Source organism: Diadema setosum, chromosome 17 (genome assembly GCF_964275005.1).
Source record: "Diadema setosum chromosome 17, eeDiaSeto1, whole genome shotgun sequence".
NCBI lineage: Eukaryota > Metazoa > Echinodermata > Echinoidea > Diadematoida > Diadematidae > Diadema > Diadema setosum.
The window spans coordinates 17,135,055-17,250,666 of NC_092701.1; the positions used below are offsets into that span (position 1 = coordinate 17,135,055).

At 38.4% G+C, this 115,612-nt stretch overlaps 2 protein-coding genes across 4 annotated transcripts; one reads left to right on the forward strand and one right to left on the reverse strand.

Annotated features, from left to right (window-relative positions):
- Window positions 1-7,594: 7,594 nt before the first annotated feature.
- LOC140241050 (WD repeat-containing protein 5) lies at window positions 7,595-50,377 on the reverse strand. Of its 3 annotated transcripts, none has more exons than XM_072320821.1 (13): window positions 50,130-50,377; window positions 34,281-34,655; window positions 24,655-24,751; window positions 23,399-23,472; window positions 19,951-20,040; window positions 17,660-17,749; window positions 16,399-16,482; window positions 15,064-15,119; window positions 14,147-14,193; window positions 12,903-12,978; window positions 11,976-12,084; window positions 11,394-11,481; window positions 7,595-10,585 (listed from the first exon to the last, which is right to left on the reverse strand). In XM_072320821.1, the coding sequence occupies exons 2-13, from the start codon at window positions 34,404-34,406 to the stop codon at window positions 10,485-10,487; spliced, it is 1,038 nt and encodes a 345-aa protein (XP_072176922.1). In that variant the 5' UTR covers window positions 34,407-34,655; window positions 50,130-50,377; the 3' UTR covers window positions 7,595-10,484. The 3 variants fall into 3 exon arrangements, with proteins under 3 accessions (XP_072176922.1, XP_072176921.1, XP_072176920.1); XM_072320820.1 differs by lacking the exon at window positions 50,130-50,377 and adding an exon at window positions 39,905-40,154; XM_072320819.1 differs by lacking the exon at window positions 50,130-50,377 and adding an exon at window positions 39,822-40,154.
- Window positions 50,378-58,329: 7,952 nt separating this feature from the next.
- On the forward strand, window positions 58,330-111,969 carry LOC140241287 (homeotic protein female sterile-like). Its single transcript, XM_072321038.1, has 24 exons — window positions 58,330-58,456; window positions 62,194-62,329; window positions 75,532-75,690; window positions 78,514-78,660; window positions 79,397-79,577; window positions 80,211-80,482; window positions 80,927-81,235; window positions 81,799-81,900; window positions 83,028-83,156; window positions 84,223-84,417; window positions 85,425-85,711; window positions 86,689-86,819; window positions 87,823-87,990; window positions 88,844-88,972; window positions 89,912-90,049; window positions 97,994-98,055; window positions 100,180-100,336; window positions 101,223-101,369; window positions 102,005-102,616; window positions 103,653-103,750; window positions 104,167-104,304; window positions 105,412-105,503; window positions 106,888-107,011; window positions 108,783-111,969. The coding sequence occupies exons 2-24, from the start codon at window positions 62,315-62,317 to the stop codon at window positions 108,846-108,848; spliced, it is 3,858 nt and encodes a 1,285-aa protein (XP_072177139.1). The 5' UTR covers window positions 58,330-58,456; window positions 62,194-62,314; the 3' UTR covers window positions 108,849-111,969.
- Window positions 111,970-115,612: the final 3,643 nt, after the last annotated feature.

Here is a 115,612-nt window from a genome sequence, read left to right on the forward strand (position 1 = left end):
TGCCTTGTTACCCTAGGCTAGGTCAGGATCACACCACTATCACCCATAGAACCCCTCTCCCTACCCTTCCCCATTACATCTCCCGCCGTGTGCACGTAGACTCATGTTAATGGAGTGAGCTTTCACCAGATGACAAAATGCCTGGAACACTGCATGTATTTCATTCGCACAGTGACGCTGAAACAATTCATGCAATCAACAGGTAGTCTTCCTTTCCTTTTCTGAATGAGAGAGAGAGAGAGAGGGAAAAAAACTCCTAAATATTTATCAGCGAAGCAAAGAGGTGAGGAATAGAATGAGTAAACAAAAGTGACAGCTGCCTCAGTGATGGTGAAAGAAAGAAGAGAAGACGTGCTTCTTTGCATGTAGACCGAATACGATTCTAAAATTTCAGCATCTGACTTATCTGACTTTTTTTTTATGGACATCATCCCTCATAGGATACTTTTTAGTGGTACCACACAAATGTGCAGGGGAAATATACGAGTGTAAAGGGAAAAAGAAAAGAAAAAAGGGTGAAGACCTGACTCAGTTGAGAGTGCTTCAACTCGTTCACCAATATTTTCAGGTTTCTCATTTAATGTTCTTTGCATGACCATGTGGACCTCAGCATGATCAAGTACCCATATTAGTCTGGTGCGACAAACAAACAAACAAACAAATGAAAACAAACAAACAAACAAATGAAAACAAAGTCAACTGGAGCATATGCTTCTTCCTCTCACCCCACCCCAAATCCTGACCCCAGTCTTAGAGCAGGCAGGTGCTTGTAGTAATATACTCACCATTTACAGCCCTTCAAAGTGTACAATGTTTGATGTCTTATGAATATAATATATGAAATTGATTGACTCCAGTGATGCAAATTGTTTAGTTTCAAAGTATAATCCCAAGAAATATGGTATGTTTACTGTGCTGCTGTTTTGCACAAGTATTTTATTTATTTATTTATTTTTTTTTTTTTTTTAGGAAGAAATGAAATAAGGCTGTTAAACCAGTTTTTGTATTCCATTAATAACAAGGCTTTTTTAATTCACTCCTGACACTGTGCAAGATGCTGTTACTTTAATGAAGTTACCAAACGAGAAAATAGTCTTCGGCCGGCAATATGATTGGACTGTATACTCATCTTGTGTGCCAAAATCTTTTGAGATTGGCTTTCCTTTTAACAATCTAACTCCAAGTAAAAAATCTTACACAGGGGAGTGATCAAAAGGGGATGGCTATGTCTCCTTCTAGATATAACCCCAGTGACTTTATTCCACCATCCCTCAGGATTTTGAGTTCTCTCACAGACCAGGTGTGTAGAGAGTGCACAGTTTAAAGGTAGGGGATACCTTTTACAGACCTCCCAAAATGCAGCAAAACATTACATATGAACCTCAGGGGACTTGTTTAGGCCACTGCTGAGAAATTTGGAAGTCAACAGTTATCTACAATTTGAATAATGCACAAAACTCAACTACTCAGTAGTTCTGTGTGTCAGCCACACTTAAGCCTTTTTGTTGCAGTCTTCTGTATTTTTTTATCTATAAACACAAATCTAAAAGTATAAGAGCTGATGTAATAACATATAGAGTGTGTGGCAAGAATGTATATAGAAATGTTTGTAAGTTTTGATGAACTTTCTTCACAAAATATACATGATGGACACACATGCAGTGCATGGGTCTGCAAAGGTAGCCTAGTAATGTACTGGAATTTACGGTGAGCCCCGAAAAAAATTCAATTCAAAATCTAACGGTCAATAAAAATGTACTAAATGTTACCTTCCACTTTCAATACTTTATGGGAGTTTCTAAAATGATACTCTCTTCAACATACCACTGTATTTATACAACTCTTCATTTAAGGCATGCAAATGGGATTCCTTACCTTTAAGTCATCTTATCTCCAACCATTCCATGTCATTGAAAAACAGAAAAATCAACATTGATGAAGAATTAGTACTATGTGATCAGTTACACTGTACTTTACAATTTTGTCGAGAACATAATTTCATTCTGTCAGAATACTCACCTTCTAGAAACGGCTGCTCATGTTGGGTTACAGACATTTCCATAATGTCGGAATGCAAGTAGTTGCATGACATGCGCTGTTGTGTGTTTATTATTTTGAAGTTGTTGTATTGTATACATACCAATGTTCTTGCCTTTAGACGTTGTGATTTGTGTTGTGTGTATGTGATGTCACTGTCAAAACTGCAATGTACACAGAGAGAGAGAGAGAGAGAGAGAGAGACTAGTCTGTGCATACAGACCCTGGTTTGTCATGGCTTGATGATGCATACAGCTTCACTGGCAACAATAATGCAGAGCTGTGATGCTGTGTTTATGATCGTAATATGATCATTTAAGACGAATGCAAATAGTGGTTGATTTTTGTTTTTGTTGAAATCATTTATCATCTACAAACTGACAGTGGTCAGTTTAGATCTGCATTTTCGTGTAACTTGTATGTTTGTTGTTGACGATGCTTTGTTTTGATATTCCACAGTTGACTGTAATATGTCGGGATATTTTAACAGTTCTATTTCAAGGTACGATGGGAGATGCCATCTGTGCATTCAGCGCATTCTTGGAATTCTTGAATACATACCAGTCATTCCAAAATGATCATGCATGACATATTATGCAAATTAATATTATGTAAATTAATTGTAAGTAGATATTGACATTTGTGTATGATTGGCCATGCAGAGCAGTGGTGATGATACCGAAGTTTTTTCCTTTCTTTCTATTTTTTTTTTTTTTTTGGCCCAAAATACCTCACCTTAAGTCTGTAACACCTGTGTACCCACGACATGAGTTCTGAATTTGTAAAAGAACCAAATTATTTAATGTACATAAAAGTATGCAAGCAGATAGATTGTATGTAACCTGTACTACATCTATAAAATGTGATTTATACACTCAAGATTGACAAATATGTGAATTTGCCTAGAACTAGTTTGTAAGTGTCCACACTTACATGGGTGATATACAAGTAAAAGATGTTTATTTCTGTATGACTTACAGATACTTCTGCAGACACATTTTCCCACATTAATTTTGTTAATATCTTAGGCAGATGTTACCATGTACACACCTAAAAAAGGAGGTAAGTACATTGTAGCTGGTATGATCAAGAAGGTTTCAAGAGGTGATAAATGCAGTATGGATGAGTAGTGACGAAACCTGTGGTGGTCAATGTGTAGGACTCTGTGATGGTATCAAGGCATTTTTAGATTACATAACCACGCAAAGGTCACTTGTATATCGCAATTTGACCCACAGCCCTTGTGAAAGCAAACAACACAAGACCAGAATCAATTACGGTTTAACGGCACTTTGATATCAAACTTTCTGTGAGATTCTGTCCGTTCAATATTTCTTCCGTCATTCAAGTTTGCATGGCTTTAACATTTTTGTTGCAAGAAAACGGCATGTGGTCAAGAGGATCACGTAACTTTTTTAAATGCTCTTGCTTTTCAGGTATATATTGCAGAATCCATCTGACTCATAAACACTATTTTGAATTGACAGGCATTTACTTATGAAATGAATGCCTAGTGATATAAAACCAAATCAATGGATTCACCAGCAACCTGTTATCTATAGACTTTTACAGTCTAAACCTGCCTTAGTGGCCACCTGTCTATAGCAGCCTCCTGTTATATACAGCCACTAGAAAAAAAAAATCTCCTCCATAAGAGAAGCCGTTTTCAATACCCTGTTTATAGCAGCCACCTGTCTATAACGGTCACTTTTTTTCCATCTCCCTTGGGTGGCTACTATGAATAGGTTTGATGGTAGCTGTAATATACCCTCTGTGATCGATGAATGGCAGCTGCCATCAAAGGATAATATAACCAAATACATGATTCTTTGTGTCCTGTTGCACAATGTGAACCATCAATGCATTATTTCTTTCCTCCTCGTCCTCTATCTCTCTCAATGTTTCTTCATCTCCAGAGTCAAGGGCATTACCAACAGAGGAGCAAGATATGGCTCAGTTTACAGATTATTTGTGCAGGGGCTGAAGGCTGTAACGACAGTCGAGTTATTGTCATATCGCTCATATATTTCCACGTACCCAGCAAGACTATAAGGTAGCAAGAGTAGTGAAGTACTGGAGGGGTTTATTCTGTGGTACGGAAAATTTTTGCACATATTGCAGGTACAAGTAAAATAGTTCAGAGAATGCGTTGGAATAAAATTGTGCAAATACTGTTTAACATAGTCTGTCCAGATGAGTTTAAACTATTAAATGGAACATGTCATATGAATTTAAAACAATACAAAATTCAGCATGATGTGATTCTGCAAAACTGACTGATTTTGCAGTTACTGATGTGTATCACATTTGTGATTTGCAAGACATATGTTGAGACTGTGTGAGTGTATGTGCAAGAGTGTCAGTGTGTGAGGATGAATTAGTGTGTCCAAGTGCATAGGAGAGTGAATAGGGTGATTAAAAGCATGTTTATTCAAACAAATTCCTCAGATAAGGCAGTTCCATGTAATATGCAGATGTGTACTTCCTTACAATGTTTAGTTGTCATGTGTGCTATATGATGGTTTTTTTTTTTTTTTTTTTTTTTTTTTTTTTTGAAGTTAAACCATACCAAATTTAATATTTGTACTGAATGAACATCTCAACGACTGTGAAATATGTATGTACCTGTGTGTTAGAGAAGCTTGAAGTAACATGACATGGCCAAACTTGATTGTATGCAGGTATTGCATATACATATAAACACTATGTGATAGTGAAGAAATCGTGTGCAGTAGTGTACAAGAGAGTAAAATAACAGTGAATGTGTGGGTACGATTTGCAAGGACCTTTTGATAAAAGTGCCATGATTGTAATTAAGCAGGAAAATGTAAATGATGTTTGATGCAATATATAAATAAGAAATTGTGTTTTGTAGTTTGTGAGCCCAGTCATTCAGTCATCTAAAAGGAAATGCAAAACCTTAAACCAGATTTATGGATTGTACAAAAATGTAGTGATGTCAAAGTAATGGATGCTCACAGTGTGAACATTCAGATGCTTTATTTGCTAGTTGGAGATTCCTGGGCCATGTTATGGACAGTTCCCTCAAGTGCATGTAAATGTAAATGTAAATGTTAAAGTGTATAAGACGAAAAAATAAATGATAATTTCATCCCGTCCCTCTGCCCTCTTTGAACCTTTGTTCTCTTTCACGCCTCATCTATTGCATAACCAAGCACTTTTCAGGGCATGTCTGCAATATAACTTTACAATTAATAGAATTTGAATATCGGAGAAAAGAGAAGTGATGCGAGTTAGTGGTTGTTGTCAAGGCTAGGGTAATTTTGTGTGAAAGTTATGAACACATTCACTGTGTTTTCTGGTTTAATAATACGTTTCATCTTTCTGTATTTGCCCCTTCGGTATACTTCTTTTTGTGTTATGTTCTAACTTCAAATACTTGTAATGATTTGATCTTTTGAACAGGATTGAATGAGGTGGAATCGACCCATTTTCAATAACTGTTTCTGTTACGCCTCGAAAAACATGACTGTAAGGAGCACTCAACCAAGATTCATAGCAAATGCTGCTCTCTTTTTATGAAATGTTATGTTTATCAATATTCAATGTTGCCATTCTTTAAGAATGTTTCTGAATGCTTCATGTCAATCTATCGCTTATGAGACTTATTTTCTACACAGCAAGATGTTCTTTTTTTTTAGCATGTTTCGTATGAAATTTGCATTTTCTCTACAAAGAAGTGGCGTCATGTTTCAGGGTATGTTAGGCACCTGTTTTCAATAAATCTTATCCCAACATACTCACGCACACACACTTCATTTATACATGTATGAAGTCACTATTGTGAAAGAAAAGGCAGTGTGATAACTCTGTAATAATTTCTTTACCAGTCCACAGGTTTACAGAGTATACAGTCCTATTTAAGAGTCTTGACCATTCATATACATGTCGTATCCTTTCTTTCCTTCTCTTGATTTATACATCATTCATTCACACAAATATACAAAGCATTTGTCAGGATAGTTGAAGATGGCTTTTGTAACGTATGTTTATTTTGTGTCATATTTTGGGAAACAAATTCACATCTTGTTTGTATCAGTTCGCATACATGGACAATGTACTTGCATAGTGTAGCAAAGTGTGTGTACTGTACACTGTAAATATCAGCTAAGTGGCCAATAGTGTGTAACCCTATGTGTACACGTTGTGTAAGCTATGATGGCTGACCATGTTGGAATAAATCTGAATTGATCACCGAGATGTGCCTCCCTTCGCTTGTAATTCAAATTGTTGTTGAATATGGAAGAAGAGAGATGTGAAGATTCTGCGGGTTCACACTTTTCACAAAATAAAAGCACTTATGAAGGTTACAACAATTCCACTGAAAACTTCAGCAAAGTATGTGCATGTAATGGGGACATCATCGCAGCTTTACATTATCCAATCACTGTACTTTAACAAGGACTTTTATGGAGTTTCACACACATCAGAACTACAGTGGAAAGTCGGTATAACAAGATCTGTGGGACCATGACAATTTGTTTTTTATATCAGATATTTTGTTATATCAGTATTCAATAAACAATGGGACTGGAGAAATTAGTTTGTTATATGAGGTATTAAGCAAATAATCAACGTTGGTGAAGGTGATGGGACAAACTATCACTTCCGATGTGATCTGGATGTAGCTATCTTTCTGAAGTGCAGCTGAGGAAAGATAGAGTACATTCAGATCGCCGAGGAAGTGATAGTTTTTCTCATTGCCTGAAACTAACAGTTGATTATTTGCTTTATATTCCACATCTAAGGTCCTAGATATTCCCATTTTATTCCTGATCTGAAACTGTCTTAGCTGTCTTTAGGTACTGAGTATCCTTAGGGCTTAGGCTCCATAGTTTACTGCAGTACTTTAGACGTATGCGCGTAGAGTGATGACAAAACAAAGAATTTGCTCCGCGCACTGCGCGGCACCGAATTAAAAGTGCGTTGCACTGTGGACTATCAAGTGACCTAGTTAAGTGATCGTCCACAGTGCAACATACTTTTATTTCGCGCGTACTCATCTCGTGTTAGGACTGTATGGACTGTAGAGATCAGCGAAACAAAAGGGACTATCAACATAGAGTGTAACGAACTTTTTTTCTCAGGTGATGTGATGGGCAAACCTACGCTTAATCACGTGATCAGCTCTTGACCAATCCTATAGCAAGATTCTTAGTATGTGGAATATAATCTGTTATATCAGATCTCTTTATATCGAGTTTCCATTGTAGCATCACAAGTGGCAGCCTTTCATAGCTTTTAGTGTGCATGTCAGTGCTGCCTCCATTTTGTTACGTATGATTCCATAACAGCTCAAATACATAAATTTTCCTTTTCCTTTTTTTTTTTTCTTTTTTTTTCCCAGAATTATACTGGTGAAATGAGCTCAAGGCAAGTCAAAAATTTGTCACTGCCGGCAGGGCATTTAAATTGAATAAAAATTGCTTGGTGTTTAATAGGTCATGAAAAGTGTCATAATATCAAGCACTGCACAGATAACAGATTATTAGGGAGGAGGTAGAGGCAAAGATATGATAACTGTGACGACTAAAACTTGAAATGTACAACCTCTTTATTACAAAACATTATTTGCTGAACTACGTGACACTTTGGAAAAGAAGGAACCTCAGTTTACATATTGTGTTCAATGATTTACACAAACTACAAAGTAAAAGTAGAGAGAGATCACTACAAAATACAGTCATAAAATTTCACAGAATACCATCTGAAATTTTAAATATCCTTTGCTGCAGGAGGCTGAATCACATGAAACATAAACAAGATATGTTTTGCTAGGCGAAGTGTTTCATTTCAGATCACATCATCAAAACTCAGTCTCCAGGACCCACAACTCAGACCGACAAAGAGTTTGAAAAAGGATCAACTTTCAAGAAATCTATCTCATGACTGAAGTTTATTGTAAGTCGTCCTCACCCGAAGATGAAATATCCAAACTCCAGTGGGGCAGCACCAAACACATTCTGCCACCTTCTAAAGGTTAAAATTAATGGTTGACAGTAATGACTATTCTTATGCCCAATAATGGGCATTCACTCAAATTATTCAAGTAGTTGCAAATAATGTGCATGATATTAACACAGATAATCATGGGGGCATTACTGTAAACCCTATAAACTTTGGACAGTATTTATGACATTCTAATGATATACAGGGTAAATTTCAATGTGAAAAGTAACTTGGCTGCTATAGCCATAGAACCGACTTAGTTTGATCTAATTCCCTAAACTGCCGCCCTACACTGCAATATCAAAGGATTCTCACACTTGGAAATAATACTGATTTCTAATTCTGTTCCTGTGCTTCTGGATTGTGAGATTGTTTTCTATGTCAAAATCTGAATATTATAAGCTGTTGCCTGAAGACATGAACACAATATAACATCTGAAAATCGTACTAAATTTTTGTGCTTTTCAGGGCTTTAAAGGCAGGTTTCTCCGAAAAGTAGCACATTGTGGTAAATCTGTCGAACTTGTACAGAGATGGTGCGGTCTGGCAAACAGCACACTGTTACTCTTGTTGGAAATGAGAATTTGCACACCAGACTCATGAACATAACCAGACAGAAGCGATCTAGCAGGACTGAAGCAACCCAGCTTAAAATCTCCACAGGAAGTGAAATGAATGTAGAGGTACCTCATAAGATTTCAGTGAGGTGGCCCTGCATAAATACTGACAATTACTAACATAATAGTGGTTACTACCCTATTTTTTTTTAAGCAGACAGTGGTAATAACCTGTACCCAAATGACGAGAACTTCAAATAGTGAGACACTTTCTCTATTGAGAAGTCAATTACCGGTAAATCAGTCGATTGGCTGCTAAATATATACAAATCAGACGAGGCAAACATTAAGGATTTGCCCCCTCTACGGCACTACCACCTTGCCAAGTTTGACGTTAGATGGTGCCCTGTGATACAGTAGACCCTGACTGACATGCCTGGTTATCATAGACAGCCTGATGTTGTGTTCTCTCCCAAACCATTGTTTGATTCCAGAATGAAGCATAATATATCACATGTAGTAATTTTGAATGCAAAACATAAGAATGCAATGCATTTCACTATTTCAACACGACTCGAGTGTGAAGCCAGGAACATCGCGATGTCCCCAAGGATGACAAAGAGGGCACCCTTGTCAATTGATGCCCCCTGCATTCACAAACGCCAAAAAGCAATGAAGACATGAATCCACTTTGGTTGGTCCTCCACTCCCCCCTCTTGTTGACAACTACTGCGCTATCAGAGAACATCAGCAGTGTATATCTTTTCTCTGTCTCTTGTATCTTTCTAACCCTTGCTTTTGACAAGTGACATCACTTCACTACACATCTTTCAAGAACAGGCTGAACTCAAACAATTTAACAGGAAACACTGAGCCTTCACTCAGATATGCACATCAACAGAGCAACAGATATGCACATCAATACAGCAAATATAAAAATGATGAACTAACAGAAAAAAAAAATGAAAATGCAGCACCAATGTTGTGTGTGTGTTATTACATCAACAGCTGGGTCGTCTTCATGAGCATAATGAGATAGTTGCCCCCAACAGCCTAGGTTTCTGTTGGGCCATTTAGAAAAAAAAAAAAAAAAAAACCCAAACAACAACATATTGCAAGAGACATTTGCCTAACTTATATGTAGTCCTGGATCACTGACTGATGAAAATAAAAATGTCCAAACCTTGACTCTGGCCGGTAAACACAAAAACACAGACCTCCTTAAATGGCTTACTGTGAGTGCAGTACCAGAAATGTAATACAAGTATGTGGGTCAGATTATTATGAATGACATTTTTTTCCCCAACCCGTCAGAAGATATACATGTATTAAGAGTTTGGTCTGCAAGTAAGTTGTTAAGCATTTACCTTTATGCATGTTATATGTGTTTAATGTAAGTGTAAAAGGAGGGGGGTGGTGGATTAGAAAATTATTTGAGTTGGTGTCCAATGAACAGTGACTTGAGGAGCAGAAACATACACCAGCATTTCCACTTTTCTTCATGCAAATAAGATAGAACCTGAGAAAGTCAATGACAGATTTTCATTTCAAACTTGACATCAATGCTTTGCTGCATATCCAAGTTCAGCCAGGGTATACAGACGGCATCGCTTCTCTTTCTGTTGGTAACATACACACTCACATGTAGTCCCGCATACTTGCATCCGTGTAGTGTACCATTTCTGTACACAAGACTCTTGAACTTCCACAGATTGATTATTTCTCTGATGACAAGAGACTGTATTAGATCATGAGGGTACTTTCCGCCAAAACTCAAACATCGCTGTATTCCATCTTCTCACAGGTTCTGCCCCAACATCCACAACTTTTGAGACAAAAAAATGGAAATTGAAAAATGTACAAAAGAAAGCAAATCTGTACAGAATGTAATGGGAGGATAGGTTTTGGCCTTGGGGGATGCTAGCAATCCGATCTCCAGATCTTGATGGTCTTGTCATTCTCAAGGGCTGCTGATGCGATGAGATTCTCTGTCGGGTGGCATGACGTACATAGGACCACATCTGCAAGAAAAAAAGAACCATGTTCAGATAGTGAAGATGCATTCGTTGTTTGAGACATTGACTCTGTATTACACATACATAAGGCCACCAACCTTTGAATATCACAAAACATACTGGCACACAATGAAAAATATATATACACATAATATGAAAGCAGGAACCATGCCTCGTTTTGAAAAAGGATGGAAAATATGTACATATTATGCATGTTTAATCAATTTAAAATACAAAATAGTCTGTGCAAAATGCCTGATTAAGACAGCTGAAGTTAGACACGTGGAGTGATTCGTACGTCGCCACTGTGTGTGTAGTTTGGATAGTGTGTGTTGTGCTGGTGCAAGGGTCTGTATATGGCATGCACTAATGCATCTGTAAAGATACAGCCAATTAATCATACACAGCATGTTTCACATGTTAGAACATAAATCTTAGTGCTCTCTCGCCTCTCGGCACCTCACAGTTCCTTGAGAACTTACATTTACACCCATTTTTTAGATTTTCTGCAGGAAACTATGAAGATAGACAAGGTTTGTCTGGAAAATGTCTATCAATTTAACTGAAATGCCTACTCAATTATCAGATAAGCAAAACATGCCTTGGAACCGAGTGTTCAGTCCGAGCATCAATTAAGTGGAGTAACCAATAAAGCGGTACCCCATTATGCAGAGAATACCGTATTGTGTAAAAGATGGAAAAGAAACGGAACAAAGTTATCCCTCAGTGGGATGGAATTAGACTAATTAAGTCTCATGAAATGTGGACATTTGCACAAGCAAAGATCACTTGGTTTATTTTACAAATACTTTACCTGTGTGGCCTTGCAACTTCTGAACAATCTCCTTGGTTTGTAGATTCCATATATACACCATATTGTCTTCTGAGCCTGAGACTATCCACTGTATGATGGGGGGGGGGGGGGGAATTAGAAGCAACGTTTACTATAATGATATAATGCAAATGATAAGGGTAATGTCACTTTGTTCTCTAACCAACAATAGACACAGATATTCATAATGCCATGAGAAGAGTAGTTTTCCAGTCATTTAATGTCATCAGTAAAGTTGACCGATTAATCTCTTCACTGCATTTGCCATTCAAAATTGTGATTTGTCATGAATGGTTTCCTGGAGCAAAACAAAGCTAATCTGTGAAGACATTTGTAACATTCAAGGTCCACTAGAAGTGCCAAGCTAAAATTTTGTGTATGAAGGAAAGAATACAAAGACTGTGCCACTGCTCTGCCTTATACCATTCAGTCTTACCTCCAGATTACAGTTTTTGTAGATGTAATTGCAGGCATGGGATATTCTCAGCTAGGGCTAATCAATGTGAGAATATATCAAACACGAAAAGACTTTGACACATAGTACACAATTGTACGTTCTCTCACCTTGCCCCCTGTCACTGAGAAATTGGCAAAGATGCAGTACTTCTCATTCTTGTGGCCTTGGTACGTCTTTAGACATTTGCCTTTACTGTAGTCCCACAGCTTCAACGTGCTGTTAAGAGGGGGAATTCATCAATATAATGTGATTAAGTTAAAAAATGATTTATATATTGGTCATCAGTACATCAAAATAAACATACATAAGAGTATGCACACACATGCATTCACACACACACACATACACACATAAATGAAATGTATGTTTGTTTGTTTTGTCTCATCTCAGGCAATGAGAACAAAACATCTCTTATTTTCTTGTTTGACACCTTACTCATAAATGAGACTAACTCACCATTCTAGCAGGTAAAAATGAAAGGAATAGGCCTACAAATTTACATCTGAAATAATCTTTCTGATTTGAAATCTAGAAGTAAACTCCCAATCCTCATAATGATATATTTCCAAAATCAGTGTTGTCATTTGTAAGTAAACACTTTTTCACTTTTTTTTTTAAATTTCATAGTCTATTCTATGTATTTATCCAAATAATGTCATTATACTACAACATACATATACAAAGTATTATCAACATTTCAAGTTTCTTTTTTTTTTTTTTTTTCAAAAGCCATCATATGGCATGTCCATCATCAAATCCCCTACAGGCTTCAACGCATAATTTTCATCAGCACTGTTTAACTGAAATACAAGACAATTCAATACTGCAAAACCAGCAATTTTTGCACGCATGAAACTTTTGTGAAATTCGCGAAGTAGCCAAGATTCACAAAAGTAAAATGCATGCAAAAGGTTTTTTGTCTACACACTACATTGAATACCAGTGGCGATTCATGAAAGTTTCATGCCACAGAAAAGGCCGTCAGCTCAAATATGCAAAAGTTTCAGCCTTTATAGTATTGGGTGAGAACTCACTTGTCCAGTGTGGCAGCCAAAATGTATTTTCCATTCGGCGAGAACTTGACATACGACACAGGTGGATTGTCATCATCTATCAAACAGAAAAATGACAAAAACAAAGACGATTCGCAATCAGCACAAGATGGATGCATTATCTGAAAAGAAGATGACAGTTATGACGTACTTTATTCACAATCTGAAGAGATATGAAATGACATCCATTGATCTATAACAGACTTTGTCCTCTTGTTAAATACTACATCTTAGTTACCAATCCCTGCAGACAAAAACAAACTAACAAGCTAATGCATACTGAAGACACATTCTGAAGGCCAAGCACGAATATTGGCTTAGAATTGGGAAACTGTAAATAAAAACATGTCTATTCAGTTTCAGAAAAAAAACAAACACATCCTTCTCAAAAGCACATTTTTCTCTTCTTGATGAGGAAAAAACAAAATAACAAAGGTAAAAACATACTTACTATGCTAACACACATACTAATTGGTAGCTTTGCTTTATGCTTTCTACGAAACTGCATATTAATTTCCTGTGCCAATTCAATGCACCCATAGAGAGTGGTAAATTTGCAGTAAGGAAGAAATTAGGCATTGATTCACTTTTATCATTGTTGACTTAATTGCTTGCCTGTTGCCTTTAATATAGCATTTATGACCAAAAAACCTTATTCCACACTTTGGAATGCAGCTTGCAAAAAGCACTTTCCGCCACAGTATAACACAATGAATTGGACCCTGAAAAACACTTCCGGTTTGGGGGGGGGGGGTGTTACTTGCAACATTCAAGAGGGATACACACATTTTTCACACATCTATCAAAGATTTTCATAATTTATAATTATGTTGTCATTATGGTATGCCAAGCAGAGCTGCCAACTTTTGTAAAAGCCTTTCAGTACTATGATGGCTGAAAATCAGTAATTTGCACCTTTTTTGAGTGAAAATCAGTAATCCTTAACAGTGTTATAGAATTTATCACAGACAATGATTTCTAAAATCAGTAATTTGCTTGTAACCTTCAATATTCTTGTCCAATTTCAGTAGAAATTACTGAAAATCAGTACTAGTTGGCAGCTCTGGCCAAGGATATCCCATCACAACCATAATCAAGAAAACTAGAAAAACAAATCTGTGAAACATTCTCCATCAACTCACCAATCAATGTCAAGGATATCCCATCACAACCATAATCAAGAAAACTAGAAAAACAAATCTGTGAAACATTCTGCATCAACTCACCAATCAATGTCTTCAAACATTGACCTGAGGCTGTATCCCATATTCGACTGAAAGAGAAGGAAAAGGAAATGAATGGTTATAACATGTTAAGATAATACCTAAATTTCCTACATTGAAACATTCACAGAATTTAAGCATGAGTGTGTGATATCTACTGAGATCAGCAGGTATTAACAAATTCAGATAGCAAAATTTGGAGCAAAATACTATAGAGATATATTTTTTTTTTCATTAAAATGGAAAAGCAGGGTTTATTTGTTGCTTGTTTTTTTTTTCTTTGTTTGAGTTTTGTTTTGTTTTTTGCATGTTACACCTCTTTAAAAGCAAAAAACAAAATAAAAAAACAACAACAAATGAAACAAAACCATAACAAAGCAAACACGTAGATAAACATTTTACTGAGTCAATATCTTACATATTGTTGACACCATATCAACATGTATTTCATTATCACTTTCATCCTGTTAACAAGAACACTTTGTTGAAAACTTGCGATGGCTGTTACAAAGAAAAAGTTTGCGATATGGCTATGATAAATTTTGAACTTGTACTGCTAAGTACATATGTATATACATCAGTGTCTGATGCACAGTAGTGATGCAATGGAAAGCCACTATATGCTTTTTCCTTTAATGCCTGAGTGAAAATCTTCATGCATTACATTTTTGAGCCAGTCTAGTGAGATACATTTTGCATGCTTTAATTTCACTGACTGTTGACTCTTTCCTAGCGATAGTATAAATTCATATGAACAGAAAACAGTATATGGAATATTTGCATGTCTCAGTTTTTGTACTAGCATCACCACCTGTCAGACGGACAAACATTTCCACACCAAAAATAATTCAAATTCACCACACTCTGAATATGCTCAGTACATGAGCTGCTGTGATGATAGTTAGAGACATAAAACTCACCATAGACCATCGTAACTGCTGGAGACAATGAGAGAACCATCCCTGTTGAAATCAACCTGGTTCAGTGACACAAGATAAAAACAGATGAGAGATGCTACGCTCTTTTCACACGATACAAGACTCTGTGACATAATGGGCAGCCTTTCTGGATGAGTATTTCTTTTCTTTCTTTCTTTTTTTCCACTATCTGTCATTCAGTCATGATAACTGTAATGTGGCTGACCGGCAATTTTCTTTTGTCACATTGAAACTTTGTTACATCCGAACAAATAAATGACAAAAAATATAGAGCTGATAATGTTTTACTTTGTTGTAACTGGAATTTCATTATATCTGTGTTCGTTACTATGGCTATGGGAGTGCACTGTAGGAGCACTATATCAACAACTGTACAGTTTCTGGTTTCATTAGCATAACCAAGGAGGTTGAAGAGATGGAGTAACAACAGAGTTATTCCCTTTGATCCATGTTCGAAGCCGCCGCTCAAAAATATTTGAAGCATGTGCCAAACAGGGTCTGCCGCGCCGATACGAAGACAATTGACTCGTGTCTCATGGCATAATCACCAGCCACTTTCAAAGGAAGATATGTCTTTGTGATGGTAATTACTTTTCGCTATCCCTTCTTATAAAAGCTAGGTGGTACAGACACAAGGATGCGCGAACAGAAATTGAGGAAAAAATGCTGAAATGAAAATGAAAATTACTCGACTGGGCATACACGGGCACTAATCTGATATATCTATCAATAAAGAATTATACTTGAAGATTATTACATGTTAGTTTCATTTGGGGAAATTAAGTCAAAAAGTGATAAAACCAGCTTTCCAGGATGGTACAGTTTTAAACATTTTCACATAATACAGCTCTGATTTACACTTTTGCGCAAATTTCTGTATGGAATTGACTTTGTTTTACATGCTTTATTATTAAGTGAAATTTTATTTCATTAGATAAATAGATAAGCAAAATATGGCCAACATTATGATAACATTCAAAATGAATCTTCAGATTGCTCAGCAAGACGGCGGCTTGGAACATCGATCATCAAAGGCACAAGTGCACCTGTGGAATTCTTTTGTACATCAATAGAAATCTGACCAATGTTTGAATAAATTACAGCCAGTTGGAACTCCATGTATAAAACCTCCTTGGCATAACTATTCTCAAATTTTGAATGGGTATGACATGATCTACTGTTGAGCCTGTCAAGCCACTTGTTGTTGTTGTTGTTGCTGCTGGTGGGTAAGGGGGAGGGGGGGGGGGAGGGGAGAGACTGAACCACTGTGAGTAATTTTGAGCATTTTCCTATGGAGATAAGGATGGTTTCACTCACTGCTGAGACTGGGTCTGAATGTGCTGGTAACGTCTTGAGGCATTTCCCTGTCTTCACATCCCAGATCTTCACACTCTCATCAAACTTGAGAAACAAAGGCAGAGGAAATTTGAATGAACTACAAAATCAATGACATTAAGATATCTGTTATTTTCTCTGAATAAAGCAATGAAAAATGTCACTCTATTCATTAACACACACGCGAAAAAACAAACAAACAAACAAACATTCCCACCAAACATGAAAAGGACTTTTTTAAAACTTTGACAGAAAGATAATGTCGAATACGGCTCATAATGAACACAATGAACAGAAATATCCCAGTATTCTTTGGGTAGGAGAAGAGAAACTTCTCACTCCTGGGGCCCGTTGCATAAAAGTTACAATTATGGTAACTTTGCCATCCAATGGTAACTTCCATGGAATTCTTGATTTTGATTGGTTGCTGAGTATTGTTGCCATGGTAGTTACCATTGGATGGCAAAGTTACCATAATTGTAACTTTTATGGAACGGGCCCCTGGTCCAGTAAAGTTATGATGAACACAAATTCAATTTCTTTATTTTTCTAATTTCTCGATGCTTGAACATGCAGTGGATACAAGTTCACACGATGAACTGTACATAAACAAAACTTTAAAATAAAATTGAAGACCATGACCCCTGAAAGATTCTGCTGTGTCTTATAGGCAAATAGGACAATGTATTATGATTACAATTACTTCCATCTGACAAACATATTGTAGCAATGTTAGATAATTGGAGTTTGCAACTGATTGACAAATTGCCCTACATCGACGTAAATAAGCACTGAATTGATCAGTGTTTCAGTAGTAGCCATGATAAAAATTCATGGGCGTACATACTCGAGCAGGATTCGAACCTACCACCTCCTGATAACCGGACAGGCGTCATCTCCACTAGACCACCGAGCTTTCGCCCGATAGCAAGTGTTGGTTCTAATCCTTATATAGCATGCAGCGGGTACTGCTTTGTTATTCAAATTCATAAAATTCTTCCGTCGAGATGTTTTCATGTTTTCGAGATGTTCGAATCCTGCTCGAGTATGTACGCCCATGATTTTTTTTTTATCACGGCTACTACTGAAACACTGATCAATTCAGTGCTTATTTACGTCGATGTAGGGCAATTTGTCAATCAGTTGCAATGAAAACATCTCGACGGAAGAATTTTATGAATTTGAATAATTGGAGTTTGATTTAAGATGACTCTGAACCTGACAAGGACAACTGGATACTTACTGAGCCTGAGACGATGAGGTTTGACTGTGGGTTGAAGTTGCAGCAGAATACGTAGTTACTGTGGCTCTTGAGTGTTTTTAAACACTTCCCCTATGACAGAACACATTGGAGAAAAGAAATCAGTCGCACAAAATCGACACCTTTACCCTGGACACATTTTGGAGTGAATATATTCTCAAATACATTGTGGTGACTCCAGAAACATGTAATGCAGAAAATGACATTGAGCTGTGCACAAAATTTGATGGCAAATTACAAATATTGCTGTCTGTGATTACAAATTCCACCCAACAGTATTTTCTTGAGAACAATATGAATGATGAGATTACTAATGCACTTCTATACTGATGCAATACCAAATTGGCAAATTTTGAACAACTGTATTATGAGATACAATAACCAAACAGCATCCAGTTTAGAATGCACTCACAGTCTGTTTTAATCAAAGAATGACATATTAATAAAAAATAGACAATTTCACTCAGGCGAATAAACACTGGGGAAATTAATGGCTGCACAAGGTGTTATTAATATCATTATTATTATTATTTACTCGGCTCTCAGTCACAAATATCCATATAGCAATATTCAAAATCAAAACACACAATATAGTTGGTGTTGTTCTTTTGTTTTGGCAATTCTGCCATAACATGCAGTTACCATAGCAACACACTTTCTACAAATTAATCCTATCAGCCATACCATCATATTCACAAATGTTCACTACCACTGAACTGCATGGGTGCAGAAAGGACTGAGTAATCCTGAACAAACATGCACTTAGTGAGGTGTACGTTTAACCCCTCATCACATCTCCACTGACACAGTTTAAGAAGTACTGGTACGTTCATGGGGATACTTCATGTTGTTAAAAACAGAAGCATCTGATTCATCATAGTTCTTTTTCAATATAATTTACATTATATCATTGAATCTAAAGTATTGCTAAATTAAAAAAAAAAAAAAACAACAACATATATGTGACCCTGCATCACAAAACCAACAAAAAAGTTACCAGACATGGATTTTCAGTTAAGGGCAGATTCTTAAAGAGCAGACTCTAAGCTTTAAAATGATGTATAACTCAATTCAAATGGACTCCCCTAACCTATCTAAATACTAGAAAGAAAGCACACACTCTAGAAAAGTGTGAACCGAGAAAAGAGGCTCTGAAGTACAGGGTCTATTCAAGCGCTTCATCTTTACCAAGCCGTGCTAGCAGTGCAATCAAAGGGACAAAACACGGGATGTAAACCACAGGAGCAACAACAATGAAGGGATTATCAGATTAAGCTGAAATTGAGCATGTTCTATCTACACATTCTGTCCATGCTTAATGCCAACTTTCAAAGCAGTAGAGTTATCCTTTCAAAAGTTATGTGAATTGAAAGTGAAGAGTGTGTAAAAGATTTCAAGAAATGGAAAGGGGACTCTGAGACACACCTGATCATTCTATTCTCCCCCCCCCCCCAAAAAAAAAGGGTTGTAGAAAAACTGCTGAAAACACACTTTTCCATTCATGTTATGATCCCAAACTAAAGAATAATGTAGAAGAAGGATAGCTCTTTCAAAAAATATGAAAAACTCAAGATTGACTCGGTTGACCCATTTCACCATTTTTGAGTCCTCATGTAAAATCAAGGGGTGCGACTTTTTGTTCGTTTTATGAAGCACAGTCACATATGACGGAATGGGATATATGACAAATATGTACATGCTTTTTTTAATTGACTATGTCGGTCAAAACAGAAAGAGAAATATGAGTATTTAACTACAGTTGAACCTCTCTTATCCGGCCTCCCTTTATCCGGATCTCTCTATTATACGGACGCAATCTCGCCGTGATTTTTTTTGATTACGGGAGGAAAGGGGGATTCCCAACTCCTTGACAACTCCTACCCAAACACACATGAATTACATATTATTACTTCCAACATGATTAACATACATTACATCAAATTTCCTTCCAAATTGCTTACCTCCAGACATTTCAACATCCCCAAACATCTCCAAATGTAACAATGAAAAGGTTGCAGTATACACATTACTACATGTGGTACTACAATGGGCTACATCAGTACATGTGTATGTATATGTACATGTATAAAGCATTGAGTCTCCCGTATCCGGCCAAATCCCTTATCCGGATGAGCCCCGGTCCCGCCTTGTCCGGATACGAGAGGTTCAACTGTAGTTCCTTGATATAACTACAGAACATGCTGTACAATAATTTGGCTATCAAATTTACGACAGTATCAACCAACAGTGACTGTGATATGTACAATACTTACTGTGTTGAAGTCCCAGATCTTTAGCGTCTTGTCATCTGAGGCAGACACAAGTAACCTCGAGTCACTTGACCATCCTACATCAGAGATACCCTGTGATCCGTTTCAAGACAGATGGTACAAAATAAAGACTTACCTAACTCAGCAAGACAATGCTATCATACCTGTAGCTACAATTAAGGCTTGGCAGTAACATTTTCTTTTGGTGGCCCGATCAGGCCACCAGCACATATATCTTTCCCTTAAAAAAAAGTGGTGCCCTGGCATGGTGGCCCCCGGGTGACCGCAAATGCCGAGGCGCCCTGCTGTAGCTGTATGTAATGTTTGTGGGTTTGTTTGTTTTTTCTCTCTTTCACAAACTAATATCAGGTTCCTTTTACATCATATTTTCTGCAGAGCTTATACATTTCTCCAAACCTAAAAAAAAAAAAAAAAAAAAAAAAAAAAAAAAAACTTTATTTGTATCAAGGGAAAAACCTGATCACCTTAAATGCAGAAATCATTTTTGTTTTTAGTTGCCAAAGTGGATGTATCTGTATCACATTCATTGCAGTTCCATGAAATTACAATACGTTAGTACGTGGTAATGTACATGTACATCAGTTAGACCTCATAGCACAATTCCTTGGACATCATACCGTAAAAGTGGACATTTTCACGGTGTTGAAATTTTCATGCATTTTGCGCAACCAGAAACTAGTGCGAAAACAAAAAGCACATTCAGTTCAGTTCACTTTATTTTATTTAATCACGGCAATTTGCTTAAGCAAAGCTGTTCTTCTGCAAATCCGTGAATATTTTTGCTTGCCGTTTGTTCCAGTAGTTGACGTCTTGATTCCACAGAATTAAAAACATGCGAAACTCTTCTTGCCAAGCGAGCGTGAAAAATTAGTCGCGCAAAAATATCCACTTTTACAGTAGATATTGATGAATGCAATGACTGGTAGTAAATTAACTTGCCACAAATCAGTATGTTTGGCAGAGGTCAAATGTAAGCCATATGTTTGTTCATTTAACAGGTCCATCAAATTGGCCTGTGCACAATCTATGGTGTGTTTAACCAGTCACAAAGAGTGTGACAAGGCATCCCCTTTATAAGAAAACTGTACTGACATTTTCTAATTGTCTGATAATTCTAATCTACATTTTTTTTATGCCTACAACTGGAAAGAGAGGATTTTAAAACCCTGGATAAGCCTGTAATGATTTTTAAAAAAAAAAATGAAAACGAGCAAGCCAAGGAACGATCCACACAATTTGGCATACGTCACAGGTGCCACCCTCCGACTTTAGCAAAACGAACTACACATGTCAATTTACTGATGAAATCTCACATGAAGAACTGCAAAAACTGTTATTCAATAAAATTGCATTATGGAGCTGAAGTAAACATGTTAAACAATATTAATTAATTTTCAAAAGGAATCTCTTCAAAAGCTTTTTATTTAGATAAAATTTGTGGGGTATATTCCAGATATGCAAAATGAAATTGGCATCATTGTCCGAACGTGCTGCCCATAGAAAACTGTGTGTAAGTAACGTTGCACTAACTATACTATGCATTGATGATGAGCGATAATGGTTCGACAGTTCAAACTTATCTAACGAAGATGAGGACTGAGTGATAGTCAACGCCGGCAATCACGGTTTACGCCTAGTTAGAAGAAAACGGCACCCAGTACACATAGACTCTAGACTAGAACTAGGACTAGGACTAGTGAGCAGTCAAGGACCGAGTAGATTCTGACGTTACGTGGCAGTTCAAGTCTTGATGAGTAGGCCCCTACACTCACTCGCCGCCCCGTCGACAGCTGTATGTGCACAGCGCTAATAGGCACAGCGTAAACGTTATAGTATACATACCCCTGCTGCCAGAACTTGAAGAAAGTCCAGACGAAAGTCCAGACTCCAAGGTCTAGCATTGCCGTCAGATCTAGGCCCTTGTGCTGCAGGCCCTGTTGTTTCTGTGCTGAATTTTGCAGGTAAGGTATCTGCTTTATGGATTTTCAATGTTTTTGTAGTCGAGATAAATCTCATGGTGGTCGTATTAACACCAAGGACTAGATCTAGATCTAGTTTAGTTTTAGTAGGACCCATACCTCGGAAGAGTGGCCTGACCACGTAGATACTAACAGTGCCGCCGCTTCGCGATCCAAGCGCTGGCGTAGGTATAGTGCTAGCGTACTTCCATATCCATGTAGATATCTCAAAATTCACTTAACCAAATTGCACCAAAATCACAGGAAATACTTTATGACTCATGTCCACTTGCTCACGCTAACTGGAACCAAATCGCAAGTCGGGAAGCGTAAGTGAAGTTGTCAACTTTCCTGTCGTCGCTAAAAATAATCTGCTCTGTACGACTAAAGAGTGATCGCGGCATAGGCGCTACCTGCCTGCGCACGCACAGACTGAAGTTAGCCATGTAATATGATGAGACAAATCTTTCAAGTAATCGGGAGCAAAAAATCAATTTATAAATTATTTGAGCTAAGTGGAATGAAAAATATAGTTGGTAAATCACACAAATCGCCAAAATCATGACATTTCTTAGTTTAGTTCCCGCGTAAATTCCCCGTTCGCAAAGTACTACTCGGCTAACTTCAGTTCCAGATTGTGCATGTCGCATTTACCATGATCTCTCGCGAAGAGTGAGTTTTTTTGAGTGACGACTTGAAAGTTGGTGTCAATATTGATACTTCTCGATTACCGATTTCGTTCAAATATAAGACAGCATTTTGAAATATGCTTAGAAGTATATCCTGTAATTTTGGTGCGATTTGGTTCAGTGAAATTTGAGACAGCTGCATGAATAGGACAGTACACAAGTGCCGCCTGCTAGCTAAATTGGGCCTAAGCGTCGTCTGCTACTCGGTACGATTTAACGCACGTGTATGCGAGAGCTTGTAATCAGTGATATAGTTGGCACCTGTGACATCACAACATCCGGGCTCGTCGGCTCATTAGCATAATTCTCACCCAAAAAGTTCAATTTTTAACATGAAATTACGGGATAATCGTTATGAAATGTTGATTCTGTTTGCACCGCTGGGTCTTTTAGAATTAAAAGAACAACATATAAAAAAATTAAAAAACGGTACAATGCCCTTTTAAAAAGCCAGTTTGGGATTCCACTCTGGGCATGAGTAGAAAGACGGTCATTTGTACCAACAGGGCATGTTGGTTTTTAAATTCATTGGGATAAGCACCTGTGATGTAATGGTTATTCAAGTAATCCTCATGAACAGGGCCTGCCAGCACATCCACCTGACAGCACAAGTGGCATTTGGCAGTATTCAATTTAAAGAAAAAAAAAAATGAATACATTCAATGCAAAATATTGAAATGGATGCTATCCCAAGTGTTCATTGATGGACCATTTTGGTTCATCCTTTGTTTTAACATGACTGACGAATTCCATAAAATGTTACGTCAGGCTCATTCAACTCACCAGTTTGTGTCCGGAAATTGTCTTCTCAAATTTGCCATCATAAGCACCCCATATTTTAATGAGTTTGTCGGCAGCTAGAGAAGCAGTAAGAGTGAAAAGAAGTCTTTAAAATACTGCAAAATAGCAAATAAAAGAAACCATTCAGTTAAAGAGGCCCATTAACACATGTCTATACAGGTACCAGTACACCATAACCTCTTCAACATATCAATGAACTTAAGAACAATCAATTCTCTGTGTTATCATTATCAGCAGTTTATGACAGCTTGGGGTATTTTTCTATGTTGGAAACCACATGATGTATAACACAAAGATTGTTCTTGATACCTTCTGTCCAATTTCAAAGTGGGCTGCATTCTTGTTTGAAAAGTTCTATAATTCAGATTACTTCAGGCTTCTCTTGGTCACATAGAGACCACAGGATCTGATATTACAATGTGAGTACAGCCATTCTCTTACCACAACTGTAACTTGACGATGTCAGTCCCATGCATCCATGTGGGTTTAAGACCCCAATCACAGCTTCAAACCCCGCACCACCCATAGGGTATATGCCTTAACTCTTTTATGTGCCACGTTTGCACGGCCAACTCAGTCAACGGCATGCCAAACCCGCACAAAATGCACAAACCCGCCCAAACCCATCGATAAATCACCAAATGCCACAGTACAATGAAAGCGTTTCTCGCAGTTCCATTCCTGTCAAATGTAGCTTGAATTTTATGTGGTGATTGACTATCAAGTGGTGCTCCCTACTGGATTTTTTTATTGAATTCTAAGATTCTGTCACTGTTTTGTGTGCAAAAGTCATGACTGTTTAATAATGTAGCTGCTGGTCATTTGAAAGAAAAACAATCATAAATTTGTCATATAATTTACATCAAAGCAAACCTTGGCATTTTCTCTGCAACTTCAATAATTGCATGTTCATGTCCAGGGTAACAAAAATCTATAAATGTTACATAGATTTAAAAAACAGAATGTTTTCCAAAATCATGACTACTTGGCAGCCAGTAGCTTAAAATAATGTGGTACACAGGGGGTTCACACTATGTGGCACATAAAGAGTTAATAAACAGGAAGATGGTTGTTGTGCGTGATGTACATTGTATGGAGATAATAGCATGCAAACAGACATGGATTATCACTCCACAACTTACATTAGAAAATGATAATTGTCATAATCATCATGATCATCATTATAACAACAGAAGCAGTAATAACACTAAAAATAGTAATTCATAAAATGTACTTACATGAACTTGCTAACCATTCACCATTCGGGCTGAATTTGACTGATGACACTGCCTTAGTATGGCCAGCTAGTGTGAACTTCAGTGAGTAATTTGGCCTCTGTGAAAGCAACAAACATAATTCCAGAACACTAGGATCATTAAAGGACAGATTTGGAGACTGCATCTTTAAAGGTATTAGCCCACATTTGTAAACCTGCAGCAATTGGTCTCATAGTTAGCATGGAGTTTGGGTATGATTGCAGTAACACCTGTGCAAAATTTCGTTCCAATTAGTCCAGTACTTTCATAAAAATAAATGAAAATGCACCGTAATCCGTATGCATGCGTATAATGCTCGCTAGCTCCGGTCCACGTACGTGTTACATGTACAATGTACGTAGCTATAGCCCGCGCTCGTAATTCGATTTTGGGTCGGGTTGACCCGGTTTGAAAATTGATTTTAAAACGATGATTTTCTCTCTTTTATCGAATGGTATAGACAAAGAGCGACAGGTGAGGTATGTTACTGTTAAAACTTGTACTTGAAGTCATATTGGATCTGTTTTATGCAGTTTTGATTTTCGTGGGTTTGCAAATGTGGGCTAGTACCTTTAATGCACCACCAGCAGCAATTCCTGAAATACAGTCGACCCATGTGTTTACTTATCAAGATTTCTTTGCTGTTTTGTTTTGTTTGTCAAAAAGCAGAGTGTAGATATTCTCAATCAATTTGAACGATCTGAAAATTGTACTGGCGCACTATTTCTTACAAACGTTTGATACAAGACATTTGAATATATCAGTGTCAATCAATGCTAGCCATAGTACTAGGTATACAATTCCATTTTTGCCATTGCAAATTACGAAAATAACCACAACTATCACTCAATGTGATTAATACCCCCACCTAACACTGAGGGAGTTAGCTAAACCAGCAATTACTTTGTATGCTTTTTATTGAAAAAAAAAGAAGATTCTTCTTACAGAAGAAGAAACCATTGCAATGTATTGTTTAACATTGAATAAATGTATATTTTGCTCACTGATAGTCACATGTGCCATACTCAAGTCAAGTGCTCAAAACGTGAGGGAGTAAGATGAGTAAATTGGCAATTTCTATGATTTTTATTAAAAAATGTTGTTACCATGGCAACACAATGTTTGACAAAACAAAAAATGAAATTTGCACAACTACATATCACAGATGTTGCATGTGCCAAATTTCAAGTCAAATGCTCAAAAGCTGAGGGAGTTAGCTGAATACATATTATTGCAAAATTTCCATTCAAAATATGCTGTTACCATGGCAACACATTTTTCAATGCTGACAAAAGATAAATTTAGCACAACTAGGTTATACAGTTATCACATGTGCCAAATTTGAAGCCAAATGCTCAAAAACTGAAAGAGTTAGCAAAACTACAATTTTTGTATGATTTTCATTCAAAATATACTGTTACCATGGCAACACGTTGTTCAACAATCACAAAAGATGAAGTTTGCACATCTTCGTACTTTAACGGTCACATGTGCCAAATTTCAAGCCAAATGCTCAAAGACTGAGGGCGTTAACTGAATCCACAGTATTTTTGTATGATTTTCAATCAAAATATGCTGTTACCATGGCAACACATTACTTAACAACGACAAAAGATTAAGTTTGCACATCTACGTACCATAGCCATCACATGTGCCAACTTTCAAGCCATATGCTCAAAGACTGAGGGAGTTATGCACTTGTCAATTGAAGTCCCGGCCCATGGGTACCCGGGGATGGCCGGGACTTGCAACCAAGTTGGACGGGGATTTCAGCATTTTTTTCGCCCGGGTGGGTCGGGAATAGACCGGGCTTTGTAGGGGGAAATTCACTTAATTTGCGCCGGTGGGCCGGGGATGTACCGGGGTGTTGTCGGGGGGAATTCAATTATTTTGCCCCGGTGGGTCGGGAATGGACCGGGGTTTGTCGGGGGAGATTCACTTATTTTGCCCCGGTGGGTGGGGAATAAACCGGGGTTTGTCGGGGGAAATTCGTTCCAACCAAATGGCAGGCATTTGGGGCGGGAATTTTGGCCGGGATTGAGCCAGATTTTGCTTGAGGGTTGATTATGACTTGTACCATTTCCAGTTCGGTAATGTGACCATAAATTATTTCGCTCGACTAGCAATTCCCCGCTATTGAGGACTCCGTAACGTTGCCCAAAAGTTGCGTAAACGCATGAATCACGTAAAGAGCCTAGCGCGAAACATGCGCAATTCGCGCATTTCATGAATTTTTCTGACGTGGAACCTTCGATCGTATTGTCCGCGGATGTGCGCCGGATCGGCGCTTTACGCGATTCCACGCGGGCGGGCTCGGTCACACTGCCCAAAAGTTGCGTAATCGCATAAATCACGTACCGGTAACTAAGAAATTTGGTTTTGTGTGCTTGTCCGTCGAGAATTTTACCATTTTCGCTGATTTACGCAGTGAAAAATCACCGATGAATTGCGCAAGAACTACGGAAAGATCACGCAAAAATATAGCGCCACAATCATACGTGAGTTGTTAGTGATACATTAGTGATTCCTCGATCAGTATTTCGTGAGTATTTACCGTGTTCTGTTAGAGATACATAGGCCTACGCCAATATTTTTTAAAGTGATTTTCAGTGATACGTAGGTGTTTCAGGCGCGAAACATGCGTCATTATTTATAGTCTGCTTTTTTGTCAGTGGAGAGTCGTTGGTGAACGCGATAGCGGCAACATTTTTGCGAACAATCGCTGATATTCCACACATATTTCGCGCATTGTTCGCGTAAGAACCACGCAAACTACGCAAAAATTACGTAAAACAGCGCAATACTGCGTAAAATTTCTACGCGAAGCCGAGTTTTGAGCTCCTCAAAACATGGAACTGCGTAAAGTGCCGATCCGGCGCACATCGGCTGACAACTACGAAGGTTCAAAATTGTATAGACAAACTCATGAAATGCGCAAATCGCGCATCGTATCGCGTAAAATAAGGCTCAAATTTCTTACGTGATTCATGCGTTTACGTGACTTTTGGGCAGTGTGACAGGTCCTCAAAAGCCAGGTTTTTGAGCAGCTCAAAACTTGGCTTCGCGTAAAAGTTTACACACTTCTAGGCAGTATTGCGCTGTTTTAGTTTTTATGTAATTTTTGCGTAGTTTGCGTTGTTCTTACGCGAACAACGCGCGAAATATGCGTGGAATATCAGTGATCGTTTGCGAAAATGTTGCCGCTATCACGTTTATGTACGATTCATACGCAGTTAATTGTGATAAAGCGCAGATTATGCGTGATTTTCCGTGGACCTCTGTCGTCAGGCGTCGCGCACAATCACGAATTCGCCCTATTTGGAGCCTTTGCGTGCCTATGCGCTGATTAGTGATTTTTGAGTGATATTTCCGTAGTTCTTGCGCAATTCATCGGTGATTTTCATCGCGTAAATCAGCGAAAATTCTCAACGGACAAGCACGCGCAAAACCAAATTTCTTGCGTGATTCACGCAAACTTACGCGACTTTTGGGCAGTGTGACCGGGCCTTGAGGGTCGGGACTTGGCCGGGGATTTCTATACAAATATGCCCGACTTGTCGGGGACTTGGCCGGGGATTTCTGCACAAATATTGCCCGGACTGTCGGGGAATTGGCCGGGGATTTCAACTTCAATTTTGCCCGGCCTGCCGGGGACTTAGCGTGGGATTTCCGTGAAAATTTTGCCCGACCTGTCGGAGCCTTGGCCGGGACTTGGCCGGGTAGTGTAACATGCAAAATTGCAAATGGGATGCAAGTCCCGGCCATCCCCGGGTACCCATGGGCCGGGACTACAATTGACAAGTGCATTACCTGAATCAACAATATTTTTGTATTCTTCTTCGCGAAAAAATGCTGTTGCCATGGCAACAAATTGTTCAACAATCATGAAAAATTAAGTTTGCACATATATCTACCATAGTGGTCACATGTGCCAAAATTCAAGCCAAATGCTAAAAGACTGAGGAAGTACAAGTAGGCCGAATCCACAACATTTCTATATGGCCTTTTTTACGATCAGTGGTGTAACTTTTGTACTTAGAGGGTCAAAATTTCAAACAAAATATTTTTTCATTATTCTGTTTGATTCCTGTTGGAAAGTATTCAAATTTTTGAAAAAATAACATTTCAGACCTTAAAGCTGAAGAGTTATTGGTGTAATTTAAGGAAAACCCTGGCACCTGAAGTAAATTTAAGCAAAATTTTGTTTTCATGAATAGCACCATAATGACAAAACTCTGTAGTCAAACTTCACCATGCAAAGTTTATATGGTTAACAACAATATATAGTTTGTGAATCAAAACTATTTGGGGGTTGAATATAAAGTGAATTTTAAAAAAAATACACGAGATATACAAATTTTTGGTAAAAATACCAATTGACATGCAATTTTTAAGATTTTAACTATTTATTGGAGGGCAAGCCAGGTCAAACTCTATACTATAACAAGTCTTTAAGAAGGGCTACCTTCCTATGTAGGTTAAATGAAATTCCAATCATTTCTTTAAATCTTGGATTTTTCACACATGGATGTTTCGGAGGTGACAGTTAACATAATAGAATGTTTCGGAGGTGACATTAATATTAACACTCAGTTTTTTTTAGAATAAGTGACAATAACACAAAACTTCTTCTTTTTATCAGTGTTTTTGATAATTATAACTCGAGAACAAGAAATTAACTCCTGTTTCAAGCAGATAAACCACACAGAACAAGTGTTTTGTTACACTTCATTAATTAGCATGGGCACCGGTAGTTTGCCTTCCATTTGGACGAAGGTTGTAAGCTAAATATTGTAATCTGAAGAAACATGGCATTCCATTTTCTACCTTAAATTGAAATGAGGGTGTGAGATCATTTTAGTAATGTTTCTTTGCTCTCAGAACATTTTATTCCACAACACCAGGGAAGAATCACTTCGTTTCGGAGGTGACATTCAATGTTAACATTGTGTTGAAATATTCATTTACAGTAAGAATATGACGGACATTAAAGCTACAAGCTGTAGATATTGTAACCTGAAGAAACATAGCATTCCATTTTCTACCTTAAATTGAAATGAGTGTGTAAGATCATTTTAGTAATGTTTCTTTGCTCTCAGAACATTTTATTCCACAACACCAGGGAAGAATAACTTTGTTTCGGAGGTGACATTCAATGTTAACATTGTGTTCAAGTATTCATATAGTATGTCCCCCCCCCCCCCCCCAAAAAAAAAAAAAAAAAAAAAAAAAAAATTACAATTAGACTTTTGCATTGATAGCACCCAATATGATTAAATCAGCTAAAATCTACTTTGGGGTCTTAAATTATAACATCTTAGCTCTATTTTGCAGAATAAGCCCCAGTCAATTTGGTTAAGTGGTCTCAAAGAAATGTGGATTGTTATAAAGGATGTCAAGAGTCTGATTCTTCCAAGTTTAGCACTTGGATGCTCTTGGAACTGCATATTAATGTGTAAACACAATATACAGAACTTGGAGGGAAGGGATTCCTGACATGCTCTACAAAAATCCTCATTTGTCTTTGACCTCTGAAGCAAATTGAATGGGGTTTTCTGTATTAAAGGTGTGGGCAATGAGTTATAGTTTCAATCCCTCAAATTGTATTTTAGATTGATTCACTATCTTTAAAGTTATCGTTGCGGAGGGTACCATTGTAATTTTTTGGTGGGGACATAGGTTATGAATGCCAAAAGCACAAATTCTTATCTGACTTGTATTATGTTTTTGTTTGTACATAGTATTATAAATAGATTAATTCAAGGATGTTCATGATCATTCTTGATAGCCACCATACAAATGTTATGATACTGGTGAAAGGTGTTTGGTTCATCTGGGATAAATTTTCTATATACCAGATTCATTTAAACTGTTGACATTACTAAAATATATTTTATGTATCTTTCTGAATTGCTTGAAAATTAACAGCAAATCATATATATTAGTGACTTTTGAGAGTAAAAAGTATAAGATAAGAAAAAAATCATTTTATTGTTTTGGAGGTGACACAACACAGAGACAACCCAACTTCTCAGGTGTTAGCTAATACAATTGTGAACATTCATATCTTTCCTCATGGCTTTAATTTTCAAATATAAGCTCTTTCTTTCAGTTCTTACTTGTTATTTTGTTTAGTTATTCTCTTTCATGATAGTGGATACCAGCTCATATTTTGTTTTAGATTGTAATTCATACTAATCTTTAGCAAATTTTTACAGTTTGGTTAAGACAACAGTTTGTGTTTCCCAGCTGAAGAGAGCAGCATAATGCGTTTGTGTGAACTTATGGGGAATTTTTTTTTTAGTTCAGTAATTTTACCCATCAACTTCACAGAAGGTCCCGGACACAAACTGGTCTCAAATAACCCTATAAGGGACCGGAAAAGGACAAGTTCACCTCAATAGACACGAGAGTTGAGTAAATACAGCAATATTAGTAAAACACATCAGTGAGAGTTTGAGGAAAATAAGGCAATCCGTTCCAGAGTTATGAATTTTTGAAGTTTCTGCTCAGTCAAAGCTGAATGAGAAGACTTCTATAGCTTGTGATGTCACACGTGTACAAGGATATAGAGAAAGTATCAAGAAAATTCAACATATTTTCACTTTTCTTGGATAACAAAAGAACACTTGACTTCTCTCTTTTGGAAGGCAGGGTGAATAATATTGCCCTAACATACATCAGTAGCAAGTTGAAGAAATGTGCACTTTTTCAAAAAGTAAAGTTTTGTGAAATTCACTTATATTTTCTTTTTATCGTTGTATGCATGTGACATCATACATTGTCGTAGTCGTCTCATCCAGCAGTGATTGCATCGATATTTAAAAAAGACCATAACTTTTGAATGGATTGTCCAATTTCCCAAACTTTCAATGATGTGTTCTACTAATGTTGTTGCATTCACTCAATCCACATGTATATGAAGGTGGACTTGTCCTTTAAGAAACCATTTTCTTTTCCTTGAAATTCCAGTACTTAAAGCCAAATTCTAAGATAAAACATAATAACAAAACAAGGTAAACACGTCATCAAAATTATATTGAGATAGAACTACAAATCTTGTTTTTGGATCTTTCCTTTTCCAGTCCTGGGGACTTGTTCCTCTGTTCACTTTAGTTGTCAGATAACTTCAATAATATTTTAAAATACAATGTCATAAACAGTTGGTTCAACTTGGAAAATGTAATAATTATTGTCATATTTTAAAAAAAAAGTCACATAATTTTGTTTATGATTACCACGTTGTACATGGAAAAACAACAACTAAGAATTCAAGAACAAGTTGTGCACCAGCTATAGGCATGTGGCCTTCTTATGGAGTTTGATTATTTTATGATTTTTTTTATTAAAGATTGTGGACTAGGGCATGCATGAACTGCCACATGTATCACTTTGGTATCAAGGGAATTCTGGTGAGCTAGGTATACAAAAGTCACTTCTACTGTGATGATTTTGTAGATATTAAATGTATTTGAAAATGTTAATAGATAGTGAAAAGGAACTGAAGTCTTGCCTTTCACTATCACATAACAATATGGTGTTAACAAACAATGTCACCTCCGAAACACAAGAAAAAGCAACCTACATGGAAAGCTGTGATTGGTAAATCTTCACAACTAAATTGCTTAAATTGGAAATCAAGTTTCTAAGATGAAAGCATCTATATGTTTACTTAACTAAAGCAGGAGAATTGATCTTGATTACAATATTATATATACAACAGATGGGTGTATTTTGTGCATTCTCTTTGTTAAAAAAGTGAAAAAATGTAAATTTGCACTAAAACGTACAGTATAGTAATAAAAATAAGAGTGAGAGTGTGTTAGTTGATTTCTCCACTTTGAGACTTATGTTACTAAAATAAATGAAACCATTGGTGTACATGATATGGTTTCTCTTCAATAGAAATGAGCAAAAACTCTTGTTAACAGTGTTTTGTCACCTCCGAAACAGTAATTCTTAGTTTTTATCAGATCTTTTATTAATCTCTAGAAAATTCTCACTTCCTGTTGCCATATTACTATTTTCATCCAAAAGAGATTCCTGTCAATTGGACAGAATCAAACAAAATTACTTTGTCTTCGAGAAATTATCAAATATGATACGCTTGTTGTTTCGGAGGTGACGATTGTTTCGGAGGTGACAAGTGTTAACGGAAAATTGTAAATTGCTCCGAAATGAAAACAACAGGCTATATTTCTACTACCTTCCTTCTGAGATAATGTGAGGGGATATGTTACATTTTTGTAAATGTTATGTATAACTGATGTCAAGAATAAAAAAATCAAATACATAAATCTGTTGTCTCGGAGGTGACAGAAAAGTTAACGGAAAAGTTGCATAAATTTATAAACACTCACCAAAAAATGATAAGCTATTTGAATCAAATAATCTTTGGATCGAAGTTAAGTCAGACTGATTACTATTCTGTTTTGATGGAAATTAGCAAAGTTGAATTTTATAATTGTGAGCAAGAGCTAACTCAAAAGAGGGGTTAACTGTTAACGGAAAATGTCACCTCCGAAACATAAAGTTTGGACAATTTCAGTCTTTAAAGAAGACAAAGCAGAACCTGGTAAACATAATAGTTCTTAAGTTTGGATACCTGTCTATCACCACAACAACAAAAATAATGAAAAGGAATAAACAATTTAATATGCTAGGTCTGACAAAAAAACCATGTCAGAGTGCATACACCAAAAGTGTTGGATTTCAAGCATGTAAATGCATGCCACATCTGAAAGAAAAAGAGAGGAAAGTTCATTAAGGTACCCAAGGTAGACACTGTGGGTGGTAAGTTTATGAGAAAAAATAATGCATATCTGTCTGTGTATAAGAAAGTTATACACCAATTAGTGCCAAAACCGTGTTTTACACCACTGATTGTAAAAATGGCCATATGCTTTTGAGTGAAAAAATGCTGTTACCATGGCAACGCATTGTTTATCAATGACAAAAGATTAAGCTTGCACATATATGTACTGTAGCGGTCACATGTACCAAATTTCATGCCAAGTGCTCAAAGATCAACATTCTGTAAGATTTCTTTAAAATTTACCGTTGCCATGGCAACGCATTATGCAATACTAACGAAAAAGGTGTCATGTACATCTTTATTTGATAGTGGTCCCACATGCCAAATTTGGGGTCAATTGCTCAAAAAAAGAGAGAGTTGTTTGATCCACAACATTTTGCAAGATCTTTTAAAAATTTGCCGTTGCCAAGGCAACGCATTTTGCAATACTCACAAAAAAAGGTGTCATGCACATCTTTATTTGATAGTGGTCCCACATGCCAGATTTAGGGTCAATTGCTCAAAAAATGAGAGAGTAGATTGATCCACAACATTTTGCAAGATTTTGGCAACGCATTTTGCAAAATTTACGAAAAAGGTGTCTTGCACATCTTCCTTTGATAGTGTAAGTGGTTAAACATGCCAAATTTGAAATTGTTCAAAAGATGAGAGAGTAGTTAGATCCACAAGTTTTTTGCAACGGACCGCCCGACCGACCGCCCGACCACCCGGCCATCCACATCCAAGTGATTCCTATATACCCCCATACACACTATGTGTGGGTGGGGGTATAAAAATCAAAGTGCTAGTTCACCTTAGGCAGATTTGCCCCACCACCGCCAGAAGATGCTGATGGTGTGGAGGAAGCCGACTGTGGCTTTGTCGAAGCTGATTTGGCGTCCCCTCCCGCGGAGGATTTGGGGTCATCTGTGGAAGACATCACTACAGATGGTGACGTGTCCTCTCTTTCTTCCCTATAACTGTGGTATTTGGGTTTCTTCTCTCAGCTAAGCATGCATCGATGGGGAGCAGTCATCCAAAGACCGAGTCCTTTCTCAGGCAGTCTACAAATCACAATGTTGCTGCTTCACTGGATCCGGAGACACAACCTCTTCATTTTTCTCTGTATTCCTCCTGTGTCGCTTATTTAGTCTTTGATCAGATCTTACTGGCTGGTTCACTTCTGGCTCTACAATAAAATACATATAGAACTCTAATTATTATTCACACACAAATTTTGTAATTTATCATTGTCAATAATGGCATGTGCTACTGAAGCAAACTGCTTGAATTTACAAAGGAAATTCAACAGTGATGTAACAGTATCACGCACATCATGAAAAAGTGCATAAAGACTGCAAGAAGAGACACAAACAACACTATGAATTAGAACTTATGCAGTAGTCAGATCAATCTGTCAGTGTCATTTTAACAATACAGAGGTACACTGTCAAACAGCTTGTACGTTGTATATAAGTTGTACCTACATGTATTCACTGGTAAAAAACTGTGTGATACTTTTAGTCTTACAGATACAATTATTAGCTAGTCCAGTAGCAATTACAATTTCAGTGTTTTTTATACTGTCGCTAGTATTGTCAGTTGCAACAATTAAGTTGTAAGTCGGTGTAGTCAGGTGATTAGCAGATTTACAACCAGCATTGAGCAATCCAGGGGTTAAAGGCACATAGACCCGGTGGTTTAGTCGAATGCGTACGCGGGCGCAAGTTTCCTACAGAGACCTATGCTACCAACTCCTCTTTAACGCTTACGCTTTGACTCATTTCTACAAGTCCGAAGAAGTCCGTTCACTGTTCGGTTCATGATTCGGCTGATGATGACAGCTTTAGCAAACTTCTTCTGTGACATCATACTAAAAAGCGCGCACCCTGGCATCACTACGGACTGCGTGACACACAGAAGACAAGGAAAGCAACGTTATATAGCAACACCTATGCGCTTTACTCTTGATGGCAGCTCAACTTCGGTAATCTTCGTATCAATGCTAGCGGTGATCAGCAGTATCATCCAACAGCGCTCCCACACCAGGTCTATGTGCCTGTAAGGGGCCACACACAGTTTTGACCTTAAAATGACTCTCATTGATAAGCTGGGTTACAGGCTTATATTTTCAAGTTTCAGCTTCTCTACGATGTCATTTTGATGCAACTCTGGCCATTAATTAGGAAACTACTGCAATAAACATTGCCAAGTTCACAAAGAAGCACCAAACGCCAGTTCGAGACTTGCACTCTGCTTGAGCATCGTATGCATGACGTACGCGCATATATTATGCTTGGTAAAGGCGCACATTCTGCTGAAATTAGCCAGCAAATATGACGAATTGTCATTGTGTGACTTCTGCAAAGCTTTCTGTGCTGTGGAATGGGTGGTGGCACGCAGCCCCGTTGCTAGAAATGTGACTTGCGATGGAACTTCACATCAATATCAAACATGGGTATCGTTCGAAACTTTGCGTTTGGTCAAAATTAAAAGCAAAGTTGTGTTTGATATTTGCATACGAAATCAAACATCCTTTCTGCAATGGATGTGCACACGATTTGGGGGACTTGCATTAGATTTTTCGGGTTTCTCGCAACACGGCCCAGGAGCTACAGATGCCAGCTTTCCCGCAATAGTGCACTTTACGGCCCTATATTATCGGTGCGAGATTTTACCCTAATCGAGTAGTGCGTGCGAATTGGAGTACCTATCAGGCACCGCAGGTTCGACAGCTTGTCTTTCGGCACTGTACTGTGTGCATGTGTATGAGATTTCGCATTGGGATGCAGTATGTGTGAATGTGTCAACGTGTGTGTGCGTGATGAAAGCACTTACGGTACGCCACATGGTTGCTCTAACGCCCTTCCCTGCGTGGCGGCACGGCGTGATCGAACGCGAGCAGACCCTATTCAGGGTGCTGTGCATTGGCATACAACGGAACGCAACGAGTGGTAAACTTCCGTGCTTCAATCATGATTTTAAATGAACGAATTCTGTGTTATCACTAATTAACCTATTTGCAGAGGACATATGTCCACTCGCGGCCTTGGACAAATTATTCTGTGAAATAATTATTTAAAAAAACCAAATCTTGGCAATGCGTCAGTCTGTTAGTGTTTATTTCGTCTACACAGAATGAGCCCGACCAGACGCTGTGCAAAGTGTGTATAGCTACCAATTTACGGGCAGCCACTACATGGACACACACACACACACAAGCCTCACCCGCGTGGTTGGTTTGCGCGATTTGTGATGGGGTTGGATCGGGATGGATGAAGGTTGTGGCGAGCTGGCGCAAGCTAGGATGTTTAAAAATGGAATCTATTGTATCGCAGACTACTGCCAACTTTCTCACACTTTGCGCCATGATCATGGCAATTTTCTGCGATGCAACATTGTCTACAAAAAAGCTTGATAATCCTGCAGCGGAGAGCAAAGGCACGTGAAATCGTGATTGCACAGTGTTTGATGTGTCCACTCCGCAGAAGAGCAGTGAGTGAGGCAGGCTTTTAGTGACCTTATCACTTGTCAAACGGCGTTCCATACAGCAAGAGAAGCTCGCCAGCTGCTCAGTGCGTGGTGGTTTATCACTTTGGCATACGGTGAATGAGGTACCGATAATATAGGGCCGTAAAGTGCACAATTGCCAGCTTTCCAACTTCAACAGATGATGTACGTACACTAGGTGTACTCACATTCAGGAGTAGTGAGCGAGTAGTGAAACAGTCACTATGCGCTTTTTTTAAGCATCTGACAATATCTATGGCAATAATTTCATTATTGATTGTCAAAATTCGATTTGCAATGGCATTGTTGAGAAGCTGAAAGGAAAACATGTCAGAATACATTTCTGTAACTCTGTAACTTAAAATATCAATTAATGTTTGAGTGAGGTCAAAAGGTAACCGCACCAGCAACCCCAACCTGTACCGAGTAGGGGTCGCATGGCAGCCCTATGGCTATCGCAGAACCGCCTGATATGGCTTAGCATTTTGGTGATCAGAGACCAAAATACAGGGTTTTACACTGAAATTCGTAGCCATGCTGTTAGACAAGATACTTGTAATGCAGAGCCGCCAAAGTCGATTTACAATATGATCTGTTTTAATTGTCGATCGGGCATGGATAAAACGTAGCACATATTACAATACACAATGTATGCGTGTGGAAAAAAACAGGGTGGCTAGCTGAGAACTGAAATGAATATTCATGAGGCATGACGTACAGAATGCATGCTGGGCGATGATTTACTATACATATTAATTTCGTTTCGATGACGATTTATCTTGTTTTCGGAGGTAATGGTGAGAGGGCCAGGGATACAGGGCGCCTCTAATAATATTCAACAATATCAATATGGTAGTAGACCCTATATTTTAGGCCTACATTAGGGCCTACATGTGGCTTTTCGTTGCGAATCCAAGTGTCGTTTTGAACAGAGAATTGCAAGCGTTGCAGTGCACTTGATTACTTCACTAAATTGCATAAATTTTATGCATCGTCGGGGCGCTGTTACTGGTTACAGCTACAGTGCCCCGCGCCGGGCCGGGGTGAATAGTCAAAAGGGTGCATGGCCCCTACGTTAAACCCCTACAGATTGTCACGTCAGATTGTGGAGCATAGCCAACAACTAGACCGTCTAGAAGCCTCTACTACTAGATCTAACTGTTAGGCTCTAGTCCTCGTCTAGTTAGACACCAATAGAGTGTCTATAGAGTTGAGATAGACTAGTCTAGTAGTAGTACAGTACGTATAGTAAGGGTACTAGGTCTCGCGCAGGGACCTAATGATCGCGCATAGCGTAACTGCGTATAGCAAGCGATATTACGCGTAGGACTAAGCGCAAAATTTGCCGATACGCCCATGGAATAAACATACCTGACTTACCGCTCAACATGAGAAGGAAGCAGGTAAGAAATTTTGATTTCCACGAATTTTCCACTAAATTTCCAATTTTTTACCTTGTACAAACCTACCTTCCCTTAAAATCTGTTCTAAGGATGTTGTAGCCTAGACGTGTCGTCTCGCTTGTCTCGTTCGTAGTCGATAGAATTCGTAATTTGTTCGATCGATCGTTTACCACGTGACGTCATCATACACAAGAACAATGTATGCTGCCAGCTACGCTGAAATACTGTTAATAAATGTTGTTTTAAGTCAAATTTTAACACAACGATTATAATATTACAAAGGAATAAATATTTCAGTCTATCGAAGTTGAAGTGTGATTTCAATTTGAATTTGCTTGTGATTTCTTGCGCTAACTTGTGATATATTTGTGACAGGGGAGGGCCATAATATGAAGAAAACAAATTGGATGAGAGTGTGACAAATGGGTGACGAATGGGTAAGCACACACACAAACACACACACACACACACACACACACACACACACAAAGTATATGTTCATATTTTACTTTTTTCCATTTTATATTACGTGTATATTATTGGTTAAAGTGATTAGAAATATTGTAAGAAAACTTTATAAATGAGAATCATTAACGATTATGAAAATATCAATGATAGAAATAATGATAATAAGAATGATAAAATGATGATGGTGGTGGAAGTGATAATAATAATAATGAAAATGATAATGATGATGATGATTATGATGATCGATGATGGTGGTGGTGATAATAGTAATAATGATGATAATAATAATAACAATAATAATAATAATAACACATATAATAATAATAATAACAATAATATACAAAAGTTAGGTAAAACTGCTGTTGCTTATAACAGGGACAAATTTAATATCAAGTGAAAAAATATTCTACGAAAGCCGGAGCACGTTACAGCCGCAGAGGGGCAGACACTTTCACGCATGAAACTACAGAGGGCAGCTGCGCGATCTTTACATACCCCGAGAAATTGAACGCATAAAAGAAAGTCCGACATACAAACGGCGACAGCGCACTACTCCGTCATCGTATCATCAGGAGATTCTGGGAGGTGATTTTTCTGCTTTTTCGTGATATTCATTGAGAAATTCAGGTACGATTATAGAATAACTTCTATTTTAAGAGCATTTCAAATTTACGTGCGCGATATCTAGACCCCTCAACCATACACGTAGGTAAAGGTAATGTCTATTCACAAGTTTGCATCTATTCTTACTCAACAATATGCTCAATTCACACCATGTTCACAACGTTAAACTGAGCTGAATTTACAGCCCTGTGAAAGGCCTAGGCCTACCTGTAGTGTTATACTGTTAGGGCCACTGTTAGTGCCATGTTAAACATAAGACTTTATATTAAGTCTAACTAACACGTAGTAACAGCTAAAGTGTGAGACCCCTCTCGACTCTGCTCTTGTGAACATGCTTCTTCTATTTTTACCTTCTAACGTTACAAGTACAATACAGCCGAGTCTGCACTTCGGTCACTGGCCACTGTGTTCAGGCGCTTAACTCCTCACCTACCGAGAAAATGTTTCTTCTTCGTTCAGTCTCTTGGCTGGAGTGAACTTGAGATGTGGAGAAATACATACATACAGAGAATGTGGGCACAAGATCCAAAACAACGTTTTAAGGCTGTTACTGTTAGTTATTGATGTCACTGTCCGCAATGCAAAGCCACTGTATGTGGGACTTGCCTTGTAGTTGTATCGGTGCCCGCGCCACCGTGCGTCGGGTATACACACGCGACAGGCAGGGATCCCAAGCAAAGGGGACAGGCATACATAAAGCCGAGTGGTTTCGTATATGGCACTCTGTGGAGCAGTCATGTCACGACGCGGGAGCGCGGAAGCGTAGATCCTCACGCTATGCGAGATGCTAGGCGCTGGTGTGCTCCGCTTATCCACACAGCCAGCCGCGGTTTCGATTATCCACGTGCAATTATATTACCAAGTACGCGTGCATTGTGCAGCACGGGAGCGACAGATCTGTCGAGGCAGTAGTGCAAGAGAAAACTCGCCCAATTCCACTCGCCAAGAATACTTCAAAGAAGAAAACATCACATGCACTCGCAGATAATGATGCTCATTCCATATCCTGATATATTATACTCTCTCCATAATACTTTTTTGTTGGTTATTTCAACAAAAATGCAACATTTTCTGGATCGATTCCTTTCTTTTTTAAGTTTTGCAAAACACAAACTTGGTGATTTCGTACGGGCCGGTAATTTGCTATTTGCTTTCTGATTATTATACTTCATCAGTGGCGGATCCACATTTTTTTTTTGTTAAAACAAAAGAAATAAAAAGAAAATGGGGGACGCGTGCGCCCCTACCCCCTTACAGAATTCCTGGATCCGCCCCTGCTTCATTCAGGTAAAAAGATTTACAAAAACTGATGCATGTTTAATTATATTACATGGAAACTCTCGATGTGTTCAATATCAACTCACTGATGAAATTAATCTTCGAGTTGCGACAATCAATTGATACTACAATGAGTTGCAAAAATATTTCTTTACACTACATTATCATTCATGGGCCCTGCACCTGCCCCCCCCCCCCCACACACACACACACACTCAAATCTCCGTAAGAAGATAAGCATTTCTTTCCAAGCATCAATGTAGGCCCTGTACGTGGATACCCGATGTTACTATTCAAGTTTGATGCCTAGTCTCATTAGATAATTCACAGGGTACAATAGAGAAATCTAAATCTCCCCTACACACAATCTGCATTTCATATAGCGCCCTACAATATCATATACCTTCCACTAAGCACGGACACATTTGGGACATTCTCCGAAATACCGTGCAATTACCGTTGTACAATTTTAATGACAAAAATTCAACATCAAAGATTTCTTTCATTTTTTATCAATTTAGAAACTTCAATCCCTTAGGAATACAGAACAATCAATGGGTGATTTTTGAATGCTCATATTTTTTCTAGAAATATTTCCAAACGTAGAGTCCTTTTTCTGCATGTTGAAACCAAATATCAGATACGTTACCAGAGGTATAGCGTCTTGCTTGCTTTAAAATGACAGTGCTTATGTAAAACTACAAGCTAAAACATAAACAAACATCATGGAAACATTTTGGAGTCAGCCTTGATCTAATCTGTAATAAAAATGATTGTAATTCATAAATTGAAGGCTAATAAAAAATCAAGAACACATGCATATTTTGGCTTAAAATATGTTACCTTAAATCAACTTTTCCCTGCATTTGAATTATATCAATAATCTTATTGATTATGATGTATGAAACTTTGTGAACAAGTATTATACTTCTCGTAAATAGCAAATGCCATCAGGTACGCATCTCTGTCAGATTGAATACATTTTGGAAAAAAGAACGGTGTAAGGTAACGTATCTGACGCATCAGACGTTCCGTTAGTACATGTATAACATTTTAAACCCAACACTATAATCATGGAAATATATTCATTGTAACTTGTGAGAACATAATCATTTTCGTTAAAACACCGCACTTCTAAACGTAAAGAATGTTCTCGTCATAGAAGATTAGATAACTCTTTAATAAAACTTTGAGACTGATGTACGTGAAATATATACGAAAACCAAACAAGCACAAATCCACTATATACAGTAAAATGTTCTGATATTATAGTTCCGAAATTTTGTAATTTTTATACACGGGAGACAGTAAGAATGAAGTTGATTCAATTTTCCTTTGTTCCTGTCTGTAATGAATTAGGTCTCAAGAATCAATGGTAACGTATCTGACAAAGTATTTGTTTATTGACAAAATAAACTACCGATTTACATCAAACCCCGATCACTCAAACATGTGATTCAGCAACCTGATGTAAAACGTTAGACATTAAATCCTATTGTCATTTTCAGAACATAATCATACAACAAAGGAAGTGTTCTTGACTTCTAATCAACCATAATACTATAGCGCATTAAATTATGTAGATAAGATGCAAAATTATAATGAACAAAGGTTAGACCGTTCACATATTTGCGTTGGCTGTAAAGTTGAAAAAAGGTGAGTACCACACTTCAGCCCTTAAAATCCTTTTGTGTTATTGTGAAACAAAACACACACACACAAAAAAACACACACACACAAGAAAGCAGAAATAAAATTAATTTGTAACTTATATAGGCCCTATCTGATGACCCTCTTTGTAAATGCCACAATTCTAAGAGATATTACAGTTCTGGTTAAGATGAGTATATATATATAGGTTTTAACTTTTGCAAGATAATCGAAATCCACTTATACGAAATACTTAAGAGCATATTATAACTCTAAGAGGAATTCAGTATTTATTTGATGAAATCACTTTTGAAATGACTGAAATGTCCAAAGTAAAAGAAAAATGTCCAAATAAAAGTAGACGAGTCATCACATTTTTGATTTGATGAAATCAGTTTTGAAATGACTGAAATGTCCAAAATAAAGTAAAAGAAAAATGTCCAAATAAAAGTAGACGAGCCATCACATTTAGGACCTCTTTCTTTTACTTTATTTTGGATATATCGCTCATTTCAAAACCGATTTCCATCAAATAAACTTTTAATTCCTCTTAGAACTATGTAGCAAGTCATAGAGCACGTTGTCACCCGGCCAAATCCGCGCGCAAAAATTCATTGGTAACGTATATCTGACATGACATGTTTGATGGTAACGTATCTGATTGCATGCCGTATACCGTTCTCACACTATAATACTCTCTACAAAAATATTTATTTTCTCCAACAATTTCGGTTGTGTGAGTAATCATTACCTTAAGTATATATTCAAAAGTATCTGAGCTTTGTTTTTATTTACAGCATACTTTTTTTCTAAATGAAGCAAAGTTTGAGTAACGTATAAAATCTGATATCAGCTCATAACATTAGGCTTCCGCGGCTTCGAATCAGTATATATATATATATATATATATATATATATATATATATATATTTTGTAACAAGAGGTTCAATGAATAAATCATGGTTCCATGTGTGCGTGAGGTTGACTTTGTTTAACACATGAAATTTGCGGCATTACTTTGATCTTCTCGCGAAAGTCTGAAAAAGGGTATTTAACGTATCTGACGGCGATTTGGAATGAAATGAATGGAATGAAGTACAAAATATTTGATTTGAATGATATTTTAACGAGCAACAACTTGTTACAATATCAAATGAACACTTCCTGTCCTGGCGACATGGGTATTTCAGGGTTACATCAAACTTCGGATCGTATTTCTATATATTATTATCCCGGATGTCCCAATAGCTTTATTGATATGTATTTTACAGGATAACCTCTCGGATGAATTTAACTTAAAAAAAAAAATCAAAAAAAAATTTGAGGGACAAGTATCGATTTGAACTGTATGAACATGCTGGCGACACAAAAATCGCAGTTTTGCACACTTTTCGGGAGAATGGTCCATTTACTCTTTTAGGCCCTAACGGTTAATGGAAATAACCAATGTTGTTGTTTTTTTTTCTTTCACCGTTATTACGGTTGTGCAATCTTATAGAGTTCAATAACTGAGGACACTGATCGAACTGGTATATCGCTTGAACTGGAAAATTATAGCCGATCAATTTTGATAGAACTTAACAAAGCTCGTAAAATATAAGCCATTATACAACGTGAGAGGCATGAAATATGTTTATGGACAATGAATATGGTAATCAGCGTCGGTAGTGATGAAATACCGCAGCATGCTAGCGGTTATAGGCCTGTATAATGCACAATAAGACATCGGCGGGGAGACCAACTTCATTCATCAACCACTATTCAAATTTGTTAGAAGATTTCAGGAGAAAAACTGCATGCTTTATTTCATTTAAACCTTCAGGAATAACATAAGCATACCGCAACTAAATGTTTGTGACTTAGAATAACACATTTTCAATTAAAGTTTTTAAGATTGAACAGAATTATTAAGTGAAGTTATCATGGATCGCTGAGAAAGACAAAGACTCTGTGTTAATTTATTTTTCAGTAACGCCACAGAGAATATAAATATATTTTCTTATTTATCCCCGCAGCTGCAGGTCAAGAAGCCCATTCTGAAGCTATATAATCTTTGTGCCGAATCATTATTTTAATCCATATACCAAAACTTATGTCTGCTATATACGAGTATGAGACACGGCCGGCGGCATCACGTACGTTTTTAAAAGTGTGTGTGTGTGTGTGGGGGGGGGGGGGGGTAGGGAGTTTGTCATTTCTGGTGCCACTTCCGGGTTTCATCAGCTAACAAGCAAAAACAAAACAAAAAAGAGGCCTCTAGATACTCGCACCACTTCAAGGTTTCTACAACTTTCAGTGGCCCTCCAGTTGACGTCGACTAACAAGCAAAACAAAACAACAACAAAAAAGCTTTAACCACATTTTTTTTCCTGGTGCTACTTCCGGTGGGGGGAGGGGGGAGTGGGGGGGGGGGGCAGGTCAAACCTTATATGTATTTGATGCACACAAAAAAGAGTGGCGTGGCCTGAAATGTTCACTTTCCTCAAACTGGGTTTGCTATAATATTGTCTAAGAGTGCAGGTACACATATTTGGGGAATTGAGGATTTCTACTTGACTTCTGACCGACCCTGTTATATGTTTTTGCATTGAGTAATTTTCAAGGTATGAAGAAAGAGTGTAATTACAGTACAAAACAGATTTTTTTTTTCATTTAAACCTGACCTTTGACCCTTAACCTTTGACCTTTGACCTTCTGGCTGGAAATTTCCCATAGAATCTCCATTAGGTAATGCATGTATATATTAAGTTTTAAAACTAATAATGCAAGCATTGCATATACTACGGTAGTATATGAGGGAAACAGTAAAATTTTGAGGAGTTGACCTTGACCTTTGACCCCTGACTATTGGCCCATGACCCCTAAATTCCCTAGATAATCCCTGCCAGTCAGTACATGCATATGTACCAAGTTCCATGAAGATACATTGAACCATTTGCGAGAAAAGTGAAATTGTAACATTTTCACCTAACCTTTGACCTTTTGACCTTTGACCTTATGACATGAAACTCTCTCTGGAGAATCTTTACGCAGTAGTACATGTCTACACTAAGTTTCAATAAAATACCTTCGGGCATTGCATAAATATGGGGGAAATAACATTTTTAGCATTTGACCATGACCTTTTGACCTTTGACCTCTTGCCAATGTCACTAAAATCTTCTCAACTAATTGCCCCATCATACATCATACTTAGACCAAGTTTGGTGAAAGCTGCTTCATCCAGTTTTGAGTTATCACATAAACAGGTAAATTTTAGGATTTGACCTTGATCTTTGACCTTTGACCTCTGTCCGATTTCACTAAAAAAAACTACTCATGTAATTGTCCCACCATACATCATCCTCGGACAAAGTTTGGTGAAATTTACTCGATCCAGTCTTGAGTTATCGCGTAAACGGATACAATTTCATGATTTGACCTTGACCTTTGACCTTTGACCTTTGACCGATTTCACCCAAAATCTAATCAAATAATTGCCCCATCATACTTTCTACTTGGACCAAGTTTGGTAAAATTCCAGTCAATATTTCTCAAGTTATCGCGTAAACGAATGCGGACGGACGTACGTACGGACGTAAGTATATACGGACGTACGTACGGACGGACGGACAACCCGAAAACATAATGCCTGAATGCGTGCTATGGGCCAACGTATACACAAATAATACGGTTGCTATTATGACAGCTACAAATTTTCATAATGCCATGCAATGTTGGCTATCCATGTTTATCACGATTTGATAGTTTGCTGCATTTTTTTGTATGGAACGTACTGCTGTGCCTGATTTACTTCGGGGACCCCCCCCCCCACCACACACACACACACACACACACACACACACACACATACACTCAAAGTTTCTCTCTCCCTCGGATAAGAGAACGATTAACATTAATGTGTAATTAATACCAAAGAGCGTCAGTGATCGTTGAAAGAGACCCTTTTCCCCCTCCGAGCATCCTTATTCGCGCCGAAAATGAGCATGCTGCCCTCTACGGCGACAGGGTAGTAGACAAATTACTAGTAAAGGAAACCAAATCCCAAAGAACAATGTGGATTGAGTGAAAGTAGCAACATTATTAGAACATATCAATGAAAGTTTGAGGAAAATCGGACTATCGATGCAAAAGTTGTTAATTTTTAAAGTTTTGGTCCACTTTTTCCAATAATTCCCCTGGGCTGAACTTTCCTAGTTGCGGGCCTGACAGTCAGATTGTATTAAACATGAAGTCGCACATGAAAAAATGGGGATGATACCAGAGGGCAACAATACATTTTGATGATAATGATGTAACGGATCGTCCAATTAGGAAAAAAATGTAATCATGCAGTTACCGACATGAGCACTCTTTTCATAAATTTTAGACTTTTATTCAAAATTTGAACCGGCTATGATAAGAATATTACATCTTCAGTAAAGGAGCTGGAATTCCCTGTCGTCGGAAATTGTTTCAGCGCCATCTGCGGGATCATTCCGTAACCGACTAACGGTTGATCACAGTGGCTAGTCATTCTCTTCAAATTTGTTATGTGCTTGTAAATAACTGTAAATAAACTGTATCATAATGTAAAGATAACACAGTCTGCAAGAATCTTCAGCCTATATTGAAGGAGGCAGACTTAACCAAAAGAAGAATGTAGGCCTCTATACTGCCAAAATCATTTTATCTGATATTCACCGAAAATTTACCGAAATTAGAGATACGCGACGTGATAAAGCGATATTGCGAGATTTCGTGCAGCAGTTAGAAATACTTAGATTTTTCTTGTGAGTCTTGGTGTGACATTAAATAGGCCTATGCGACTTTGTAACTTGTCGCGGTCTTACAGAGAAACTATAGGGTGGACAAAATAAGAAAGTTACGGCATTGCAAAGTTTTATCGGTCAAGTCGTGTATTATTTTGAAGGAGGGTGAATGGCGTCGATTCAACGCTATAATAGTTTCACTGCATGGCATCGTCCAAGGCCCAGTCGGCCGATACGGTGGGGTGGGGTGAAGGGTCAATGGTCCCCCTCCCCTCACTCCCCTCCCTTGGGGGTTACTTCCACAGAACTATATAGGTAGAATGATCAAGTGGGGTCTGAAAGCATAGCCAGCGCACGCGATCTCCGCCATTTTGGTTAGTCTTTTGTTACGTCACGGCTAGCGTGCGCAGAACAGGGTTTGCAGAGTTGCAGCATAATATACTAGTAGCGCGCCCTTCTACGCTGACTTTTTTTTTTTCTTCTTTTTTACCTCCCCCTGTTCATCGCAAGCCGTGACGTAACAAAAGACTAATCAAAATGGCGGCATGTAATGTGCGCGCAACTGGCTATAAAGCTACGCGTGGGTTGTGAATGGGCTTGATCAATCTACCTATTTATATCTGTGGTTACTTCTCAATGGATGGGAAGAATCTCCGGGCGGACGTACAGTGAAATCCCGTTATAACGAGGTCCATGGGACCGGCGATATTAGGGAGCTTTAGATTTTAGACGCGCGGACGTTCATAGGGAAAAAACACGTTCTGAGCGTGCGCAGAAGCATGCGTCAAGTCGATCTATTTTTAGCTTGCGTCGCCTGAGTTTTTCACTACGCGTACTGGGCCCCGTTGCTAGAAACTTTGCGTTTAAACGCAACTTGCAACTGATTGTCACTGGCCAATCAAAATCATTGTTGCATGCATGTCTTCTTAATAGGGCAGACCCTGAGCCAATCAGAATGGTCAGTGACAATCAGTTGCAAGTTGCGTTTGAACGCAAAGTTTCTAGCAACGGGGCCCTGGGCTATTTTTACGTCCGCACAGTTTGCAACGTAGAGAGCTACTTCATGCACCGATCATATGGGGGCGCGATTCTATTTTTTATACGTTGCGTCCCAGCGTAATCTAAAGCTACTTTTCAACGCGATGCAGGGGAGAGAACGTCCAGCGCACTCGTTGTCTCAAACGTCCGCGCGTCAAAATCTAAAGCTCCCTATTACCTCGTTTTATAAAATGGGTTCAAGAATGTAGCCAATTGGAAGCGCTGAAATGAGTCACGTGTGCGTGTATCAATTTCTCACTAACATGCACGGCCTGACGTCACACTGTCTACACTAGCAGTGCGCACTCAATTAGTTGTTACAAGTGCGTCGCGCGCTACTATACGCGCTGTCAATCCTGTTACAACTTCTAGTTCGGGCTGCCGGCCGGCCGGCCTTTCTTGTGTGCATAACATGTGTGGCGTACGTATAGACCGATTCAATTTCGATGACCTATTCACCTACCGCCGCTAGCGGCGCTATAACGGTCGCCATAACTGGGGGCCAACGGGGGCTTCCAGTGAGCTAGCTACCCAGGCCAGCGAGTTGCACTTGCAGCAGCACAACAGCCTAGCGTACCCGTCGCGCATAGTTAGCCGGGCCTGGCCGCTACGCCGCGGCCGGCGACCGCCGCGCTAATATTGTGATTGTTTACTCACTGTGGGAAAAGTCGTTCAGCGGCTTTCAATGCTTTTCTTTTGGACAAATTGAGTGATTCAGACATATTGATCTACAATGAAAGCTTCAGAGGAAGGATCAGGAAAACATATTGTGCAGTTGTTGGGTGCACAAATAACAGAAAAAAAAACAATGGAAATGGAAGCTTCACGGCAGTGTGTGCAATTCAGACACCACTGACGCATGATAAATATACAATTAGAGACAATTATAAAGTGAAATACAACGGTATGAAAAATGCATAGATATCGAAACAAACTATGCCTACTAGATTCTCTATTTGATTAGGCTTTCACTGCATATTCGTAAAATATGTTGTTCATTTTAGAAGACAAGTTCAGATCAAAGATTTTGATAATTCACTGACTTATTTTTTTAATGCTTTTGTGCACTACTTGCCAAAGTTAGAATACACTTCCTGGCTATACTATATTATTATGCCACACATTTTACAGCCTACACTACAGCTAAATAAATGTTTCAAGATGCGTTCAATTCTTATAGGGGCCTATTGATTTCACTTCTTTAATGTTCAGCACTGAATTGACCATATTCAATTTTGGCCTGAAACTCTGAATTTGATTTTTGATAAAGTGATACTTTTAAATATTAAACCATGGATGGTGGCAAACATCCGTTTCATAATCATAATTTATTAAGAAGGTATGATTTGAAAATCTCTTTTGCAGATCTTAGGCGTTAGGGTGATGTTATGCAAGGTTACTTAGACCCAAGTAGTTTTGGTTGTTGACATCAGGCAACGTAATTTAAGTTTATACGGCTTAGAAACGCCTAGATTTGTATTCCTTTTGGTTTACTTAGTTAGGCTTGCCTGAAGTTATCGACAACCGAAAATGATATAGGCTGTAGGGTTCTAGAAGTCAATAGGTCTAGATCTAGTCTGGACTCTTGCCTAGAACTCTAGACAAGATCTAACGTAGATTTAGACAGATTCTACCCCGCTGGCCCGAGACTCCCGAGTAAAGGCAAAAGCCTAAAAAGGTTCAATTTAACTGATAGGTTGCAATTTATAGCGCCATCTCTAGCTCAAGGTTCTTATTCATTATTTGTATCTAATTATACCAGTTAACTTCTCAACAGTCTATGCTTACTAGCAAGACGTCTGCCTGCGCCTAGCCATAGTTCTCCCCAGCGGTTTTTATTCTCTTACACAAATGTGAATATATGGGGTTTACACGCGAGTAACCAAGTCATCGCCAAAGAAATAGAGTCTACAAACACTCACGGATCGTACCGATATTTACCTTGAAATTCAAGTTTTGGCTACAGCCGTATGTCATCTACCCATTCGCTCATAGTCGGTAGAAGTTGTTTAATTTTTTTTTTTTATTAGCTCGCGAAAAAAAAAAAAAGTAGACTCTAGTTGTCACAAATCCAGATGCGTCGATCGCTGCCAGCGCCAGAGATAGCTAGCTGCTGGCCGGCTGGCGCCGGGTGGTAAAAGCACTGGCTGCCGCTGGCACCCTTGCCACGCACGCAGGGCGCTTGCCGACCCGGCCTGGTTGGCCCCCAGTTATGGCGTCGCCATAAGAGGGCGCACTTCCATGATCAGTCACTTACGTACAGTATGTGCGGGATTTCCGAGTGCGACGTGCGTAAATGTTTGGGACGAACATCTTCGGACATCTTGACTCTTGAGCGAGTGCTACATGTAGCTGACTGGTATTGACCCACAAAGGTACGTGAAAAATGCTGTTAGTTTTCGACCCATTTTATAAAACAAATGATGCATAGGATTATTTGGTGGCGTCAGTGGAGATGCAGCTCACTCTCGGGTATTTACAATGTAGTGCATGTTTCACAATTGTAAATACCCTCGAGTGCGCTACATCTCCACTAACGCACGCTATCCTGTGCATGTAATAACCGGTACCTCGTTATAACCGTACGCATCAAAAACAAAGAAAAATATAAGCACGACGTCATACCCGTCAATCAAACTTATAAGAACATCCTTTGCGTTGTTATTACACAATTATGGATCGTTATTATTGAGACAATAAAGGGAAATCATTTGTGAATTGATACATAAAAAAGACGGAAAAAAGTAGGGGTTCAAATGCGTTAATTCTTTATTTTTCTTCCAAAAATCTCTTCTCATAATAGTTGCACATTATGTTCTTGAGAAGTAGGCCTACTCGGCAGGATGATTCGCGATTCTTTCTTCACCTATCTCTTCCTCTTGTATCGAACCATTCTGAAAGAATGTTTTTTCGTTTATGATATACAGTGAACAGTGTGAAATTACAATGAACAAAATCAGATTGTGTAAAATGCGTTTGTTAAGTTTTTTCTAAACACCAGCCCGAAAATCGAGTAACATATATGCGCTGTTTATCGTAACTTGCGAGGTATGTTACGCTGTTGGTGCCCAGCGGGAATGCGATGATTTCATGAATCATTTCGGCTGTAATCCTATATAATGTATGATCGTTGCGCCCGAAGGGATTAAAAATGCGTTCTTTATTTTCTTTGGAAAATCTCTTCGCGTTTTTTACACCCGTTCTTGAAAATATGCGACATTGTTGAATTTGGAAGGTTGTGATCCTTTTTACACAAATATGTACCTCATAGACCATTTTGAAAGAAAGATAAATCTTCATTGTGAAATTCAGTGTTAAATAATAATGAACAAACCAAGATCTATTCAAACTTTTAATTGCGTTTGTTTCTTTTTCTGAACACCAACTCAGATTAACATGCGCTATTCAACTATTTTACGCTACTGTCACCCGGCAGGATCGCGATGATTTCATTAATTATTTCGGCTTTAATCATACACACTCATATTTATTGTTACATGATAATGAACAATCCCAGATCTATTCAAACTGTTCAATGCGTTTGTTTCTTTTTCTAAACACTGACTAAAGCAGTCAAGTAGATTAACATGCGTTATTCAACTATTTTAAACGCTACTGTCACCCGGCGGGATCGCATGACTTCATTAATTATTTCGGCTTTAATCATATGGGCCGTTCTCCACAAAAGGGCACCAACAGGGTTGGACAAACTATAAAATTTCGACATTAAAAAAGTCGTGAAACTCATTTGAATTCAGAAACTTTAATACTTTGAGAACACATAACAACCAACGGGTGATTTTTGACACCAACACATTTTTCAAGAAATAGCATTGAACTTGAACACATTTTTTTCATAGTTTTTACCACCCGTCAGATACGTTACCATTAGGCTTTAGACAAGAAAATGGCTGTGGAAGTATCATCTGTGGACCATTAATGTAAATATCTATTGCAATGTAAACGTAACTAATATGCGCACATGATTAAAAAGTAATTCTTGAACTTTGATCGGTCCAGATGTAAAAAACGATTGACGTTTGAAGCCTGTAAGTCAAAATCAGATCAAAAATATATATATTTTTTTCGTAGAAAATACACAACCATAAATTGCAATTAATATCTCTAATACACTTTGATCTTATATTACTTTGAAACAGTAATAAAAATCATACATAAGTACTGAAATTATCAAAGAAAGCTAATTGCAAGCAAACGTTACAGCAGATTTCATACATTTTGAATCACAAGGAAAGAGAAAAACGGTAACGTATCTGACATACTTCGATTCCACAAAATTTCGTTACTGTGATTTCTATCTCAAGATGACGATAAACTCAATCTTGCATTATATCTTACACCCAAATGAATTTTCAACCTTGAACATTCATATTTGTAACCCTAGTTAATATAGTCCTAACACTGCTCAGTAACACAAAGTCATATATTCATCAATAGCATTATGTGCATGCATTAAACAAAATCAACGCAATAACATAATCATGTTCTGTTTGAAATGTATGACTGAAATTTGATTTAAAATGTATAATAGTCCATTCCCTTCTATTAACCCATTGATTAGATATCTGACATTATTAAGGGGGAACAATAATTATCATCAAATTCATGCATACCTATACGAGTGCAAAGAAGATAATTATATACGGTAATGTCGATATGGTAACGTATCTGACAGACATCTATACCATACGAAATTTTGTTACTGTGACTTATAAAGTAACATGATGATAAACTCACCCTTGCATATTGTTTTATATCAAAATGTTATAGCCACCTAGAACATAACCCCGGATAATCTATTTGACATAGTTCTGTTAGTAAAATTAATTGATAACATACACAAACAAAGTTATCTCGAAACGTAATTATGATTCTGTTTCAAATATAATGACCGAAACTTTTGATTTCTAACAGACAATGTACAGCCTATTATGTAGCTCTGTCCCTCTGTTAACTCATAATTAGATATGCAACATCATTCATTTTGGAACAACATGATGAAATTGATTAGCTCCGAGTGTACAGACAAATATATAACTTCCAACGTATAAAGGTAACGTATTTGACTGCTGACAGTTTAATCTTATAAATACAATGTTATTTCACTTGGGCCACTTGTGTTTCGGCTCTGCTCCTAACAAAATGACCCAAAAGAACTTTCTAAAATAGTATAAAAGATTTCATTCGCAGCAAGTAGCCATGTTGCATATAGGTGTCAGAAGCTTTGTATAAAATGTATTAATGTATTTCCACATGTCCTGTCATGAAATTTGTTTCAAAAAGAAGCTACGGAGCAATACTTTAGGTAATGGTGGTAATAACGTAACCGACATAACTCTCAAGTAAAACTTCTTTGCATTAACACATCTGATTCATCATCCACTCAAATATTTTGGTATATTTATTACAGCTTACACTATATTGACGTATTCCACATTTTCATATTTTTGTACATTCATAGAGAGCCAAGACAAAACAACTAGATTAAGGAATCGTAAATATTCTCCTTCCACGTACATCAGTTGACAATTAACATTACGTTGTCCCTGTACAATAATGTGGCAAGTATTTAAGGAAAATCCGGGTCAGAAATTAATATGATTAAAGAACGAAGAGGAACAAAAAATACATACCAAGTAACAAGTAGGGAAGATAATATATTATATTTCTAAATTTCACATTTTCAGAAAACATTTCTTGGCCAGTCTTTATGAATATTCTAATGAGCAAGTCATTGATGTCATCCGCTCATAATTTGTCATTATATGTTATAGATGATATTTCGGAAATTCTTCCTTTTTTTGCAGAATACAGGCAAAAACCATACGCTTATATTAATATATGTCATACATTCTGGATTGATAGAAGGAAAGCTTTATCCTGTATGATATCTGATATATGACATTTTGAGGATGTCTGAAAATAAAATGTGTAGAAAAATGTGAGGAGATTACGTCATTAATTTGTTCATTTCAAAAAAGAAATGTTTTCCGAAAAAAAAAATGAAATTTAACCACGTCATTATTTTCCTTTTTCCTGAGTCGACATGTGATCAGAAACAGGAACGCGATATTGGATTTGTCTTTTCCGCTCCTTTGCTAGAAACGTGGGGTCGATCTTTTTCTTTCTCTCTCTGTAGGCCTTCTGTATACCTCAGCAAGCGTTTTACCCATGTCTTTTTCTTTCTAAAATGCACGAGAGACAGACAGAGAGGGAAAATATCAGCATGGGAGTTTTATAATCAATGTACATTGTTTAATAATAAATAATATATGTATACATATATATATATATATATATATATATATATATATATATATATATATATAGCCGTCGTGTACGTAAGAACAGGACATTATCATCCAATAAGATTCGTTACGAGTCGGGTAAGATACGTTACCGTGCCAATGCTGGGTAATATTCTAACGTACATGCGAGCTATCACAACACATGAAATAATATCATGCATACGCAATATGTATAACTGTTCCATCAACATTAAATAACTCGTAAATGTGTCATTGTTAGTCATATAGATAAATATTCAAAAATGAAAATTCTTACCAACCACGTAGCTGGGACGAATAACAAACGGCGAGAAGCCTTATATACATCTCCCTCAGACTCTCCGTACTAAATGTAATGCAACATCACGCTCAAAGTGGCCGCCATGCTTTGAAGAGCGGAGAACCATTTACAAAATTAAAGAATGAGCGCAAAGAGCGTTGCGCGTAGTTGATGCACTTTGCACATCAGATATATACATATCTGTGACTTTATGCGGTAACGTATATGACGGTAACGTATTTGACGGCCTTAATGGTCAACCTTATGTTTTCACGAAATAACAACCTTTTCTTTCATAACTCCCGTGTATGAATACAAGCAATGTATGGTGCTTTAATGAAAAATACATTATAACTTTGTCAACAAAGTATTTTTTCTGTAATAGAGCAAAGTTTCAGTAACGTATCTTATTTTCGCTTATCGTAACATACACAATTGCAAACTTTGTGTCTGAATATATTTATTATCATAGAGTTTCAGAATGCACTGTTTGTATTTATATAATCTTGAAATGGACTTCATTCACTACACCGAAATACATACCACTGCTATATTGTCTTCATATTTTTTAGGGCGTCATACAAAAAGTAACGTATCTTACGGAGATTTGGAGACACCTTCGCTAAGAACGCAGAAAAAAATATACCAATCTTTTTTCGCTCAGCATTATGCTTTTTTATTTAGGCACTGAAGGCACTATAAATTAGTGAGCAAAACATAAAGTTCTGATATTACAGTAAAGAGCGGGAGCGTGAAATATAATCACAGAGTTCGCTGGAGACATGGGTGAAATCAACATATACATTTGTCATGCAGTCGAATATAATTTTTTCATGAGGTGCTGTGACCTGAATTGATTTTAATTTTACTCATTATATTCTCTAGTATAAATAAAAGTTAAAAAAATGGATTCCTGATGAAAAAATCGTGCTTTATGGCCTAGAGAAGGGTGGAGACACAAAAATGCCCTCTGGCGCCACTTTTCGGAGAATGGCCCATATACACTCATAGTTACTAGCCAGCAAAACAACTGGAAGTCGGAACTAAAAATGAGTTGCACACGCATTCCAATATTACATTATTGTCCGTTTTGGCCACGAGTGTCGCTACATGAAAAGTTTTTGAATGCGTTTTTTTTTTCTTTTTTCCTCTCGTTGCGCTGTGGTCTGACCTTATCACGCACGCGTATCTCGCGAAAAACAAAATCGAATGATTTTATTCAATAACTTAGTAGGAACATCGGAAGGTATAATTATTGTGTCTTATCGCGTGGTTTAGAAGAAAACATGAACTACTCTGCAAAACGGGAAAGAGACATGGATAGCGTGATTTCGGTTTTCAATGTTCCGTTTGTCGCGTGTTTGAAAGCGGCAAGTCAAGAAATGGAACCTCGCGAAAAAGAAAATGGAATGATTATGATTATGTTAATATGTGGTTTAGAAGAAACATGGAAGGAGCGGTACTCGGTTATTCGTCACTGATAATGGGCGGTAAAAAAGGATAACGGCGGGACTGAAACATGTTTGTTTCCGAGTCTTCCCGCTTCAGACATAGTACAACTTGTACATTCGGGACGGACACACTGAGTATGTCTTGTGCAGACTATGTAAAACGGGGATAGCGTGAATTCCCTTTTTAATGTTTCGTTCGTCGCGTGTTTGAAAGCGGCAGGTAAAATGGAACCTCGTTGTATCCGATCAAATTGCTTATGTTTTTCTTTATCATGATGCACTGAAAATGTCCTCGTTATAACCGATTCGTTCTGCCATAGGTTTACACGCAAAGGAAAACGGGACCGACGCGATCAGCTCGTTATAAGCGGTTCCTCGTTATAACGGGGTTTCATTGTAGTCATGGGGTTTATGTGATTTTCAAAATATTATTATATTTTTTTTTTTTATTCCCCCAAATCTTTCATTGCTTTCGGCCTAGGCCTTCAGCGAGTACATTCGTGAATGTACACAGAACCGCGCGTGGGGGACGGTGACGAGGAGGCCGTTGGACGACTCCCCCCCCCCCCCCCCCCCCGCTAAAAACATTCCGCGGTGTGTGTGTGTGTGTGTGTGTGTGTGCGTGTGCGTGGGTGCATACAAGCCTACTTCCGTTTTTTTTTTTCCTTCGGTAATTGCTGTAGGTCCTACTAACTTTGCCATTTATTTGTTACGCCTACTGAAACTTGAAATTGTATAATTATTTCATCTACCTTTAAATGAATTATTATTTTATGTTTGTACGGTACCAAAGCAAAGTGAATTGGTGTTTCTTGTATTAAATGATTGGAAGTGAATAGGCCTACTTGAAAAAAAAAAAACAAAAAACAAACAAACCAAAATGCGTTCAGGGCCGGGGGAACTGCGCTCCCCCCCCCCCCCCCCCCCGTCCCGCGGCCCCGAGATACCCGTATACCCTTACAAATTGCTGCAATAAAACTAAAATCGTCAAAAATACCCTTTCAGGACCCATTGCCATCCTTTTTCTTTTCCTTTTTTTTTAAATATAGATAATATATATAGTTTAGAGGACAACCGACGAACTGTCACAGCGCGGATACCAGTATTGGAGGTGGTCTCTCGCGGTGCAAATACCCATATGGGACGAGCATGCACTATAAGCTAATGCATATAGGACCAGGGAGGTGGAACCCCCTCCCTGATAGGACTATAAATTTGCATTCCCCCAAAGTGTCTCTGGGAAGTGACTGACTTCTTTTTAACACCCCAATAAGTTCAGTTAGGAGCATAATAATGTTGATGAAAAGTTTTGGCGGGCTGTTCCAGTGCCGTTTGTCGGAAATAAAGCAGCTGGACAACGGGCTAGATGCATGTAGGTCCCCTAATTAATGAAAATAGAAAAATGAAACGAAATAAATACATCCAATATATTGTCAGATTGAAACATTTCGAGTATCATAGATGATTTAGGCCTACCTACAACTATCTGATATCATTTAGTGAGGCATCCATAATATTCATGCACGATGATTCTGGCGTGTTGATTTTGTTAGCAATAAGTAAAAGGGAGAGTAAATGACAAGAGCAACAACATGGGAAGGAGACAGGAGAAAGAACAAAAAAAAATTGAAAATAGAGAATTTCAAGGCAGTATTCAGCAAGCACAAGAGGCAATATTTCACGGATACTATGGCCCGACGAACGGCCGTGGTTGCAATCAACCAATCAACTCTCAGCTATTACTGCCAAAGCGTCGCATATTGCATCAACTATCGCTGGCTGGCGCAACGGCTTGCTTGCTTGCGAGGCGCGTGAGCTGCTATACTGCCGCTGTCGGCAGTGTACACGAACTTGTTCATTTTCCACTGCCGATTTCCATCGTCTTTTGGATATTTTATCCTCATCCAAAATCTTCAGCTCAATCTTGATGACTTTCAGAGAGTCTGAGTATGAAAGTATAAGAATAAATACTGGTTTAAAGCCAACATTTTAAAGCAAATTGTTAGCATAAAACTAAACAGGGAAGCGGGAGAAAAATGTCATGTGACCAACGTTAACCAATAGTGATTGCCGTTTGTCTGTCTAAAAGAATGAATTTTCTGCTGATCCGCCATTGCTGTCGCTCGGAAAGCTCGGTGGTGTGAATTTGAATCTTGACTGTGGAATGGACACCAAGAGCCATCCGGCGCTGCAGGGCTGTCAGCAGCAAGTGCAGATTTCTTCTTGAGGGTATAAAGCTAATATTTTTGCCTTTTGTCCTCGAAATATATGTAAAAGTAATGAAATATAACACCAGAATAATGTCGGACCATGTCTATGACTGTCGTAGCCATGTAGTCTCGCGTACATGATAACGGAATCTGTGCGAGGCGTTCTGATTCCGAGAGAAAAATCACGAAAGTATTCCAATTGGATACATATTTAGGTTACCTACATTTCTCAGAGTATTCTATAAATGTTAGACAATGATGAGGTGTACTGTGTCGATCGTATTTATCGTGATAAAGAAGGAGAAATTTGTTATTGGGTCAAGTCAGTAGACAATAGCGCACAGCTTTTTCTCGCCGTATATTGTGAACGGCCGTTTGCGCACCATACATCACATACAGACCCGTGGCCATTGCCACGCCAAGACGTACGCGCTAAAGCAGTGTAGCCGCTGTGCAACCCTTGCGTTCATGACCGCCCCGTCTAATGTTAGGATCTAAATTACTTCAGTGTGAAGCTGAAATTGGGTTGGTCCTGATTACCTACAGTAATTAGAATATCTAGAGAACCTCTACATGCTGATATTGTGACAGCCTGACCACCTGAAGAACTTGATTTCGTTGATTCTGCATGCTCTTGTGGTAATGTATTGTGGAGATAGAATCGATGCAATGACAATGTCAATGAGCATGATGAGAGGTCTGACAACATGCAACAACGTTACATTTATTCTATTTAAAAGTCTTTAAAAACGGACATGGCTACACTTGTACTGTGGGGCTTTCCTGCAGTTTCATTGACACTTTTTTTACTTTGAATTGGGTGTTGCACATCGTCATGATCGTATCATCGTCGTATGTGTGTGTCGTTACCAGCCAGGCCACACTTGTGGTTGTATGATTTAGGGTAGAACAGTTTTCTACCACCTAGCTCCTATCGTCTGGGATCTGCAGCTTGTTCATTCCAAAAGTATAAAACAAATTTGCCTAAGGTTTGCCTCAAATATGCAATAAATACTGCAGTTTTGAATATCATGACTGTCCTGTTGATTGTGAATCTCCGTAGAAAATCTAGTCTACGGCATAGTGAAGCGATGCCATTTTAGTGCGTGCGATGCATTTTCTTTTTTGCGCAGCTTAAAACTTTAAACGGGTAGAGTATTCTAGACGGTGTCTAAAGCCTGCCGCACACTATACGACTCGCGATCTTACGACTGACAGACTTTGGATCTGAAATAAACAAGCGTGTTTATTCTGAGGATATTGTGATTTATTTCGGATCCAAAGTCTGTCAGTCGTAAGGTCGGGAGTCGTATAGTGTGTGGCGGGCTTAACTTGACATGGGCACCCCCTTCCTCCATGGGTAATACACATGAATTTCACAGTCGTGCGTCGTATTCGCAAGTCAATGTAGACTCTAACTAGACGTCTGTAGTTTGTTTATGAGTTTGTTTTTCATGTCTTCATTATTACTATTTTCATAGCTATATGGTGCTTAATCCCACACATACTTTTTCTTTCTACATTGTATACGCTAACAGCTAGAGGGACTATGAGTATGATATGCAGGGTGCCGATGTTTAGGTACTGTAAAACATATATTCGCGGCATGAAATTTTCGCGAATTGGAGCTGACAGCCTTTTTCGCGGCATGAAATTTTCGCGAATTGCCACTGGCGTTCAATGCATGTAGTGTAGACAAAAACTTTCGCGTGCATTTTAATTTCGCGAATTTTGGTGTTCGCGAAATTCGCGAAATTAAAATGCACGCGAAAATTTCTCGTTTTACAGTACCTAGCGCTAGCTGTGGATACGTGTATGTACCCTCTATACATGTACAGTACAGTACAGTAGCCATTATTGCCTGAGTCACTGGATACAGCCACACGAAAGTGCAATGCAATGTACTGCGATGAAAATCACCTTTGTTTTCTTTCTTCTGGATGACATATATTTTCGTTAGATGGTTTTAAATTTATTCTCATCCTATTTCTTTGCTTCTTCCATCCAATCTTGTCACAAATGGTCATCAGTTTTAACTAGTGTAGACCTAGATCTAGGTGATTTTTACAGGTTTCTCGTGAAGATCTTAGTTCGCAACCTCGGGAGTTTTGTGCATTCGACAGCCAGCAGCATTTTGCATTTTGCATTTTGTGCATTCGACAGCCAGCAGCCAGGCAGCTGTGCTGGCTCACAGCTTCACACCGCAGCAGTGGCTTGATGACAGCGCTACCTTGTGACCCCTCGAGTGCAGTACACATGCTGTACCAGGGTTCAAAATTGGCGATGGTCCGCTGGCCATTGGCCACCCAAAATCACGTCGGACTAGCTAAAAATCGAAAAATTCTGAAGTTACTAGTCCGTCTGGCTAGCCAAAATATTGCTTCAGTGTCAAAATTGATTCTAAGTAGTCCGCCTGGCTAGTTAAAAAAAAGTTAAGTGTGACCCCTGTGTACATACTCATACATAGCTCAAGTAATGTACTAAGCGTATTCATGCTCTTCGATAGTTGCGATACCAGTAATATACGCTCATCTCCACATTTATGTGTAGTGTTGACTCCATCATGGCATTGCGATTGATCCTCGACAATTGAAAGTCTCCCAATCAGCTATAATTACCTCCGCCAAGAGAAGAGGTTATGTTTTCATTACCGTTTCTGGCGTTTGTTTGTTTGTCCATGCGTAAAATAAGTTCTCAATAAGTTGTAAACGGATTGGAATGAAACTTGCAGGAAAGGTTGAAAATGACACAAGGAACAGATGATTAAATTTTGGTAGTGATCCGCAAATTTTTATGGATTTTATGAAGGATTTTCGATATTTTGGCCGGTAGGGTCAATGAACTTGGGAGTTCAAGCTGCGCATTTTTTGAGGTTTTCATACGCGCACTAAGTGTGTGCTCTAGTTTCTGCTAGAGTGAGGCGTGACGCCCAGCTGAGGGTTTATGACGTAACAAAAAGCTTCCATATTAGGAAATCGAGCGATTTTCAGCATGCTTGCGTATGGGTGGGAATCGCTGATCTCTATGGAAGAACAAGATCATTGGGTGAAATTAGCTGCTTGGCAGAGGTCTGTGCTCTCAGAGTCTCAGCCTGTGCTTTCTAGTTTTCTACTTATTTTAAATCCATCTCGTCAAACACAATGAGAATGGAATAAAAACAAATTGTAGCAAAATAAAGTTGTCTAGAACTTAGAAAGTAAAATTAGGTTACAGTACATATATTGTATATTCATCAATTTGATTTGGGGAGATGGTGGGATGGTATGTGATGTGTTCATTCTTTGCGTGTTATTGGGCGGGCCCCAGTGATTCCAATGTGGCATGGCAGTATCCAACTTCTCTGTGTGTATTATTTATAAATGTATGTGGCTGTATCCTCCAACTTAGGCCATGGCTGCAACCACACACATGCGTGTGGCTGGATGCACAAACCTGCACCTACAGTAGGTTCGATCTGGCATTCCAAAATTTGACACTGCACAGATATATGTAGATTTAGTGAGCAGGCGGTCAAATTTTGGGACAGTGTTACGGTCAAATTATGGGTGACTTGCTTTACTAGTTCACTTGCATTGCAAAAGTCTTGTATGTCTAGAACAAAAGATGTCAGTGTGAAAGTTTGTGATTATGATGTCGTAGAGTAGTAGAAAACTGCACTCATAGTAATTATCGTTATAACTTAATGTTTGTACTTCATTGTTAGGAATAGATGGTTTGACATTAAATATTCTCACTTGGCCTTTTCTTCATTTGTAGGTAGAGCTACAAACAAAGTGCAGAACTGGCTTCGTCGTGACGCAGGTTGTGACCTGCAACCTTGCCATCGTTATTGGTGTCAGCAAATTTGATGCTCCAATAGGAAGCTCATAGCTCCGCCATGAAAACCGATTCTGTGAGTACATATTTGTTTGGCTGTATGATGAATGTTCTTTTGTTATCTTTGACATGATTTTACAAGAATCAAGTTTTGTTTTTTGTTTGTTTGTTTTGAGGTTGACAGTCTTTGATAAGTGTTGTTTGTTTGTTTTTTAACAAATTTATTCACAAGTTTTTAGGGAAAGAAATTCTATGCCTGTACATTTAATGGTTTCCCAAGTCACAGGAGTGAGCTTGATAACAAGCTTCGTGAATGGTAGGATTTTCAGCACATGTCACAACAAATAAACATGAAAATAAAGTGAAGTAGGATAGATACATGTAGGTGTACCTGGTCCTTGTATCCTTGTGTTCTCACCACCTTATGTATAAACTACCAGTATTGCATTTTGCAGTATTTCAGTCAATGCTGGTGTACTTGGCTAAAGGAAGTGAAGGGCATACAGGTAGTTGTAGTTAGTTGAGAGAACACATGTTCATACTCGGTTACTGTGTTTTGTAATGTTCATATGGGTATCAACTGATGTTTAAATCATGTCCTGAAATCATTCTAAATCTTCCAAAGTTCCAATCTTAGCAGAGCTGTTCAACCGGTATCCATTACACTATGCTCTATAAGAAATAGTGAAAGGACAATTAATCCATGGTGCTTTTGATTCAGAGAAAGCTGAGAGATTACATGTATACTGCAAAGTATTGGTAGTTTTGATGTGAATTTGTCAATCTATGTAATGTAATTTATGTCACATTGTTTGTGGCAACCTCCTGTTTTCTACATGATAAATGCTTTTTATTATGAATTGCAGTACAGGTTGAGGTGAGGATTTGGCTTTTAACATTTTGCGAGATCATAATTTAGAAATCACTCTATGAAATGTTAAAGAGCATATAATTCTAAGGGGAATCAAAAATCTATTTGATGAAAATTGGTTTTGAAGTGACTGAGATATCCAGAAACAAGGTAAAACAAAGAGATCCTATTAAAAGTCGAGGCCTGTCACATTTTATCAGGATCGCTTTTTTTTTTTATATCTCAGCCATTTCAAGACCGATTTTCATCAAATAAACTATGAATTCCTCGAAGAATTACATGTTCTTTCTTATTTCGTAAGAGGTTTGTCATTATCTCACAAATACACACATAAAAAAGTTGGAAACCTGCAGCCCCGTCCAAACCGAAAACTGTACCATCCCTTTAATTACAATGTGGAACATTTTCATGTATTGTTCATTTCACGGTCGTAAAGGTCTAATCCAATATTAACAACTTTAACTTGCACGGGAAAGTCAAGAAATTGGATATGTCTTGTCCATTTCAAAACAGATCTCATCAAATAAACTTTGAATTCCTCTGAAGAATTGTATGCTCTTTAGTATTTCATAAGTGATTTTACTATCTCTCAAAAGTTCAAATCTCAATCCTCTACCTCAACCAAAATGGTACCCTCCCTTTAACGTGTGAAACGGTACAAAGGCATGATAGTAGGGATACTACACTACATGTGCCTACATGGTGTACAAGACTAGTGGAAGTGAAAAACCACACACATGGTAATGCACATGTGCCTGTACACACAAAGCGAATTTTCATTGGTATATCACTCATACACACTGATGGAACCCAAGTGAATTGAGCCTGGCGGAGGACAAGATCGACAAGAACAGTTTCATGTGTATGACTCGTGTGTGTAGTACATTTAGCACGTGCTCATTATATTGATTTATGGTATTTGAAAGAAAAACCAACCAATTTTGCAGGAAAATTGAAATGAATCATTGACAGAAAATTCTACATACAGTGTATGATGAAATTATTATTTTCCGTAATCACAGTTCATTGGACATTTTGATTTTTGTGGAAGATTTGGGCAGGTTTAGCAATATTATAAATTTCTAATAAGTTTGAAGATGGTGATTCAACCAAAGAGTTTGTATAGCAATTGCATTGCCATACCATGTATAAATTTACATTATAAACAATTTGCACAAGCAAGGCTGTTTGTGAAGCAAGCCCTGTAAGGGATGAAAATAAACAAAATTTCTGTAAATTTACTTTCTTTCTGTTCAAATTTGAAGGAAATACATGAAGTCAGCACACTGTCAGTGATCTCTGCAATAATTTTCACACGTCTCTCTGGCTTTGCCTTGGGCAGTCCTCCAATTTCAAGTTCAAAGTTCAAGATTAAAATTCAGTTGAATTGAAATGCCTGTCTCAGGGGAAAAAAAGTCTCCAACAATGAGACCATAGAATCAATGCATGGAAAAATCCAAATGGTAGAAATCCAATCCCAACAATTGAAGCTAGATTTAGAGACGTTACACGTAGCTTTACTCTAGTAGAAGAAGTCTGTGAGTTTATTATTATTTTCAATGCTGGTCTTTCCAATACTTCTGTGCATTGCTGTCATCCATGCTTTCGATTGGTGTCGAGGCTTGCATCTGCCATAGCCTTGAGAATTCTGTCTCTTGAAACCCTTTATTGATGATTTCTGGCTGATGGTGGATGTTCTTGTGGACTCTTATCATCCAAGTGGTATGGGTGGGCTTGATTACTGATGTATGAAAGTCAGCCCTGCCTTTACCCCATCAGCCACCTTTTTGGAATACCACTGATTAAACTGTGCTCGCATTTCTGTTTTGTAGATTTTGATCACTGGTGTCAAAGGGCTGAAGGAAGTCTCTAAATGTAGCGGAGACGAAGATATGATGGCCCAGGCCGCTGTGTTTGTCAAGAAAGTCCTTGGTTTGATGGGCTTGGTACACATTGAAGATGAGCAGCAGTTTTGTTTTGTAGGTGTGTAGAGTTTCCATAGGTCTTCTTGACGCAAGAGCATGTGATGGTGTCCATGTGTACTGTGTCATGCTGACTGAGGTGCTCTAATGAGACTCAGTCTGGGTGATGTCCCAGTCGTTAGGGGAGGCAATGTTAGATGCCTCTGCTCAGCCTCGTCTCGGTTGATGACTTGTCATGGAAGGAAGTTGCCATCCAGAGCATAAGCCAGGAGTGCAGTTTATTGCCTCTTGTCATTGCTACCTTCAATTGAAGCTTGCTTCTCTCCCTTTGAGTGCATCATTCAATAAGACCCTAGAACAATGCCTGTAGCTGTTTGATCCAATTAATCACAAAGATGTGTGGCACATCAAACTTCTGTACTCTCCTTCCTATCCTCCAGCGGAATTGACCTGATATGTTATCCATGTCATCGTTGCGATGTTTGATACCCATAGTTCCCTTCCATTTTGGAGCACCGATCCTGTCAAACACTGATCATATGCCCATGTTTTGTCAGTGATGATTGAAATCCCGTGTTCAGCCAGGATGGGTAGTTTGGCAGACTTCAGCAATCCATTAGTTCCAGCAAGGACAAGCTTGGAGCTAATGCAGCCTTCACTCTTCTGTACAACTTGGATGAACCGCTTGACCTACTGTATTCATCTCACTCCTTCCCAAGAAAAAGAGATCTGACATTCCCTTTTGTCCTTTAGGAGTGCACATCATCAGGAAATGACTGCAATTTCTCAAGATATAAATGTACACATCCTTCATTCCTCTGATGGTGCCCCCATTCACCTCCTTTAATACCAAGTTCCATGATTATATTTCTCCCTGCTGCTTGCCACACCATTCTCTGCAGCAAACCTTCCTATCTTAGCCTTGAGTTCACCTCTGTTTGCCCCGTATGGGCTTCAGGGGTTTCTTTTTGGGGGTTCCTCACCCTCAATCTCCTCATTCACAAACCTGACGGGTGCAGATGGCAGGCCATTGTAAGGTAGAATTGGTAGGGTTACAAGTAGGTACATGTATTGTTACTGGCTGGTCATGTAAAGGTTTGGAATAACACAACATGTTGACAAACAAACGATTGGTAGATGATGACAATATCCATGGTCATATTCGTGAGTGAACATAATGGGCATGAATAGAAATTTGCGTTTAAAACTACAAGTACTGTGCTGAGTGCTACATTATCACATGACGTGCATGTGTTTTTCCCTAGCTTTACATTGTACACCCAATCAGATACGATCGACCTTGCACACTTACAATTGTGCATGTACATGTGTTTACTGTACCTTCAATGTATACAGCACAACATACAGTAGATCTGACATTAGTGTGTTATAGACATCATGGGCCATGCAGTGTGCTCGACCATACATGTACACCTATAGTAGAAATACAGATCTACATTGTATGTATACTGGTAATGTAGTTGTGTGCAATCCAGCACTGCTGGTATGGCTTTTTGTACCCCCGCATACACAAAGTGTAGAAGGGAGTACATAGGAATCAGCTTGTGGTCGGTCAGGCAGTACATTGCAAATCTTGCGCCGCAAACTCCTTCTGCAATTTTGAAACAATTTAGATTCAACTTTGAAATTTTAGATTCAAATTTCAATTTGGAAACAATTTAGGTTCAACTGTACATGACATTGAATTTGGAATGTACAATTGTACAGATGTGCAAGACATGTCTTTTGTGTTTGTTGGAGAAATCATTGCCATGGTAACCACAATTTTTCATAAACCTTGTGAAGTGAATTTATTTCAAATTTGGTATGTACATATGTTATGATTTAAGGTATAGTTATGCAAGACACTCATTGTGTTTGTACCCAACAAGGCATTGCCATAACAAACTGCATGTTTTCTTGAAAATCTTGTGGAGTGAACTACTTCCACAATTGTGAAGCAATTATGGCATTGAGGTATAGATGTGGAAGACCTGATTTTCGTGTTTGCCAGACAAAGCATTGCCATAGTAACCACAATTTTACCAACACCTTGTGACATTTGGGTATTTCTACATAAACTTCAGTTAAAAACAAGGAGTGTGGCAGACCTGATCAAACTCACAATGTACTCACAAGGTACTACACACACACACACACACACACACACACACACACAAACAGAGCATTTTATCAAATCCTGGTTCAATTCTTTTTCATAGGAGTCTGAGCTGTTGGAGTGGGGGTATTAATCACCTGAAGTGATAGTTCTTTTTTTTTTTTTCATGTAGGAATTATATTTTTGTGCCTTTTTTTCATGGTCCAAAGGCGATTCGCAGAATTCACAGAAAATGAAAGCTGTACAAAAATTTCAGCTTGTACTGTGAATGGTTCTAGACTGCAATGGCTTATTAATGTGTCAGCATCTTTTTGAAGCAAAATATATTGAGTAGTGATTTTATTTCTCACTTAATTAGTATGTTATCAACAGTTCAGCGTAGTTTGTATGCATAATGTTTTTGAGTGCTGAATCCCTAGAGAGACCGGTGAAACCTGAAATTCTCTGTGATGTCCAGTAAAATTGATTTTAAAATATCCCAGCCAGATGCTGCATGTGTCCCTTTGTGTCATTTTCTGAATTAATTGTAATCAAGGGATGAGAATTCTTTGTTTGACCAACTCAGCAAAGTTTGAAGAACTTGCTGGTTAACAAAAGTATGAGAGTGGAATATGATACATTGTACTAAAGAGAAGTGCTATCTGTACCAGTACTTCCTTTCTTAAGGTGTTGATTAATATACAATTTTTAGGCCAGTGTGACATTGTTCTACTATTTTGAGATGATGTTGAATCTATTCTTAATTAGACTGGCTAACCCCCTGCAAGCCACATTTTATTTTTTCATTTTTTTTTCTCATAAATTTGGACTTCATTGAATCTTGTTCTGAAAGTTACATTTCATCTTCACATGGATGGACCAAAGAATAGGTAAATGAATACATTGTAAGTCTGCAGGCTTTGACTTGTCTACCTGTTTAATCTAGCTTTAACTATTAAATAATCAAATTGACAAGGACTGAAAATGTTGCAGTAATTGTATGATTATTTACCTGATGAACTAAGAATACATAACTCTACAGATTTGAAGAGATGCTATGAAAAGGTTTACAAGCTGTTATTGAAATCCATTTGTAGATTTAGAGAGTCTATGAATGGTTAATAGTTCATCAAAGTATGCTACTGATTTGCAGTTTGTGAGATGTGCATTGGATTTGTGGTACAATGTACAACTTTGTATGTACACTGTACTGTACGCTGGAAAGGACGTACTGTGCTGTTTTTTATATAGAGTTTCTTGAATTGTGTTCTCATGATTTTGTATTAATTATTCTTAGATTAGAAGACATGTCTTTTTATATGGTGTATCTACAACCCTGTATGGTCTGCCATTGCATCGCAGATTCTCAGATATTGAACTTTGTATGCTCTTCTTTTGCTTACACTTCTAGCCATTCATGCAACATTGTACCATGATGTGCATACAGTACAAGTAGCAATTTGTCAGTATATGATCTGTACAATAATGTACAATGCACAGGCTTGAGTTGATTGGGCAGAATGGGATCCATGAAATAAATATGGAATGGTTGAAACCCATTCAGATGCACCACATACGTTTTAGATTTCCAAATTTACATGTACAGAAAGGCGGATTCCGGACTCTGGTCAGTCAAAAGTTAGTCTGATACAATGTAGACAGTAAAATTTTATAAGGATAACAGTGACATTTTTTTCCCAAAAAAAATTGGATAGAGGTTAAGGAATTAATGGAATTATAAATTTTGACTCAGTCATAATATATAATATACAATTGTACTTCTTACCTGTCAATGTGAAGGAGGGTTAGGTGTACAGACTGACCAGTAATCCTGTGTATGGCAATCCATCGATAGCATTAGAGCTTGACAAGGACTTTCAAGATCTGATTGAAACTTGGTACAGTGTACTTTAACATGGACATTTCCACCATAATATTTCAGGGATGTCACTTTCTTTTGTCTCCAATTTGCATTACCCCCCCCCCCCCCCCATACAATACCATAATTTAGATTACTTTAACGCTGTAACTTTGCCCCAAAATTGCTTCAAAGAAGCCATCTATTAGAATTTTTGCCTAAATGAAAAAAATTGGGTGACATACACTGTATGCACTGCTGGACAGACATCTATGTATTGACATATGAAGGTCAAATAATGAATGCTCATTGAAACTTTGTGTTTGAACTGAATGGCCAACATTGATAAGCTCATTCATTCATTTGAACATTGCATTGAAATACCATTTATAGACTATAGTGTGTCGTGTACTGTTGTGACATGGACAGACAAAACTTGCATTTTTACCTCTACCAAGGAAGGAGGTTAAGTGATTATCGGCATTGGTTTGTCTGTTTGCAAAATAATTCAAGAAGTTGTGAACAGATTTGAATGAAAGATACCGGTACAGGAAAAGTCGATAATGACACAAGGAACAGATGATTAAATTTTGGTAGTGATCCGGAAATTTGTATGGATGTTTTGAAGGATATTTTGATATTTTGGCATATAAGGTCAGTGAACTTAGGGATTCAAGGTGTGTGTACTTGAGGACAATGCGCACTAAAGTGAGTGCTCTGCTCGGGCAAGGTGCCATGCAGCTGGAAGCTGATGACGGAAACAAAAGGCTGCCATATTGAGAAATCGCATGCATGTGTCGGTGGAAATGAGTTGCTGGCTCTGCAGAGGACAGCGCTCTCCGAGTTGTTTTCTAGTTGTTCAATTGAATATTAGAGCTGTTGTTATCTTTTCTAATCAATATAAGGCCATTCAGTTGAAAATTAAAGTTTAAATATTAAAGCATTCACAGTTGTCTGTCCAGCTTTACATAAAATGTTACCTCAAAAATTTTCATTTTGGCAAAAATTCTACTAGATTGCTTCTTTGAAGCAATTTTGGGACACAGTGATCTCTCAATAAAGTGTTCAAAAAGATTGTGTTGTACAGGGGGTAATGCACATGGGAAACAGAAAATAAAGCAACATCCCTGAAGGCTGAAATGTACCCTCTTTCTGTGGAAATGCCCATGTGTACCATATGTCTGTTCAAGTAAGAACTAATTTAGACATGGGGTCATGAGTTCCATTGTGGCCGATTCAATGTCCTGCAGTGAAATTTCACAGTAAATGCTGTGCGATTGTGTGTTCACGTGCATTTTTCAGTCAAGCACATAATCATAAATAGTGGCAGGGCAATATATCAGTACACTCTTTTTAATTGATGTGATATTTAAAAGGTTTATAGAATCCCTTTAATAATTTACTTAGTATTCAACAGAATTCTATCTTGTGTGGCATAGACACACACCATTTCTGTTCTAACAAAAGTGCTTTGCACCCTGAAAAGTTCCAAGGTCAGAGTACTTCTAGTGTAGGTTGCATGTGTTTAGAATGTGCCAGACAGAAAGTTCATGGTTTGTTAGACTAGACTGTTACTAAATCAATTTATTTACCTGATTATCATACACTGTAGGTCATATTGATGCAGCATAAGATTTATTACACATAATCGTTCAGATTTTGTATGTTTGAAGGCAGCAGACATAAAGAAATGTGTTTCCCCTGGAGTTAAAGGCACATAGTCCCGGTAGTGTAGAGGGCGCTGTTGATGATACTACAGGGGGGTGTTTCATCAACGCTTGTCAGCGCAAAAAGTTGTCATCGCTGACAATCACCATAGTAACAGTCAGTGACCAGAGCATCTCAGCCAATCAAAACCAAGGTTTTTGCTGAAATTGTCAGCGCTGACAACTTATCAGCGCTGACAAACGTTGATGAAACACCCCCCTGATCACTGTTAGCATTGATACGAAGATTGCCGAAGTTGAGCTGTCATCAAGAGTAAAGCGCGTAGGTGTCTGGGTGTTGCTAGGTGATGTTGCCTTCGTTGTCTTCTCTGCGCATCACGCAGTCTGTAAATGCCAGGGTGCGTGCATACTGTACGTGCTGAAATTTTCGCGTACAGATATTTTTGCGAATTGCTACTAGGAGAACATTTTCATGTGTTGTTAATTTCGCGGATGCGAGGTCTAACTGTGCTTATCTGTTCGCACGTTGTTATTTTCGCGTGTTGTTATTTTCGCGGTTCAAAGGCAATTCGCGAAATTCGCGAAAATAAAACCACCGCGAAAATTTCAGCTCGTACAGTACAAGTTTTGTATGTGCTTCTTATTATGACATCACAAAAGAAATTTGCTAAAGCTGTCATCCCCCTCAGCCGAATCATGAGCTGAACTGTGATCAGACCACTGACTACAGTAGATTGGACTTCTTCGGACTCGGGGGAAATGGGTCACAGCGTAAGCGCTTAAGAGGAGTCGATAGCGTAGGTCTCTACATGTATAGGAAACTTGTGCCGTGCGCCCGCGTACGCATTTGACTAAACCATGGGGACCATGTGCCTTTGAAGGGATGGTACAGTTTTGGTTTAGATGAGGCTGCAGGTTTCCTACTTTGCATGCATGTTTGTGAGATAATGAGAAACCTCTTATGAAGTATGAAGGAACGTGTAATTGTTAGTGGAATTCAAGTTTTATATGATTAAAATTGGCCTTGAAATGGTAGAAATACCAAGTAAAAGCAATCCTGATGAAGTGCAACAGGCCACAACTTTTATGAGGATCTTTGCCATGTTTTCGAATATCTCAGTATTTCATAACAGATTTTCATCAAATTAACTTTCAGTTCCCCTTAGAATTGTATGGTCATTAACATTTCATCGAGTGGTTTCTAAATATCTCACAAAATGTTAGAAGCTGGATCCTCACTTCAACCAATACTATCCCATATTAAAGGGAAGATAAACCCCAAGAACAATGTGGATTGAGTGAAAGCAGCAACATTAGTAGAACACATCAGTGAAAGTTTGAAGAAAATCGGACAATCGATGCAAAAGTTATGCATTTTTAAAGTTTTGATGTTGGAACCGCTGGATGAGGTGACTACTAGAGGTTATGACGTATGAGTGGACAACAATACCAAGAAAATATAAAGAAAATTCTGCAAAAATCAATTTTTCATGAAAATTACAAATTCCATCAACTTGATATTGATATATGTTAAGGGTAGCAATTATTCCCCCTGCTTTCTGAAAGCGGTTGGTCCATTGTTTTTTCATAATTCTAGAAAAGTGAATTTTTGTTGAATTTCCTTTATATTTTCTTTGTATTGTTGTCCACTCATACGTCATATCCTCTAGTAGTCTCCTCATCCAGCGGTTCCAACACCAAAACTTTAAAAATTCATAACTTTTGCATCGATTGTCCGATTTTCCTCAAACTTTCACTGATGTGTTCTACTAATGTCACTGCTTTCACTCAATCCACATTGTTCTTTGGGTTTACCTTCCCTTTAATACATTGTACAGTACATTATGTACACTGTACAATGGTGCATGTTACACACTACATTTCTTGTTGTGTGACCATGTGTAACATTTTAATATTGCTTAGATTTTCCTTAGTTGTGCCTATTATGGTCATCTTACAAATTGTATAAGCAAAATGCTTGAGCAATATTGCATGCTGTTACTGATTTACTTACAATTGTATATAGTTCTTGAACATTACATTTTATCCTTCAAAATAGGTATGTAATTTTGCCCTTGTACTGTATGACAGAGGGTATGTATTTTAAAGGACAAGTTCACCTTCATATACATGTGGATTACGTGAATGCAGCAATATTATGAGAACACCTTAGTGAAAGTCTGGGGAAAATCGGACAATCTGTTCAAAAGTTATGAATTTTTAAATCATCTGGGCAGTAACTGCTGGATGAGAAGACTACTACAAGTGTACAGTGTATGATGTCACATGCGTACAACGATATAAGGATAATTGTCCCCGCCGAACGAGTTCGAGCAGGGGACTATGAAACGGGCTCCGTACGTGTGTGTGTCCGTGTGTCCGTGTGTCCGTCCGTGCGTCCGTCCGTGCGTCCGTCCGTGCGTCCGTGTGTGATCAAAATGTTCAAAATGCTACTCCTTCGCCATTTCTAACCCGATTTTGATTCTGTTTGCTTTATATGATAGCACTACATGGGAGCTTTGAAACTTCTATAAAGAATTTCAGTTGTGACCTTTGACCTTGACCTTTGACCTATATTGTACATTTTGCTTCAAAATGCTACTCCTTCGCCATTTCTAACCCGATTTTGATTCCGTTTGCTTTATATGATGGCACTAGGTGAGGGCTTCAAAACTTCTACACAGAATTTTGACCTTTGACTTCTTTGACCTTTGACCTTGATTTTTTGCCTATATTGTACATTGGCTACAAAATGCTACTCCTTCGCCATTTCTAACCCGATTTCGATTCCGTTTGCTTTATATGATGGCACTAGGTGAGGGCTTCAAAACTTCTACACAGAATTTTGACCTTTGACTTCTTTGACCTTTGACCTTGATTTTTGACCTAAATTGTACATTTTGCTACAAAATGCTACTCCTTCGCCATTTGTAACCCGATTTCAATTCCGTTTGCTTTAAGTGATGGCACTTGGTGAGGGCTTCAAAACTTCTACACAGAATTTTGACCTTTGACTTCTTTGACCTCTGACCTTGATTTTTGACCTGTATTGTACATTTTGCTATTAAATGCTACTCCTTCGCCATTTCTAACCCGATTTCGATTCCGTTTGCTTTATGTGATGGCACTAGGTGAGGGCTTCAAAACTTCTACACAGAATTTTGTCCTTTGACTTCTTTGACCTTTGACCTTGATTTTTTACCTATATTGTACATTGGCTACAAAATGCTACTCCTTCGCCATTTCTAACCCGATTTCGATTCCGTTTGCTTTATGTGATGGCACTAGGTGAGGGCTTCAAAACTTCTACATAGAATTTTGACCTTTGACTTCTTTGACCTTTGACCTTGATCTTTTTACCTATATTGTACATTTTGCTACTAAATGCTACTTCCGGCGGGGACATATATTATGCACCGCGTAATTTCTACTTTTCCTTGTTTCAAGAGAATTTCACAAAATTAAATTTTTGAAAAAAGTGCACATTTCCTCAACCTTTCACTGATGTATGTTAAAGGTAATATTATTCCCCCTGCCTTCTAAAAGAGGCAAGTCAAGCAATCTTTTATTATCCAAGAAAAGTGAAAATATGTTGAATTTTCTTTATGTTTTCTTTATATTGTTGTACACATGTGACATCACAAGTTGTAGTAGTCTTCTCATCCAGCAGTGACTGGGCAGAAACTTCAAAAATTCATATCTTTTGAACGGTTTGTCCAATCTTCCTCAAACTCTCACTTTTGAACGGGTTATCCAATCTTCCTCAAACTCTCACTGATGTGTTCTACTAATATTGCTGCATGCACTCAATCTACATGTCTATGAAGGTGAACTTGTCCTTTGAAGGAAAAGAGGGAAAAAATTAAGGGAGCACAATCATGTATCAATGAACTGACATTCATGGTGTAGTCACCACTCAGGTAATAGTGGAGATGACAATGGCACTCTGCTTCTTTACAATATAATGATAACCCTTTCATATCTTCTGTTAGCAACACTTTACAACTTTATGTATACAACTGCAGTAAGTACTGTAGACAGTTGTTACTAGTCAAACAGTAGTAGGGAAGAGTGGAAAAGTGAGACAGTGATGTCTCCCAGCTTGTTGACTTAATAGTGTGCCATGGTGTAGCACACCAAGTTTTGTGTTCATGGATGGGTAATGACAAGACTTAATATACTGTTAAAGGTACTAGCCCACATTTGCAAACCCACGAAAATCAAAACTGCATAAAACAGGTCCAATATGACTTCTGAAGTACAAGTTATAACAGTAACATACCTCACCTGTCGCTCTTTGTCTATACCATTCGATAAAAGAGAGAAAATCATCGTTTTAAAATCAATTTTCAAACCGGGTCAACCCGACCCAAAATCGAATTACGAGCGCGGGCTATAGCTACGTACATTGTACGTGTAACACGTACATGGACCGGAGCTAGCGAGCGTTATACGCATGCATACGGATTACGGTGCATTTTCATTTATTTTTATGAAAGTAATGGACTAATTGGAACGAAATTTTGCACAGGTGTTACTGCAATCTACCCAAACTCCATGCTAACTACATTGTATGAGACCAATTGCTGCAAGTTAACAAATGTGGGCTAATACCTTTAACTTTGATAGTGGAAATGTTATTTCACTATACTTCTGTGAATGAACTTATTGTATACATGATGCATTTCTTTATGCCTGTGTGCTATTCATTAAACCACATACCTGTGTTCACTGTAACTGTGTCGAGAGTGAGAAATGATGCAAGCTATGAGGATCACATTTGTTTTCATGATGGTTTGAGATTGAGTGTACAGTATTCCGAAATGATTTGTAATTAAAGATCTGTTTTCTCTCTCATGCAGACATCTGACATTGCCTCGGCCACTGGACACAGTAAGCCAATGGGGAGGCAAACCAATCAATTGCAATATCTTCAGAAAGTGGTCATGAAGGCACTATGGAAACATCAGTTTGCGTGGCCATTTCATCATCCTGTCGACCCAGTCAAACTCAACCTACCAGTGAGTATTTTCAGCATTAACCCTATTCCAAGTGGGAGAGGGGGTCAAATTGACCCCCCCTCAACATTTCGCACCACGATTCCGCGACGCGCAAAGATTTTGCCGCGTCGTTTCATGACTTTTTCATTGAAGTCTCCCGCATATTTTGAGACCAAATTTGCGACGTCCGGGTACTCTGTCCTGAAGTTACGTAACGTTTTGCATACGCATATCAACCCGAAAATGGCTCAAATTCATGATATCGTGTGCAAATCCAATGCAAATTGTGTTTTTTTGTTAAATTGATATAAATTGGATTATTTCAACTTTTATCCATTGAAATGAATCAATTCTGATGTAGATAAGCTTGAAAAAGTGCCTGCAACAAATTTTGGCAAAAAAAACAATAGAAATCAAAAGGTCGAAAATACAAAGAAATTAACAAAACAATAAAAAAAAGAAACTGATTTTGATTTTGCAATTTTTTTACAAGAAAATTGTTGATGTGTCTTGAGGAACTCTGACACAAAAATTTAGCAATCCTTCAGTCATTTTAATGGAGTTATAGGTGAATATATGATTTCATGCATAAATTTACACTATTAATTTACTATAAATAGAAAGCCAATTTTTTTTTTTCTATTGTATGACCATGTAATCTTGTAGTTGACATCTGGCTCTACAATGTATCTTCAGGCAAAATTTTGCGGCAATCACGCGATCGGCGGCCGAGATCTGAAGGGGGGTCAAATTGACCCCCCAGTAAAAACTTGGTCTCAAATAGCCCAGTTAAAGGACAAGTTCACCTTCATAAACATAAGGATTGAGAGAATGCAGCAATATTAGTAGAACGCATCAGTGAAAGTTTGAGGAAAATTGGACAATCGATGCAAAAGTTATGAATTTTTAGCTCACCTGAGCCAAAGGCTCAAGTGAGCTATTGCGATCGCCCTTCATCCGGCGTCCGGCGTGCGTCGTCCGTCGTGCGTAAACTTTTTACATTTTCATCTTCTTCTTGAAAACCCCAAGACCGATTTTCATCAAACTTGGTAGGTAGCATCCCTAGGGGGTTAGGAATTCAATTTGTTAAAATGAGCACCATGCCCCACCCAGGGGGCCCTTAGGGGGGCCCAAACCCCCCATAATTAAGGAATCTGTAAAAATCTTCTTCTCTAGAACCAGAAGTGATAGAGCTAAGTTAATACTATGAGTTAGTACATTGATGACTGTAGTTTCAAGTTTGTTCATGGCAGAATCAGGGGTGCCCCCCTTGGGACCTAGGGGAGGGGGGTGGGGAGGGGTCCTAATGGGGCCTAAATTGTACATTTTCATCTTCTTCTTGAGAACCCCATGACCAATTTTCACCAAACTTGGCAGGTAGCATCTCTAGGGGGTTAGGATCTCAATTGTTAAAATGGGCACCATGCCCCACCCAGGGGCCCCAGGGGGGCCCAAACCTCCCAAAATGACTAAATCTTTAAAAATCTTCTCTAGAATCAGAAGTTATAGAGCTAAGATAATACTATGAGTGAGTACATTAATGACTGTAGTTTGTTCATAGCAGATGCAGGGGTGCCCATCTTGGGGGCAGGGGGGGGGGGGAGGTTGGGAAGGTCCAAATGGGGGCCTGAATTGTACATTTTCATCTTCTTCATGAAAACCTTATGATGGATTTTCGTCAAACTTGGCAGGTAGCATCCCTAGGGGGTCAGGATCTCAATTTATCAAAATGGGCACCATGCCCCACCCAGAGGGCCCCAGGGGGCCCCAATCCCCCCCCCCCCCCCCAAATTAAGGAATCTTAAAAAATTTGGGCCCTTATTGTACATTTTCATCTTCTACTTGAGAATGCCTGGTCAAATTTTAGTAGAGCTGTGAATAATTTAGATTAGTGACTGCGTGAAAGGTGAACTTGCGATACTCAGGTGAGCGCTAGACCTGCGGGTCTCTTGTTTAAATTTTTGTGTTGGAACCGCTGGATGAGGAGACTACTGAGGCTTATGATGTCATATGAGTACAACAGTATAAAGAAAATGTAAAGAAAATTCAACATATTTTCACTTTTTTCGCATAATAAAAGAGCACTTGACTTGCCTCTTTCTAAAGGCAATGGGAATGATATTACCCATAACATATGTCAGTAACGAGTCAAGGGAATGTGTACTTTTTTCAAAAGATGACATTTTGTGAAATTCTCTTTATATTTTCCTTATATTGTTGTACGCATGTGACATCATACAGTGCAGTAGTCTTCTCATCCAGCGGTGACTGCACAAAAACTTCAAAAATTCATAACTTTTGAACGGATTGTCCGATTTTCCACAAACTTTCAATGATGTATTCTACTAATATTGCTACATTCTCTCAATCCTTATATTAATGAAGGTGAACTTGTCCTTTAAAATAGGGTTAAGCTTTCTATTTGATTGCCATTTAGTTAGCTCCTACAGGACCAATGGGGAATTAGAAGATTTGATTTGATAAGGGCTAAATCTGAAAATGTAACCAATACTGTAGACTTTTGTAACATTTTTTGTCATAACCCACTCTGATTTTAAACCCATTTAGCTGTGGCTTTTGCTTGATGGCGGTTTAACCTCAAAGTTTAACTACATGATGGAATTAGCCATGGTAAACGAAGGAAGTACCTGTCGTATTTTATGCTGTGCAAAGTTGAACACACTTATCAACTGGTGACAAGAGTTGTTGATTACATGTAGGCAAACCATTTGACTATACATTGTTGAAGCACAATGTAACCAGGTACAAACTTGACATGAAGTAATGAAATATGTGTTGTATGATTCTGTTTACACATAGCACATATTACGTTTTACCCCTTAGGATTACTTCAATATAATCAAGACTCCTATGGACCTTGGAACAATCAAGAAACGACTGGAGAGCAACTACTACCACAGTGCAAAAGAATGCATCTCAGACTTCAACTTAATGTTCACAAATTGCTATGTATATAACAAACCTGGTGAGGTAAGTTGGCACATTTAAATTTATCTCTCCTGTTTCCCTTTGTAGCCTTTTTTTTTTTTGCGTACTGTATACACTGAATATTTTGCAAGGTTTTTATTTTCACGAATTTCGCGAGTCAAGTGCTATTTGCAAAATTAAAGACCCACGAAAATAATGACTCTGATCCCGATAGGCATGTGACGGACAAGTATACATTTCTCCATTCAGTACAGCACTCCATGATCGCAAATTTTACCACTTGCGAAATTGTCGGGAAGTTCCGATTCGCGAAAATTTAGACTCGCTAAATATATGGTGTATATACAGTACTCTCATATTTGTATTCAGTCTAAACATGTATTCGATGATAATCAATTAGAAGCACATGCAAGGTATTTTAGTCATTTTTATGAAAGAAGTAAGCTTCGGCAAACACACCCAAAAGGCATTCTGTCATGACTTAGTTGTAAAGGATGTTACTGCGGTGCTGTCATACTGCTATTCTGTATGATACCTACCATCTGGTTACTTGTAGAAAAGAGTTCATTTTGTCTATTTAATACACCCCTCACTTGAGTGGGATTCAATATGAATTATCTACACACTGAAAATAAAACAATACTAATATTGATGTCATCGATCTTCAGTTATTTTAAAAGTAGTTTCTCCACTGAAATTGTGTCTTGCATCAATAGATGTAAAGCTTATTGTTCGATGTGGTGTGTATATTTGTCTTTCTTTAATGCTTGTCACACAGGATGTTGTTCTCATGGCGCAAGCCCTGGAGAAGCTCCTCCTCACAAAAGTTGCCCAAATGCCACAGGAGGAGGTTGAGCTGGCACCCCCAACCAAGCCAGGGAATGGGGAGGACATGGCAGGTCCCGGCAGGAATCGGAGGAAAGGAAGGGGAGGCGGCAGGGGGGTTAGTGCAAATTCAAGTGAGTAATGGATGACTTGCCCATTAGCACTTACCATGGGTGTCCATTTCAAGGGGGCATTGTTAGATTACAACCTTGTTGCTAGTTTCTGGCAGTATCCTAGATTCAAGCCCTGATATAGTGAAGGCAGAAACCGTCCTTGGGTGTTATGTCTTCTCAGCAGGCTTTGCTTGACATACAATCTATTTAGCTAGAATTTGCATGAGAAATGCTATCCCAGTAATCTGAGTGGTATCAAAATAAGGAAATTTACAATCATGCATGATTGATTAATAGAGTGACAAAAAGCAGAGCTGCCATTCACTATGTTTTTATGATGTTATGTTCATTTCTACTTTATGATATGGTTGTCCAATGAAGACTTTTTTTCCCCTTCTAAGATTTGATGCTGTATGCATGATATATGCAATGCCCCCCCTTTTTTTTTGTTGGCAGAAACCTTTCTTTTGCCTTCACAGTGTTTTTTTATTGTCCATTAATTTATTTTTGGCTCGTAGTGGTTGGCAGCCCTGCGAAAGAACAGATTGTGTTTTTGTAATATATATGCATGGTGTTTTCACAAATGCAACTGCCCCTGTTCATGATATGTGCGCATTCAATGAAAAGACTTCAATTACTCCTCTATTTCTGCAGGGCTGGGCATCCAGAATACAACACAGCCGTCACAGGTCCACAATGCAACACAGCCAGGACAGACAAAGAGCCCCTATGTACCACCCCTTGCCATGAAATCACCTACAGCAACACAACCTTCCACTGAACTTCCGGTCCTTCCGCCTGGAGCAGCAAACACACAGTCCACGCCGACTGCCATGTCATCATCGGCGCTGTCGACGACGGCTGCGTCTACCACACCAACTCCAGGAGTTCCAACCAAGCAAAACTCTCTTCCAGGACCCCCAAAAGTAAGGGCCAAAGTCCAAGTATCAGTGAAGTCATGCAATATTCATCGTCCAAAATATTTCTTGAGGTCCAGACTGGCATTGAACAGAGCTCCAGTGGCATTTGATTTCTGGTATGAAGGTTTAGGGGAATGTTGCTTGCAAATTGCGTATTGATATTGAGACATCACTGGGTCTATTCATGGAAGATTTTACTATGACTGAATTCAAAGGTTGATGATATTTCAAAAACTACCTGACACAGCATAAGATATAAACATAGCATGAGTTATGCTGGAGTAGGAGTCAATGTCTGTTTTTCCAGCAGCATTCAGCTTACATTATCTCAAATGTACGTTTCATTTGCTTTTTGTCTTTATTTGGTCAGTCTCTCTACCTTTATGAAAATTCAAATGCATCACCCTTACCCTTCTACATATACTATACCTGTATTCTTATTTGATCCAGGCAAAAAACAAAGGTGTGAAAAGGAAAGCTGACACAACAACACCCACAACTGTAATAGAGCCCCCTGAACCCATCCTAGCCCCCAACGCAGACTACAACCTGGCCCAGGCCAAGCCAGCCAAGATCCAAGCCCAGCCGGCAAAGATCCAAGCACAGCAGCGGCGAGAGAGTAGTCGGAGGCACATAAAGGCGCCGAATCGGGAGCTACCCGAGTCAGATCAGCATCAGAAGGGAAAGAAGGGGAAACTGTCAACACAGCTCAAGTACTGCTATGGTGTCATCAAGGAACTGATGTCAAAGAAACATGCAGTAAGTAAATGGTCACATGTCATGATCTGTGGGTCACACATCTTTCTTCCCCTCTCTTTTGCTCTACGGCTTGTTGCTTCTTATCAGCTTTCATGGTGGCCTTTTGGCTTAGCTTTTGAGTGATTCTCAGTCGTGATCACTGAGATTATGTGAAAATACATTTTATTTTTATTACATATATTTGCCACATAGTAATTCTCCAATGAAATTTTTAAGCATGGGGTATTGATATCTTTTACAGCTTTCAAAAATATTTTTTCTTCTGCTTTTATTAGTGGAGCCTACAATGTGTAACTGTTTTCTCCTAAGTCAATGATAGATTTAAGGAAACAAGATGTTTCATAAATGTGTGTTGACTATTTTCAGTTTCACAAACACCCAATAGATATGCATCATTCATATGCCATTGTAATCAAAATGTCTATCGTGTGCCCATACCATTCAAAAAATTGCAATTTCCCAGTGGAATACAGAATAACAGGCCTATTGTACCCGGCTTTCCGTATGTTGTCAATCTCATAGACTACCTTGTATACCATTATTTCCTGCTGTATATTTTACAGACATACGCATGGCCATTCTTCAAGCCTGTGGATGCAGAAGTATTAGGGCTTCATGACTACCACGACATCATCAAAACTCCAATGGACATGGGTACTGTGAAGGTAAGAAAAGTGATACAGGAATGAACTTTGGTGATTGGATTTTGAGCTTGAATTGAGTTTATTTTCCACATCTCATGAGTTTATTTTCCACATCTCATGTCAGGCATTAAAACAACAACATTGGTAATAAAAAAAAAAAAAAATACCAAACATACAAATGATAGTGGAGGAATCACAAAAAGCACACAAAAGAGGCTTGTTCGTAGTGATCCCCTAGTTTAAAAAAAGAAGCTCAAATAACTAGTGATCCCCTAGATAAGTAACTAGATTTGAGATGTTTCAAATGGCTTGATAGATGTTGATGTGGCAGGCCCTTTGTCCTTCATTCTTTGATGTGAGAGTTTCTAGCAGGACTCGATAGACCACATCTCAGCCCTTTATAGGATCTGAGGAACTGATTTTCATGCATTCGCTGACAAAGGGTACCAGTAGCATTGTTTTAGTCTTCTGTTTTGCCCATCTGTCTATTAAAACCATGTTAGAAAGAATCCTTGGCCCAGAGGGAAGATAGCTGACTGGACTTGAGGTCCAGTCCTCAAACTCAAAGGTCACTGAAGTTAGGCTAAAATGCCATATTCTTCTTCCGAATTTTTGGCAAGGAAAGTCCAGTGGTAATACAAATCAGCATTAATTATGCAGTGCTTATATGACTTAATAAGAGTTAAATGTTCAAGTTTGACTTTTTCTAAGATTACATTTGTGAGCTGTAAGTGTAACCATGATTGTCGTATGGTAATATAGTTCTGTGGGGAAGAAAAAGAAATATGGCACATTTGTGAGTACAAGACCTATCCCCAACCTTCGATATCCCCCCCCCCCCCCCCCCCGAAAGAAAGAAAAAAAGTCCTTTGTGCTGATGGCACTTGTGATCATTAGTGAAAAAGAACAAAAAATTATAAAGTTGCTGAATATAGTGATTTGCTTTAAAAGGCTAAGACTTTCCATTGCATTGGATGCTGTTAACAAAAAAATAAAGAAATAAAAAAAAATAAAGAAATAAAATATTGCTCTGGCCATTAACATGCCTTGCCAAAGTATATGGAGAAAAAAGTGAGCCAACAGTATATACAGTGTAAATTCTGAATGTACATCAAACTAATGCCTTAATGTATGCTCTATTTCTGTAGTTAAAGCTTGAAAACAGGGATTACAAGAACGCCAACGAATTTGCTGCTGACGTGAGGCTGATATTCACAAATTGCTACAAGTACAACCCACCGGACCACGATGTTGTTGGAATGGCCAGGAGATTGCAAGTAAGATGTTGAACAAGGCTGCTCCTGAATTTTCTTCTGAAGACACATTCCCTCAACATTCTTATATTTCCTGTGCTGAATTTTGATTGAAAATTCCCGCTGAAGCTCACTGTTAAAAGTTGCTTTACTGTGCATGATAATTGGAAAAATTATTTATGACAATATTCAATTGTTTTTGTTATTAATATTATGATGTGGATTATTAAATTTTGTATTATTGTAATTATATTTATAGGGAGGAGGAAGGAGGTCATGCTTATGTCGATGTTGGTGTGTCTGTTTGCTAAGTAATTCAAAAATTTGCTAAGGAATTTTGATGAAACTTATAGGAAAGGTTAAATGACACAAGGTACAGATGACCGAATTTTGGTGGTAATCTGGATATTTTTATGAATTTTTGAAGGATTTTCTTATCTTTTGGCAAATAGGGTCATTGAACTTGGGAATTCAAGCTGCGCGTATTTGAGGTTTGCATACACTCACAATAGCACATGCTCTGCTCGAGGCGCCGCGCAGCATGCAGGCAGCAGATAAGGTACGGTAGACACAAGACTTAAATTAGGCAATTTTCAGCAGCATGCATGTATGGGTCGAAATGAGCTGCTTGGCAGAGGTCTGCGCTCTCACAAGTGCTTTTCTAGTTATCATTGGTATCACTATCACTGCCATTATCATTATTGTTAACAATTGTCCTTCCATATCCTCATCTGCATTTTGTATTTGATGTAAACTACTACGTGAACATGGCTCGACACTGACTTTTTTCTTCTTTTTTTTCTGGTGGCCGAGCTCTTTAAACCTGACATTTTGGTTGTCCATAAAAGAAAATATAATGGCCCAAAATAAACAAAAACCTATTTTGAATCTTAATGCCTGATTGGGCCAACAAAAGTTAGCCATTTTTTTTTTTTTTAATTTGGTGGCCCGACATCAATTTTTAGTGGCCTCAGGTGACTACTTATGTCAAGCCCTGCTGGATATTTTTGGAGTTTAGTCGATGGTAAACTTAGATAACATTGAAATAGTCACCTGTGGCCTCATTGATTGTTGTGTCTCTCTTTTCCAGAATGTGTTTGAAGTGAAATTTGCCAAAATGCCTGACGAGCCACTGGAGCCATCGGAGGTGGAGAGTGACGCCGGGGGCAAAGGGGACGCAAAGCCTGGTGACAGCGCCTCAGAGGCCTCCCCCACCCACAGCAGCTCAGAGTCAGAAGACAGCGAGGAGGAGAGGGAAAAGAGATTAGAGGAGTTACAAGCACAGGTGGGCATGGGACAGAATGCTTGCCCATTGGCTTGCCATCTTGTCAATGTCTATGGCATTTGTACTGTCACATATGTATATTAAAAGGACAGATTATGAGAGCAACAATTCCTGTACCTTTGTATTTGTAGTGTGTGCAATGTATTGTCATTATTTGCCGATGTAGATAAAACAACTACTGTATGTATATGCCATGTATTTCACAGGGTTTTTAGTATTGGAAATTTCGCAAGTTGGGTATAATTTGCAAATTTAACAACACATGAAAAGATTAACTGTGATCCCAAACATGAATGCAACAAGCATTTGTGCATGTACTGGTACATAATACACAATACTTGAACAAGGTGCGCAAATAATACAGTTTAGTAGGCCTAAGACTTGGCACACCTATGGTATGGATGGGTGCACGCACTTCCTGATGTTTTTCCTGCCCATTGTTGTAGTCCATGATCGCAAATTTAAATATAACCATTGCAAAATTGTTTGGGAAGTCCTAAGTCAGGAATGATTAGATGCGCTAAATATATGGCACATCCAGTAAGTTTTTGGGTACCATTACAAGATCTAATGCATACCATTTTGTTGAAACATGTTTTGAATTATATAAGTGATACTTGAGTATTATAACAAAAGTTTTGATGAAGGAGTGCTGCTAAAAAGATTACCACACTAAAAATTTTATTGGAAATATGCACGCTCACGAAATTCATCCATTCTATGGCCATATTGTAAACATTTAAAAGGCAAGATTGTAAGGATTCTTTTTTTTTTTTTTAATGCTGTGGACAACACTAGTGGGATGCAGGATAGGTGTATTGCTGTTGGCATTATGGGAACAATCATGTCTTGTATCTTTGTTGCCGCTGTGCCTGCTTTCCTCACAAAAGTTCAGGTATTGTCAGAATTTACTCAGAATTGTTATACTACTTCTCTTGTTCAGAGCTTCCTATTTATTTTGTCTTCGTCAGTTGATATCACTTTTGGCCTCTATTTCCCTTCCTCAGCTCAAAGCAGTCCATGAGCAGCTCGCCGCATTATCTCAGCAGTCGCATCGGAAAAAGAAGAAGAAAAAGAAGAAAGACACGCACGACGCCGAGAAGCGAAAGGAGGAGTTGAAGAAGGCCGAGGAGGCGGAAAAGCAGAAGAAGAAGGACATGGAAGAAGCGTTGGCGAGGAAAAGGAAGGAGGAAGAGGAGGCCAAGGTGGAGCAAGAAAAACCCAAACCTGCTGCAAAGAGGCAAAGAAAGACAATGAAAAGCAATGAGGAGAAGGCCAAGCCTAAAAAGACAAAGTAGGTGTCACTTATCCAAAGAATAGCCTTAGCCTTGTCCAGTTACATGGTACACGAAGTGAACCTATTCATCATGTTGTATGCTGGCTTCCTCAGTGTCAAAATCTGTCACCAGACCATACCAATCAATTTCATTACTATGAATCACTGAATGTTACCGCATGCTACATGACGGGGTTCATTTTGCTTCAAAGCTTGAAGATAACGTGTATATTTTGTCATATGAGAATAGAAAGTTTGAAGCATGCCCTGTGGATGGAATTGGTTTTTTGCTACTGTATATATTTGTTTGAATTCATGGTTGCTTACCTTGTATGTTGATATGAAACTCATTTTCTAAGTGTGTTACTGCTGGTGTCTTGAAAATGCAAGTAAGTATGGAATTTTGATATATTTGTAATGTCAAATTGACCTCAGCGGGCAAGAACCTGAGCTTATTTCCAGACATGGCGGTGAGCAGTGAAAGGGCACTTAAAATCAGCTGAGGTCATAGCAATCCATCCATGTTAATCTCAACCTTTCCTGAAACCTTATGGAATGAGTTGATTCATGCCATGGAAACATTTCATTTTACCTTCAGCCTAATGTCAAAGAGTTCAATGTTCATTTCATAAACATGTGTATCATAATTTTTTCCTTTTTTGTTGCTGTGCATCAGGATTATCGATGATGCCTCCAAACACATAGTACATATGTAATGATTAGGTACTGTGTTTATTTTTGTTTTCTTATGTGAATACCGTAAGAGCCTTCTTAAGAAATGTGAAAGGTTTATGCTACTTCCAGCCAGTGCAACTTAAGGACAGCATGAAGGAAAATCATAACTGCACAAGAAGGAGGACACTTTCCTTGATTTAGAGATGATCTTCATATACTTTTTTCCCAAAAAATATATCTTAAGGCCTATGCTTGACATTACTAAGCATATTACGTCTGTTGTCTGATTGATTTTTACATGATTTCTCTGTTTGTTGCAGTAGCAGAAGAGTTGGGAGGAAGAACAAGGTCGCTACAAGTGGCCAACCAGAGAGTGAAGACGAGGACATGGCCAAGCCGATGTCATATGATGAGAAGAGGCAGCTTAGTTTAGATATCAACAAATTACCAGGCAAGTGTGTTCTCCATGTGCCTCAGCCTTCACATTAGTATACTACTGTGTTTTTAGAGCCCTGAAACTGTTTACAAAAGTGTTCATGCTTGAAATGCAGTACAGCAAATAGAGAAAATTGCAAGCATTACTTCAATGTTAATTCTATGGCAAAGTTATCGCTGTGATGCTACATCAGTGTACTTCGGCATGTATATATATTTATTGATTGATTTTTGTGCTGTATTGTGTGTGAGTAAAATGTGCAAAGTTGGTATCTTGTCAGTCGAGTAGGGCATGTGAATGTGGCTTACAAAGAGTTGATGTGCTCACTCACTGGCTTTTTTTCAGCCAGCATCAAGGTGCTTATGTTCCATTTTGTGAAACGTTTTAAACTGAGTATAAATAAAGGCAGTTGACTATAGCAAAAGACTTATAATAAAAGCTTAAGTGGGATTGTTGGACATTATTATAAAAATGGAATCAGTTATGTTTACAGTATCCTCTGCCAAAAAACAAGTAGGCATCGACAGTCACCTTGGGCAAAATTCAGAAATGCCAACTGTCACTTTTGCTGTATTTTGTACTATTTCATGCTGAAAAATACTGTAAGTTTGTGGAGGAAAAATGCTATAGGAATATGCCCTCTTAGCCCTCAGAAAATTGCAGTGCTGTTTATGATGTTTGCATCTCTGAGAATGTCATGAAGACATGACCTTAGCATTCCATGGTGTGCTAGTTTTAAGATGAGCATGGTCTAGCAGAGGGGAGTCAACACCAACATGGCACATTGAGGAACAAGCTTGGCAAAGGCTTCAAGGCTCACATATGATACATATTACTTATGGAGCTGTTGCATGGTAAATACAGCTTTTGGGTTGCCTGATGTGCACTAACAAATACTTCCCAAATGCAAGTGAACACAAGCATCTTACATCAGTACATCATTCCTGTCATTGATTCTGAAAGATTGTTCCAGTTTTGTGATTAAGTTTCCTCTCGCCGCTGCCCTCCATTTCCCCAGGGGACAAACTTGGCAAAGTTGTACATATAATTCAGTCAAGGGAGCCCTCGCTAAAGGATTCAACGCCAGACGAGATTGAGATCGACTTTGAGACCCTCAAACCGTCCACGCTGAGGGAGCTGGAGAAGTATGTCATGCAATGCCTCAGGAAAAGACCGAAAACCTACTGTAAGTCCACCAAATCACTGTTTCCCCTTGTCAGTAATTAAGTTTGCAGATTGCCTTAATATGATATAATGCCAAGACTTCTAAGTAAGTGCATTGTTTACAGGTTCATTATGTGATATGGTAACACTTCAGAATGGAGATTTTGTGATAGTATACTCCAGTATCATCAAGACAACAGGCATGTCTATAGTTTGCTTCATTTTGTATTGCCTTTTCTATTATTTTTTGAACTCCTGATATTGTTAGCATCTTACTCAGTAAACTGTCAACAAGCTTTCACAAAACTCTCTTGTTCCCATGCATGTCTTCTTAATTTTGTCTGTTGCGAATACAGCCATTTTATTGTTATTTATTCACTGTGTAAGTATTTGTAAGTGCGTCATTACCTGCCATGTGTCCAGAATAGGACCGTGGACCTGGTATATATGTCAACATGTCCTTTGTTTTACTTATCAAAAAGACATGATCACAACAACTTGTTTTCTGTTGACCATGCCAGATGGGCAAAAAGCACCTCCACAGTTCTTTGAAGAAAGTTAACATAAATGTACACACTTGTAGCTGTATCATTTCAGAACTCTGTTACTGTCCTTTTTATTCTTATGTACATGAAGACTTCATGTGTGCACTGCAGTCAATTCCTTGCAATGTTTATACCATCACTTTTCTGTTGGTGGCAGAAAAAAGAAAAGCCTTACAAATGAAGATGACACACCACCTTGTGTGAACGCTTTAAAAATGACGCTCTCACAGAGGCTATGCAGTTCACTTTTACTGCAATACAAATCTCTGTTCTGTAGGTGCCTGTTCGTAGTAGTGCAAAATTAATTTTGAAATTCCATCACCCACACAGCCAATAAGAAGGGCCAGACCAAGTCAAAACAGGATGCCCAGAGGGAAAAGCAGAAGGAACTTGAGGATCGCTTGAAGGACGTCACTGGACAACTTGGTGGCCAGTACAACAAGAAGGCAGCCAAGAAAGGTAATCATATGTTATGAGCAGAGAAAGTGCAAGATATAAAGAGTTAACAAACAAAAAAACATTTTTTTTTCCTCTTCTTTTTTGCCTTTTTTCTTTGTTAACTCTAATTCCATTAAAGGAAATTTCAGCATGCTTCTCAGTATTTCAACTTGGCAAGTCACGTGTATCTTTGATGTTCTGTGGGATTGAGTGTGATGAAGCAGGCTCCAGTAGGGACCCAGACTCTACATCTGGCGGGACAGTGCAAACAACACAATTCTATGTTCATGCTAAATTTCTTCATTCTTTAATCCAAGTTTCATACAGATGCAGTGTACATAACAAAGATATGTACTTCAACAAAAAAATATGATCAAAAGTGAAATTTTCCTAATAAACATACATGCATGTAAACATTGTGTTCTGAAAGCCAAATATGTGTTGCAACAGAGCCTACCTACTGCATTATCACCTGCAAAATTTGATTTCTGCAAATTTTGCCATGTTTCAGTCATGTATGGTACGGTTTAGAATCACACAATGAAAATTTGGCTTTGCATTAATTTTTTCAAAGAGTGTAACATATTTCTGTTCTGTGTAATACATGTAGGGTAGAGTTATCACTTGCACATCATTATCAAGCTTATGAATTGATGGAACTTCCATGCATTGTTATCTCCAAGTAGAACAACTCTTTTCCTTTGGATCTCATTGTGTCATGAAAAATAGAATATATGGCTGTGAATGTCAATGTCATTTCGTAGGTTTTCTTGATGCTTTAATTTCTGTATAGCTCATTTAGTTTGTTTTTGAATGGAACAGTTAGTTCTGCAAATGCCTTCTCTTTTGAAAGAATTAATTATTTCTGTGATTTATATGCATGGGAGTGTAGAATGGGTTACTACATCGATAACATATCTGACGGCACTAAAATGTTTTGTTTCTTTCCCCTCCACACAGCTCAACAGGATGCACTGATGAATGAGGGGGGCAGAACCGAGCGCCCGCTCAGCGCCAGCAGCAGCAGTGACTCGGAGAGCGATGCCAGCAGCAGCACGAGTGCTAGCTCCAGCTCCGACAATAGCGAATCGGAGTCAGGTAGCTAGACTCAATCCCTCCTCTCTGTCTCTCCTCCTTGCCTTCCTCTCTTCACTTTCTTGTTTTTTTCATCCCTTTTTTTTTTTTTTTTTGAATCCCCTACATCTTCTTTCTTCATGGGTACATATGCCATGTTGATGTAGTGTCATGCAAATGTTCATTTTTTTCAACAAAGGAAAGCACATATCAGCAGGATTGCTGCCAAAACTTGTGAGATGAAATTTTCAAAGCTGTAGTCAAAAGGTACCTGTAACCGCAGACTTGCGATAGTTTACCATGATATATAATATAGACGACCAATATGTATCACAAAAATGTTGCCGTTTAAACCGTTTTTCCACCTTGAATGTGGGTAACATACAAGCAAGTAGCAAGAGGAAGTCAGCCAATCAGGCTCTGTGTCGGCCAGTTCTCAATTTCAGATTGTGATAATGCTGGCTTTTTACACGCTGGAAGAAACCATTCCTTGAATCTGGCTGAAATATTGTCATTGTCTTGGAACTTGGGTGTAATCCTGCTGTCTGGGCTATCCTCGCATCTATGCATACAATGGTGAATTCACATATCTTTCTGTCAAGAAAAATATATTCAATGTGCTTTTTGTGACAGCAAGGGGCACTCTGAAAATCGTGCTTGTTTTTTAATGATGAGCGCTGTCTATTTATGCGTATAGATGAGACTTTATAAGGTTTGATGCTGAAAAGTCACACCTTTTAAGTCAATATTTTATATACCTGTAAAGCAGAACTTTTTTTCCCTTCTCAAGCTGTGCCAATGCAATGTTTTGTTAACAACGTTTGGTGAAGAAACAAACATGATGGCTCCTTGTTAGTAGCAACACAAGCTGTTAGCCTCATTCCAAATGTTGTGTGCATAGCAATTTTCGCTGCTAAGTTTTCTGTAAGTTTTCTTGCAGAGTTAAGTCTGTAATTTGTCATTTAATGACGCATTTGATTTGAAATGATCTGTCAAAATATGTCAGGCAGTCTGGTTTTTTTGTTATAATTGGCAATTTCTTTGTGTTGACAAATTTTGTAATTGATGTTTGAATATTGCAAAAAAAGTTTACAGTTAAGTGTTTTTTCAAGGAAAACATTCAAAATTCATAGGAATCAGCAGCATTAGCCTTCCAAATTAGAAAAATTGGCAGTGATTTTTAAAGTTTCTTGTATAAATTTTATCAAGACGAATGCACATAACTGTAATTTTCCATATCTGTGTAGCAGAATTGTACAAAGAGAAGATTCTAAATTATCCTCTGTGCTCCTTCCAAATCGTTAAACTGCTTACACTATCTGTAGGAATTACAAACAGTAGGTGTGGAATGACTTCATTCTTTATTTCCAAGCAGTCTGATATTCCGTTGTGTGATTTGTGTGTTTGCTAGTAACGAGGACAAAAAGCATTTTTGCGTATTTATATGTTGATTTTTTTATACATGTCTTAATCGTGAGTGTAAATTGTAAAATTGTTATAAATAGTGATTTGACATGGCTAAGGAAAACGTGCTTAATCCGATCATATGTATGTGACTTGACAAAGAGTTATTGGACGAAAGCACTAAAAGTTTTCAGTGACAGCCTCAACACACTGAATCATAACCCCCCACAAAGCACAGTTCTTGGAATATGTGCACAGGAACATTTAGACTTACAGGAGAGGAACAAAGGAAGGTGTGGGGTGGCCTGAGGGCTGCTAGTAGGAATTTACCAACAGGCCCGACTCCAGCCGAAGGTGTAGTGTCATGTGTGTTTTAGTGAAGAGGAAGGGGGTATGGGGACAATCGCTAAATGTATTCAGCAATCACGTCTACTCTGAATCTCAGTTGAGAACCAGCTCCTTCAAAGGGAAGACATTCTGACTCCAATAATCACCAATGTAAAATTTTGGTTTGTTCACCACAAAATATGGAAACTTGGTAACTTGTGGGAGAAGACAGTGGGGGGAAAAAAAATACCAACAAACCATCAGCTGCACTTCCTCCATTCTCAAGTGTAGTGTCATGTGACTGCCTGTGAATGATTGTAGAGTGTGCGTCCTGTGCGTGTCGTTTGTGTGACTTGTGCAATGCAAGTGTACGTCGTGGCTGCGCCGGGCCGTGGAGAGCAGCGGCCACACCCCCTTTCTGGCGGTGTGAGCTTGTGCAGCATGGTTTCACGACCAGACGATAGGCCCTGCAGTCTGACGGCTCGCACTCAGTTTTTCTTCTCTCCTGTTTGAAAGGAGTTTCTGTTACTTAACTCATTGAAGTTCTTTGAATATTTGTTAGCCAAGAGTTCAAGCCAACATTGGATTTTGATTGCAGTACACTAAAGTACATTCAAAGTAGAGTCAAATTGGAAGGATTTTCACCCCCTTTCATAGGGGATTCTGTACTGCCTGTCAGCTGAACTGGGGATTGCAAAATTATTTTTAAACTCGCTACAGTTTACGTTGTATGTCTGTATGGCAGTCAGTCGATCGATTCTGCATTCTGTGAAAACCAGGTTGTAGGGTTAGGTTCATGATGGTGCTTCACTAAGACACACATCCACTCACTGAGCGCAGCCATTTAGAAATAAATGGTATGCTGATGGCTGGAGCAGGCAAAGCTGCCAAACTTTTCTACTCAATATCTTTGCTCTGTTCCCTCTTTTTTGCCTTTCCCTCAAATGCTCTTTGTCATTTTCTACTCGTTTTGTAGCAACAAAAAGAGAAAACGAGAAAAACAGATCGCTTTTCTCCGTAAGCTCAAGAGTCAACATGTTTTTCTGGTGTATGCACCTCGAAAAATAGTCTCTGGTGTAAATATTCTTTTGTTTTCATTATTGAGATAGTTAACCACAGCTAAGGCAGCACACATGCATGTTCCTACACCCCACATAAACAAAATTTCAGCCTCTCTCTCAGAATGTTCATCAGTATGCTCAATATTATGTCATTGTCTCTCGCCCTTTCCAAACCTGTATACAAAACCAATGACTATTTTTTGAATGGTATTGAGACTCCCACTTGTAAATAATCTTCAATGCCTTTTTACTAGCCTCTGATAAATAATGCTTTCGTACAAAAGAAAAATTTCCAAAAAAAAAAAAGGTCTTATTAATTTTGGTTGTTGGTGGTGCTACCATTGTCAAAATTATGATTTGTAGTTTGTGTATGAAGCAGTAAAGTTGTGCCGTTTCTGAATATATTCCTGTTTGAACACCTAGACAATACTGCAATTTTTTTTTTTCCAATTTGTTTTGTACCACAAAATTAGGACATGAATGTTTCTGAAAATAGCATGGGTAATTTTAGTGTAAATGGCTGTGTATAGTGTAGACTTGTCTTGTGTTTATGGCTCTGATTAGCATTCGACCGTAATCCATGCTTGTAAATAATAAAAGTGGTGACAAAAACCCAGATTTCTTGGCAATTTGTCAGAGAGATATGGCCAAATAAAATCAAATACTTTCCATTGAACATAATTCAGAGCAGTTTGTTTCCAGTATTTCTGTGTTTGTGTGCTCCTTATATCTAAACAAGTACTGCACTTAAAATCCAATGTTGGCTGAACTGTGTTGGTTACAAATATTTGATCTTTTGCCAAGTGTGGTATTGTAGTTAAGTGCGAGTGTTTCATGAATTGACATATGTGCAACCAGATACATTCTAGATGTTGAATTCACCAAGTGCACATATTTTGTGTAAAATGGAGATCTGCAATGTGTGAACTGTTGCCTGATGTCCATTGAAATTTTGTTCTCATCAAATGACTCATTAACTGTGTTTGTTTGAAAGTGAGGTCATGACTTTTTAGAAAAAGCAAACCATCAAAGCAGTGTGGACTCTGAAATAAGGGGGAGGGAGAAGTTGGACATGTTACATGAAAAGGTCCATGAACACCCGTTTTGTGAGGGATTTTTGTAGGCTGAATTACATTATTTTTGCAGAATATTATGTTGGGCTCCTGTTTCATGCGTTTCATTTTCATCGGCATGAGATAAAAACCCTGAAAACTTGAGCTCCTTTTATTATTGTGTGCTACGATTCTGAACTTTGCAAGATGAGGTCATCGGCTCAGACATCGTTTTGTCACACCAAGATCAACTTAAATATATGCTGGAGTCGGATGTTCAACATTGATAATGATCCGTAGGAAAACTGAATCCTTGGAAAGCAGGAGTTCAGTAGCAGACAGTTACCTGTTCTAAAGCTAACATTGTAAATTATTGTGTGTGTGTGTGTGTGTGTGTGTGTATGTGTGTGTGTGTGTGTGTGTCTGAAGCAGTATGTGTAACCCCTGTGTGTGTCTTTTGATGACTGTATGTCTGAATGGGTGTGCTGGAGTGGTTTGAATTTACAATATCTGCATGTGTATTTGAATGGCATTGTACAGTAAAGAGCTATCTTGTAATTTGTTGAGGGTTTTTTTTTGTGTGTGTGTGTTTGTTTTTTGGTACGGGTGTGTGTGTGTGTATGTGCAATTAGATAACATGGTTATTGATGTCTCAAATTATGGAATGCTGATAGCGATGAAATTGTGATGAGAAGGCAGTACAGTGCACTCCCGTTACAACGAACACGGTTATAACGAAATTCCGGTTACAACGGAGTAAAAATTAGGGCTGCAACATCATACTCTGTACCTTTTTCTTGTTTATTTGTTCTGTTACAACGAAATTTCGATATGATGAAAGAAAACTGCCAGTCCCGAGGACTTCGTTATAACAGGAGTCCACTGTACGAGACATTTTGTTAGCTTGTGACACGTAATATGTGATATATGGGTCCCAGTGATGGAAGCTGTTTGATGTGTGCGTGCTGTCAGAGAAATGAGAATGGAGAAACTGCAGCAGTGTTGGAACATATTTGAGAATAAAAAATGAAATTGATTCTCACAAGAGTCAAATATCACTAAAATCGAAATTACCTTTCCAGTCGCGAAGACATCGACTTATGCAAAGTTCACTGTGGATATGACAATACTCATTCAATCAACTGGCGATATGAAACTTTGCTCAAGGTAACCGGACATATTCCGTTGTATTTGTTTCTTGCGGGGAAAAGTTTTTATTCCGATCGATTGACAAATTGACTTTAAAAATAATCAAAACTAGTGTTTGAATTCAGTTTAGTAAGAAAAAAAAAAAAAGGCTTCATGTAGTGTATAGGTGAATACATGTGAATACAAAGGTGTATTTTACAATTTCCCCATTTGATTTCTGTGATATCCTATTCCCCTACTTGCAGACATTGAATACTGTATACGCCATATATTTCGCGAGTCTAAATTTTCGCGAATAGGGACTTCCCGACAATTTCGCGAGTGGTTAAATTCGCGATCGTGGAGTCCTGTACTGAACAGACGCGTACATCACATTCATATCGGCATTAGAGTCAATATTTTTGCGTGTTTTTAATTTCGCGAATAGCAGCTGAAAATAAAAACCTCGCGAAATATTTGGCGTATGCAGAATGGGCAACTCATTATATAACCCCAAGTACCCCCAGGTCCTTAAGAAGGCGCCTTTTTCATTTGTTTTAAATGCTCTGAACAAACAGACAAATGCCCAGTGTGAAATGTATCCCGGTTGCCTGGAGTGAAACACTACAATATCGCCCCAATCAAAACCTTTTATGGAAACGCACACACAAGTATGGTGGATGCATATAGAACCAGACTGGTACTTATTAAAGATACCCCAGTATTTGTAAGGAGAGAGTACCTCAGTCTAAGTCAAATGAGTAAATGTGTAAACTAAATTAGACCCCCCCCCAAAAAAAAAAAAAAAAAGAAAAAAAAAAAAGCTTTCTGGCACTTTTATTATCACAATGTCAATGTTGACATTGTGTTTCGTGGGCTTTACAGAATTTTACAATTACATCTTTTGTGTTGCATTCTTCTTGTGTCTTTTACCAAAATCACCAAAATTTGATTTCTGGCATTTTCATGAAATAAAAGCAAAGCTTGAAAGATGTGGATCACTCAAAAAGAAAAGAAACAGCAACACCAATATACAAATATAACATATTTATGCTGAATTAATCTATGCACCAGTGGAGCATTTGATCATTGATGTATACACGGATGATGCTAATAATAGAAAGCATATTAACAGTACTTGTTTAGAAATACAAACGAAATACAAACTCAAGATAACATAACAATGTTACGACACAAACACAGACATTTATTGATTCATTTGATTTTCTGTGATTTGGAGAAGGAGAAGGTGGAAGGCTACCATGTAGTGTACATTAGCCCAACTACACATAGAACAAACTTAACCCTAAAAGGGCCGGGGGGGCCGGAATCCGCCCCCCCCCCCTCGACGTTTCGCGCTATAATTCTGTAACGCGAGAAGGCCTCGTCGCGAGGCTTCTTGACTTTCTTCGTTCAAGTCTCGCACAACTTTTGAGACCAAATTTGCAACGTTCGCGCATACTTTTGCGAAGCCACGCCCATTTTTGTAATGGAATGTTGCCCCAAAACGGGCAAAATTTTGTGATTTTGTGTACATTTCCTATGGAAAACAGTGCTCTGTCATGAAAGTCATAAAAACCCGATTATTTTTACAATTAATCACTTTCATTGATTAATTTTGTGCTAATTATGGTAGAAAAGTGGTCAGTGACAATTTCCAATGAAAAAACAAAGAAAAAACAAAAGTTGAAAAACAAAGAAATACATAAGAAATTCTGAAAACAATAAAATACATAAGAATTGAAATGAGTTTTGGAAGTTTTTGTGATGTACAATTGTTGAATATGCTAAAACAGATTTACAGATCAAAAATTCGACTCTCAATGCTTTTAATTAGGCTAAAATATCACCTTGAGCTTAATTTGCATAATTAATTAATTAAAATTAGAAATTGATTGTTTCAAAAAATCTTATGACACAATCTTGTAGATTATGACGCGGGTCTCACGCATGCAAAATTTCATCGCTATCGCACCTCCGATGGCCGAGATCTTGGGGGGCAGAATCCATCCCCCCCCCCGGGTCTGAGCATAGCCAAAAAAGCCCGGCCCCTTTAGGGTTAAGCTGCATCAATCACACACGCCAAACTCAGGTAGTGCAAGACTGTGCACCCTCCAGGAACTCCTCGCCGGTTGTACATATTTACACACACATACAATCATTTGGCACACAATCACATTCACTCTCACTACTAACAGACAAGAGGCTGAGAGGCTGCATTGGCTGTGTGCTATACAGGGTGCAAGGTTGGCAGCAGTAGTATGCAGTCACACCTATAATCCTGACACATACACTTACACACACACCAAACACCCTTATACAAGCTCTCAATGCATGACCTTGCCTGGTTCACTCAATGTTGTCGTTGCCACATGTCTGACGTCTGTCCAAATTACACAACCCAAGTTTTGTAGCACATACTTACAATGAAGTTGGTGCAAAATCATAAAAAACACATTTTCAACATTACTGTTTGATATGAAAATAAGTTGTTGATAATCATTTGTAGTGAGCTTTCAATAGTTCAAAGCAAGAGATTGAATCCCACATGGTAATATTTATGTGGTAGCTTTCAGAAACCTGCTTTTTCATTAAGTGAAATAAAAACTTGCCATCCTTGTTCCTTAGTATAATAATGGTTAGCCTGTATAAAAATAACCATGGAAACTGACAATTTAGTGAAAATTCAGTAAGAAGAAAGCAGCAATGGAATACAAAGCACTAAACTGCTTTATCCAATAGATCAGATCAAGAAATGGATGAGCTTTAAGACTATAACAGACTCTGCACAGAAGTATATGTCTGGGTTACTTCAAGATGGTAACCATTAAGATTGCAACAATTTAGATTGCACCATGCAGTACTTCAGCTTAAAAAAAAACATGTACAAAAATTCTCGAAGGCACACAGATAACTGAGGTCATCACAGAGCACATGGATATGGTTTGAAAACGAGAGATGATGAGTGAAAAACCCAACTTTTCTCCCTGAAATAGGAACTCCCAAGAAACAAAGGAAAGGAGGGCGACCGCCTGCATTGCCTGCACAAACCAGAGAGGTAAAAGCACATACGACAGTAAAGCTTGGCGATAGAGGCTCTATCACGCCAGAGCAAATGCCCAACGAATGCCCAACAAATTAAAAACTTGAGATTCACATCCATTGCTAAATAGTTCATGACATGTTTGAACTTCTATGTATTCATTACCTACTGGTAGGGATTCACAGAGATATAGTCCATGGGCCAGGCCAGATATTGGTACCATCTCAGGTGGCAAAACCTTTTTGGTGTCGTTTTGTTTGTCGGGCATAGATATGCTTATCAAGCTATGATAGCATTTCCAAATGAGTAGCTTAGTCATAGTAAATGAATTTTTAACCAATTTGTTCTCGTTGTTATATCCCTATACTTCTGAATCGAAACTAACCGCTATACAAATAAGAGCACTGTCTTCTGTATGTTCCATAGAGCTGTAAAATGCAGCTCTATGGTATGTTCACAGGTGTTCTATTGTAAACGCGGTGCGCTTAGTCTTTATTCAAGGCAGCGAAGGGAATATCCAAAGGTTATGATGTCCACAGCGCTTAGTCTTTATTCTAGAAGGCGAAGGGAATATCCGAGGCGTATGATACAGTGTATATCCTTTTATCTAAAAACAACAACAACAACAAAAGCAATTCCTCGTGAATTTTACCGTATCTTTCAATTATTTATCATTTTCCCGCGAAAACGCTACGGTGAAAACGCTGATACCACGCCAATGTCGCTTTATTTCCCTCCAACAATATAAGATAATGCAAAACAATGTACCGGTACACTTCGATACATTATAATGAATGATATTGTAAATGAACAGAGTGATTTTTGTTTAAAACTGATATATTTGTTGATAGGGTAGTATAAAAACGGTATAGATAATCGTTATAAATCCCTTTTATGAGGAACTTTAGATATGATAACGGTACATTGGTCTAGATAAAGACTAAGCCAACCGCGTGACAGCTGTGGACATCATAACCCTTTGGATATTCCCTTCGCTGCCTTGAATAAAAACTAAGCGCACCGCGTTTACAACAGAACACCTATGGACATACAGAAGGCAGTGCTCTTCTTTGTATAGCGGTTTAGTTTCGATTCAGAAGTATAGGGATATAAAAACGAGACCAAATTGGTTAAAAATTCATTTATTATGACTAAGCTACTCATTTGGAAATGCTATCATAGCTTGATAAGCATATCTATGCCCGACAAACAAACTGACACCAAAAAGGTTGTGCCACCTCAGATGGTACCAACAACCCATTTTTCGGGTCTTGGCCCATGGACTAATACACTGGAAATGATTTTGAACATGTCAATAATTTCCAGCATATCTCTGCGAATTCCTACAAATGGCTAATGAATACAAACAACGTCAGACATTTTACAAACTATTCTAGTATTAGCAACGGATGCGAACATATCTTCAGATCTTAACATTCATTGGCCATTTGTCTGGCATCTGCTCTAGTGTGATGGAGCCTTAAACCAAAAGCAAGCAGACTCGTTCTCAGTATTTGGTTCCATTGTGTATAAAAGCTTCATCCATTCCTGCTCACACATAAAAAAACCCCGACAACAATGCATTCATAGCAATCACAGGGTTTACCAAATCTTAAAATGTCATTTGTCAGATTCATGTCATTTTTTTTTTTTTTTTATAGACTGATATGTGAAATGAATCGTATCTTGAAATTCTGTGTATGAGCTTTTGTCCAAAAATGGAAGTCATCTTTTCTGAATTTTGCTATGAGACTGGAAGACCAAAAATTTGAACTGCCTTCTAATTTCACTTGATGCCAAAGGCAAACATGATAATTTGATTGTATTAAGTATTTTTTTAAAGAACTTTACAAGAGTAAAAGTTGTAATTTTATTATGTAGCTATAATTGATGCATAAAGCGATGTCATGGTAAAGTAGGAATGAATTCTGCAAGTTTCATAGGAGAACCTTGATTCCTATCAAATGTAAGCATTATGTCACATTAGCAGATTTACTTCAACTGCGAGGGTTACTGAAGCCATTTGCTATTTTTCTTTTCCTTCTTCTTCATCATTGTCTTCTTCATATTACCTCTTTCATATCTTTCTTTGCATTCTCCCTTTTTATTCTCCTTTTTATTCTTCTTTTCACCCTATAGAAGAGACCATCAGTGCAGGAGCAGTCTCTTCATACACCCACTGGGCCTGGTCAGATGGTCCAGCAGACGATGGGACCAGAAATGGGTTTTGGCCATGCCATGGGAAAGCCAGGCCAGCCCCCCATGCAACTGACCAATGGCCAGTCACAAATTCCAGGTGAGAATTGTCAATGGTCAGCTGTGTGGTAGAGACAATGGGACAAATTTCCATAGCTTGATGTGGAGTAAAAAGGGACTGCAAAAAGGAAGGGATATCCAGAGATATAAAAATATTTCCAACGAATTTCCCAGATTTTAACTTCAGTGTGGCGTATTCCACAAGATGTTAAAGATAACTGCAGGATTGCAGCATGTACATCACCAGATAGGACTTGGTTTGGAAACTAACCATACCTCGTACTAAAATTCTCAACAGAAGCAAAGCAGACAGGTAAAGTATGAAGGATATTGAACCCCCTAAAGTATGAAGGATATTGAACCCCCAAGGAGATATGTATGTATATTGTCACATAGCAGTCAGACAGAGTAGAGTAAAGGTTAGAGACCAACTAAGATGACTCTCACAAACGTTCAATTCAAAATAGGACACATACTGATAGCCAAATAAATACACATTGTACCATACAGTTTGCACCAGTACCTGGTCTTCAGTGACATTATGCACTGTTTTCTATATTTATTTTACAGTACAATCAAGGGAAATGAGTCTACATAATTATCCATGCAAAACAAATTTAACTTACACAGCACGATGATTTTGATTTTGATTTGATTTAGATATCGTATATTACATATTTGAATTTTATGTTCTTTGATATCTCTATCAATATTAAAACTGTACTTATGATTTGACTAGAGACTGAGGAAGATTCCAGCATGTGTTGTGAATCTGTGATGTCGGTCCCCACAAGTCTGTGCAGCCTCAATACACGGGAGGGTTAGGTCATCTTGCTGTCATTCTGTGCAAGTATTTTGAGCAATTAGGAAGCGATTTGTATTGACCTAAAATGTCATGATGATCTTGCTCTCGTAATGCTCTGCAGCTCCACGGCATAGTAGTCTGCCGGCCCTGCCCGACAGGCCCAGTAACAAAGCAGCGCCCCTGCAGAAGAGGAGCCAACGTCAGGTCCTCACTTCACCTTTGACCTCACCCTTAACCTCACCAGGAACAATGCAACAAGGCACCACAGGTTGGCCAGCTCTTCCTGTTTCAAGTTTTCATTCGTCATTTTATTTCATCTGTAATTAATGTGATCATTATGTAATGACAGAGCCCCAACTTGCTTTGTTTGCTTTATTCTTTGTTGTTGTTATTTTTTTGTTGAAAGGAGGTAACAGCTGAAGTTGATAAAATTTTGTTAAAATGCATTGTACTCTTTATTGTAACCAATGTTGCACTCATGTACGGGTGGTACTAGTAGACAAGCACATACATGTAGGTCAATTAGGCTTGCAATAACTTACGTACAACATTCTTTTTTATAGACTACGAGGAGTGACAGTGAATGTGATTACAATCTTTAAAGTGTCTTGTATGAAAGAAATTGATTGTGACACCGTACATTGAATACTACAAAGATACCACTTAAAGATAGAAGTAAGGAGCCAACTTTCTGGTCCTGATGAACAATTGCCATTGTTTGAATGAATGAAGTGCATGCTTTTCAGGTTGTATGACTTCTTTGCCAAAATATGTCTGGAAATTTACAAAGAGTGACAAAATTGTGTGCCAGTAGATCATGCTGACCCTAGAGAACCCTAGAGAATATCCCTAGAGAACCAGGTTGTTATAATTCTGTGCATGCTTTGTCTTTGTCATTTTTAGCTTTCCCTATTCCGTCACCAACTCTTCCACAAGCCAAACCCCCAGCCCCTGTCACCACTCAGCCCCAGATAGCACCTACATCTGCCCCATCATCAGTGCCACCAAAGGCCCCAGCACCAGCAACCCCACAAGCTGCCCCACCAGCACCGAAGCCAGAGCCGGTCTCAAAACCACCTAAACCCAGCTCCACCCCACCAAAGGCATCCTCCCAACCCCCCGCAGCCCAGCCCTCCAAACCCTTGCCACCTCCTTCCCAACACCAACAACCACCATCTACCCACCCAGTGCACCAGCAGCCCCCCGTGGGCAGCCACGCCAAACCACAGGCCAAACCTCAGCATCTCACAGAGCCGCCAAAGGCACAGCCCCCTGCTGCCGCCCAGAGGCCGGCAGCACCGGAGGTCAAGCGAGGCACGCCTCCCATGGCCGCCGCATCCCAGCCTGTCGTGAAGAACGAGTTCCCTCCAGCGGGACAAACACCAGCAATGTCGTCGATACCCAAGGTTGAGGAGAAGCCAGTCAAGTTCATGGTCAGTGATGATGAGGAAGAGTCTCAGCCCGCTGGACCTGCTCAGGCTGTGCAGAAAACAGAGGAGAGTAATGGCAAGACAGGTGAGTCACCACAAACACCCCTTCACTACCAAGCTGTATACTGATTGTCTTTGTGTTCTCTTTACCTTGTCGCTATGGTGCCAAAGACATCATTGACAATAGAGGAAACTGACTTTATACTGACACCACAGTTAACTCAGAAGTTTGTTTTAAGGTTGTTGTAGTATGTTGTATGTCATGTTTTGTAAATATTCAAGCACTTCAGACTGGTTTTGTGAATGTCTCCCAACCCAGGGGATTTATAGGGGATTTGTAGGTCTGTGCATGTTTGTAAAAACTTGCTCCTAGCAGGAAACTTCTCCAATTTACTGAATTGTATTTGTCACTGGCATGATAAATAGATGAATTGACATATACACATACATGTAGGTGGATGGATCGCCGAAGGGATAGATATGAATACACACTATAGATTTATTGGAATGTGTTGATTGATCAGATGCATAACTTCCACCTGAAATAGGATGAAAGAAATGAATTGACTTGATTTTTATTTGCCAAGAGTCTGTGATAAAAATTATACATAGAGTGTATCTGAATGAACTTGACTGGCCAACTCACCAACGGTGAGTTGGCTCAGTCGATAGCGCGTCTGCCTCACGATCACGCGGCCCGGGTTCGAACCCGAGTCTGGACTGAGCAATGTTGTGTGTAAACATACCGTCCCCTCTAGCAAGAGGCAAAACACTCTGTCCCTCGGATAGGACATAAAATGGAGGTCCCGTGTATGAGAGAGCAACAACTCATGCACGTAAAAGATCCTGCTTCATTCATTCATCGCAAAGAGCAGGGTGTTTAACCCGGTGAAGCGGTCCCACCTCACATCCAACTGGACCCCATGGAAGACCAGCTTAACGTAGCTGAATATGGGCTATCCAGCCATCTTGTCAGATGGAAAATGAACAAACAAACAAACAAACATAATGTCCTGATATATCTTGAGAGGGGAACAGTTTGATGTATGAATGTATGAAACTACAGTATGATTGGCCTCTGTAGTGGTGGCTAAAGGAGATGTTCTCTTTTCCTATATCAGCTGGAATGGGCCATTCAGAAGGAAGTTTGACATCAAGTGGTAGCTCAGAAAACCTCAGCAAGGTGGACCAAAAGCCCCCTGCTTCTAAGCCCAAGAAGGTGAGGCAAAATGACCCTGCTGTCTTCTTCTCCATAGTCACAAAAATAATATGTACATTTTCTCTTTTCTTAATTGCTTTATTATATGTGTATGTTTTTTTTCTTTTCATATATCTTAAGCCCTTTATTCTAACAAGAATAGCAACAAACTTTCATTTTCAAAAGAGGAACCTATTCATCAAAACCATCCAAATTATGCTGTGTTATGCCTTAAAACTTTTTTTTTTTTAACATGCAGTGTTCCGTTGTTTATGCAATCACAGTATTGCATGCATTTTGTTATCATCATCGCAATCATTTGTTTAAGGAATAGAAATAATGCCTTCTGCCAGTTATTTGCGTGTGAAATAATGCAAGCATTGATAAGTTTTGAATTCTTGAAGTAATTGATGATACTGTCACTGCTATTTCATCAGGACATGAGGATAGCTAACGCAGGCTCCTGGTCCAACCTAGCCAACACGTTGACCTCTGCCAAGCCGTCTACCAACCAGACTAGGACAAACCAGAGCTTTGAGCTCTTCAAGAAAGCTGCAAAGGAAAAAGAGGAGAGGGTAAGTCATCGCCTTGGTGTGAGGTCAGCAGATCTAGTAAACTCATTCGTAAGATGTGGGATGTAGAACAGATATGAGACTAAAATATGCAACCCAACAAATTCTCCCCATCGCATGTAAGTGTAAACATTTTGTTGCTAGCGGTTGGGTTCTTATGCTGGCCATACGCTACGTGCAAATGAATGAGATGATCTTACACGCCCATGTGCAACACACGGAGGTCAATCATGTTCACACTTTTGAGTTCACTTATGCACTTCTGGTAAAGCGGAGTTAATCACTGTGAATCAGGCTCGGGCAGAGTATATGTGCCATAATCGCATGTAATTTTCCCTTTTTTTTTTTCATGGCTCAAACATTGTTACTTCACGATAAAAATGCATTCTTTTTTTTTCTATGAGCTTATAACAAGATATTTCTTTTACCACCATGTAACAATTCATTGGTAGTTTGGAGATTGAGATAGTGCTCTGTTTTTCATGTACAGTGAAATAGAGCTCGCTCTGTGCACTGCCACAGCATTGTCGACGTTAAAATGTTACAGAAATTAAATAGCAATGCCACCACAAGAAATTTTATAGTTATATGTGATAGGGAGAATTTAAACCGTCTAATGCATCTACCACAGTGATAAATGAATGAAACTAAATGAAAAGGATGAGAATAATAGTGATGAGGGTAATGATAATGCAACAACAACATTGCCCTTAACTAGGCAGGGTAGTCAGATCAGTGTCACTAGTGTAAGCTGTTTCATAAACTACGAAGTGGCTCTTGTGTTTGTACACTTGACAATAAGGCACTTGATGGAAAGTGACAAATGCTCATCTGATTGTGGTGGCATAAAGTTGTTTACCCTTGCTCTGAACCTGCTTCGAGGAACATGCCGTGACTTTGGAAGTTGCTGTTGCTAAAATGAGTTAATTGAACACGAACATCCAATAGGATGTAGATCGTCGCCTAACCTATGTTGGCCACAGAGGGCTACAAAGATGCTTTTCAGGTTTTACACCTCATGCTCTTAACAGATGCTGTGTGTTAACCATATATACACAGTGGTTTTCCTCTTTGATGTTATTTTTGCTTCATATTTCCTGCCTCCTTCAGGCTCGTGCAATGAAGCAACAGGAGGAGATGAGAAAACATCAAAAGCAGCTGCAAGAGCAGGAGAGATTGCGAGTGGAGAGAGAAAAACAGAGGTAATCCATTGGCCTGGAGCATCTGTCAACATATCACCATCTATTTCTATCATAGGAGACAAAGCCATTGAAAGATCTTATCAGCGTGGTGGTGTTATATTTAAGATGTATCTTTTCTATCTGACTGATACAACTCTTGATGTGAGTGCATTGTTCAGCGCTGTGGCAAGTGACTCATGTCTTGTTTGGTTTGTGCCTGAAAAGTGAGTGAACACTTGTTGCATCAGGTGACATTTCATGTTTACAGAGAGAAAGAAACATGAGGTCACAATGAAAGCGTGACTCCCCCCCCCCCCCCCCCCCCCCCCCACCTCTGCTTCATTTCTGGTCAGAACTTCATCTGCCGTACCGTCTTTTGTCCCTTTCCCCACATACCAGCATCTTACGACTGCATTGATGGCAGAATAGAGATAATGTCCACAGTCCGTAGCACAGAAAGGAATAATGGAGAAAGAGGAGGAGTTAGTAACAACTTGGAGTAGAGGGGCAACACTTTGTGTTGAAATGAAAAGTGCCCTTCTCCTAGATATCTTCTTAAAGGACCTATGCAGTACAAGTGTGTGTTGACTCGTGTTGATTTTATAATGCCCCGATAATACCCTGATTATCAGTTATGCAGCCGAATGAATATCTAGATATGTGCCATATGTAATAATTTTTCAATTATTTTTCTTCAGATTACCCTGATACACCTGCAAAAAAACCTTCCAAACCAAGATTCTGTTGATGGCGTCATCTGCAAGTCTTTGCTAAAGTACTAATCTGATTAACAAAAGATATTAGAATGCACTTTCTCCTAGACTGAGCTTAAATGGTAACTTACATGTTTTTGCACAATGTCTTTTGTTGATCATATTAGTAACATGGAAACATACAAGTTATGCTCAGTTTAGGGGATGATGCATTCCAATGTCTTCTGTTAACCATATTAGTACTAAAGTGGTGATTGAAAGATGATGTACCAGAGAGTTGGTTTGGAAGGTTATTTGTACTTGTATCCAAGTAATCACAAGAAAAATAGAAAAATCATAATAAATATGTTGCGCATATTCAGATATTCATTTGGCAACATAAATGAATGTTAAATCTCATTATAACAAGCATGGTTATGAGGAAATTCTCATTTGAATGAAGTGAAATTTCAGGTCCCAAAATTGTCATCTATATTGATGTATACATCATTGTTTGGCTGTAACAAAATTTCAATATAATGAAATAAAATTGCCAGTCCCACGGAGTGCTTTATAACAAGAGTCACCTGTATCCAAATACAAATTTGTATTGCATAGATCCTTTAAGTCATCACCATGCCCTAAAATGATGCCCCTCTTGAAAAGCTGCGGCTAGTCACCATACTCTTGTCCATTCCCATCTCATTTTACAGGGAGAAAGAGGAGGATGAGGCATTGGAGAAGGCCCGCCACGCCCAGCAGGAAGAAGCCAAGAGGATGCAGTCTATGAAGGAGAGAGAAAGGTTACGGGAGCAGGAGAGACGGAGAAGAGAAGCAGTGAGTATTTCTATCCCCCTCATTTATATATTCTGTGTAGAAGATTGACTAAATAGTTTGCCTGTCTCTTCCACTCCTAACCTTTTGACAAAGCCTCATCGCTTAGGCTGGGGGAAGAGACTAACTGCGAAGGAACTAATGAACACGCAAATGAGTGGCGCAGCAGCAAGGCCTTTTGGAACCTGACATGAATTTCTTATTTTGAATGTTGTTTCTCGTCATTACCAAAAAGGTAGCAACCGATCAGCGACCGCATTGCTCGCAATGATGTCAGCATAATTGTAGTCGATACGTATATCAGTGGCTTGCTCATCCCTACGCTCTTTAATCCAGCCTGCGTTGCCTGCATTGACATGTGATTCATTACCGTACCAACGGCGGATTGACTCTTGAGTACGTGAATAATTCATACTCGTGTACGTCACGAAGTGGCAGAAAAAAACAAAAAAAAACAAGACAAAACCAGGTTTAAAAAGGCCTTGTGGCTGCGCCACTCAGTCTCGCGTTCACTCATTTCTTGCAGTGCTTGGTTTTGGCAAGTTAGTCTCATTCCTCAGCCTCGAGACCTTGTCAAAAGGCTACTAGTATTCCTCTCGTGGCAGTAACTCATATATTGTGCTCTCTTGCTGGAATTAGTTCAGTGCTCCCATCTATGAAGACATCTGGATAAAACACCAGGTGCACAGGATGTGTGCCTGGTGTTTACATAGATAAATGGATGGTTGTAGATTAGGAAAGCATATGTAAGGTATATAATGGAATGAATCTATATACACATCCATAGACGTAGATACACTTGTACATGCTGCTAGAGTGCCAGACAGTGAACTTCCTAGAGGAATGAAACATAGAATACAGTTAGACCTCGATTATCCGGCCTCCTTTTATCCGGAAATCTCTTTCATCCGGACGCGTTCACGCAGTGAAGGACTTTTTTTTTCATCCAAAAATTGAGAAAAAAACCGTGACTTTCATGGATCTATTTCACTAATTTCATAAGATGTGCATGATAGGTTTCTCAATATCTAATGAGGTAAAACATGTATGATTTTCACATAAAGATATACTTTATTTTTGTGGGGAAGGGAGTACAATTTTGCGCAGGCTAGGATAGATTACACCACCGCTGCGGGGTACGCTACCTGTCTAGCTGTCAGTGCACTGGGACGGCAGCTTGGACGGCAGCTATATACATTAACATTGTGTCTCCCATATCCGGTCAATTCGCTTATCCGGATGAGTGCCGGTCCCGACATGGCCGGATAATCGAGGTCGAACTGTACCTCGTTAGTGTTCCATAGTTTTGGGCTAATCTGTGCTCAATCCATTCTTCTGGTCCACATCATTCTTTTTTCTTTTTTCTTTTTTTCAGTGGATGTTGCGGGGCAGAGTGATTGCTCTCTTTGTAACATTCACTGTCCCACATATACTTAATTAGAATTATAGAGCAAAAGTTTCTGTGTACGATTGTACTTGTTCCCTATTTAGAGTCAGAAAAGACAACTTTCGCCCTTATTAACAAGACTCCAGCAGATTGCCTCTGCCAGAATCAGTTCACTGCTGCCGTCCATGAATAATTAGATAATATCTGCGCAATTTTGTACCTCTCGGTCAAGTAGTGCTGGAGTCAAATGAAGTGGATATCAATTCCCTTCAAGAATTGTAGATTAAGAATATTGTACCCAGTGGAATGATTAAACGACCTGCAGATAAAATTTGTACAGAGAGTTTAGAGGTTATGACAACCTCCTTTGATTGTCTACATGTGCAGATGGCAAATCACATTGACATGAACCAGCAGAGCAACATCATGGCGACATTTGAAGAGACCTTGTAGCACATGGCAGCCACAGCCCCAGACCACAAGGTACTGTCTCAGCCTGAAGTGCAAGGAGCCAGGGAGAGACGCCCGAGGACGGAAGCCCCTGCTGTCAGCAATAAAATCTTTTCACAAAGACGGCAGAGCACTGTGTCAGACACATGGCCAAGATTTGGCTTGAGACTAGCAGTCTGACCCATAGAGGGAGCACTTTATGGTTGCAGCCCTCAGCCACCTGCCCACTCTGACTAAAACGTTGCTCTTGAATGACTTGGCTCAGTAGAATAGACCGCGACACACCATCAACGTGGTTGTTCATGTACTATTTCCTGTATCCTTGTGTCTGAGAATACGATAAAAATCATCGTCATTGTATAGTGATATGTGTTGTAAATTCATTCAAATACAGATAGATTACGAGAAACAAAGTATATTCTAATTTTTATACTTTCTGCTGCCATGTGGCGGAAACAACTTTTGATATTGACAATGATCACAGGTAGAAATACATTGTACATATGTACATAATAATGAAAGCAGGCATTCAAATTCCATGGGCTGTTAGTGGTTGAAGTATGAATACTGAATCCAAGCAACGCTGCACAAATGTCTCGTGCTGTAATTCAATGTTGAAATAGTCGCAGTCTACTTCAGTTGTAGGGCAAGGTGTACATGTTGTGTATGAAATTGTATGGTGAAGTGCTCTGCTCGGGTAAACAATCATGCCGATATTTAGCCAGTGAAAGAAGACGCAAAGTTGCTGTACATAGTGCAATCGTGAGAGAGACCAATTTTCTTTTCCTTCCTTTTCAAGGAACGCAGAGGAATTAGCCAATCTGTACACATGCTAGGCATCAAATAGGGTCTGAATGCTCAAATGGGGGACTTCCCGTGCTCTCTTCTAGAGAGTTGTGCCCCATCTCTGGATTTCTGTAACGTAAAGAGGATGGATGGAGCGTATCACAATCTTATTAATATCAATACATGAATGACAAGGCATCATGACACACATGGAAAGTCTCGGTACAGATCAGTTTGAGGCAGACCCAACTGCCTTGATGACGAAAGGCTGCACGTATCCTCGGGGCATGACGGAGACCACCAGAGCCAGCTAACCGAGTCAGGAAATGCAGTTACCGATCACTCTTGTTTCCATGGCAACTTAAGATGATGATGCCCTCCAGATGCTGTCCCTGAATAACAGCTGAGACTCACAAATGTGGTGTGTCTAAACTTGACTGTCAAATGTGATGTGGAAATCCAATAACGACTTTGTCATCCAGTGGCAATGTATACTCATTTCGTCTCTTTCTACACCCCTCCTTTCTCCGACTCCTGTACTTCACTGGCTATTAACATGAACTCTCAACCAGACTTTTAATATAATTGTATCAATATCACCTCACACTATATCACAAGTTGGAATTGAGGTCAGCGCAGTTTTTCCTATTTACATCGTATACTTGGTGCTCTAATGCGAGGACCGTACATACTATGATCATCATATAGCTTTTATTGAAAGAAGTCATTTGCTCAAGAATCATATCGTCTTAGCAACAAGTTTGAGAATGAGTCCTGATGTTCAGCCAGATATCTTGTTTGTGATGTATGGGAATGTAAGGGGTAAAAGGAATAAGTGCAGAATTCGAAACTGAAACCAAGTTTGTGCTTTCCGTCTGCCAAGTGCCATGGATGATTCTTACCATTATCACACCCAAGCAGCCTTGATTTGCCGAGGCGATTCTCTCTCTCTCACTGTGAAGGGAGCATTGATATATGTCTACTTACATGCTGAGAGGACATCTTGTGTGAAATTACTTTACATAAAATCTGATCTCCTTGTATTAGAAAATGGCTGTTACTTGTAAAGAGATGTTTTCGGCAAAGATACAATGTTCAAGTGAAACTAACGCATTATGACATAATTTGTGGGGATGTTAGACTTACATTTAAGATGTGTGACAGCAGTGTCGTCAATTTCATGTTCTCTTTTTCTCTCTGATTTGCGTCACATGTCGTGGTTTTGACATGTGGTGGGGTGTGTGTGCCACAAGGTTGCCATTTCACTGTGCACAGCTTCATTGTGTACATGGAGGAGGGGGGAAAAAAACAAACAAACCTAGTAGTATTTATTAGTTGTGCCTCTAGGTACCCAAGTGAGAGAGAATTGGGAGTTATGAATATGAGATGTTTCGGGGCATGGAGTTAAATTATCATAGAGCTTGTGTATTGTACTATCACTAGATGGTGACGTTTATTTAAAGTGAGTGGTATCATGAAATGTGTGAATGTAATGGACAGAATGACTTGCTCAGTGTACAGATAGAAACCCCCCTTGGGGAGCTCTTGTGTGGGAAAGTAAAGTTGTTAACCTTCCATTGTGTTGGCACACGTTTGTCATCTGGTCCGTTTGAAATGCCCGAAAGGGAATCATGTACATATGTGTATATTATGATTTTGTTCTCTACCCTTGAAGCCTTTTATGAAGTTTTGTTTTGTGTAGCATTGATTCTTACATTGGCAGGCAAGATAAATAGGTATATATAAAGCACCTGCATATGTTGACAAGATGTGTTTGAACAGTTGCCAACATTTGTTCTTTTTCGTCTCTCAGTTGTTTAAATATTCATGTAATATTTTCTATTCTGTATAAAGAGTAATATGTATTGCCAGTTCTAAGAACATATTTCTCCATTTTGTTAGTTCTTGTCTTCACACTGTTTTGCTCTCTCTAATTGTTGTTTCTCGTTTTGTATATCTGTGTCAACCATTTTTGTTTGTTTTAAATTCTGCCATGTTGTAGGGATTTGACATTTTGTCGTAATTCGAAGTATTTTTCTTTCACAAAAATATCAAAATAGATTGTATGGCTATCCCACACTCCGAACTAATGCCAACTTTCTGTCAAAAAAAAAAAGAAAAAAAAATTGATATGTTTGTGCTTCTCCAGATGATCTATGCAAATGGAAGGAACACATTTAGAGATGTGGCAGTAGTAGAGTTGTGTGCAACGAGTAGCGGCATATTTAGTAAGTGAAAGTCATGAATATGATATGTCCAGTGTAATGAAATGACACATACTATACATTTATCTTCCACTGTATATCTTAACTAGAATCTGATCTCTCTGTTAGGGGTTTCTTCTCATTGTATTTCAGTCTCTTCCTTCTCTCTCTCTCTCTCTCTCTCTCTCTATGTATCTCTCTCTTTTCAACAACAACAACTAAAAAAATAATAACAGCAACAGAGACAACTGTTTATAAAGCACAATTATGAAACCAAGGTTATTTTCAAGTACCCTGAAATTGGTCGCTGTACTGGAAATATTGTATTTATTCATTCCTATCAGATACTCAAATGAAATTAGTCGTGGTAACCTGTTTGATACATAATAAACTGAAAGTTGTTTATAGGGCCTCCTTTATTATGTTCATTTTACTCCACTTCAGTTCTGTAGTTGAATGCTGTATAGGGACGATTTGTTCTGAAAGATGTGTGTGAAGCAGAAAATGATTAAAAAAAAAGAAGACTTTACTACCATGTCAGAACACGTATGAGTAGACACGATCACAGTTGATATTGAAGATTTAGCCGTTTCATTATTCTGTTTTGCCACCTTACAACTGAATACTTGTTATACCATAAAGTTTTTAACGGATTTCATGACATCCTCGTATACGATCAGTACCACCATGGCATTGTTCACCTTTGGTCTCTTTTTACCTTGCAAAGTCTGTGTGTTTCATGTTTCTAGTGTTACAAAACCTAGGCGTTAGTCATATTTCCACTCTGTTGTGGAGAGGACAAGAATGTGAAATGTGAAGAATCTGGGACTCGTGAGGGGGACATTATCTAACAAGTGGTGTGTACTGTGGATGTCTTTAATGAGGCTTACTATAGCTGTATGGCTAATGGGAGGGGGGGGGGGGGTATTGGACTTGAGTATGTATTATTAAGTAATAGCAAACCAATATCTTCAATTATTTTTTTTTTCTTTTTCATAGGGGAGCAGGGCCCATAAACCTGACAAATTACAATACTAATTACTATACATTTGTGTGCATAGGGATGTGGTACAGTCGTGATGAGTGGTCTATGATTTCTACAGCATCTCTGGGCATTGTGTATTATTGCTGGACAAGGGGAATTGGGGAGGGGCAGTGTGTCACTTTAATCAGATTTGCTCATTTCAATACTAGCAAAAACGTATGATAACCATCTCGTCTACATTTTGAATGGGAGGCTGGTAGACTCAGACTAGGGTACTGAGTGGCAGTTTATCCTGTGTCTCGCAAAATTGAACAAAACAAAGCAAAAAAAAAAAAAGATATATAGTATTCGAACTTGTGTTTATGTAAATGCTGGTATGTGGACGGTCCTAAGGATGTGTGTGTGTGTATATGTCAAAAAATGTTGATAATTGTAATGTATCATCTACCTGTTACCCGTATGGTTGTGTATTTATGGTCTTGATTGTCAAACTGACATTAACTTTGCATCTCAGTTCTTTTTTTCTTTTTTTCTTCACTTTTCTACTCGTACCTGTAAACTATGAACAGGCAAGCGACAAGTGTCATGTACGCATAGTGGCTATAGAGCGTCACAGGTCCATCTTGGCTGCATGGCTTATGGTCCATGTGTCAAGATAATGGTTGTCATTAGCCATGTATAGACTAGTGTAAGAGATATGCTATTTTCGTATGTTGGTTCTCAAAACACTGATACTACAAATGCCACAATGACATATAATCCCTATTTACAGCTCTCTGCCTGCGACTGATGGTATTTTCTTGGAACATCAGGCTTATTTTGTAAGGAGCAACATGGTACGAGATGTCTGGAGAATGAGTATTGACTCTGAAGGGAGGTTGTTTCGAGACCTCAGAATTTTGTTTGTTGGTTTTGAAACTGCAAGAGTATATTTCTTCAGCCAGACACCAATAGCATTTTCTCTATTCTTTCTTAAGTTTGTGTTTGTTTTGTCATGTTTTATTTCAGGACAGTGTGTTTGGTTCAGAGAGTGTGTTTGGTGAAAGAGTGTTGTCTCTCTGTAATATGCTGCAAACTTGGCTTTGTCAACAAACCCATTTTTTTTTTTTTTTAAATGCTACTTCTCATTATTCATATGTGATTACCGGTAAACTTCAGAAATTAACCCACTGCCCCTTACTTTTATTTGAGAAAAAAAAAGGTATGAACCATTGTATTTCAAGAAGGAAAAAAGTTATCACTTAACAATATTGTATTTCAAGAAGGATAAACTTTATCTTTGCTGCTGCATTTGTTTTGCATGGTTACTACATGTTCTCATCTCATCTCTCGTACTAACCTGCTTTGTAAGTTACGTCCTTTTGCTTCTTCCTCTTTGTCATTATCTCTACCTTCATTCTAAACATGTTTGCGATTTTTTTTTTTTCCAACTCGTGCTGAACAATCTACTCATAGTGATAAATCTCATATTGGTCCCTATGTACTATATTCTGGCCATTTTAGGTATACTGTGTGTATTTGATGCATCTCTTTTGCAGTTTCATTGATTTTCCTGGGCCCATTTGCTGCTCTCGTGACAGATGTTAGGAATGTGTTCTTCGTGCACTCTTTTTCCCATTCGTAGGAGGTACACTCTAATTGTTCAGATTCTGACCCCACTAGAGTCTGCACAATCAATCAGGATGTCGAGTTTCACAGGAATGTAAACACTTCCAGTGACATCCTTCCCTACACCCCAACGTGTCAATATTCCAACCATTCATGTCTGATAGATGGATTAGCAGTTTTGCAGAAGGAAGCTAACACAGTCGCTTCATGTTTCAATTTGCGTTCAAAAAGAGGTGGAAACACTTTCCCACCTCGTTTCTAGTCAGAAAGTGATGTTTTCCTTGTCATTCCTGTCAGAAGTTGTTACGCATTATCATATATTGTCCATTGTGATTTGTATGTATTTTCAGCTTCTATTCTTCTATTGTCAACTTTGCAACAGTCTTGTCGATAAAGAAAAAAGAAACAAAAAACAATGTTTGGTCTGGTATTGCACATATCAGATTTTGTGTATATACTGATACATGTCACACAATGTTGCTTAGTATTTAATTATTGTTGTTATTATTATTATCATCTTTCTGCATTCACTCTCTTTTTTTTTCTGTTCACAAAAGACTTTCTCTAGTCAGAGATTGTATTAGGCATGCTAGTCTCATTAACCAGTCTGTACATACAATTTCTTGTCTTGTGGTGATTGTAACATATTGTAGCTGTCTTTTCATTTTGTCAGGTATTTTGTATTTTTGCCTTCCCACGTTGCAGTCATTGGTTGGTATCGCACTATAAATAGCACGGAAAAAGACATGTGAGCAGGTGACGGTAAATGACTGGCAGGAGCTCATGTATATGTATATCATTATATTTGACAAATTCTTCTGTCGGGTCTTGTATAAATGGCATTCATTTTAATGTTTTCATTGTTTTTAAGTTGATAATAAAACAACAAAAAACAAACAAAACTTCAATCAATGTAACTACTAACCTTGTTGACACATCAATTGCATGTACTTTTTGTATGTATGGTTAGCGTGTTATACTTTCAAGTTCTTATGAACGTGTACTACTTCTACTCTACTTCTACTACTATACTGTTGTTTCTGGAGAATGATAATGCAATATTTTTTATGTATGATTCCAGTGGAGGCAGGCAAGAAAGAAAGCGTGTTCGAAGTCTCATAAGTAAATAATAAAATCAATTACATAAATGAATAGAACTGTTTCGTTGTTGCTCAGTGGCAGTC

Coding starts and splice junctions, on each gene's coding strand:
- LOC140241050 (XM_072320821.1), bottom strand. CDS start 34,406: ATGTCTTCCACAGATGACCCCAAATCCTCCGCGGGAGGGGACGCCAAA. Junction 23,473..24,654: donor TGAATGGTTAGCAAGTTCAT/GTAAGTACATTT, acceptor CTGCTTCTCTAG/CTGCCGACAAACTCATTAAA. Junction 12,085..12,902: donor TTGGCTGCCACACTGGACAA/GTGAGTTCTCAC, acceptor CCCTCTTAACAG/CACGTTGAAGCTGTGGGACT.
- LOC140241287 (XM_072321038.1), top strand. Junction 86,820..87,822: donor AGATATCAACAAATTACCAG/GCAAGTGTGTTC, acceptor CCATTTCCCCAG/GGGACAAACTTGGCAAAGTT. Junction 88,973..89,911: donor CAAGAAGGCAGCCAAGAAAG/GTAATCATATGT, acceptor CCCTCCACACAG/CTCAACAGGATGCACTGATG.